Source organism: Musa acuminata, chromosome BXJ1-8, assembly GCF_036884655.1.
Source record: "Musa acuminata AAA Group cultivar baxijiao chromosome BXJ1-8, Cavendish_Baxijiao_AAA, whole genome shotgun sequence".
Classification (NCBI taxonomy): Eukaryota; Viridiplantae; Streptophyta; class Magnoliopsida; order Zingiberales; family Musaceae; genus Musa; species Musa acuminata.
This window is the reverse complement of record NC_088334.1, coordinates 11279153-11389581: the sequence shown is the minus strand read 5'-3', so window position 1 is coordinate 11389581 and position 110429 is coordinate 11279153. Positions and strand designations below refer to the sequence as shown.

Sequence of the window (110429 nt, the reverse complement as noted above, 5' to 3'; positions counted from 1 at the left end):
CTCTTTCGTCCTGTTTGTCGCCTCTACTCACCTCCTCCTACCTCCATCCTATGTCCCTTCATAAATGAACAAGGGATGATAAGATAATAGTCATAAAAGGTGGAGTTATAAGAGGGGTAGCGGAAGAGGCACAACAACTTTCTTTTGACATCGCGTCGTTATAATTTTCCTCCCTCCTTAACATCGACAATCACCTCTACATATCCTCCTATAAACAACCCCTTCTTCCCTGGGTCTTTCACCTTCACTTATCTCATCGACTACCATAATCATATTATCTCTATATTCATCCCCATGATTATCTCACCCGCTACCCCTCCTACAACTCTACATCCATCGATGGTTGCCTTATTACCTCATGCTCACCTTGCATCCTCATCTTCGACGTCAGCATAAGAAGAGGCGAAGCAAGAACATTTGAAGGAAGCAAGAGGATGAAAGCAAATGGAGGGATGTGGAGGCAATGAGTGAGACGAAAGGTCTCACGATGGCAAAAGCGATATACAACGTAGCACGATGAGGCAAAGATGAAGAATGAAAATAGCTATAGTAAGGCAACGAGATGGAGGAGGTCAAAACGAGGCAAAGGCAATGACAAGTGAGGTAGAGAACAAAAATAATTTTATATTTAAAAAAATAAAAGATGATTTACAAGAATAACATAAGATTCTAAACTTAGAGTTTAGTTTAGAGAATTATTTGATTATAAAAAATCTAAATTCTTTTAGGGAAATGAATAATAAAATAATTAACTAAATTTGAAATATGGATTATATATGATAGTGGATCAATGTTTTCGAGAAATGATTTTGTACAAATTCAGATTAAAAAAAGATTATACTCGATCATGTTTTGGAAAAAACATTTCATATCAAAAAGTTAATATTATTTTCACTCAAACCCCAACATCTGTAAAAGCAAGGATATTTTAGTAAAAGAATAAGCCAACCTGGGGGTACTGTTTTGGGCCCCACGAGGAGACCCAAGCAGTGGTCACGTGCCCCAAGCCCCAATGGCTCGTCAAAAAGAGCGCCAACTATTCGAACACTGTGCGCCTATTCTGACGGCCAAGCTTTCGGTAGACCCCGGAGACAGACATTGTTGTTACGAATTGGCAATTGAGCCATTCGAAGATATGACATATTAAATGTCCCTGTCACTTACGCGTTGTTCTCATCTGCCTCGCTCTGCTGTGTACATCAGCAACTTTGTTCAAAATTTCAGAAAAGTCAATCCTAATAACTTTCCACGAGCTCGTGCCGACAAGTTTCTCGGTGTCAATGTAACACGATCGATTCCAAGTCAATCATAAATGTTTACGTATTTCATTACGTAGTTGAATGATCAGGAGTGTCAACACATGATCATCCCAAAAACCAATCCGTATGGTTGGTTGGAATGAATAGTCACTAGAAATACGAAAATTGAAGATACAATAGAATAGTCCTTCGGACTTGAGATAACCAAGGTTTGATCCCGATTATCAAATCAACATCTTGATAGTCAAGAAAATAGAACACACCATTAACTGACATCTTTATAAAATTTAACGGTTGACATCTCCGATTCCCAATCGATAATGGGTTTAATACATCATTACTAGACTTAAGGTTGTTGGGAGACTCATCCAACCTGATTAATTGTTCTTTGTTGTTTAAGACAAAAGATTTACTTTAACTGTTTAATCACTTTGAATCTAACAACATAAATCAGATTTACATTTTTTTCAAAAAGTCAATCATGTTAATGAATGGTACGTAAGTGATGAGGATAATAATTGCGACAAGACCGGGGCTGACGTCAACTGCCCCAAATGACGTCTCATGCCTCGATCGATCCGACAGCACTTGGTCAAACGGATCAGAACGTCGGTCGAGGCGTACTAACGTCCTGCTCAGACACAATCCTTCATGTCATGCCAACACCAGTGTCAGACGCTACCAGGAGTATGAGCCTGCCCTCTGCAAGCGGGCACATCAGGAAACAGTAAGCTTCCCTATAAATATCATCACATTCTGAACGGGATGGTGGAGGCAGACAGAGGGAACTAATAAACCCCATTTATCATCCACTGACTTGATCGTCGGAGGGGTCGAGTTGAGCTCTCCCGACCCGACCTGTGTGCAGGTACGAATACAGAGGCCTCCCGCTGGACGCCCAGGCGAGGAGCCCCCTCTCGGAGGAAATGACGATCCCGTCCCGATCGGACCACTACAGTCGACCACCTCAGCGGTCTCCAGGGTCGTCCCGGGAAGATCCCCCATCGTCCGGACCCGAACCAAGCTGCGTCAGCCCCGAGGTGATGGCTTAAGGTTGTTTACACTAATAGTAAGTATTTACATCACCGGCTACTCAAGGCTAAATCGGGATATGTTTCGTTGTCAATAATTGATTTGGAAGGGGAACAGCATCCTATTTAAAGGAAGTCAATCAGAGTGGAGGTCAAGCGGAAGCGATACGTTAACGTAGCCATCATTGACACGGCAGCCATGACGTGGCTATGTGTCAAATACACACAAGTCAAGTGGATGGTGACGGTGCATCGACAGCCTTTCGGCCATCGCTAAAGTCCGTGCTTTGCCCACCCGTCTCTTTTCTTTCTTTTTTCCTAACGTTTTATGACTCAGCTGGCGCCGCCTTCGCCATCGGAGGTAAAGACGAAGAGACGCCACGACGGACCCTTCTACCTTAAGCTATTCTTTTTATGAGATGACACATTGTTCGTCTCCGCTTTCACCCCCACTTGCTTCGTGTTCTACGATATTTTATTCTACACATTCGAATCTGCCTTTTTTTTCCCCTTTTGTTTTGTTTTGTTTTTGTTTTTTTTTTAATCGTGTTGGCAAGACCGTGGAAACTGACTAAGCAAACATCGCAAAATAAACAAAGGGAGTGAACTCTTTACCTCGAATGGGAGAGTTACTTTGTCGACAGCTTTTTGCAGTCCGTCCATATAGGCCGTAATGTACCCATCCCAAATTTATTAAGAACCTGAGAGAGCAAGACAGTCGAGATTCCTCAGATTTAGCTGCTTGCAAACATTAGTGATACAGAAAAGTACAGCTTGCATACATAAACTGGCCGACCAAAGAGATACAGAAAAGCTAGGTTAGTCAGTTGATGAGAAATTGAAATTAATGAACTTATCAGAAGATGAGTGTGAACAATATTAATGTAGCAGACTACAGCTAGTTAAGTCACTCTCATCCCAACGCAGTCCTGCAATTAGCACATTATTTCTGATCTCCTCTATTATTTATGATCCGTTTCAACTATTTTATACGATTTGCTAAAAGGATAATGCAATTAGCACGTTATCCGTACTCACAAAATTTGGGAATGCACGTGCCTCATGATTTGCTTTCTCGGGCCTTGCATATAAGCAAAGGTCTGATTATATGAATCAGTTCCACATACTTTAAACCTAATGCTAAAATGATATGATGTAATCATCTTAAAAGAATAGAAGATAAGAATAATCAAGGACACCAATCTTGGATTGATGCAAAGCAAACAGTTTACGAGCCAAAGGCTTCGTGAGTAGAGCAAGAGCAGATCGTTGCTGCTGTTGTTACTGTTGCTACGGTTGTGACGACGACGATTGCAGTAAAAGAGAAACAACAAAGAAGGAAGCTATAACAGAGGAGAAAAGATGGGGAAGTGCTAGTGAGCGCAGCACTAAAGACACCACAACGGAAGGGAACAGACGTTGGCGCAGAATGACAGTGGAGAAGACAGTTACCGTTCGTCGAGGAGGAAAGATTTATCGCACCGACAACTTGACGATGGAAAAGCAATAGTAGAAAGCCAGCAATAGTAGAAAGCCTTTTCTTTTGCCGCTGGAGGTAGAGAAACAACAGTGATGAGTCGACAGCGAGAAAAGAGCTTGCTCTAAACAAGCGGCTCTGATACCATGATGGAAAGAATAGAAGATAAAAATAATTATTGAAGAAGCTTTATTGTATAAGCTTTATTGAAGTATCTTTAGCTTGAATACATTAACATATCGCTCTCCTATTTATACAGATTATGAGAAAGAATTTTTCTCAACAAAATAAAAAATTTTCCTCAACAGAGTAGAGAAATTTCCTCATTGACGAGAAAACGATCTATCATTAAAGGGACAACATCCTACATAAACCATATTGAGGAGATGGACATAATCACTAGTAAAATACTACTTGTGTTTTGAGCAATTGGTGGCCAGGATGTCCTCTCCATATTATCAAGTTTGCTTCGTGCCTAAGAATACTCGAAAAGGTCATCAATACTCCAGCTAGAGGTTCCAAGAAACCTGTGCATCACCTTCTCACTGGAGTTCCCGGCACGAGGGCAGAATTGCAGAAGAAATATTTAATGCTTGACAAATATCATCCAGCTCAAATTGATGAGGATTTGTGCATAACAGAAATGTGTTACACGCTGATGCTCCCGGGAGAGGCATCAGTTAAAGTGATGGCTAAAAAAGAGCATAGATCAGTACACCAACTAATGAATTCTTCAAAATACCTGACTATGCATGACCTCCTGTCCAGGCATACAGCAATATACATTCATATCAATAGCAATAGATACCCCAAGCTGTAAAAGCAAAATAGGTAAGTGCCACTGGCACAATATTCTTATTTAAAATATATAGACCATGACAAGAAAACAAAAACGTTCCTGTAAACTTCTAAACTACAGTAGAAATTTTCAAAGGCTGGACTTAAAATCTTTTAGAAGGAAACAGATCTCCTTAATTCGTTCAGGTAATATCTCAGGCCACTGTCAGATCCCATATGCACTCAAGAGGTACTAACAATCATTAAAGACCTCCCAAGACAATTTCATGAACCAAATGAGAGCCAAATGAAATGTTGTATTGTGTATATAAATGTACAAGAAGGATCTTTAAACACTACCCGAAGATCAAGAAGTCCCTTCGGTATTTGTACAAAATTTTCAGCAACTATAAGCTAAAATTGAGATACATTGCTTTGTTTGTGTTGTGCAATAAATCATATCATATATTCATAAAATGATTTCAGTAAAATATCTATCACAAAGATGGAGCAGACACCTTCATCACCTAAATGCCCAGGGATATGATTAATAAGAAGTCGGTCTTCAAGAGGAAGGAAGAAAAATGCTGCTCTCAATGCTCGACCCTGACATGAATGCCATGTCCTCTCTTGGATAGTGAGTAAAATGTGCAACATCAGGAGTTCCATAATGAAACATAATTTGCATTTATATTCTGGTGAAAATAATTATGACTTTTTATAATTCTCAATGACGACAAAAGATGTATGTAGCCGATCTCAAATAGTTGAAATTTATGATCCTGTTGTTATTATTGTTGTTGTAGTTATATTATGATTGAAACAACTAGAAGCATAATAAAATTTCTCAAATAAAACGCCAAGTTTCTCAATATAACTTCTTTTGGATCATATATAACATTTTGAGATAAAAGACATGATTAAAATGTGAATTTTGAACAGTACGTATGTGAAGGATATATCACCAAGCAGATTGCAAAAGGTAATCTAAGATAAACGTTCACCTTTAAGACAAGATCAAGCCAGCAAGTTTCTGTTGCTATATCCAGATAACCATAAGGCATTCCAGCCTTGGATACACTTCAGTAATCAGTTAAAACTTAGGCATCCATCAGTACCTTAGGCAACTGAGAGTAAAATGTAGAGAACCTTACAATAACAGAACACAGTGATGACAGAATACAGAAGAGATGAGTCAGAAGATAATGAGTAACAGGTCATCTGAAATCTTGCCTGGTTTTTCACACAGCAATTAGTAATTAATTCTGAATTGTAAAGCACACTAAATGCTGGTTTAGCTTTTTATCTTTTGATAGAGTTCTAGATGTACCATGGCACACAACAATAAAAGTCTGAAGTAAGCACATGTGTCTGTTAACTCCTTAAGGTTTCCAACTTGGTTTCTATCCAAGACTCAGTGCTGATGCTATAAGTACTCATAAAATCATGGAATCAACCACTGTAAGTATTTTACCGAGATCTCTGTGAACTGAGCTTGTGACAAAATTCTGTATTGGGAATATCCAATATTTTCTATTAAACATTGACTGGTTCAAGCTAAATCAGCTCTTTTTTATTGGGAAGATCCGGATGGACTCGAGTTGGCAAGCTAAGAAATCAGGGAGAATTACAGAAATAGATTAGAAGAGATCTAAAAAATGAAACCTTACATCGAGGCTTTGAGAGTGGATATTAATGAGTTCCAATTATTTTTCAATCGATTTCAGTGGAAAATGACATGATTTTCAGATAGTTTTGGCAAATTAAAGTTGTGGGGTTACACTAGTTGAAGTCAGTCCATTTTAGTTGTAACATATTGGCTTTAGTCAGCACATCAAAAAAAAAAAACCATTGCTTTGACCAAAAACTAAAGCCAACATAAAATGTGAACAGTGAAGTTACATAATTCAAATATACTTCTAGAGTTCATCTCAATGTGCGACTTTGAAGTTTTCCATTGCACGTAGAGAATTCCTATAGCCAAACTTCAAATATAGTTCTAGAGCTCATCTTAATGTGCAGACTGTGAAGTTCTCAGTTGCTCGTAGAGAATTCCTATAGCCAAAGGAACTTTTGACTCTTCTAGCAGTCATCTAGGCTTCCTCACTTGTCAATGAGCATACTTCTGGTCCTATCAAGCAAGCATCTGTTAGAACCCTTGCAGATTTTAAACTTGGGGTTGATCTCTTTAGGGGATCGGCCTCCTTGGAACTCTATAGGGGTTCCTCCCTCCAAGTTGCTGCTCAAAGACTGCAGAAAAGATTCATCTATTGCTTATGAAAAGAGGTGGAATACATGACTATTTATAGGGCTTCTAAACCCTAACTCATAATAGGACTCTTACTTAAGACTCCTACTTCTAACCAACTCCTAATAGGACTCCTACTCAAGACTCCTATTTCTAACCAACTCCTAATAGGACTCCTACTCAAGACTCCTATTCCTTTACAACTCCCTATTCTTCTCTAAGAAATAACCTCCTAACCCTAGCCGGCCTCTTCACCTCTTTAATAGGGGTCGGCTTAGGTAGGTTTTACATGAATGTCCATCTCAATTAGGACTCTCCTAGCTAGAGTCCTAACAGACCCGTCCTCTTCAAATCAGTCTTGTCCTCGAGGCTGACGATTCATGAATTTTGGGAATTTGATCTTCAAGTCGTCATAGTTCTCCCAAGTGGCATTTTCTATTGGTAGGCTCGCCCACTGTATTAGCACTTCATTAGTGGGTCGTCGTCGTCGAGTCACGATCCGTCGATCAATAATGGCACTTGGCTGGGTCTATAGTTCTCTTTGGGTAGTTATATTTGGTGGGTGGCTTTGGGCCGTCTCCAAGCACCTATTTAAAACTTTCGTCTGGCTGTTTGTTTGTGGGTGATATGTCGTACTCCTTTTCAATTTAGTACCCTGCATATGGAATAACTTTGTCCAAAATTTGCTCGTGAAGATGCAAGTAGAATTTATCATAAGCACAATGCGTCCCTTATAGTGTAATTTTTTTGAGTCTCAATTGTAATGAGCCACGGAGCTTAGTGCTTCCTCCAAATTTTTTATAATCTTACTATTCTCTGAATCTTTCTGCCATTCCATCTTAATATCCGCAAGGAAGTCGCTGGTCGGAAGTGAAACGGCCGAAACTTCAGCTTGCTCGGGTAGTTGCGAAAGCGCATCTGCAAGAATATTCTTTTTCCCCTTTTTGTAAGTTATTTCATAATCAAATCCAAGAAGTTTCGTTACGCATTTTTGCTGCTCAGGGGATGATATCTTTCGCTCCAAAAAGTACTTAAGGCTTTTATGGTTGGTTTTAATTTGAAATCGTCGACCAATCAAGTAGGGTCTCCACCTTGTTGGTGCGCGCATAATGGCAAGCATCTCCTTATCATATATTGACTTATTTTGATGAGATGGAGATAATGTCTTGCTAGTGTATGTGAGTGGTCGACCATCTTGCATGAGAATGGCTCTAATTCCGACTCCAGATGCGTCGGCCTCAATAATGAAGGGTCGGTTGAAATCTGGTAGTGTTAGCACCGGCGTCGTCGTCATGACTGCCTTAAGTTTGTCGAAGGCAGCGGAGGCTCTGTCCGACCATTGGAAGACATCTTTTTTCAGTAAGGAAGTAAGTGGTGCACTGATCTCTCCATAGTTTTTCACGAACTTGTAGTAGAAGCCTGTTAAACCCAGAAAGCCATGTAGCAATTTTATGTTCTTCGGGGTCAGCCATTTTTGTATTGCTCCAATTTTGAAGGGGTCTACTGTCACACCTTCCTCTGATATGATATGCGCAAGATATTCCACCTTCTTTTGAAGAAAGCAAAAAATTCATAGTGGTTGTTGTGTGTTCAAAAGGTGGTTTTCGGTATGTCATCTTCGCATACTCGTATTTGATGATACCCGGATCGAAGGTCCAGCTTTGTGAAGATTTGTGCTCCCTTTCATCTAGCAACTCATCTACTACTGGAATAGGGTATTTATCCTTGATGGTTATGTCATTGAGAGCTTGGTAATCAACACATAATCGCCATATTCCATCCTTCTTTCGTATGAGGAGCACCGGTGAAGAGTAGGGGCTGCAACATGGCCGAATAACTCCTGTTTTGAGCATCTCTTTTACAATCCTTTCTATTTCATCCTTCTGAAGATGTGGATACTGATATGACTGAGCATTTGTTGGAGATTTGCTTGAAAGAATCGTTATACAATGATCATGACGACGGGTAAGAGGTAGGTTATGCGGTTCATCAAATATATCTAAAAATTCAGCAAGCAAAGGAAGTAGATTTGGATCTTCAAATTTTGTTGGCTCTCCCTTAGTTTGCTGCTCAAGTTATACCAAAAAGCTGTTGTATGCTTTATGCAAAACCTTCTCCATTTGTTGTGTGCAAATCATTATTATGTCGCCCCTACGTTTCCCGTGCAATGTCACCTGTTTCTCCTTACTGTAAAATTTCATAATTAGTTTCATAAAATTCCAGGAAATATCACCTAATGTCGTCAACCATTTAATTCTGAGCATGGCCTCATGATTGTTAAGAGGGAGAAGGAAGAAATCTGTAATTATCTCTTGGTCCTGCAGCAATAGTTTCTCCCGTGGGCACCTACGATCACAATTCAAAATCCGTCCATCGGTGACCTTAACATCAAACCAGCAGCGATTCTCGATAGGTAATGCTATCCGAACAACAAGCTTACTATTTAGGAAGTTAGTAGTACTGCCTGTGTAGATAAGAACAGTGATCGGTTGTTGTTTGAGAAGGCCTCCAACTTTCATCATTCGCGGGTTTGAGTAGCCGGCTGGTACGTGTACTGTAACGTCAGTCGATTGTGGCTCTTCCTCCGCATCTTCTTTATGTTCAAGGTTCTCTTCTGAATGTTCAATGACCTCTTCTTCTATTGGTTCAATCATAAGAAGTCTCCCTTTACTACAGCGATGCTTATGGCTCCACGGCTCGTCACAATGCCAACATAACCCCTTCGCAGATCGCTCCCGAAGTTCTTCTCTTGTTAACCTTTTCGGTGCAAGGACTCGGTTGATAGTAGGGGGGGCTGAGGGCTTCAATATTATTGGTTGAGGAGTGACCCTAGTCCTCCGAGCTTCATGGTTAAATTGCTCCTCTTGATGTCGTGCGAAAGAGATGGCTGCCATAAGCGTATATGGTTGTCGCGCTTTAACTTCTCCTCGGATCTCCGGCTTTAAGTCCTCAATAGCTGTTTTTGAGACCAATCACGAGTTTGATTAGATAGTCTTTCAAACCTGGTTTAGTACTCTTGAATGGTGGAGGTTTGTCGGATCTTTGCTAGTTGTCCATCAATATTCTCGTAATCAGTTGGTCTGAAGCGAATCAACAGTCCTTCTTTGAATTGTCGCCATGAAAGGACTCCATAATATGTTCAAACCAGTCAAACCACTGTATAGCATCCCCTTCAAGATGTATAGCTGCAATTTTCACCATAGATACATCCGCGGTTTTGTGGTACCGAAAATATCGCTCCGCGCGAGATCCAACCAATCGGGTCTCCTTCTTCCCATCTAGGGAAGTCCACTCTCATGCATGGATAGTTGGGGTCAGTCATATAGCCTCCCCTCCCTTGGAAGTCATCTCTTCGGGCTTGGTGTGATTGGGCAAAGCTCTCTCCTTGATATGATTTCTTCGGGCTTAGTGGTCGGCCCAATCTGAGTTCGGTAAAGAGCGTCCGAATCTTATCCTCCATTCGCGCCTCCAAGGCTTCGAATTTAGCATTGATTGCCTCAGATGCCATAGTATATACCCCCAAATCTATGATGTTAAGATCTCTCTTTTGTTGTTGGGTTAAAGACATGTATAGGTTGAGAGAAATGATGATTGAAAGGGTTGGTTGATTGGTGGATGTAGGCTGCGGTTTAGGCTTATTTTGTGGCTGTTTTGGGTGCAATTTGAGGGTGTGGTTTGGCAGAGTTTTAGGGTTATGGATGAAAGTTTTGGATCTGTGGTAGATGATAGCAAAGGTTTGACAGAAATCCGTGGAAGTTGCAGCAAGTATGTGCTGTCTTGTAAGAGTAGAATTATCGTCGAAGAAACAACGATCTCTCAACGTAATTTTCACCAAAAACTTGAGAGAATTGAGGAGGGAATTGATAGCAAAATCACAGTTTATATGACAGCAAGGATGTCTAATTTAATCAAGAAAATTTTGGCAGTATAACAGCAAGGAAATTGGTGCAAGTTGCGATTGTAGAATTCTCGTCGAGAAATTTCAGCGGGTTACGACGAAAATTTACAGCAACACAAAATCATTTTTTTTTAGATGAATTTCTTTATAGATCAATCTTAGATGGAAGCTAAGATAATCTATGAAGTGTATAAGAAATTTCATTCAAAAAAGATTGTAAATAGATGGGTTAAGGCAACAATATGCGGTTGAAATTTTCTGCAACATAGAATTTTAAGTATAACAGATTGGACGTAAAAGATCAGTGGTTTATATTGAGAATTTTTTGATGAAACCAAAGGGAATTCCACTGTTAGGAAGTGTCAAAGCTATCATAAAAATTTCGTAGAGATTTGGATAGAAACAACGTAGTATCAAGATATAAAAAACAGTGCTATGCGGTTGAAATTTTACAATGCAGATTTTCAAGTGTAGCAGATTAGACGTAAAAGATCAATGGTTTATATTGAGAATTTGTTGACAAAACTAAAGGAAAATCTGCTGTTAGGAAGTGTCAAAGATGTCATAAAAATTTCGTGGAAATTTGGATAGAAAAAACACAGTAGCAAGATCAAACAGATAGTGCTATGCAGTTAGAATTCTGCAATGTATATTTCGTCGTAGAGATGAAAAATTTGTGACGAAAGTTTATGCAGCAATATAGGAACAATTTTTTTGAGATTTTTGAATAAGGATAACTAAATTGCAGCAGCAGTAAGGTAGAAAACCAGAACCTGTTGCAATTCACGGGGAGATCAAAGGATGATCCGTGGTGGTGGAGATGACGGCGGAATTTGACGACGATCTTTTAAGCAATTGTGGGAATTACTTTGGGCGATTGTGGAGGGTTGATGGATGGCTATGGAAGGGCAGCGAGATGCCAAGAACGCTGCTCTTATACCATGTGTTAGAACCCTTGCAGATTCTAAACTTGGGGTTGATCTCTTTAGGGGATCGGCCTCCTTGGAACTCTATAGGGGTTCCTCCCTCCAAATTGCTGCTCAAAGGCTGCAGAAAAGATTCATCTATTGCTTAAGAAAAGAGAAGGAATACATGACTATTTATAGGGTTTCTAAACCCTAACTCATAATAGGACTCCTACTTAAGACTCTTACTTCTAACCAACTACTAATAGAACTCCTACTCAAGACTCTTATTCCCTTACAACTCTCAATTCTTCTCTAAGAAAAAACCTCCTACATGAATGCCCCTCTCAATTAGGACTCTCATAGCTAGAGTCATAACAGAATGTCCCTCTCAATTAGGACTCTCCTAGCTAGAGTCCTAATAGTTTTACATGAATGTCCCTCTCAATTAGGACTCTCCAAGCTAGAGTCCTAACAGTTGCTATTCAAAGGCTGCAGAAAAGATTCATCTATTGCTTATGAAAAGAGGTGGAATACATGACTATTTATAGAGCTTCTAAACCCTAACTCCTAATAGAACTCTTACTTAAGACTCATACTTCTAACCAACTCCTAATAGGACTCCTATTCAAGACTCCTACTTCTAACCAACTCCTAATAGGACTCCTACTCAAGGCTCCTATTCCTTTACAACTCCCTGTTCTTCTCTAAGAAATAACCTCCTAACCCTAGCCGGCCTCTTTACCTCTTTAATAGGGGTCGGCTTAGGTAGATTTTATATGAATGTCCCTCTCAATTAGGACTCTCCTAGCTAGAGTCCTAACAGCATCACATTAATAGTAGTCAAGATGCAGGACATTTGTAATTTTAAGACACCGTCATGTCACAAAATACTTGAGCTAGGTGACTTCATTTTGCAGGGTTAGGCCAGCTTCCAGCACATCTTGAATAAAGAAAAAATCACCATCACTAGTTTCCTTTGCATGAATAGCAACTATAGTTCCTGTTGGAAAGAAAATGATGAATCATGTGGATAATGGAATTTGCATAGTTCACATACATACTAGTAAGATAAGTTTTCTTTTCCTAAAGCATACAGAACCTTCAAATATATGATGTGGAACCTGTTATGACATATAAAAGATCGAGCACACTTCCCATGAGTTTCGCTCCTCCATTATCATCGTCTGATAAAATATGATCATCAGGCTGCACAAAATTATGAGAGTTTGCTAGAGGAACTTCAAATAAAATGGCAAAACAGAAGTTCAATCCAAGCAAAGATATATTTGTCAATATGGCTTGCACCAGGAATGGTGCTGTCGACTAAAATTTAACTCCTTACAGTATCCATCAAGAACAGTGTGCTTGAGTTTCGTATGATTGTAAATTGTTTAGACAATGATGCATTCTCTCTCTTATTCAATATCCTAAACTGTATTAACTGCAACAAAAAGATAAGTTGAGACTGAAAAACTAATATCATAAAATAATTCGTTTATGCTGAGATATATAGCCTAAAACAAAGATTCAAGAGAACCAAGATATCGACCTTATAAGGAAAGGCAGGACAGCCACATTGTACCTGCACACAGTCGCAAGAACATTACATCAAAAGATGGAAAAAAGAAAAAACGGAAAGCGATTCTCACCTCATGTACCCAACCTATCAAGAAAGAAGTCCACAAACGGTCAGTAATTAGAGAATCACCGCGGAGGTAGAGCTTCCGCTTGGGTACGAGAGAGTGAAGGGAATTCTTCATGTAGTACTGCTGTCTCTTGTACGGTTACCCGCGGATCTCACCTTTCGTCCAGCGATCGAACCAAGAAATCAAAGAAAAGAGTTTAACCCTAACTCAGAGGAGAATCGCCAAAATTTCACACGGAATAAAATGGACCGAATAGGGAAAAAACGAACGGGTCGAAAGATGGAGAAATCAGAGAGTACAAGATTCCTGTAGACGGATTGCTTCCTCCCGAAGAGCTTCGGGCTTCGCGGATCTCCAAGTCGACTTCCATGCCGAGGAGACGAAAGCCGAGAAGGTTTTCGAATTGGGAGCGTCGCGTTCCCGCTAGCCTGCGATCGGTTATTTATAGTGCGCGGAAGATCGCGGATCGGCTTGCTGGATAAAACACCGAATACGCTGTTACTCTGCTTGTAGATGTTCGACGCGTGGCCCAAGAGGCTGGGCGAACGTGAGCTAATTCTCCTACATCGGTTTGGGGGCTCGCCCTGAACGGTGGCGTTGGCGGTTCAAGGCGAGCCGACCCCGATGGCGAGGTTGTGAGATCACACGTACGAGATGAAACTGATCTATTATTATTCATCATCAAACTATTATGAACGGTGGAGATCACACTTGTGCCGACCGTCATGAGCTAATTTATGGTCAAACGAGCTTGATCTCCTTTGTATGAATTTTTTGGGCTTTTCTCAAACAATGCGGCTATTTTTATTTTTTTTAAGATGGTGCTCATATTCCATGCACTCTTGTAAATGTCGCTCATCATCATCTATCACTATCGTCTCACTTTCATCATTTTTCACCAAGGGGGATTACAATAAGCTTTTACGTTTTTTTGGGCTCGACAATCACTTGCTCACTTTCAGCCTTAGCATGCTCGACATCGACACTTACTCGCTTTTCATCACTATTGTTCATCCATTTTTATCCTTAATCAAATAATTAAATTTAAGTCACGAGGAGCTAGCAATGATGAGAACAACCGGTAAGAGCTATGGTAAATGTGGGGAGAGACGTTTTCCATAGTAAAGGTGATGACTATGCTAGGAATGCAAAATTATGAGTCAATTTGCAATGGTACTTAAGGCAATGGACCATATATAAAGGAAGAGGGAAGATAAGCTTCCGTCATGACCAATTCCTTCCTCTCAACCAAGATTGACAATCATAATACAATCATAATACAAGAAGGGCCTAATAGTCGACGGATAGAGACAGTGAATTGGTGACGATGATAAACAATATTTATGAAATTAACCTGCTTTTGATTAACAAAGTCCACGAATTATACTATCTCACTGTACTTGAAGTAGCAGATAAACCTCATTTGTGCAGCAGTGGCTAATTGTTTCTTGTGGTAAACAATCATCACATGCAAAACCACCGTAGTAAACTAGTATAGAATAACCTTGTTTTGTATTTTCTTATTTCTTCAGAAATAATTGGTATCTTTCAAGAATTTTGTAGAAGCTCAAAGATGATGAAACTATCAAGTGCCATGAGAATCCCCGTTGTTGCGGCCACTCACATTTCTGCCACAAGGAAGCTTATAACTCTTAAGTTCCAATTGATGAGAAACAGAAGAAATTCTATTTTACAATTCCTAAACTCCAAATGGAATGAGCTCCATAAATAAAATATAAGGAAACCAAGAGAAAAAAAAAAGTATTTAGGGTCATGTGTTGTCTACTCATAATAATTCTTATTAGGATGATTAATTTATGCCCCTTCCATTTTTTATTACCAAGAATGCATTAAGATAAGGTCTACTTTATTCTAATAAGAAATTGTGATAGTTAAGCAGCAGCATTCTACAGACAGCAGAGCAAAGTTTAAGAGGAGATAAACATCAGCAGCCTTTTCCATTCGGTTTCTATGGCTAAGCATTCAGAGGTTTCAGATACGAAAGCTGTGGATTTCATTTCAGAACTTGAACATAAGGCCATACGTACTGCAAGATTTGGTGAGTTACTTCTCAAACTATATAAATATAGTAAAATATATACAACCAAAACATTACAAGGAATAGGATATAAGAACAGACAACCTTGATGTTACAATTCAAATCTCCTTGGAAACTGCAGTTTCACGACCGATTGCTATCTCCTGCAACCAAAGTCCACAGAAGGTAAACAAGTTTATTGTAGGAACAAAAAAGATATATTTCATCTAAAATTTTGAACATGAAACATGTTGATAAACTGATAATAAATGAGACTGATGATAACCAAGAGAACATCACCTATTCTAGTGGTGTGTTTAAACTCCAAAATTCAAGCACACAAATAATTTAAATGATATATCTAAGATTCCTCATTTTTGTTTGATAGAGAACTCATGAGGTTCAAACATCATCATCCAGATGACACAGACCTGATCCAAGCCAGCAAAAGGAATCATGACACTTTGTTCATAATATATTAATAAAAACTGATGTATCGCACAGAAACAATCTAAATAGTTATCGCGCATTTCATTCCGGAAAGCAAGCAAAGTTGCATAAGAAATCTTGCAAGAGAATAACTTGCCTTCAGCATTCCATTATTAAGGAAGACACATCTGGATGTTATGGCATTTCCATGATCTAACAACCATCCGACTTCCCACCGAGTTTCACCATCTTTATTTTCACCAGACAAGGACCATAATTGCTTAGGCAGTGCTACTAGGCCATGAACTTCTCTAATTGTCTTGAATGGCAAATCCACAACAAGTTCATGGAAAATATCCTGCAAATGTGAAGCTCAGATTATATATTGATGAATTATATTGATGAATGACAGCGCTATAATAGCTGTCGTAAGTTAAGACTTAGTGTGTGTGCAATATTGCCAGACTAATCCTATCAAAATGTAGCTATATTGCTGTAATGCATGGCAATATCGAAACACATCGACATCCAAAAAAAGACCAGGGAACACTTTCAGCCTTCAACAAAGAAACATGCCCAGAATATACTTCAATGTCAACAATGCTTGCACAATCCAATCTGCAGTAGTGTAAATAGCCCATGTACTAAATGAAGTACAGGATTTGTCAATACATCTGCAATAAGATAGTCTACACTCAAAAGTAAAGCATATATTGTTCCAACAACTAGCATTTCTTTGCAGTAAAGTGCCAACATATGGGTGAAATCAGTTATCCAGCATCATCCAGAAACAATAACTGGATAGTATAGCATTACTGTTAACCGATTAAAATATACCCATTGCTGAAGGTCTCTTTCACATCATACCAAGGAGAGAAAATCGAGATCGGTAGAAATTAAGAAGAAATAATGTGTAAGAAGAAAAGGGCCTGCAGCCAGGAAACCAGTATTTTAACAGGAAAAACATATTGGACATCCTGCACAGAAACTAAGAGTCGTTGATTATTTATCTTTATCCAATACAGGATCAGATTCCCATCAGAATTCCTGCTAAGGTGTGAATTTCCGTAATGCACTTAGCCGGAACAGCAATTACAAACCCCAGTTTGCCCCTTTATAGACCAGTCAATTCAAGAATTTAAATAATGCACCAAAGACTCAAATTTTAGCTAGCAAACACAAGTCTGGTCCTTATTTACATTGTTGATGAGACTCTTAAATAATTTATTTAACTTCTAATAGAGCTCTTTGAAACCATAACAACCTATTTAAAACAAAACCTTTAAAGTACTAACAAATAAATCTTCACACCTTTTCTAGTTGATATTTTAACTGCAGTAGTTTTAGACCTAAAGGGAAACTTGGAGCATTGAACTTGATCGAAGACTTGGTTGGGCCTTATTTATGCTGGCTTTTCCCATCTAATCAGACCTAAGAGAAGGGTTCATCCATCACACATGAACCTTCATTTTATAGAAAACTATAAATATATATATTGTGGCATTTACAGGGTCAAATGATGGTCTCAAGAAAGAGGCAAGCATAATCATCAATTTACTAGTCTACTGTAAGGATCAATGCACGAAAGCCACACATTTTTTAAAATAGTTGCCAATATAAGAACTCACCAAGTTTTTCATTCAACAACAGGAAAGTTGCCATGGGTACAGGATAAACAAGTTGACAATATAAATGAAGGAACAAGGAGATAAAAAATAAAGTTGCCACTTAGCATAACAAATGTATGTAGACTCAAATAAAAGATATCACCTTGTGTTCACTCTGCAATCTAGCAATGGCTAAGGAAGTACCCTGCCAAACTCCAACCACCTCAGAGACATCCACCACTGCAGTGGTCGCGAACGCAGAGTCCCTAATGGCGCACCCACCTAGCAGCTCCCCATTCCGAAACGGCCCATCCCAGTGCTCTGAGAATACCCTTATCTTCTCCAACCACATCGCCCCTTCTTCCACCAGAACCACCTGAATCACCCTTATCCTGGCCTCCTTATCCCGAGGATCCACCAAGCAGTGCTCCAATTCAAGAACCTTCTGCCCACCCGGACTCTCCATTGGACAAACGGCAATGAAAGACCCGCTAGAATCATACGCAAACGCCGAGACCTGGTTGTCCTCCCCCCCGACGACCCTCTCCTCGACGCTGTACCTCGTGGCGGCATCGGCCTCGCATCCGACGGTGGGCAAAAGCTTAATCATCTTGTAGGTGAGCAAAAGGCCACCATGTTCGTCGGCGAGGGTCGGGCACTGGGTCTGCCAATCGAAGACCTGGACGCCCCACTCGCGGAAGGCCCCGGGGACGACGTTCTCCGGAAGCTCGACAGGCGCTCCTTCGGAAGTGAACTCGACGCCAAAGCCGTCCCATTCGCCGGACACTCTCCGCGCGAACTCGACCCAATCTGGAACCAAAAGAAAAGCACAAATTCAAACTACGAAGAACAAATTTGGATAAGAACCCGGAGGGCTAAGGAGGTAAATCGGACTGGATAGAGCCGTCGAAGTGGCGGCGGCGGTAGCCAGGGGATGAGAGTCGGTGACGATGGGACCGGCGGCGGAGTCAGAGGCTGACGGGGAGGGGAAGGAGAGGAGCCGGTGTGGTGGGTAGTTGCGATGGAATCGTAGTCTGGGGGTTTTGGAGGAGGAGACGGCGGCGGGGCTTGTGATGGGGGCTTTGGGTGGAGTGAAGACATGGGCGGCGAGAGAAGCCATCGCTTTCTACGCCGGCGTCTCGAGAAAGAGAGAGAGACGAAGGAATCAAGACGAAAATAAGAGTGAATAAACTGACCGGAGAGACTCCGATAGGCATCCAGTAAATGCAGCAGTTATTAGATTGGGATATGAGATTGGGCCTGATGAGGTCTAATTATAGGGTACCTATGTAATTTAGGTATCTCCAAGTATTTTTATTTTTATATTTTAAAAATTATATTGATATTTTTATAATTATAAAAACAAATTATTTAATTATATTTATTTTCGTACCGTAGACTGTACTAACATAAGATATTACACATGTAAAAAATAACACTAAAAAATATTTAAAAAATAATTTTATTATTCTCATCATTCAAAAGATATTAATTTTATAATAAGATAATTTCTATAAAAACTTTACTATCCTACCCTTCAACTTCGTTATCCTCCCGGAGAACCTATCCAATAGTGATTTTAGTGGCTATTCTCATCCCTTACATCATCTCATTTTTCTTACTTTTGCTATCCTCCTGAATGCCCTACCTAACGACGATGTCAGTGACAATTCTCATCTCCTGCACCATCTCATTTCTCCTGCTTCGCTATTCGTCACTATGTTATGAATTTAGTTGGTTTTGCCTGAGTCATGCGGCACATTTGCGTATCCGTCCGCAACTGTCAACCTTCCCGAAACATTCTATGGTCCTTTAGGACCTACAAAAGATAAAATGGGTTAAAAAAAACGTTTCATTTAGGAACCACATACAACTATTTCAGCAAACACTTTATAGCCAATGCAAATTACAAACATAGACTTTGCAAGCTCTGAACGATCACACAACAAAGGATCCAAGATAGTCCACTACATATTGAAATACCCACAAGTGCCAAAATGACATGAGCTTCATTTATAAGTCTAAAGTGGCCACCAAAGCTAACCAAAATAGAGTCGTCGAGCCTATGGCTAAACCTCTCCATGTTGTGTAAAGTATGAACAAAACCGAAAGACACGGACATAAATGAGCATTACATCAAACACCTCGTTTATAACTTTGTTCGTGATATTCTCCCTCACTTATTCCTTCAACATCCTCGTTGAAGTATTTGTAGACGCTGCATCACCTCGCCTTTGTTAAGTCTTCAATATTCTATTCTAGTTGCAACATGTCTCTTGACTCCCAACTACTCTTTGATATTGTTATTGAGTAGTCAAATTTTGATCTATCATGCTACTTCAACTCGTCAATGCTTCTACCTCTGGTGTGGGGTCGATCGAGTTATGTTGATTCTTGTTAATTATTATGGATCCTTCATATGAAGGAAAAATACCATTCTTGGTATGCGCTAGTCTCTTAAACGTCTCATGTCACTTGAACTGGATGGATGCTTGTTGAAGCTTTAACGAACATCACCTTGTAGCTTTTGAAGTTTCTGGGGTCTTTCCTCTGTAATTTGCCCATCAATTCCTCTTCCAATTAGTTGTCTCTTCCAAATAGGTTCACATCATTTCCATTTTCGATTTGCATTATGTTGAGAAATGAAACAAACAATCTACTCTCAATAGCACCGATCATCATTGGTGATGATTTGATAACTATTGTCTTCCATTAGGTTTCTTCGAAGGGTCTTTAAACTTGTGTAGAACTCCTTTGTTGGAAAAATAAGAGAATTAGGGTACTCGATTTCACATATTCTCTTAAAAGTTGAGAAGACAAATGTTACTTGGCTTCGTTCACCTTCTTGAGAGTTATACTCCATGCATCAAGCAGATTATTAGCCTTTGCCTACTCTTTGCTCACATCTCTGAAGCACCCGAAGTGTTTATACTCATTGCAATGAATTAGCTACTATGATTTACCTTTTCATTGCCATCGAACTTCAAGAATGCAAAAAGTTTTTACCCCAACTTAGAGCAAGTATCGAATCGGTCTCATTATCGTGATCTCATCACGATCCGATTCTTATTGCACAGATCTATGGACATCACAATATATTTTAGCAATAGGCAATATAAAGTGATAAAATGTCAAATATAATAATAAAAAAGACTACGTATCAAGTCACACGTGTTATCAATCATGTGATTGGCTTATAGGACACCTATGATTAGCAATCTTCCACTTGACCTAAAGCCAATCACCTATGTGTCTGATCCCATCAGACCCCTATGACGATCAAAGACAATTTGAGATAATGGCTTTGTTAGTGGATCTATACTATTATGTTTAGATGAAACTCTTTCCACTGCTACATCTCCTCAGGTCACGATCTCTCTAATAAGTTGAAACCTCCTCAGAATACTTTTGATGAGACTCGGGTTCCCTCATTTGAGCAATCATCGCGAAGTTGTCACAATATTAGAAAATCAGCTTTTCGCTTTTTATCGATTTTTATCGAACGTACGAAGATTTTCGAACTGACGTAGTTTTTATCCACTGTATTAATTCACCCCCCCTCTCTTAGTGTCTTTCTTGATCTTAACAACTCTCATTATTTTCTCGTGAAACACACAACACCCTTCGGTATGTACATTGAAGACCCACCAATGGATCTCTAGTGAGGATCGAGATCCAATCAACGTCTTAGTGTAACCTCAAGAGACTCAACCAATCACACTAAGCTTGAAAAGGTAGACAACTCTTGTAGATCATAACTCATTGTGATTCTCGTCCTGTTTAACCTCCGAACCATCATGACCTCGAGGGACTCGACTAACCACGATATTCGGTTAAGTCATCACCATCGTTACAAGATAAGTCTAATTCGATGATATGACATCGAGGGACTCGACCGGTGATATCTCTATGTTGTAAGCAAGATCTCGAATCGCAATATAGGTGAGCCTCGAGGGACTCGACCAACTCAACCTACGTTGAGAATCGATTTCTCCCCATAACGATGGAAGGCCACGTGGATCAATCTACTTGTCTCATGCTTATCGACTTAATATTATCGTAAGAGGAGATTTTGATTCGGTCTCCTAATATGATGTGTCACGCACATACATATTTAATATATATTTACATCGCATGTATATATATATATATATATATATATATATATATATATATATATATATATATATATATATATATATATATATATATATATATATATATATATATATATATATATATATATATAGTATATGTATAATCAATCACGCATCACACGAGCAATCACACAAGATGATTGTAGACCATAGCCTAATGTGATTTAGCCCGAAAGTATCTCTCAATAGTGAGAGAGGGTGCAGTCCAGATTTGAAAACTACAATAAAAAATGCATCAATCACGCAAAAAAATAATTCTACGCGATTCAACAACACACGCAGTTTAAAAAATAAATCGTCGCATGAAACAACCTAGCTCCGATATCACTTTTGAAAAACCTGAGTAAAGCATCACATGCACAGCAGAATAATAGAAAAACAAAATTCTCAAAGTTTTAAAAGAAAATTGTTTCTCATCGTCGTGCAAAGATTGATGTGCATATGCCCACAAAATCAAAAATTGCACGTATGTGAAAAATATGTTAACTAAGGAGATTGTATATCCCTGAAAACTTGCATATTTGTATGAGAGGATAAAGGAGGTCAACTATCTTTCTCTCTAGCGGTGATCCACACGACAGATGCGGCGACGACGCTCCTCAAATCATTGCATGATCTTTCTCTCCCCGCATACCATGTAATCAAGAAGGGGTCGACCCTTCTTACTGTCCTTACACCCCAAACTGGGGCTATCAGCTAAGGAGAATAGGAGGTGGCAGCCAAAAAGGGTCTAGCCTATGCCCCTTTGGTTCTCTCCTATTTATAAAGGTCATTGTCAACATAACCCTAATGAATCTTGCCTTATTATGTTCTAGATCTCCATCCAACTATCCAAGCCTAGTTGATTAATGGATCTCGACCCAATAATCTCTCATTGGCTCTTATTTACAAGATCCAATAATTCAAGGGCTTATTGAATATCCAATAAAATAGGGACTTTATTGGATATTTTATATCTGAACCCTTACTCATCGCATTACTTATCATATTTGTGTGGCCCTCTAGGCCCAATATCGAGCTGATCATGAGTCATACCTGTCAGAACTCCTTTTGACTTAGTGAATTATCATAAGCTCTTATCTCTTATAATAATTCACTCAAATTATCGTAAGCGTATACCACTACGTCGTAGTCTCCAAACGATACGGGGGAATCCAATCCATTAGACATATCTGTCCTCAATTACCATTTTTTATAGTCTCTCATCTATCTAATATCCTAGAGACTGTATATCGGGCATGGTGTTATCAGGCTTATATGGAATCTATTTGAGTCTTGCTCTAATCAGATTCTCTTAGAAAACTCTTTCTCTCTCAATCCGAATGAACCTATCCAGAGAGTTACATGAGCAAAAGTAAAAATGATGTTCCTCTCATGACACCAAGAGTGGATGATCCTCTAACGACACTCAATTGCTCTTGTAAAGTTGGCTGCCTCTCTCAATAACCGGCTGTGCTATAACCAGAACTTTCAAACATATAAGTCTAATATCAAAAAATGGAATACTCATACAGGATATCCTTGGTATTTCAAGTCTAAGGACCAGATACATAACTGGAATGACGTAATCATTATTTGACAATGAGGTATCATTAATCATCCAGCATTTCATGAGCGGATCAATCAGTAAACTCATTCTCTAATGAGCACCAGCACTATATCCCCAGTGTTCCCACATGAGTAGCTATAAGACCAACTACCTCGACGGGTATATAACATACATACTGGTATATTTGGTTATCTCAATATCCCTCCTGAGTATCCTATGACTATGATTATATAGGGTTTGTGTTTAAAGATTAATTGATCTCGTTATCATGATCTCATCATAATCTGATTCTCATTGTACAGATCTATGTATATCACAGTATATGCAATAGGCAACATAAAGTGAGAAAAATACTAATAAATAATAATAAACAAAAAAAGTGTGTATCATGTCACACATATCATCACTCACGTGATTGGCCTGCAGGGCACCTATGACTAACAGTAGCTCCCCGTTGCACCCCTCAAGGCCTAGTTAGTAACATGCTAAACTTATTGCACACGTCAGCCTCCTATGAGCATTTCATTTTCATACCGAAGAAAAAGTTTCAATGCTCTATGGTGTCGAGTTTCGATCGCATTAGGATGGCCACGAATATTCCATCGTCCGCATACAAACCCTTGCATGAGTATCAAATTCTTTAAGTTGGCAATTCCCCTTACTTTTGTGAGTTTTACAATAACTCTTTTGGTCGCTGAGCAACCCATCCCATTTTCCATAGTCTCATTATTTACCAAGCACCTCACTTACCTTGAGCACCATTAAATTTGGTTACCAACGTCAAGTTATAGCTCGAACTCAGCTATCTCAACCTTTGTGTACTACGCATTCTTCTAGCTCGCTTGTCCTCGTGGTGCCTCTCGCGCAAAAGGTTGGCCATTCCTCTGAATGTCAATCTTGGATGCTCACTCCTCTGAGCGATTCTATTCCCTACATCTATATGCCCGTTTCCCCCAAACGGTCATGCGTGTTGTTTGCTCTCAACGTAGCCCCGTTAGGTCCCCTACGTTTGCATGCCAAGTGTTTCTAAGTGTGCTTGTCCCACGCTGATACCAAATGTCATAAACTTAATTGGTTTTACGTATGTCATACGACACCCTTGCATGTTTATTCGCAAAAGTCAACCTCCCTGAAACCTTCTATGATTCCTTAAGGTCTACAAAAGAGAAAACAAGTTAGAGAAAGCATTTCACTCGGGATTCACAAATAACCATTTCAAAAAACACTTTATAGCCAATGCAAATTACAAACATAGATTTTGTAAACTTTGAACGATTACACAACAAAGGATCCAAGATGGTCCACTACAGATTTAAATACCCACATGACAAACTTCATTTACAAGCCTAAAGCGACCACCAAAACCAACCAAAATGGGGCTGCTAAGCCTATAGCCAGCTCTCTTCATTCAGTGCAAAACATGAACAAAATCAAAAGACACATATATGCATGAGCATTACATCAAACACCCCGTTTACAGTTTTATCCATGACAGTTGGGTAGGCTAGGCTATCCGAGAGAATAGCAAAGCCAGAGGAAAGGATAGCAAAGTAGGAGAAATGGGATAGTGTAGGAGGTGAGGATCGCCACTAACATCACCATTGGATAGGCCATCCGAGAGGATAGCAAAACCAAAGCTGAAGATAACGAAGCAAGAGAAATAAGACAATGCAAGAGATAAGGATAGCCACTGACACCGCTATTGGGTAAGTTGTCCGAGGAGATAATGAAGTTGAATAGGAGGATGATGAAACTTTGACAAGAATTATCCTTCTATGAAATTAATATCTTTTAGACGATAGAATAGTAAAATTATTTTTTTATCCCTTTTTTAAGTATCATTTTCACACGAGGAGAAATAAAATTAAATATTTTACTTTAGTAACTATAAAAATATCAATATAATTCTTTTTGAGTGTAGGGATCGAAATGCTAAAGATAGCTAACTAAAAGGGATAATATATAATTAGCCTAACTGATGATGAAATAAAAATAGTTCATGAACAGATTGGAATCTGAATTTAAACCAGCCTGCTTGAGCTTAATTGGGCTCAATCAAGCCTTGATTGCTTTTCCTTGCTTCTCATCCTCAAAACAAAACAGATTGTGTTGATAAGGATGGTCCGATATAATATAATATATAGAATAATTTAAAAACTAAGATGTTAATCTTTATTAAAAATATTGATTGACATATGTTTAATCAAACAAGTTAATATTAATTGTTTCTAGGAGCAGCAGCAACAACAATAATAATAAAACTATAGATCTAATCCATGTTTCTATCTCCTCAATCTAATGATGCAAAAAAGAAAGTCAAATGTCTTGTCTCATGCTGATACGCCAGTACTGCATTGGTTGATGGCATTCCTCTCTGAGGAATCATTCCAAGTAAATGATGGAAGTCACTCATTCTACCTACATGAGGTGATGTGCAAATCCTCTGTGTTCTCCTTTTGCATCTTCTAGTCTCTCTTCATGCTTGATTTTATTTCACATTGTGCCTTTGTGCTCTCAAATTCTCCATCTATATATAATGGTTTGTCAATTTCCTTGTAGAAGAGTAATGTTATATGATCACTAAGTACTGATTCAGATCCCTGTGCATGATCCTACTCCAATTATCTGCAGAAATTTTCTTGAATTGCTTCACAATATTAGGTTGCAATTCTTGAGAAGCTTGAAATATTCCTATAGCAGAGGCAGTCTTGCTACTGATCAGTCTGCTCATGCAGAGGCATAGAACAAGAATACATTAATATGGAGAATCCATTTTATGCAAAACTAATTTGTAGTGTTGGGATGGGGCATATGAAATATAATTCCACTAATTTTAAGGAAAATTTGCTTCTAGAATGGTGTATCAAGCATAACATAAGCAATTGAAGCTTGTGCTGGATCCAACACTGAGCTTGTCCTTATTCCTGCTACCCTATCTAGTCTTTTCCAATGGTATTTTACTGTCTTACATCATTAATTTGGTTTTAGGCTGCTGCTACTGACTGCTTGATTCTGCTAGTTAAATTACGCTATATGGTTTATCATCTTCTTCTGCATACATTCTTCCCATTTTATGCAACACAAAATTGCAGTATTGGCAGAAGGCAAGTGTAATTTGACTCAATGATAGGGAAGATGTGCTTCATCAACAAGTCAATCAATGTATGCACGTAATACCACACTTTCTATTTCATCAAAGGATAAAAGAAAGATCAAGCCAAAGCTTCTAGCTTCTGGGTTCTAGATATACTTTTTTCTAATTACAATATCAGTATATGCACATATCAGAGTGTTTATTTATATCCTCTGTTCCAATGTATTGCACTTCTGCTCAACACATGGTAATATCATTTACTTGATCTTTGTTTTCTACTGTTTGTCACAGCATGTACTGTGATGATGGTGAAATATGTAAATAGCCAAGTTGTTCAGGTACAAATGTAAAGCATGAAATGGTGGAGCTAAAATTGAAACTGAAACCAACAATGCTGTGGCTGCCATGCCTGATGCTCTTCCTCATGGTCTTCACTTGGAAGAAGGCATCAAAGATGATCCTGACATGGAGATCAAGGTAATGGAGGACCAGGATCAGTAGCTTCCTTGTGAAGAAAAAGGGTAGCTAATTCATACATGCACAGGTGAACAGTGGATCAAGTTACTTTTTTTTTTTTTCTTCATTGCCCTCAGGATGATTCACAAAATATATGCATAAGAAGCAGGATCAGATGATGCAAACCCAACAACAATGGGATTGTAGTGGTTTGATCTCCAAAAGATGGTAAGATACACAAAAATATTTCAAATGACCTTTTGGATGCTTCCAGGAACCAAGCATCTCACTTTACAAGTGGGATTGATTCACCAACAAAATCCAGAAGACATGAGGTCATTAGAGAAGAACAAGAAGATTAATCAACTTGACAACATACTTAAAAGCATACATAAATGGTCATGATAGTCAAGGACATGCTTGGTGGAGGCAAAGATAAGCAGTAGGTCCTAGTAAACCAGTAGATGACAAAAGTGGATGTCCCAGAGAGTTGGAAGGTGGACTGGTGATGCCAAGAGGAACTTATAGCACTTCTGCTTTGGCCTAAAGTGATGTTACCAACCTTATAAAGTCTTCAAGGGAATTGATTTAGGGAAAGTGAGCATCATCCTAGGTGTCAATTATGTTTATTGCTGAAAGTTGGCCAGAGTTGGACTAAGACATGGACTAGCGGCAAGTTGTTCCTAGGACCTAACAAAATGATGATTTTAAAATAAAAATAAACTTAGTTTTACTCTAGTCAACACTTAAATTTACCTAAACTATTGGCTCTTTTCTTTATGGGCTTAATCATTTACCTGATTGGCATAAACAGCAACAGGATACAAATTATGACCTCTTGCTTTCAATTTTGATCAAGTATTCCTTCCTGTCCTCTGATAATAAATCCTGATTCAGTACCATTCAGAAAGCCACCAACACCATGACAAGAATGGTGGAACCATTAAAGTTTGATGGTTGCCATTAAGATGGTTGGTAAAGGCAGGCATGTAACCCTACACGAGAGTTGGTTTGTTCGAAAAGTTTCTGTCATGCTTTTATGGAGCTAAGGACAATTGAATCTTCTATCATTGAACTTGAAAAATCATGATATTTCATGGATTTGCAAATGACCAAATGCAAGAGTGTGCAACTGCAAACATACATGAATTCATGCAGCAAATGATCTACGTTTAATCAGAGAATGATGTTAAACGATGATAACAAGCCATAATAATGGATACTGTTTGAAAACAATATCCCTAATCAAACAAAAAGCAATAAGATCTCTTTTGCCGTTAATAATGAGGCTTTCTCATGTCTTCCTTATCTCCTCATTACTAATCATAACTGGGTTACCTTGTACAGGTCTTGTTTATGTAGGGATAAATTTCGTTTGTATATGTCTATAATACCAGGATTCCTTATTCTGACAATGATAAGATTTCGACCAGCAGTAGACTCAAGCGACCAATTCTGTAATGGAATCTTATCCAAAGATCAAGCACAGCTAATAAAGTTATGAAGTCCTTTTCCCTCTTGGTAACAAAGACAAGTTCTAGCTCTGGTTGGTTCTCTCTGGTAGCATTATGGCACGATAAATTTGTACACTTTGTCATCCAAGTACCATGTCCACAAGGAACTCAAGCTCGTCAAATTTTGATTTCTTACCATGCTCCATCTTTACAATTTTTGATTGAATTCTCTTGGGTTCCTATTGGGCTTCATTCTTCACAAACTTCAAGTCGATCAAAATCCTCAGACTCGCCTAGATTTGAGGATCGCAAGTTCATCCAAAAACTTTCACTTCAATTTTCTTCTCCAATAAATTCATTTTCACTACTTGCGAACATTGATATATAAGATTGGTAGTAGTGGAACAGTGGTCAAGATTCAAGTGGTATTTGCCCACATACTCCACATGGCTGGATCCAATAGAAAGAAGTGACAAGAGACCAACAAGTAGGACCAGTCAAAAAGTAGGCTTAATATGCCCAAAAAGCCATAGACCACTAAATGTGGGAAACTAGAGTACTACCGCAAGATGGAGCCAGGGAAATATTAGAACTTTTCTTCTATTTGTTTCTTTCTTATCATTATTATATATATGCACATTACAAGGTTAAAGAAAACTAACCAGCTTGTTTAACCAGTCAAACAATTTTAGTGTTTTAAGAATAGGTTTATTTTTAGATAAGGTAAAACTATTTGGTGTCCTGAAATAATTCTTCCCTATCCTTTTAACAAAAAAGATGTAGAATTGATTATCCAGATTAAGAAAATCTAATCTGAAACAAAGTATTTTTCGCTCCAAAAACAAAGTAGCTGCAATCTTATGGGATTTCATATCTTGATTTGTCATTTCTTAAATTAAAAATTTTAACTAAAGGAATGTACCTTTTTTCTTTATCCTGGTCTCTTTTTTTCACTTTCAGGTAACTGTATATATATGTAAAGACTAAAGACAAATGGTGGCTGAGGATTAGAACCCTCATTGACCTTTGCCACATGTCATACAGACGCTGATAAGCTAAACAATGAAGCTTGACTGATTACCTACTTTGGCCTAACTGCAACTAACATTCAACTTTCCAACTGAAGTTTAATTCAACACTCTTTGGTGAGTCATTGCAACCCACAAAAGAGATGGGTGCAGCCAAGATGTTTGGAAAAGCAAGTCATGCTTTCAGTGTGAGTTACAAAACTGTTTTGTCACACTTTTCATGGATTGCTCCAGAAGCAAATACAACTTGTGTTCTCATCAGATTGCGGAAACAACCAAATCCAAAAAGTGAGTTATTCCAACAAGCATGAGTATATAATATATATAGCACCAGCCCGTTCTAATTAATCCACATAAGACCAGGCCAACCTATGTGCATTAATATGCTAAACTTGACAACCCTTTGATCTTTTGCCAACAGAATTAGCACCTTACTTACTTGCATTTACATGAAAAGATCTATCACAAAAGTTTACTCCCCTCCATAGGGATGTCAGTTGGAAATCCTCTACAGAGAATCTGATTCTAAATGCCCATCTTTCTCAAATACTGATCTAAGATTAATCCCAGACACTCTTAATGTAGAGAATTGCATTGACCACTTGTATAAACTGCAAGCTGAATGCCAAAAGCAAACCACAGTCATGTTATTCCAATTTAAAGTATTATGAGAAGAGTGGATTTTTTTTTTTTTTTTTGTATCTGAGACATTCATTTCACTCAAATCCAGCAAAATAAATTAAAAAAATAAATAACTTTGAGTTAGGGTTTAGATTACCCTCTGTTTATGCACTGCTATATGATTTTTTTTTTTTTTTGGTGGCTTGTAATGAGGAGGGCACCCCCTTCACCTGCTCCAACCTCCAAACTTCCAAGTACATAAACAGCTATACATGGTAACTTGAGTCAGAAGACCAGTAAGTAGGTCCCAAACACTGCCCTACTACAATTACTACTCCCACTAAAACATACCAAACTGCATGTGCCTCTCTTGATGAACAATGCATGCCCTTTACTCTCCTTGTTCCCCTCTCACTTTACTCCTATAAGTTGTACTCTATCAAAAGGGCTTCACTGAGGAACTTTCTAATTGGCTCCTTATTCCTTTCTTTGATAGATTTTCTTAAACAAAATTCCACCACCCAAATACAATGGTGGAGAAGGAGTTGCCTTTCTCATTCAGAACTGGAAGAGGGAATCAAAGGGCTGAAAAAAAAAATCTATCTTTCTGGGTTTTTCTACTAAAGAAAACCATTTTTTAACTACAATCAGCATTTAAAAGGGGAGACAGATCCCAGATGCTTCACCAAAAGTGACTTTTTATCATTCTTTGGTTTGAATTCTACACTATTATACAACCCTAAGGCACCATACTACAAACACATGGCGGTCTAGTCCACCGCCCAGTCCAAACCCTAAGCAGAGAAATTGCATCTTGTTTACTTGACAAGTTGCAGAAAAGGAGAGGAGGACTCAGGGGAGGAACCTATTGGCATCGCCGTCCTCTCGAGCCTTGGCCACTTCCTCAGCTGCCGCTGTGGCGGCGACCGCAGCAGCGTCGCTGGAGCTGGCACCGCACCTCTGGCACCGCGACGGCTGGGCGGCATCGGCGGCGACGACAAGGACGCGGCGGCAGGAGGGGCAGCTCGAGTGGGACACGAGCCACGTGTCGACGCACCCGACGTGAAACCCGTGCCCGCACTGCGGCAGGATGCGGATCTCGTCCCCCTCCGCGAACTCCGCCAGGCAGATGGGGCACTCAGCGAGCCTCCCGCCCGCCGCTGTGGCGGCGCCGTAAGACACCTTGGGCAGCGCCCTGAGCGCCTTCTTCTTGAGCCCCTTGCTCGGCGGCGCGGGCCGTGCCCCGGGGGAGGCCCGCCGGAGCCAGGCGCAGCGCGCCACGAGGGCGAGCCCGACGACGCAGATCAGGGCGCAGAGCAGCGCCGCCAGTATCACCACCACGTCGGAGTCCACCGACAGCGGCTCCGGAGGCTCCGCAACGGGAAGCAAGCCGGAGCTCGTCTGCAAGATTCTCGCCGATGGAGGCATTGCCTTGTCGACCACAGAGAGAGAGAGAGAGAGAGAGAGAGAGAGAGAGAGAGAAGGGGGGGGAGGGAAGACTCGGAATCAGCAATCTTAGACGCCCTTTCACATCCATATATAACACACAGACTAAAACTACTTGACGGAAAAGCCCCTCGATCTTTAACGAAATTACCAGCATGTACAAACACGGCTTTGACGTAAAAGACCCTAAACTTTTGCTATAATTACATACATATAAGAATTCGTGCTTATGTATAATTATTAACATTGTTTCATCATAGATAGTTCAACGGTCTAAAGACCAGCAGATCCGAAGAGAATTATTGACTCCCATGATGATGAGGCGAACTAACGTGGATAAAAGATTGTTCTTTGGAAGTGTAATGTGGGGCCGGCGACATGATGGCTGAGTTCATGTGCCGCCAAGGCGGGTAAAGGCGTGGGTGGTGGACGGCGGCGTTGCCGGTGGCATGATTTGGTTGGGCCAGAGTAACGTGGTTAAGTGCCATGGATTTTAGTGCCTCGTGCTGCCTTGTTCCAATCCGTCTCTACAATGCATTGCCGGGTTGATGATATATATGACTCTACCAAATGAGTTGCATGTACGACAACTCGATAGAGATTGATTATACTCTCCTTGCATTTTGGTTTATGTGGTACTTGAAAATTTTAGGTATCAGTCCTGTCATCTCGAGATCGATCGGCACCGTTATGAAAGATAAAGGAAAACGAAGGAGAATTTTACCGCAAACGGAAGTCAGCATCATTCGTAGCAGACGTAATTTGAATGAGAAAGCCCCCGGAGATGCTCATTCCGAAGCTCCTGCAAGATTTATATAGCCATTTGGTGACTGAACTTTGGAGACGAATAAGAACCAGGATGCATGTGCCATGCAAAACTCACCGCTACAAAAAAGAAAAGAAGAAAAATGAGTGAAGGACAAACGAGAGATCAAAAGCTACTCCGGATACTCGTACCTTCGGAAGCAACGGAACATGAGACACAGCTCGCCTCTTCTTCTGCTTGGGTCCAAAACCTGGAGATCCAAGAGACACAAAGCTCCAAAGAGAGTAAAGGAGGGCCATCTGCTTTCCTTCTCGGAGATGATTCGAGGGCGATGCGATCACATGCTCTCTGGTGCGGGGAGAGCAGTAGATGCCAAAGGAAAAGTGGGTGTTTCCGACGCACTTGCGCGTTGCCACATACGGGATGAAGCGAGGGCGGTAGAGTGAGCAGGACGGTGTTCATCATGTTCTCCGCGAATCTCTTTTCCGTGACTCCTTTTTTTTGTTCTTTCGTTGTTGGTGAATGATACTCTCAGAGAAGCTCCAACTATTAAGACCATCTCCCTCTCTCTTTCTTCTCCCGTGGCAAGCAGGCCTTCGCTTTCACTAACACTGTCATCATTTCTCCTGCCCTGTCCTACCGGGCATCCTTTTTCTGCATGCGCCTCCACCTCAACATGAGATTGGCAGACAATATAAGAGGATTGGATTCAGAATTATATCTTCATTGGACCAGGCTTACACCACCATCTTTTTCGTATACTGTACCTACACAGGTAGTTGATCCAACTGGAACAGGGTTTTCGCACCACTCTTGATAGGATTTTTTTGTCTGTCCCAGGAACTGCTACACTGCTTTATATTACCGAAAGACACTGCGACCAGCATCAGAGGAGAAATTATGCAGCGATAGTGTCACAGCTGCAACCGAAACTTCTTCTTGTGATGACATCTAGTCCCGCACTACTGCACTTTACTCGACGAGAGGTAAATAAATGGCAAAGGATGATTCGGTCAGAGAAGCAAGAGGTGGCAATGGAGCGCTGAGTTCCTCCTGAATCTGAGTGCCACATCTTCTCTTCTTTCTTGGAACATTGGTTACAGAACACCCAAGTGTTTCTTACCTCCGTAGTAGACGAGTAGGATCAACGGTGACTTTCAACATGCAAATGATACCTCACCAACTCCACTGTGCATCAGTTTGCAATCCTGTCCTTTCGTTTGCCATCTTTTTCACAACAAATCATTTCAGTCAGGAGAAGTTTCTCAGTGGCATATCAGCCTGTTCTGAATTGATCACTTCAAAATTGCTCCTCTTTTTGTCACACAGCTTTATGAGCACTCAAAATCTGAAGCTCGTTGTGAGGCTGAGTGCCACTCGAGTGAACAATGATGGCTAAATTGAGCTGATAAATTGGGTCCCTTTCCACTATGATCATACAGTGCACGTTTCTTTTGATGATTGTTTCTTCTAGACAACCAATCAAGGCTTAAATTGGAATACTTACGTTTGGATTGGATTGGATATAAACAAGATAATATTAAAACCTGATAAGAAGATTTTCCACCACCAAAAATGCATGAAAAGAGGCTAATCAGTACCTGAAGCCAATGGAGAACTTCACAACCTCACTCTCCATTTCTAAAGGGAAAAGGCGGATGCCCCTCACCTGCAAGGTTGTCATGTGAAGAAGACCACCATGTTCATCAAAGTATCTTTTTTTCTGCGAGGAGTCAACAGGAGATGGTGGATAGATATTTTGAGGTACCCATCCATCCACCCAGGGATTCCCATGCCTGTCAAAACATCAGAGGATCACCAATCTTTCACATGATGGTGGTCTCTGTGAGCCACATTACTGACCCTCTTGGATGGGCCAGAATGCCATGACATGGGTGCTTAATCTATCGGAAAGAGATGTGACAGAGGATTCCAAGGGTCAACCTGATAAGCTCCACCGCCATCAATTGGCTGAACCAGAGGAGTCAAAAGGGGTGAAATAAACCCTGACAAAAAACCGGGAGGAATTTACATGCATGGGAAGGAGTGCAGTAAACGAGGCATTCCGGTGCCCCTCATAAGAAAACTTAAAATGGGAAATAATGTCAAAAACCACTTCAGGATGAATTTATATGAATGGAGAGGTTAGCTGCAAAAGATATTATTGAGATACATGATCACAAAAAATAAGCTAATCTGATAAGCATGCTCCTGATCAGTGATACCTGCTCGAGTTTCAATCAGTGCATATGTGTCCGGATAATCGCTCAAGCTAATTTCCATAAAAGCATTAATTCCACATTAGTTTCAGTCACAAAACTAAAGGGACAAACAGGGTTACTTGACTGACCTGCTTCGTTGGAAGTAATCTTTCTTTCCTGCACCAGCACCCTGAGGTTAATGCACAGTAGAATAAATCACTTAAAGAGGGGTTAGAGCCAGATTACCCGCAGCCATAACATCTACACACATGACATTCATGTTCAAGAAAAAGGTGCTGTCTTGTCCCTGGATGTCCTAATATGACCTCAGATGATGTGGTTCGGTAAACTTAAATACCAACATGATAGAATAACATTTTTGGGCTCATGCAAGATTTGACATCAAAATCTTAAAGAAAAATCTCATAGTTATGATGAGATGATAGTTTGTTCTAGATCTCATCGAGGAACTCCAAAAGATCGTCAACCTCTTGCCTCAGGGCCGCTAATTTCTGCTGCTGTGATGCAACGCGGTTCTCTATTTCTCGCCCACCAAGTTTCTTCTCAAAACAATCAACCACCGTGGAATGTCTCAGAAACATCTTCTCTTGCATATCTTTCTCCTTTGCAACCAGCTCCTCTACCTAAATACAAAAACATATTGTCATTTTGAACAACAATGAGAAAAAAAATCCAAGAAGAATGAAAACATGGATTACAGCCAATGAAAGAATGTAAAATTCATCAGTAATGCTATACTCAAATTATCCATGCATACCTTTTCACACAAAACTCCAAGGCACTTTAGGATGAACACAGACCAATAAGACCACCAGCATATTTACAGGCTTCAAAAGTTTGTGGAAGCGACCAATACTAATATTTTTATGATGGCAACAATAGGAAGGTCCACCACTGCTAATGACTTCAAAGAGACCTTAAACTAGCACCAAGCTAGTATGCCCCATGTGTTCCTACCTAAGGAATCCTATCTCTGGATTCAGACATTATGAACCTCAGCCAAAAACCAGGTCTAGACATGGTTCAAATGACAGAGGTGACAACCAACAGGGGAATCAGATCCAAGTATATATTCAGTTTGCAGAACTCTTTTCACCGAGTATTTTTTTCTTCTATTTTTATTAAAGAATTCTTTGTAACTATATCCCACTTCTGACCATGGATTGCACATGCCATCTGTCCTGGTCATGCAATGCCAGTAGGTCAAAATGGAGAATGGCATCATACTAATTCCATCGGGTGGCATGATTAATAACCAGAAGACCTCCATTCAACAATAAAACCTTGATATTATTAACTCTGACAGCTCTGATAGCTCAGACAAGTAAACAGGTTTAGTCAGATTTGACTGAAACATATCCAGTTCCTCAAAATTAATTGTCCGGAATCCAGATGCCAGTTTGGCACGCGAGTTATTTTCAAACCAGGATTAACATGAACTAGGATTTGGTTATACAGAATTAGGTTACAATAAGTCCTGATGCTGTTAACTTTCCTAAGATACCATATGAGATTAATCTTCATACAAAGAGTATAAACACCACAAACCTAGCAGTGATTAGCATAGGCTTGATTGTAGAGTAGCTAACTTTATAATTGTGCTGGCCACCTAATTTTGTCTAATACATTTCATAGGAATAGTTGGGACTTAGGCTTTGTTGTTGTTATATATTTCATGGGAAGGTTTACTTCATTTATTCATTAAAGTAAAAAAAATTTACAGCATGCTAATAAACAATCAAGGAACATAAGCATGGCTATATAAAAAAAAGGTTAACCTTTGGCCATATATGGGAAGCCTGAGGAGAATGGTGAAGAAACGTCACCAATGGCTTCAACTCCTTGACCAATTCTTTGAGTTGTGCATCAGCTGTCTTACGAGCTATTTTACATGATTGGACATCTCCTGTCCTCGAGAGATCTCGTAGGGAAGCATCCAGCTTGTCATGGACTGCTAAACATTGATTGATGATATTCTGGATCTGCTGAACTGTTGCTTGCACCTATGATCAGATCAACAAGGTTCAATTTTAAACTTCAAACTTCCGCAACATGATAGAAAATATCATTAGTCTTTCAATTGGGTAGAAAGAGCACATAAAATATATGTACACCTATATAATTGTCAAAGTAAATAATACAAGACAATTTGACAAAAAACATAAAAAGCATTCAAAGGTAGCAAGTAAAAGTTATCCTTGTTTGGTGTGTACATGATAGACCCAAAAGTCGTCTGAAAATAAAAGTAGACAAAAAACTGTTTGGTAGTATCACAGAAGTTCAGTATGAAAGAACACAAGAAAGTATGGAAAGCATGTATCTGTCATTATTGACCCCTAAAAACATTCAATGAAGCATATACAATCCATTTAACTCCATATACATCATATCTCAGTTCATCAATCTTAATGTAAATAAGCAAAAAACAAAATAGTTGTAGACACCTTTTCGTATATAATACTAATCCTTTCCTCAGTCAATGTGTAGGGCTTAGCTCAAACTAGATTAATTATCTTAATAGCCTACTAAATCCAAACATCGCCAACAAGTTAATAGCAAGATGCAAATGCCCAACATCTCAACCACAAGTTCACTTATATTAAAACAAACAAAACCTTCAATCTTCGACTGACATGGCTGCTATTTCCTTCGAGAAGTGCCATTACTCCTTCCTGAGCCCACATTTTTCAAAATATCAACAACCAATTTCACTTTTGGACACACCATTTAAATGATTGCCTCAAGTTGATGAATCAATGGCTGGATGCTCTCTTCATATAAAACCTTAATTAGTTAAGCCACAAAAGAATATAAATCCTCCTACCAAAATTTGATAAATGAGAATATTTTTCTGAAAACCAATTAGCAACTTAAGATAGGAGACCTTGTACTATTTCAAGAAAGTAAAGTGTTTGTAATTAGTAGATCGTTCATCCATTACAACAAATTGATAGTATGCATAAAACCTAATAGTAGAAGCTATGCCTTCTGGTTTAAACCAAAAAAGAAGATTCTATCAATTTAGCTTCTCTAGTTGGAAGATACAGAAAACAAAATTTTCGTACCTCCTCTAATTGAATTTTTGCAAGATACGAAGCAGAAGACTTCGAGATTGACATATCGGTGTGCATGTAAACAATGCAAGCAACAAAAAGGAGGAAGAAGCCAGAAATCAGCATCATTGGCTCCCCAAGCAACGAGAGGTTGTTGAAATGGTAGTACACCTAAAAACACTTGAAATCAGTAAATCCAATCTTTTGTTCATTTAATGAAAAAAATACAAGTAACAAGATGAGAACAAAATGAAAATTCATGTATTAAACATCACTTTAAAATAGCCTGCATAATTCTTGTATCAACAATGTTTCAAATAGAAATAAGAATCAAGAACTAAATGTACTGCCATGATATCTGCCTTGCTACAGACAGGTAAATCTTTTATTACATGTAAGAGGCTACTTGCAAGAATTCCAATGAGCTCAATCTCCGAAAGGATAAGGCACATTGTTCCTTTAATCTAATATTAATTAGACTTAGACAATCATAACAAGATGAAATTTCTTAAAACCAAAGCTAAATTCTAACTACAAGACTAACTTCTGCCATCAAAGGAGATTATATCTGACTTGTAATTGCTTTACGAAAAATATAGAATTGTATTTCTGAAAAGCAAAGAATCAACAACAAAAGTGTAAAAGAAAGATCCTAATATACTAAGTAGATATGAATGGTCATGTTAGCTATTCAGTTATATAATAATCAGAAGTACACTGGATCTTTTTCATTTAAAGCAAAAAACAACATTGCACATCTCAAATGTTGAATAATAAAATGTTCTTTGCCATCTCAAGGTACAAAAAGCTACTTTTTCTTCTAATAGTATCAACAAATCATAAGACTGCTCTGATCTCATATTTGGTTCAACAATATCTTGCTCTTAGCAAATACACCAATTGTGACTGAGATATAGTAAAAATAATTATCAATGGTATATTGTAGTTAACACAAAGAAAAAACATATGAGTTTACATGTGGCTCTGTCCTTTTTAGGCTTAAATATCAATGCACATGCCATTTCTATGCTGAATATAACAATAGGTGGGTTGAAAAAAGAGAATCAACAGAACTAACCTCCAGTGGTTCATAGGACTGCTCAGAGCTTATATTTGGTTCCACAATATCTTGCTCATTAGCAAATACACAAATTTTGACTGAGATATAGTAAAAATAATTATCATTTGTAGACTGTAGTTAATACAAAGAATTTTAATTTCAAATGACTGAGAAGAAATGGGGCGATGTCGCTCTTTATTTATTTATTTATTTATTTATTTATTTATTATTATTAGCATATCACTCGGTATGCTCATACCGTACTGTACCGAGCTAAATTCAAAATGCTGGTACGGTATGAAATTACGAACGCATGTTAATACATGGAAAAACTTGAGTTCACATATGTCTCTCTGTCCATTTAGCGCTTAAATCTCAATGCACATGCCATTCGTATGTTAAATATAGGTAGGTTGAGAAAAGTAGCAACAGAAGTAACCACAAGTAGTTCAAGTGCCAAATTTTGAGGCATGGGTAAGCAATATGAAATCAACTCAAAAACAGTTGAAAAACTGTACTTTTCCATAATAAAATGCAGAAAGTGTTTGGAGATTTTTGCTTCTAGTGAGATCTACATATTAAACATGATGATCTAAAATAAACTTTATCAGAAAAAGTGTGTTTTCATTAAAAAAGTAAGAAGTACTCTTCAAACGAACCATATTTTGATTTACAAAGGGGTTCTTTTTGGTTTATCAAATCGACAAACTAAATGCCCCTACAGAGACAACTCAATCAAGTGATGATCATGGAGAATTGTTGTCAACTGTTAGCACCATAAAGCAATGGAAATTTCTAGAATGTCACATAACAAAAGAAGCTATAACTATATCAACTTCTAACAAATTTAAAGGCATACCTGAAAATAGAGATTATGCTCCGGAACAACATTACTCTTTTCTAGGACTAATACAGGCCTTCCAACAATATCTAGATGGGAATATTTTATCTGAAAAAGTGAAATCATTTTCAGTATCATATCCATAAGCTGGCTGATGTCAATAGCATCTAAAAAGTTTTTAAATGCTCAAATATTAAGAGTTACCTCTTCCCCTTGTTTCGTAGGAAAAGGAACAGAAGCAGAAATTCCATTTGAACCTTCAGGGAGAACAACCTGCAGTGAGCATTTTCATTTTTCATCAGAGAACAAGAGATGATTTGAGATCACAAAAGAATACTTAAAAATCCTCATAGCCAAAATATTACATAACTCATCAAGATCTCAGTGATACAATTCAGCTAAAACAGTGCTTTAATCATAACAACAATGTTATATATTCAAAAAAAATGTTGGTTTACTAAGGTCAATTTTGAAAGGCTTCATACTGAGAAGGCAAGAGAAGGGGTACCATGTACGAATCAGAATTTGAACCTTGTTCAACTGCTTGGACAAGGCATCTGACAGAAGGAAAGAAGTTTACTAACAGTATCCTGCCTAAAAGGTTTAGCTCTGTTCTTGAGTATCTAAACCATTTAGTATCTTTTTTATTATGTTAAGAGGGCTACCTAAATAACCACTCTGGATATGTTACTTGGATTCCTTTAAAGAATATTAGCTGAGCCCTCAAATATCTACCAAATTATCCACAAGCATAGAAATTATATGCCGACTCAATCCTAAAGTTAATCCAGACTCTCGAATCAAACATGGACCTAAACTTGATTCAATCAGCATCCAAACTAAAATTGTCTAACATTTTTTTCTGTCAATTAATCCCATCCCTGAAATCATCAACTTAATGAGCAGAAATATCAGCTTTATGACAAATGAATGATGTATTCTCATAAACAAAAGTCTGATTAGTTGATTGCAACCTTCAAAGAACTTTGATCTTTTTTTGCCAAAATGAACCATAAGAATTTTGAAATGATTATTAATTAAACAATGAGTTTTTGCGAAGATATAAAAGAATTTATATCCAATTATCTATAAACAACATATTCATTGATCGACCTCCTTTGATGTCATATCGTATTCAATTTTCTCACCCCATGTGCATGCCCATGCTTAATTAACATTTCATACAAACTATTTTGCTAAAATCAAGATATAAACACTGAATCTTATACATAAAGAGAACTTTGGGATTCATTTGTGTAAAAAAAGAAGATTGAATACACGATGCAAAACATCTTCCCCTTCTATCGTACTGATACTTGTGACAGAGAAATTATACAGCATAAATGCCAAACAAACCTTTTAAAGTAAATGATTTAAAAACATAAAGTTAATCATCTAGTAATTTAGTTACCAAGTGACAGTGACTGTTCTAAAGAGAGAAGCCTTCTGTCAATACAAATTGAAGTAAATAAATAGTGTACAGGTTACATGAAAATATCAAATGGAACAATGTTAACTTGCCTTCACAATAAGATTGTCAACAATGACCTCATCCATGGGACTACCAAATGTGATATTAAGCATCCGCTTTCCATCCACCTTGAATAGAAAATCTTGTAATGGTAAACCATAGCCAATTGTAAAAGATGTCTTCCACCCACCAAATATTGGGAATCTAGGTTCTATTTCAAGTTGTGTCTGCAGAGAAAAAACATCTAATGTGAACTTCAGACTGACACTACCAGTTAAATTCAAAGCTATACAGTGACCTGCAAATGATAATTCTGTTGAACCAACAATATAGCAAGTACCTTTCTGGAATCACCCCAGAAATGTGATGTTGAAATATTTCCAATTTCATCTCTATAGTATATAGAGTGAGCCCTTGGTGGCAATCTAAAAATTAGATGACTAAATGATGAAGCCCCCCTAACGGATGATCTGGCTTGATAATCAAGCCTGCAAACAACGAAAATGAGTAAGAAACAGATTCCAAGAAAAGCTCCCAAAAATAGAAAGCATAACAAATAAATGAACGAAAAAATAACCTAGAGAAACCGCCTTTTGTCTTGGCACCTCCATGAACAAGGTTGTAGTGCTCTGTAATTTGAACATTACCCCAGTGAGAAATCTCAATCTCACGCACTAGTTCATGTGCCACTGCAAAAGGATAGTTATTTTCAAAATGAACAATTACAGGTGAGTAGGAGAAGGCCGGAAGGTTTTCGAACGGGCCATACGTAATTTCTGAGTCAACAAGCTTTGCATTTGGAAATTTTGTATAAGACTCGACTCTTCCACCAGGCAATCTTATACCAAGAGTCTGGACCTTTACTGTGTAAGGAGACAAATAGTAAGCACTATCCTGATATACAACAAGCTGTCCATCAGCTTGAGTAATCTCCTCGGGAAATGGTTGTAGAGAATGAGCAAATACGGCCAAAACATCCAAACTCACAGTTCCTCCCTTCTCCAAACCTTTAGGTAAAGATACGGAGTAAAAGGTCAATTCTGGGGGCATCCCCTCTGGCTCAACAACTGCAGTAGGAAGGCTAACACTAGAAGCTTTCACTTTTCCTCTCCCTTCATTATATAACGTTTTTATTGCTGCCAAGTTCTTTGCTTGCATGTTTGGAAAAGCCAGCAAAACTTCAGATACAACTTTACTGCCAACATTCTCTACCTAGACAATGGGGAAAAAATAAGTTTACATGACCAAATTGATATTATTAAGTAAACCTCTGAACTAAGCAGAAAAAGCAAGTCTATTTCTACCACCAGCACTAAAAAGATCAATTCAGAATATGAAGTAATGATTGACTAGTTGAAATACATAAAATATTTTTGACCAGTCAAATGTTTGGAAATGGTTCTCAGAATCTGAGACAATAACTTATCTCAAATGGGAAACTTGAGTCATAGTAAAATGATATGGCTCAACTAGACATATCTTGTTGGTATAGTGAAGATGCTTTTGCACTTGCAATAAATGTATTAAAATAAATGAGACCACTGACAAAATGATATGGCTCAACTAGATAACTATCTTGTTGGTACAGTGAAGATGCTTTTGCACTTGCAGTAAATGTATTAAAATAAATGAGACCACTGACAGGCCCTCAATCCTCCTTCAAAACCATAATGGAGGAGAAACACCGGAGACTAAAGGAGATGCCCTCAGGTGGAAGTGACATGACACCATTTTTTAAATTTATTTCTTTCTCTCTCTCTCTCTCTCTCTCTCTCTCTCTCTCTCTCTCCCCTTTTGCCTATGATTGTGTTATTTAGCATGCTTGTGTAATGTAATGCTCATTTTATAACTACAGTCATCCAAATATATGCCACGTAGACCTCTAAAAGCTGATACCTTGTGCAGCCATTGTAGAAGTAAAAAACATTCAACCTGTTGTCGGACTAGAAAAGGCCTCAAACTATGTCGCCTTGTTTCTCAGTTCACTTTGATTTCACAGGTTATTAAGAACAATATTTTGTATGATTAAAGGGGATACCATCTCTTTAGTTGATTTTTCTTTATCAGAATACTTTGAATGAATATGCAAACAGAAAAATCATAATTACTAAAATACTTAAAGATAAGCTTAAGTAAGATATTTTTTATGAAAGACAAGTATTAATTAGCTCATGTCATGGCAATGAAGCTCAATTTCAGTTATATTTTCTCTCAACATACATATCCATGCATAACACAAACTAACAAAAAGATAAAAAAAAATTAATAGTCACTAACCACATATCTCATGTACAGAAGAAAAAAATACATGAAATGATCTATGATCACAGAGCTCAGAAAGCAGAAAAAAAATGTGTAAAAAAAGTAATGAGTAACCCATTAGTGCCCTAAAGATTATGAAAAATATAATAGAGCAGATTACCTTCATTGAGAATAGGGCCCGTACAATGTGAGAAGACAAATCAACCTGTTAGCAATATATGCATCATGGTTAGTGAACCACGATAACCATAGCAAACAACATATCAACATCAAGATCAGTGAATATCAAAATTCCAAAGCATGTTTTCAACAAGGTAGCATCAATCTATACAGGTTGATGGATATAAAATACATAGTAGCTCACTAAATCACACAGTCAAATCTCTAAAACAATATGATCATGAAAACTACAAATCTTTTTAGTTCAAAAGATCCTAGCCTTCAGTAAAGTGTCATATATTTCATCACCTTCCTTACACCTCTTGCTTGAATTTTCACTTTGTGGTTCATATGACTACAACATCAAGAATGAAATTGCAGTCCAGTAGCATTTAGTCCACCCATGATTAACTAATTAGGATATACCCAATAAAAAAAATCAGCTGCCATATCTAGTATCAGGTTGTTTACAATGTATGTTGCATTGTTTCACACTTTCACATTCAATCAACAATCATAGGCATTCTGATCCATTTGTGTTACTGCATATGACATCACACGTAGAATATATCAATTTGGGACCTGGCAACTTGTGTTGTGCACAGAAGATAACTTAGAATGCAGCAGAATTAAGGGTGTCTTTTTAACTTAAAATGTAATAATATATATATAATCAATGACACTTCAAATTGCTAGTGATATTGCCCTTGCAAAACATAATTGCAAAAGAGTAACTAGTTGACCAGAAATAAATTAAAATCAATCAATCTTACCAAGTGGCCTCGAATGACTGTTCCCAGATCTTGATATTTTCGCTCAATCAGATCCCAATTGATCATCTTTCATTTCGAAAGACTTGGCCCAGATGGTATGACTCAGCTCACATGGACAGGTCTTAATCCCCAATACTAAGACTACTCCTAGTTTGTAAGTACTATAATCAATCCTAAACCTGTGAATCCCAGCAAGCTCAGCTTGGTTTTTGTGTCCATAAAATCACTTGCAAAATTCTAGGGGGAAAAAAATCCTAAAGATGAGAACATAGTGATATAGTTCTGGTACCCCAAGAATTTTTGTGACCTCCAATCAAGTAAATATTTTGTTAATTACTGAGCATTATATTCACCTAAAACTGGGTTGTCATCATAGCTGGCTGCTGCATATATCATGATTCTGGCAGAGTTAAGTTCTTGTACTCAAACTAGTGGCTCAAAGCTTTTAGACTTCGGCAAATAGGCTATTACAGAAAATGATTAAACAGTTTATTATTTAGAAATAACTATCATCAGCATGATTTCCAGTTCTCTGACTACTGCATTAGAGCATCAGTTAACCACCATTGCAACAAACCGTTTTGGAGGAGGAATCCTTAAGTCAAAAATGGAGGATCATTCTGATTTCATCCACATCTACCAACAAGAGCAAGCAAACTTAGAGGCTCGGAGTGTTGACACTACAGCTCGAGTGCAAAAATAAACTACATATCCAACACCTGAATAACACAAACTTGGTGCGACAAAAACATAAGGGCTTCACAGGAGAATAGTTGCAGTATTAAAAAACCAGAAAATCTTTCATATATCAATGACAGGACCCACTGCATAAATTCCACAATGCACGCGGAGACTCCACTTGTGGTGCATATTGAAGGATCTTTACACGATCTATGTTCCTAAAGCCCCAATACTTCCTACGAGCTATTCCATCATTTTCTGACGAGGATCCAATTTCATGTAGCAGATCGAAACCCAAATACCAGATTTACCACATCGGACAAACCGATCGCACTCATACTACCCAAAAAAAAAGGGAGGACTTAGGATCACCCAAAACCCTAAAAACAGAGAGGACAGTAGATCTACACACCCGTCGATCGATTCTCGAGATCACGAGCTCGGAGTGCGTGGTGGACGACAGCACCGAGATCCAGAGAAGGAAGAAGGCGAAGCGGGACACCATCGCCATGGTGCTCTCTGGATCGAACCAGGCAGGAAAGACTGGAACAAGACTTCGGCCACCGCAAACATATAACGGAAGGACGTGATCGAGGGTTTTGTAAGGTTGACCGTAACGGACCCTTTCATGGGCCGAATTGGGCCCATCATGCGGCTCAATTTACATCTCGGTCTCTTTCTTAGTGTGATTGTATGTAAAACAAAAAATATATATAACAACATTTTATTTTTGACCTTGATTGACTTCTGTTATTGGTGTTGAGTAAATGGAAATTAAAATACTACTTTCTTGTTCTTGCATTCTATAGGAAAATAGTGAAATATTTTATCCTGATTGGATTAGCTCTAATTGAGGTTAAAAATGTCAACATGTAATGATGTTAATCTAGGAGATTTTTATTCATAAAATTTTTACTATTTACAATCTTATTTTTATTTTTTTAAATATTTTTAAAATATCTTTATATAAGTTAACGTATATGTCATACTCTTCTTCCTCCTCCCCGATTCGATTGACAATGATCAAAGTGAACACGAGCAATAATCATAGAGAGGCAAACGATTGATGGAAGTGGCAATAGGTGATGGCCCGAGTTTGTTTGGGTGGTCGCTCGATCTTGACTACCTCAACACCCCCTTGATGCTTGAGGCTTCTTTAAAAGTGCTATGGAGGAGACAAAGGAGAGGAGTAAACGATTGGTATAGTGGATGTTCGTGATGTTTATAAAGGAGAAGTTGGGGAAGTTACAAATAAAGATAACGAAGGAAGTGTCTAACAAGAATCACCAATGCCAACAACAAGTGGAGAGACATTGTGTCATCAAAGAAGGTGACAAGCAATGTCGGCGGCGAGTAGAGAGGTAGCAAGCAATGTTACCTCTGTCTACACATGTGATAAGCATCTAGAGACATCGAAGGGAGGTGACAAATCGTGTTTGTGACGATGGCATTAATAGCGAGCGAATGAAATAAAAGGTTATAGGGAAGGAAAAAAAATAATAAGATCGTTAATAAATAGTAAAAAAAATATTTTATTATTTTTAAGGATTGTGAATAGCAAACTTCTTAATATATTCTAATTTGATATAATCATGACGTTGGCCGTAAACCAGTTAACTATGTATATAATGTTTCCAGTAAGGCGAGTTTGTAGCTAATGCATCATTAATTACTGTTAACACAACGTAGATATGAAGAAAGTTACATTGTTTTTGTGTTACCAAACATAAACATTACAAACATTACATCTCTATGCACCTGTATTCTATTTAACATTTGCCATTGATTTGTGTGGATGATTTATGTTTGTAAAAAATATAATTTGTGCAACCCTTTATATATGAGTAAAATTAATTAGAAAAATCATACGATACCATTTTCTCATTTTTCACGAAAGAATTGAAGTTAAAATATACGAGACATTACTCAATTATAATGTTTTTAAATAGCATTACAGTATATTTTCGTGGTATTAAACAAAACAATACAGCAACAATTCCATCAAAATAATAATAACTGGTAGAAACATTTATGTTGTCGGACAATTACATGTCGTTGACAGAATTGGTGATCTACAGATCTACGCAAGAAGGCTCTAACTAGTAGAAACAACTTCTGTACGTTGGCATCCAGTAATCTGGTCTGCTATTGTCTGTATGATCTTGAGAGATGGATGAAATAGGAACCAAGCAAAGCCCTTTACTCCTCAGATCAACTTTTGCCTGAGCCTTTACCTTCCTCTCCAATTGTCCCCATGAATTGTGATCCTGCGAAGGGCAGATACAGATCATGTAGCAGTCCATTTGCCACTGTAAGAAATAGATAAGGAAAGATCTTGAAGTACCTTGCTAGCACTTGACTTTATGTATGGATCACTTAGCAACTGCATGGTTAGGACAAGAATTGTCGTCAATTAATTGGTGATTACTAATACAGAGATTGAGATTGAGATATCTTGAGCAAAAGGTTGAGGTCGAGTGACTTAAACCTCAATTTTGCTCTCTGATGCAACATATTCTTGTTAATCAAGACAAAACTGATGAAGCAGTAAAGTTATAGGAATGGTAAGAGAACTTTTCCTCCCAGAAGATGAGAAGTTTATGGTGTTACCTGTACTTGCTCTTGTAGACTTTTGATACAAAATATGGTTTCCATGAGCACAGATGCTTGATCTGTCTGACAAATTCGCAAAAGAGAGTGTTGGATGAACTCATGCTTTTCCATCTGATCACGAAGAACATGGTGGAATCGGTTACCTTCCCGAATGGCGATACAATTTGCTGTAGAGCACTGATTCTTTCAGCTGCCATCCTTGCCTTGGGCACCTGCAGCTGTTTCCGACAAGAATACATTATCTCCCTGTGCTATATATTCCAAGAAACAGTATGATAAATGCGTATCTTTAACCTAACCTTAGCAGGTGAAACCATCGAGCTATCGTACTTGGATTTCTTGAGGAGTGTCTCTGTACTCTCTTCATCAGATCTTTGCTTCTTTCCTTCAACTGTTCCGGTATTCCTGCTATTTCCTCTTATCTGCAATAAGAAATGAGCTTTTACTTCTTAGCAGAAACAATTACATGTAATGTTTTGAGGGTTTTGTGTCTGTAAACGAGAAAGAGAGAGCGAGAGAGTTACTGATGATCTTTCACATGCTTGCTTATTGCCACAACAAAAATCTGAGCCTTTTACACGAGGCTTTGACGCTGGTAACTCCATTCCAGCTTGCTTGCCTAAGCATCCACCAAAGGGGACTTGGTCTGACGGACTTCTTCGGTTAAACCATGAAGCCTCTGCCATTCCACCGCAGAACTCATGGTTGAGACCTGTTTGGTGACTCCGTGGCTTCACGTTGTGATCATAATAGCTTCTACTGCTTTCTCCTACAACTGCGTCGACAGTAAACGACGGTGAAACCGGGATTTCATGCGCAACGTGAGAAGTATCAGACGCCAAGTGATCGATCAACATCGAAGCAGAGATATAGCCATTGCACGTTGATGGTGCAAGATGATGCTCGAGCTGTGGGTTCGAAGGAGCGAGAGACCAGTTGTTAGCGAAATCTGGCTGCATGAGGCTTCCCAAGGAGTGAAGAGAGAATGGATGCAATTCCCTGCAGCTGTCCATCTTCTTGGAGTTAGCGCATGCAGGTTCGAACACATCTGCTGTTAGCCTTCTTGAGCTCAGCACTTCAAGGAAGTTCTCCCCATCATCCACCTCCCCAGCATCTTCTACGTCTCTGCAACATCGACACCTACTTTCAGAGGACGAGTTTGGTTCGCTTATGTACTCAGAGGGAAAGATCTATAGATCACCATGAGTAGCAATTATGTATGGCGTCTTCCGTAATACTTACAGCAGGACATGGCTCCACATGTGGCGGTTCTCCGCTGGCTCTCCTGAAACATCACCAGACGAGGAGTCCATGCTGAGGGCTGAGTGGCTGGAAGCATCAGCGAACGATGCAGCGGCGGCAGCGTTGGAGCAGCACTGGGTGATGGCGGTCCGAGAGAAGGGGTTGGGGTGGATCTCCCACCGGTCGTTGGGCACCGTCGAGAGTTCGAGGCCTTGTTGAGCCATGGCGTCGTAATAGTGAGCTTTGCTTTGGCTTCTGCTGCAGACTCGTGGATATATAAGGAGAGCACAGCCGATGGCATGACATCAGCGTGAGATGGAGAGAGAGAGAGAGATGGAGGATGGGAGACAGCAAAGCGTACTCAACTCGTGTCGTTTCTTCCCACTTGGGTTGTGGACAATTATTATGGCGTTAGCCCCACTCGCCACGCAACATGAAAGTGTAGTTCAATTGTGTGACACAGTTAATTAATGGCTTTAATGGCTGTTAATTAACCTTTGACTGGTGCAATCGAAACACTCTTCTTCCGTTTTCCCCCGAAACCGTGCGTGCATGCTTATGTTCGATAATGAAGTTTACAAGGTTGAGACCATTTATTCTCAGTTCCTGATCTCTTTGTAAGGAACCATATCACGAGCGAGTGGAAAGCACTGAGGAGAAGCTTGGTGGTGGTGGTGGTGGTGGTGAAGCTGAGATGTCAAGGGTGCCATCGATCGCTCTCAGTACTGCTCTCTTCCACAACTTCCCCAGCCGCGTGAGTGCAGCTGCGCATGAGAAGTGAAGTGGGAAAAGAAATGGACTTGCAGAGTCTATAGAAGAAGGTTAGTATAGTGCAAGTGACGTGATAGCAGCTGGAAACAGTGCAATTTGAGAGTGCTGTCCATAGCAGCAAAACCAATGCTCCAATGAGGGGAAACAAACAACAAAACTAGGGTTTAAGCTTGACAAGATGACCAACAAATTCAACTAAATCTGACCACAGCAATCTCGTTCAACTGATCTCTGATGTTTACTGCTGTGGAAGACATGCCTGAATCTCTCATAAGCAACACCACCATCAATCAATATACAGTAAATTTAATGCTTAGAACCACAAGAGGAGATTTTAGAGCCGATCGATCAAACATATGGATTGGTGTGACGCTTCTTCTTCTTTTGAGAGGCTGGCTTAAGAAATGGAAGTGGTTTTAGCAGGATGGTGGAGGCTCCCCGACTCAGCTGTGACACCTACTTCCACTACAGCTCACGCCATCTTCATCCGCATTCATCAGTGTGTGCCCTAAAGGAATTGGAAAAGATAAAGCCATTGCTAGCTCTCATAATCACATTAGTTTAACGCAAGCTAAGCCTTGGGGATGAGAATGAGATTAGTGTGTGCCTTTAATTATGTCCTGCAAAGACATATTCTACAAAGTAAACAAAGAGTATGTTGTGATATGGATGTCAATCCACAACTCTCTCTCTCTCTCTCTCTCTCTCTCTCTCTCTCTCTTAAGTTAGACTGTTATTGTGTTAGCACAGGTGGCAATATCATCCTCTTCCTAATACAACATCTGCCTCTGTCCATGTCAGACATGCCGAAGCTGTGTCTTTGCAGGATAAACAACATACAACCTCTCACTATCACAGCATTCTTTCAATACATTAAGGCCAATCATCACAACCAAAGCGCAGTGAGGCCATTATCTCCCCCTTAGTGGAGTCCTTTGGTGAATCAATAGCTCGGGGAGTTTCGACCTCCTCCATAGGTGGACAACACAACACAACACCTCTTCTTGTTTATAGCAGCACGAGACGAAGGTGGACGGAACCTTCCACAACTATGTATATATATAAAGAGACACCTGCCATCAAAGAATGCTTCGTCTAACCCACGTTGACTATATAGTCTTTATACGTACATATAGGTAGATAGGAGAGGGTTGTTTATATTGTGCACCTCTATCTTTATAAAGCCTGATCAAAGCTGAAATGTGAAGGCCTGCCTACCTTCCACTAGGGTTGGTGGGAGTGGGCTGTGTCTGTGGGTTTTGATGGTGACGGTCATGGATTCCATATGTGTGTGTACGATTTGTTGGTGAAGGAGGTTTAACAGGTGGATGAGATGATGAGGGAGAGGGGGTTGTGATGGAAGACCGATGGGTTTGTCAACGGGGATGGTGAAGAATTCCGAGGGCAAGAAGTCAAAACAGGACGAGTGAGTTCGAGGATCGAAGGCTGTGCCATTGATTGATTCAACCATGCCGTAGTTGGAGGAAGATGAGCGTGTAATGTCTTCTGAGCTGTTCGATCTCTATCACCTTCACGTCATCCATCGTTAGAGCGTGTAATGTCTTCTGAGCTGTTCCCTCTCGATCATCTCCTACCTTAGAAGAACTGCTATGAAATGTCGGACACACACTATTAATAATAATATATAATATTTCAAAATAAGATTTCGGTGATTAGTGCTTTATTGTGTTACCAAAGTTTCAAACATCAAAACATGCCTGACGATATTTCTTTTCAATCACAAAAAGGATCCAATCGGCATCATATTGCAAATAATAAAAATAAATCCATTTTTCAGATTTTTTAAGAATTATTTTTATTTTAATAATTTTTTAATAATTTTTTTTAATAATATTATAATTTATTCTTTATTTTTTGCAAGATGGGCAGTGAATTTTGTGAATACCAATAGATATGAGTGAAAGATCCAGATAAGGAACTAACATACTTCCCTTACTAATCCTCAAAGTATGTACAATAAAGTCCTTATCATCGATACAAGGATATATATAGACTTTACTATTCCATGATTTAATTGAAGGCCAAAAACTATACCAAAGTCATTCAGAATAGTAGCCAAATTCCTCACTAAAGTTGAATCATTCTGAAGAAAGATAAATAAATCATCTACAAAAGTTATGTGTGATATATGAATATAATTAGCATTGGGTACCTTAATACTGTCATCAGAGACTGTCTGTTTTAATATACAACTGAGTCCTTCCATTACAATAGTAAAAAAATATAGAGAGAGTGGATCACCTTATCGGATGCTATTCGTGCTCTAAAAAAGAGTCAATATGTGAGCCATTGAAGAGTATCGAAAACTTTAGAGTTTCCAAGCAACATTGAATCTAATTAACCTGAGGGAAGTTAATACCGAGGAGTATCTTATAGATAAATTTTCTATTAACTGAATCAAAGTCTTTTCGTAAATTAGCTTTAAAACATAATTTCGTCCCTTTTGCTTTTGAGTGCATATACTTGACCAAGTCATTAGCAAGAAGAATATTATTATTTATACTTCTCCCTTCGATGAAAGCATCCTGATTTGGACTAATGATCTTATGTATTATCTTTTGCATTCTATTTGCTAACACTTTAGAGATGATCTTGTAAATAAAGTTGCATAATGATATAGGTTGATAGTTCTCTTGTGAATCAGCCCCTGCATTCTTGGGAATTAAAGAAATAAAAATATAATTCATCTCTCTAAGAATATGACTTGAAGAGAAAAAATATTGACAAACTTTAATCACATCATTACCAATAATAGACCATGTAATTTGGTAAAATTCAATGGAAATCCGTTTGGATTTGGGCTTTTATACTTCGGTGACTTAAAGATAACTCTTACAATTTTGTGATCTATAATTGAGGCATTGAAGATTGAAATGACACCCGAATCAAGCTTTCTAGTTGGCTCCACATGAATATTATTAGGTTGTACCGCTTGATTGAGTAAGAAATAAAAAAATTGCTCAGTGTGCGCTTTAACCTCATCTAAATTCTTAATAAGATTATCAAATTTGTCTCTGTATCCCCTAGAGTAAGCTAATGCTGTCGAGACTTTTGTTTTGCAAAACTTTTCTCGTGCTTTAAGGCTTGCATGAAGTTATTTCTGGCTTCTATCTCTTTATAGATAAGATTCTCATCCGAGGCTGAAGTTGCAGCTCATGTTGCATTGCTATTAGTTCCTTTCTGCAAAATTAAACCCGGGTGGTAATATTGTCAAAGGTGTTTGTATTCCACTCCTTAAGTGCTGCTTTACAGGCTTTGAGCTTTTAACATAAGATGTAAGGGGGCGAACCAAACATATTAACGTTCCAAGCTGATTTGATAACATAAGGAACTGAGGATGAGTACTCGACATGTTAAATAATCTAAAAGGTTTCTTGCCTCTGGGTGTTGCTTTGTCTGCATGTATATACATTAAAGAATGATCAGAAAATAAGGGTGCATCATACTCAAAAAGTGAATCAGGATAAACTGTAAACCATTCTTGATTAATCGAACACCTATCGAGTTGAGCCATTAATTTTCTATTAGCAGCACCTTGATTATTTTAGGAGAGTCAATTTCCATATATTTCATATCAATGAATGCAGTAGTATCGATGTAATAATTAAAACTTTGAAGTTGGCTTTCTGAAAGCTGTCTATTCTCCACTTTTTTATTTATATACCGAACAATATTAAAGTCACCAAGAACAATCCAAGGTACATTAAGATAGCCATTTGTAATGTTAGTCAGATCAGTCCATAGTATATTTTTTTCTTGCATACTATTTGAAACATATATACCAGAAATTGAATTGATAGTCATTCTATTTGTTCTCAACCCTAAGATGAATGAATTGATCAGTAGCATAAATAAACCAAGTATTAATAGAGTTAGGATATCATAAGACCCATATTCTACCAAAAGTTTCACTAGAATCATTGCTAAACAGTTATGCGTTTAGCCATATTAAATTCTTTTGAGCATAAACACATGATTGCTTAGTTTTCATTTCCACAAAAATAGTAATATTACATGCGACAAACTTGATTATTCTGTAGAACTCCGGACATTTTTCAGGCTTATTAACTCCATGAACATTCTAGTAGATTATCTTCATCAGAAATAAAACAAATGGAAAAGTAAGATATTCATCCTACGACTTTGAATGGATAGTACCGTTCTTTTTCTTATCCTTAGATTTTGCATTTTCCTTCTGCATAATATCCTTACCTTTTAAAGCTTTATTCCTATATTTATTCACTTGCAAATGTTTAGACTTTATAGGTTGGCATGGTTTATTAAATTGTGATAAGATTGTTGAGACACAATATCCTGGTTAGTATAGCTTGTTGGGACATAAGATAGTTGAAAGGAGTTTGTTTCCTAATTGGCGCGATGAGTGGATATTGGAATTCCTATTGTGGACGGAGCCGATAATATAGGAAGAGATGAAGTTCTTGACTTCTATCTCTCCTGTTCATGAGTACCACGAGAAACTTCTATTGTGGAAGACTCCAACATAATAGGAAGAGACAAAATTTCTGATTTGTCCTTCTATCCCCGGTGCTGTGCTGTCCTTGTGAGTCGAATGCTTAATCGTCTTTGCCACTACCAATGCTACAACCACTAAAGGAGGCTCGCCTTGTTGCTAAGGCGCCTAACGTGATCGACATACCTTAGTGATAGATTTCGGAGTTTGCTGATAAGCTTCATTTGCATGGCCAAAAGATAACCAACTCTGACATCGTTGTGGCTTCCAAGAATATGAGACATGTACCTTACGGGTGTTCCCATCAAGATCACGATAAAATATCTCATTAGGAAGATCTTCGTCGGAAGAAACCAGTACACATACTCTTGCAAATGCTAATCTCGTCTGCGTAGCTGTTGCTTTGTCGATGTAGAGTGACTGTTCCAAAGTGCTACATAACTTTGTAATAAAATGTCGATTCTAAAGATGTAGAAAAAGACCTTAAAAAGATACCCATAAGGGAATAAACTATATGCTATCTAACTCCAAATGTACATTAGGAGACCAACGTTGTAGAATCCTCGAATACTCTAAAAATCAATTGTCGATGTTCCCCGTATAATTTTGATAAATGAGGCTAATAGGAAATAGGATGTTTTGAGTCCTATCACGTATCTAACAATCGACGGTCGCTGAAAATGAGAGAAGAAGGTTACGATCTAGGGCGCGACCTGCTTCGTCGAAGGAGCATCTCGCTGGAAAGAAGATAATGGAGGAGCAACTCGAGAGGTAAGGGCAGGGAGTCTCACAGTCAAATCTACCCTGCCGCCACCGTCGTCAGCTCAATGGACCATCGCTGCTGTGTCCCTGCATCGTTCGGATGGCTGCACACTCGCCGCCCCCAAAGAAACCATCCTCGAGGAGCGCGCAGAACTGTCGACCCTCTTCTTCTCTATTTCTACGATGAGAAGGGGAAGATGGCGTTGGGGACTTCACGCAGAATCCATGTTCGTTGAGAAGAGGGGCTGCAGAGAGGGATCACAGCAGGTCGACGATCCCAACTTTCTCGTTGCAGTCGCCGCCGCTGTCACCCAGCCCACCTCACCTTTGTTCCTCCTAATGAGAAGGGGAAGAAGGAGGGTAGAGGGCTGCACGCAGTAGCCACCCCCAAAGAAACCCTCCTCTGTTCCACCGAGCAGAACAGGAGGAGAGCAGGAGATGCAGAACCGCCGACCGCAGCAGAGCACCATTGACCACGAGAAGGGTACGATTACAACAGCCTTCCTCCGATATCAGAGCAAGGGATGCAAAGAGGAGCGATCGTAACCCTCTCTCCGATCCTCTATTCTCTAATATCTAAAATACCCTTAATCATTTATCCTTTTTTTTATTTTTTATTTTTTCTATGGACATGTCTATTGGATAAACCGATCCCATTACAGTATTTTTACACATTGTTATAGTATTTTTTTTAATAATATTTAAATATAATTATAATATAGTAAAAAAATAATGTTATAATATCTTCCTAATATTACGAAAAACAAAAATACTATATTACAATGTTTCTGTTACTACTCAATAACATTTTTCTGCTATTGCTAATAACACTATAATATAATATAAAAATACTATAAATATATTTTTTATACTATTTATAAAAACACTATATTATAGTGTTTTTATACCATAGTATTATTGAAAACACTATGATATAGTATAAAAAAAATTATAATCACACCTGATCATACTATGGGTCGATCGATAGAATATGGAATGAAAAAAAGATATTTCAAACATAAAAAAGCTTTTTTTTCCTGGAATTCGTCCAAGAAAATATATGCAATATTTATTTTATTTTATTATATTTTTCAGTCGTAATCTTTTATATGTGAGGCATCTGACTTAACTTTCAATGTCATCGTTTCTTTTTTCAAAGATTGACAATAAAAAAATTAATTGGAGCTTAATTATCTTAGTCTTAATTTTTAAAATGTAATTCTTCCTCTATAATTTAATCTATAGAATTTAAGTAATTAAAATTTTTACAGAGATAAAGTTGTAAATACGGATAAAACCCTAATAGCCGTTGATCAGATTTGATTTGATCGGTTTCCTTCCTGCCGCCGCCTCGTAGTTCTTAGGGTCTCATTTCGCAGCTACGACGTTGCGATATCCCAACCGTTGATCTGCTTCCTAATCGATATTAGGGTTTCTCGTTTCCTCGCTATAAGTAACTCGCCTCCACGGCTTCTCTCCTCGGTGCCCAAAGCTCCTCTCTGATGGCGGGGGCTTCGGAGGCGACATATCTAGGGTTCGTGTTTTTGTAGGACTTTGAAGGCGAGATCTCTAAGGTTCGCGCCTCTTCTTTGTCGATGGCTCCTACTTCACTTTCGTCTTTCTTTCTCGTTTTCCTTTTTCGGATTTGGAAGAGATCGGCGGAGGTGTTTCATGAGATGTGATGATCCTTTCCCCAAATGATCGACGATGAATACACTGCGCGTGTTTCTTTATCTACCCCTCATTTTTGAGGAGGAAGATTCAAGCCAGCGATTCTGATCTCCATCCCTCCATCGTCTTCCTCCCTTTCTTGTTTTTTAGATTCTCTGAATTTTTTATGCTTGTCAGCCGTTGTTGATGCATTAATGGTCGTGGCGAGATGATGATCCTTTCCCCAGATGATCGACTATGAACATACTGTGCGCTATTGTTTTCTCCTTCAAGGAGAAGATCAAGCCAGGTTTCTGATCTCCGCGATTTCCAACCAATCCAATGGCTGGCATGGTGCAATCGTTGATCTCCTTTCCGATGGCCGTTAGGGTTTCTCGTTTCCTTTCTATAAGTAGCTCGCCTCCTCGTGTTTAAAGTTAAAGTTCCTCTCTCTTCGCGGAGGCTTCGTAGTCGAGATCTCTAGATTTCATGATCTTTTCGGCGTTAGATTCTTAGGATTTGTGTTAATGTTTGTTGATAAATCCATGATTGGTTTCTTTCTTCTTTTTGTTTCATTTTCTTTTCCGATTTGGAAGAGAATGATGGAGGTGTTCTACGGGATGTGATGATCCTTTCCCCAAATGATCGACGGTGAATACACTGTGCATTTTTCTTTGTCTCCTCAGATTGGAGGAGGAAGATTCAAGCCAGCGGTTCTGATCTCCTTCCTTCCATCTTCTATTTTCCTTTTTTTAGTTTTGTTGATTTCTGATGCTTTGTTGCCGTTGATGATACATCAATGGTCGCGGCGAGATGATGAGCCTTTCCCCAGATGATCGACTATGAACACACTGTGCGCTATTGTCTTCTCCTTTACGGAGAAGATCAAGCCAGGACTCTGATCTCCGCGCTTGCTAATCCATTCAATGTCTGATAATTTGCAATTTTATGTTTGTGTTAAAAATATTTTAACTAATATTGATACGAGAGTTCCATTATTATCTCTGTTTTTATCCGCGAAGAAAGTATTTTAATTTTTCTTTTATCGAAAACAAGAAATCGATCTCCCAGTTTTTTTAAGATCCGAGAGGCAGAAAAAACGATTGGATGTATACTTTCCTAACCCACAGAAATATTTCAGTAATTCTACAGAGATATCTTCGTCTTCAAGAAAATAAATAATATTTCAAAATTCATTTTGTAGCTCAATGTTTTTCAACATCAGAATTATCACTTTTTATAATTGCTTATCTGCTTTGCTACTTTCCGTACTAATATCATCGGGTGATAATTGCAATGCAATTTTAAGCACATGTAGAGACGAACTATACTCACCGAACCCTCGATCTTATCTCAACGCCTTCGACGCCTCCAAACCTCTCGAATAGCGGAGCTTGGCGGCAGTGTAATCGCCGACGTTCCTATCCCAAGGAACCTTGTCGGAGACGAACGACTAGCGTATATCGAATGCTTCACCCGAGACCTTAAAATATCTTCCTCTAAAGCATGTTGAAATAATCCTCAAAGCAAGGATACCTAAATAAATAAACATGTAAATAAAGAATGCTTAAAGTTATAAACTAATTCTAAATTGAATGTATACTGCTGTCAAACTATGCGATCGAACGGAAACAACTTTTGTAGTTGAAGACGGGGTATAAGATACTTTTAAGATGTGTGATCCTCCTCTTAGTCCCAAAATCTTGTTGATAGTTGAATCAATTCGATTTGATTCGGAGTCGCGTCTAAGAAATCTTTCTTGGTAGCAGTGAGTATTGAGTATACAATAATATCTAACCTTTTGAGAATAACTTTGTTATATTAAATGGTCGATTTTTTATTTTTATTTTGAAGTTTTTTCAAAATGGATCCCTTTTTTTATATTTTCTAAAGAAGATGTTATTTTTCACAATTTCGAAATATCCTTTGACTAGGGAGTTATACTAACTACTATTGGGTACACCCTATCGATGGTCACAGGGTGACAATATTAGCCTCGCATGTATAAAATTCACACGTCACTTAATATTATTTTTAATAAATTTGCAGTATTTTAAAAACCTTTATCAAAATATTATATACTTATTTAAAAATCCTATAACCAACACAAATTGATTCAAGATTCAATAGAACTTCTCATATACAAAATATGATTTTAAAAAGTATGTTTGTTGGTCTAGAAACAAGAACAACTAAAAAGGAAGACATATTAATTGCATTATTTTTATTCACTCTGTAGATCAATTTACCCTGTAGCTTGGTTTAAAAGAATAAACGAGAATTGTTATTGTGGCTTGTTAGAGATATTTTGTGGAATGCTGACAAAAAATGAAAAATATGAGTATGGTTACGAGAAAAAAAAAAGCTAAAAATAGAGTGTTTTTCTGGAATTCGTCCTGTATTAATTGTGATATATTATGTCTTACGATAATTTTACTTGCTCGGTGCGGCGGGGTTTGCCAACATGAATGATTAATCCTATAACGTATCGACTCCCTATTGGATCCGATGGCCACAGTCCAAGCAAGCTTGTGTCGGCACAACGATCCAAGAGGCCTAATCCCTTACCCCACTAGCTCGGTGGGACAGGACCGTACGTACGACGATGGCAAGGGAAAGTTGCACGCAGACAAACAGCGAATCATAGAAAGAGAAAAAGAAAGCAAATTGTGCAGCGAAGGCAACGAAACATTAACGAAGTTCAGCAAGCCATTTACTAATACATCATCGCTAAAGCTAAAGCACGCCATACCGGAAAGCAAAACGACGATCGAAGCAAAGGCAAACAGGTTCTCCTACATGCATTCAACACACACACATACACCCGCTGCTTATTGCGTGATAGCTGATGCTACCGAGGCCGCGTTCAGGCGTGGGGCGTCTTGTCGACGTCCTCCAGGGGGCGGTACCACACGGTTTCGTCCAACGCCGACGGGCCGGCTGCCGTCTTCGCACCGCCGGCGGCTGCGGAGGAGGCGCCAGTCTCGGCGGCGGGGCCGAAGACGCCGGTGGTGGGGTGGGGGCCCCAGTAGTACTTGTCCGCCTGGGCGTCGATCACATTATCCGGCACCGCGGTGGGTCCCACCGGCTCGTCCTCGTTCTTATCGTACGACGACGCGTGCACTCCCCTCTTCCTGCACCAAGCCAGAAGCGGACTTCTATAGCTGCATGCTGTTTCGGTGATGCAGCGGATCTTTTCCATAGTATTCAGACAAATAAGAAAAACTCCCCAATCGAGAGCGAAGATGCCACCATCAGCTAGCAAATCCCAACCGTACGAGACCTCCCCACCCGCTCACGTACCCGCTCCGGTGCCTCGAGGAAGCGGAGTAATGCGTGTCACGGTAGCAAGCGGGTTCCACGGGTACACCGTGCGAGGGTAAGAAACCGGTTGGAACGAGAACAAGGGAAAAAAGAAGGGAGACGTCGATGACCTCGACGAACGTATCACACGGCTGATATCGCCTGGATCATCTCAGCGACACTCGCAACCAATCAGGACAGTCCTTCTTCGCATCTGGCGTGAGAGGATACGAAAGATGTGTCTACCACCCACCGAAGGATTTTTCCATGGTCGATAAATCAGTACTAGACAGCTCGTTAGAGATTAGAGATTCGGACCAAAAACCCCTGTTTTAAGCAACCGATTTTAATACTTGTCGCAAGAGATTCTTGTGTGAGGAGATGACCAAGAAATTGTTAAGAGTGGTTTAAGATGAAGAAGAAGGTCCATGGTTTTCCCCCAAACAAGAGCATGTATCCCCGTGTTCGTAGGAGCAACATCAGATCGAGCAAGAAAAGAAGACAAAAAGAAGGGGGCGAACCTGGAAGAAGCAACGGCGGGCGGCGCGGGATCCCGAGCGGCCCAGATCCGGTTCACGAATCGCTTCCCCAGGACTCCAGTGACTAACACTCGGGCTGCCATACAAAGAACGGATGAGATGGAGAAAGAAGGAAAGACACCTCCGCGTGGAGAAAGCAGGAAAGAATGGTAAGAGTCTATCCGAGAAGGGGAAAGGGAAAGGGAAAGGGAACGGACAATGGAGACGCGCTTCGTCGCACTCAACCCTTCCCCTTCTCGAATATTATATCCGTGGGACCCACACCGCACCAACTATCTCCTGACGGAGCCGTCTCCCAGCGAACGGCATTCTACGAATATTCCGCTTGTTCTGGTGCTAACGCCGTCCGACGGAGTGTGGGTGTCATAATCCACCGTGAGTTGAGTCGACTCGGGGCTGATGTGGCAATATGGAGTCATTTCTCCGTCGCTAATGACATGACGGGAGCCGATTTGACGGAATCCAAATCAACTCTGTCGACAATCACGACATTGCCCTCTGGCGCTAACAGCCAACGTCGAGTACTTCAAGATTCGTGCGTTTCTTCTCGAAAAAGAATATTCAGCATCGCGTGACTCTTATTCCAACGTTATGTCGCAGAAGAGAGGGGAATTATATATTCCCCACTGCCATTATTATCTCTCGGGTCATATGACACTTTCACGAAAAGTCGTGCGTAAGTTGTCATTAAATAAAGAACATAATGGTTTTTTTTTATATTTTTGTCAAATTTTAAGTGTTCTAAAAAAGTCTCAAATTTAAGTCTCCTAACGCTCCGACCTCTCCTCTTAGCGATCAATAAATTCTCACACTAGACACTATGAATTATATTATTATAATATATGACATGTGATAAGAATAGCTTAGAGGAAAAAGAATTAGATTTGCTCTCTAACGATTATATTTTTGTTAGTTGAATAATCATTTTTTATTTTACGAGCTAATTATATGTTATCGTGTGATTAGATACCTTTAGTATTTTCATTTCGATATTTTTAAAAAATTATATTGAAATCCTTATATTTACGAAAATGAGATATTTAACCTTGTTTTTACTTATTTTATCGATTTTGTTTACAAAAATACTGTACATGCTTAGTGGTAAACCAAAGTAAGGTAGAGTCCGCGTGTGCTCAATGATATATCCTGCAATATTTTCGTTAGTAGAATCGACGACGTAAGGAAAAATGAGGTTAGATGTTTCACTTTTATAAGTATAGAGATTCGAATGTAACATTTAAAAATATAGAAATCAAGATTCTAAAGGTAGCTAAGGGGTACCATATAATTAATCTTTTAATTTATGAGGAATTATTAAGGATTTTATCTTTATTGGTTATATAGGTGTTAATTTGGTATGCAATTTACGATAAGACTGTCAATATCAAGTCAAAGTTTTAACTCAAGCTCGAATACAAATGGATTATGCTATTGTGCTATGTGATTTGTGATAAGGATGTCCTGAACGAAGAAGAACTCGATTCGCTTTGCATCAAATAATACGAGTAAATTCAAAGGGTTACCTGTTCTTATCATTCTAATGATTATACCTTTATTGGTTGCACAATCGTATTTATTTTATTAAGAATTTACTGAGGATTTTACCTTTATCGGTTACAATGATATTAATTTAGTATGTAATTTACAATAAGAATGTCATTGTCAAGTCAAAGTTTTAACTCTAGCTCGAATATAAATAAATTACATTATTACGACATGTAAATTATATTATTTGGGACAGATATTGAATATTGTTGTTTGTACCCTTCTAATGGAGAAATACAATGAATAGAAGATTCATTAACACTCAATTTATGAATGTGTAGGCAAATATAATCTGTGACAAAAAGAAATATAATTTTGTATCCGATGACACACAAAACAAATAGAATTTGTCAACTAACCACAATTCAAACCCAAAAAATACAAATCTTTATCCAAAATAAAAGACTGACCCAAACATCATTGCCTTCACTATTAGATAATTAATCATCATAACTGCTGCCTTCTAACCTGCAGGTGTATTAAAAACCTGTAATCACCAAAATAGTTTCAAAACAAATGCACAACCAAACTCTTGTTTTATCTCTCTCTCATCTTATTTCAAACATAAATGAATCTTATTTGTATATAAATCTTCTCTATTAGCTTGATAGAGAATCATCGTGATGATTGGTTTATCAGAAGCTTTCAATATCATTGAATTGAATTGAATTGAAGCTTTCGTTAAAAAAAATTCAATTGAACATCACCCTAGCTTTAACTCTTCAAAATAATTTGATCCCTTATGTGTTGGGCTGACATCCCATGAGTTCAGCCCATAGTCTATCTGTTTTTTAATCTAACCCTAAATCTAATAAGTGGTGATTGTGAAAAATTAGGAGAAATACTATAGCATCAAGATAGAAAACTATAAGCAGCAACTTGATTAAAAAATAAAAAATAAAAAAAATAAGAGAATGAAAAGGAAGAAGACAATGATAACGTAGAAAGACTATTCTCAACCATCCAAACTGTATTCTTACATCAAATTAGTAAATTCTTATCGTGATTAATTAGAAAAAATTTAAATATTATACATAGTAACATAATAGAAAGAATTTAGATATTATGCATATAATCCTTGTATCATAATTATTCAGATCATTATTTAAGTTTTAGAAAAAAAATTCTAAAATTTATATTTTTATTATTTTTATAATAAATTATAATTTCTATTTCATTCGGCTGTGTGTTATTTGTTCGTTCTTTATATCCCATTGTTGTACTTGTATAAATATATGATATATCTTTCTTTTTGTTTGTCAGAATATCCATCCATTCATTTTTGTTTATCAGTGATGAATATCCATCCAACGGCAAATCTGTTCACAATAATTACGTGTGAGAACAAAAGACGACACAGCACAAACCAAGACAAAATGCTGCCATATTTTTGTTTCAAATTTGCCCCACACTTACCTTAGCGATAGACAAACAATGCACATCTCCATAAAATGTAATATTTCTCAACCAAGTTGCAAAATAAGCAACTGGTGTTTGGTGGAGAGACACACTGACCAATAAGCAAGAAGTTGCAACATAATAATGCTCACAACACACATACACACACACACACAGAGATCAATTAAGATTACCAAATATGCTTGCTTCTCCGGGAACAGCAAACGTGCAGCTGACTCCCACTGTTTTGGTTGTCCACACAAATCATTTACCGCTGGGACAGTAAAAAGATGGCAATCGAGGTCTTCGCTTCAAGAATCCTACACGCAACTCCTGCTATGAAACCCAAATTCAGATTGCTACCTGTTCGTTCGTAAGGCCAAAATCCAGATTCAGATCCAGGAGCGAGGAGCGATTCCAAGATGGCAATCGACCTCTTTCCTCCCTTCCCCCTTACCTTCGCTATAAGCTGCAGCGATTCCATGATAAAACCACAAAGAAGAAATAAAGATCAAAGAGTCATCAGTCAAACCATACCGTTCGTCGATAAGATGTCGAGGAGGAATTGCCGTGACCGGCAGAAGCGAGTCGTAACAGCAGGGGTGGGAGGGGCAGGCACAGGAGACAGGATTTCTTTCGCCTTCCCTCCTCTCCTCTCCTCTGCATGCCCCTTCCACTGCTACTGCTACCTCCTCAGCGCCCTTTCTTTCTTTCTTTCTAGTCTCTTTCTGTCCCTCTCCTGTGATGCGTTCTTATCGGCTCTGCTTTTATAAACCCGAGAACGAGTGTGTCGGGGCAGTACAAAGGTGTACTTTTCCCACTGCCCGAGCTTCAAATAGTGGTACTTCTATTGTGTGGTTTGTGTAGTATCTTAGTACTGCACTGTACTGCGCTTTGCTACCACTCCGCCTCCTGCGAGCCATGGAAGATGGGTAATCACCGACGCAGATTTGGATGGGAAGGAATGATTACGTTAATCGTTTCGACGAACCAAGCTACCTGACTGCAATTTTGACCCTTTTGATTGGACTTGAAAGCCTGAATCTAGTCGACTTATACGTGAAGAATTGTGTCTCAGTGTGTTCCGATCCGAGCTTTCTATTTGTGTTCTTGACATTTCAATCGAGGCTTTTGTCGAAGGATTAAGTTATTGACGAACTGATTAATTCGATACGATCTGAATTAGTTCGGATTCTTTGGACACTCAAGTTAGCAACTCAAAATATATAAATATAAATATTAATAAAAATAAATAAATAATAGAATATCTTATCATCTTCTCGGACACACTGTGATGATTATAATGACCGACGGTTGTTTACCAGCTTCTATGTCAACAAAACAAGCCTTTGTGCTGAAAGCAACGGCGTTGGATTGTGCACGTAGGCGTTCGAGTTGGGTCGGATTCGTGGCCAACAGTAACCCAATCTTCGGTGCGAATCGATCCTACTAACCCAATCCAGTGAATGAATCTGCGATCGAGCATGCCATGCAGAACCGGCACCTAAAGTCAAACGCACAGAAGAACTTACCAGTTGAGAGCCTGTTTCATTTCCAAGTCAAACACACATCCTTGCAAGATTCAACCATTACACGAGAACAAGATTCATGTGCATTTCACATGCCCTGAACGGCTGAAGCTACCGGAATCAACACCGTCCCCATAAGTGCATTTCCGAGTTCTTAGCCGATGGTGCAACCTGTGGTGTACGTGTGCCATGAGCAACAGTTCAAAATAATATAATTCACATTCCTTTAATTATTATTTTTTTCTTCTCCTCTCGTCGGTAAATTAATTGTTTGGAAAATATTATGGTCGATACACCAAAAGAAAAAAAAAAGGAAAAATTCTACTTCATACCTCTTCGATATCTGTCTGGATTATCTGCATGTTGGATCTCACCGCTTGCCTACACAGTGCAGCGATATCCAGATAGATAGAAACGGATCAAAGAAGTTTTAACGTACAGAATAAATACCAAGGAAATCGAGCAAATAATTCAGAGCTAACATGACTTGCAAGAAGCAGACCTAAACGTTTTGATTCACACCACGTACCTCTGCATCATTGTCTCCGCTCCCGGTTTCCAGAAGTTCGATCTCATCTGTCAATCTCTTGATCTAGCCGGAAAACAGTTCTCAGATGATGGACGGATAGAGGTTTCTCCTTAATCTTTTTGTTTTCCATTCTCATGGTAATCAAGATTCGACACATTACAAGATCCGGGTCGTACCTCCGCATCATATTCTTCCTTGCTCTTCACCAGATCCCGGTGATTCGATTTCAGCTCCTGGTACTCATCCCTGTATTTCTTCAGCTCGCCCGCAGTCTCGCGTGCTTTAGCCTGTCATCAACGAATCCAAGAAATCATGTCATGAGAGAGAGAGAGAGAGAGAGAGAGAGAGAGAGGATGCAGACCCGGAGTTTTTCCACGCGCTTCTTCAGTGCCTTGTCCTCGTCGATTACCTCATAGAGCAGACGTCGGCGACGAGAGAGTAGTTTCTGGCAGTCGCGAAGCTGTTTTCGTTGCCCTGCTGTCGTTGGATCCGAGGTGTGGAGAATGGTCTGGATGTTCCCCATGGGATGCGCCCTGCTGTCGTTGTTGGTTCCCGCAGCAAAGACGACGAACAAGAACAAGACGATATGAAGACGCAGCAACTCGGGACGAGGACTAACGGGAGGAGAAAGCCAAGCTCAAGAAACCTTTGATCTCACCGGGAGAGGGAGATCGAGAGAGAATGGGAGGCATGCAGAGGGAGAACGCCGACGTGCTTTTATAGTGGGTCGAGGTAGGCAATATGGTGCATCAAGATTCTTGTGTTCTTGGGAACGGCTTTCTTGTTCTTTGGTTATCTGCTCCTCCACCCGAGCTCTGCTCTGCGGCCTTGACGAAGCTGCAACGAGCGAGCAGACGAGATCTCAGACCGGGAGAAGGAGACGTTGGCTCGAGAGATAGCAGAGCTGGAATCTGCAGGATCAATCGCCAGCTGCCTTGCAGCGACAGATCGAAGAAAGAACCAACCAGCAAAATGATTAGCTTGTTGGCAAAACAAGGATGGATTTGCATAGTTCTTCATGAGGTGTGTCGTACTGTTCATCGGTGCTTTTTTAGTTGCAAAGTGATTAGCTTATTGACCTTATTTTCAGATAAAAAATGAACATGTTTGTGAAAACCAATACCTTCTCTGCTCCTGCCCACATTGGTGTCATGTAGCAGAGAATACTACCAGGTCGCATTTCTAGCTGGAACAGTTGTACTTAAAGAACATAAAACAACTCCAAGTTAAAAGGTGAACAAAGAAACATTAAAGATTCTTTGTCAAGTTCTGATGAATTGATTGATGTTCTTTGTCAATCAATTGATTGACAAAGGATACCGCTATACCAAAAAAAGCATGCAAACACGACAACTCTTGATTATTAGTACATGAACTCAAACCCAACAAATTTTTGAATCCTCACAGTTGATATGGGAGCTTCACAATTGCTCCAGCCATGCATGGCCATATTTCTCAGGAACTCACGCTCAGTAACATTTACGACAGTGATCGACTCGTTCGTCTCCTCACATTCTTCTTCCATCTTGCGGCCTGCCCATGGAGAGAATGTTTAGTGGTGATCTTATGCATGTTAGAGATCTTGGAGCTCATGATGACTGTATGTCAGTATGAAGAAAATATGATGACTATGTATACACATGAGCAGCCGGAGATATGCATCATCCACGGAAGAAGGAAGAAGATTTTGCGGCTCACCTCATGATTTCCAGAAGCTTGATGTCAGTAGCCAATCTTGCAGCCTACGGAATGCAACAATTTCCGGATCACAAATGTACAGATAAGAAGAAAGATCGAGTGAGTGCTTAAAGAAACATCTTCTTTTCTTGGTTATTGATTCCAAGAAGTCAATGCTATCAAGAAAAGTCTCTATCCTTCCTACCTCTACATCGTATGTAGCTTTGCGCCTCACCAGACGATCGTGCTTGCTTTCCATCTTCTGGCACTCCGCCATGCAATCCTTCAACTCCTCAGCGGCTTTGATTGACTTGACCTACGCATTCCAATCAAAACATCATCACACGAAGGAATCCAAGAGAGAAGCTTGGCAAGAGAACCCAGACCCGGTCGCTCTCTACGCGCTCGTTCATCCACTGTTCTTCGTCTTCCACCGCGGAGAGCCTGTTCCGGAGCCGACGGATCGTGTCGTCGTAGTTGCTGAGCTGAAGAAGCAAGGCCGCCTCGTTCCTGGGGGTGCTTTGGTCGTTCCCCATGGATCGCCTCGTTGATTCCTTTAGGTGGACTGCCTCAGGAAGAAGACTAATGCAAACGAAGAAAGAGGGAGGGGCCGGGGGGGCGGCGGGGCCCGGTGTGGTCGGTTTGAAGTAGTAAGCGTCGGATCCATAGTGTGTTGTTGATTTTGAACCGGGTCGGGTTTCGAATTGGTTCCGGGTCATAAGTCTTGGAACCCGATAAACCCGATATCGTACCGGGTCGGATCCAGATTCTTGATTTTGAATCGGGTCAGGCGTTATATATATATATATATATATATATATATATATATATATATATATGTAGACCCTTTGATTCATTTCTTTCTTTGCTTCTCCGCGCTTCCTCTGTTTCTTGGATCTCTCTCTCTCTCTCTGGGGTTAAACCCTAAGAGGACCCGTGCTATGACCTGCCCGTCCCGTCTCTCTTCTCTCTTCTGTTGGTTCTTGGAATGTTCGATGCTGCGCCTCTCCTTATTGATCCCCCATCGGAGTTCTTTGGGGGTTCTTTCTTGGGAGTTCTAGGAACTCCATTGGTGCCGGGAAGGAATCTTGGTCATCAACGAATCCAAGAAACCATGTCATGAGAGAGAAAGAGAGAGTAGATTGGCTGAAAGCATGCAGACCCAGAGTTCTCCCACGCGCTTCTTCATCGCCTTGTCCTCGTTGATTACCTGATAGAGCAGACTTCGGAGACGAGAGAGAAGTTTCAGGCAGTCGCGAAGCTGTCGCTGTTGCCCTGCTGTCGTTGGATCCGAGGTGTGGAGAATGGTTTGGATGTTCCCCATGGGATACGCCCTGCTGCCGTTGTTGGTTCCCGCAGCAAAGACGACGAACAAAAACCAGACGATCTGAAGACGCAGCAACTCCGGAATCTGCAGGATCAATCGGCAGCTGCCTTGCAGCGAAAGATCGAAGAAAGAACCAACCAGTAAATCTTCCGTGTGTATAGATAACCCTCTTTACTTGTTGGCAAAACAAGGATGGATTTGCATAGTTCTTCATTTGGTGTGTTGCACTGTTCATCAGTGCTTTTTTAGTTGCATAATGATTAACTTATTGACCTTATTGTCAGATCAAAAACGAATATGTTTGTCAACACCGATACCTTCTCTGCTCGTGCCCACTTCGGTGCCGGGAAGGAATCTTGGTGGGTTCGGGACCTCTGAGACCGCATGTATGATCTCCATCCAAGAAAAGATCTCGAAGGGCCCGGCGGAATCCCCCTCATCTCCAGGCCTTCTTGCCATCGGTGACCTGTATGTACTCCACCAAGAAGGAAGCTGATGGTTGGTTCTTTCTATGTCTCTCTTTCTTCCTTCCAATCTTGTGGTAATATTGAATCTAGTTGCTATTCTGACGGAAACCGTTCAACGAATGTAGTCAGACGTCTGACGAGAAGGATTCGGAAGTATGGCACACTGCGACGGGAATGCAGCGATCCGGATGATTAAAGCCTGGTTTGCCATCTTCGCGTGTTCGTTTTTGGTTCTTCTGTTTTCCCCTCTCATGTGAATTCTCGGCTTCCATTCTTGTGGTCTTGACTTGGTTGCATCCTACAGGAAGAAGCAGAAATGAAGCTCATGGCCTTGAGAGATTTGATTGGGGCAAAGGAGAACAGGGTCGCATGATCAATTTGATGCATCGCTGATAAACAACGAAGATTGCCAGCACAAAGGTACCAGTATACCTTAGTTCCACATTAAGTTTGGGCAAAGATATGATTGATTTATCATCAAATTGAATATCCCAATTTAGTAAACTTGGACTTAATCGTTTGGGTTCAAATTCGACAAAGTGAACATGTTATCCCAATATTGTGACATTAATTATCCTATTACAAAATGTTGCCAACTTTCTTTTTTCTCTTAAAGAAAAATTGTATTCGCTAAGTGTTGAGAACTACATTTACAGCTAGAGATTCAAAATGACTCCATGAAGGCTCCTCGTACCAACTTTTGGAGAGCCAACTGCTTTTTAGAACATTGTGTATACTGCACATGAATCAGTTTCCTACTACTTTCTATGTTAACACCTTTCTTTTCCTGCTTTGTTATCTAGATTGAACAACTGGAGGATCATATTAAGACCTTGGCAAATGATCAAGAACAGCCAAAACAACCCAGGGCAAGGTATGAGGATAGGAAAAAGAAATGGTTGGCTCATCAAAAAGTGGTTTTTGATCATATTGATGATGCTCGTACTCTTCTTGCAGAAAGCAGAGTTGTGACGGAAGTGAACAATAAAGGATCTGTAAGTTCATCGTAAGTGCTTCCAGTAACTCAAGCGAGAAAAATTCTTGAACTTTATAAATTTCAAAATCTGATTAATTATGAATTTTGATACAGAGCTACGATCTGTTGGTTAAAATTATTGACACTTGATGATAGGATAGGCGATTTCCACGTGAATCCCTCCTAGCTCAGTTAGCAGCAGCTATCACCGTGCCTATGTATACAAGTGCAGAATGCTTCTACTATCATGTTCCACAATTTGAACTTTACTAAAACTTTTTTGTTATTTTTTTAATTAGTCATATCAAGTTAGAAGCTTCATTCCTTTATTCAGAAAATCATCATAGTAGTTTGTTTTGCAATAATGTCTGAATGATTTTACACATATCCAACTTATTGTTCTCCACTTCAAGTCTGTCCCACCTATTGAGAAAAGCATTCTAGCTGAAAGATCAAGTATCATTTGTAGTAGAGAGTTGATCGGATGGTTATCATCACCTCTAAGACAGAACTCTGATTTACAGGCTCTTTTCCATAACAGAACTTGGTCTTATCACTAACAAGCTTATATTTCCCTCTGAGTTTGATGTTTTTTTTTCTTCTTCTGTACAAAGCACTGGGAAGAACTTGGACATGTCAAGCGATAAATTCAATACTGATCCATGATAATTTGATAATGATTCATGCTTTCATTTTCAAGGGTGACTTAAATCAAACAGTTCAATACAAGGTTATCATTGTTGCCAGTGTTTCTGCATTTATTTCATTTATTGTATCGATGGGCATATATTGTTACACAGCTTAAAAAGCTTGATATATATAATTGTAGGTTTGGCACCGAGGTTTTCTAAAGACACGATGGATGATACTGAGCAGACCAGTAGGGACCCTGTACCACTGCTAGGTTTGAAGCAATTTTCCGCCGATCCTAGTCTCTAAATCTACGATTTAAGTTTTGCCATTGGTTGATTATCCTCTTCCTTCAAAAGTGGCTCATGCTTCCATTGGTCAATTTTTATGCTTAAAACATGAAATTCAAAATGGAACTGGATTTTTTTTGTCCTGGCAATTACTTTTTGGCAATAGCTTATTCCCGTTTGGAAGATTTTCGCAAACTTTTTCTTGATTGGCTCTTAAGCTGTTCGATTTGTTGATTGGTTCTAAGTTTTGCCCAATCTTTTCTCAAATGCTTGATTATTGGTTCTATGTTTGTTCGATTTGTTGAATGTCTGCCAAACTTGAACTTGTGACCTATGAATTTTGTGCGCATCGACATAAGCTGTTAACTTTTCGTAGCTCTGACTACATATTGTAATATAAATATATTATACACACACACACACATGTAATACACGTATAATTCCACAATTTGAATCCTAGTGTTTTTCTTCTGCATATGTTATTTAAGAAAGAAAGAGTCGAACATCAAAGAAACCAGTAATCAAATAGCACCTTTTGGCAATCTCACCGGCTTAGTCTCTTTTGCAACCATCCAAATACAGAACCACCGAAGCCGACGACTCCGCGATGCACTTTTTCTTCATTGTGAACCATCCTGGTAGTACCTCTTGTTAGAGCTAGCCCCAGGATATTTACCAGATAATTTTGGCAACACAACAAAGACAATAAAGCGGAAAGAATAAAATGATAAGAACAAACAAAACACAAGAACACCAGATATACGTGGTTCGGTCAAATGACTTTGATCTACATCCACGGAAGAAAGAGGAGCAAATTACTACTATAAAAGAGGGACACTTACAAATGCTTTAGGAAATGTTCCTAGGTCATAAAACACCTTCAGCTTCCTAAACAAGAAGACTTCAAACCATAAGCAGGTTTTCTTGTGATGCCTGCTGTTCTTCTTGTGGTGTCTGTGGTACTTCTCGTGGTGTGTCTAACATTAAAGCTCAGGCCCTTATTTATAGTTTCAAGATGAGACAACAAGTCTGATTTTTTCGATGTGGGACTATGGGACTTGCCAAACTAACACTGCACTACCTCCGTTATCACAAAGTGGTGGAGGTGGAGGGTGAGGTGACGCTGGCCTCCGGTTATTCCAGCTCCATTTCTGTTTCCGAATGCAGTTAATCAGATAGGTGCAACATCATGATAAAGACAAAAAAAAAAAAAAAAAGGCATGTTGGTGTCAGAAATGATCAAAACATAAAGCATCGCCTTGTTTGTTTTGCTTTTGATTAAAATTGAGAACAGATAACCAAACATGGAATAATTTTATGGCACACATAAGAACTACCAAAGGTGTGTATATATTTGTAATTCGGGCTACAAATCCTTAATACTTCAAATCAAATGCTGCTCTCCTCGCAGTCGCGGGGCTGATCCTCCAACGCCGCAGCTGGAGATTTCGTCTGCCATGGTTCATTTCCTGGACCAAGAAATAAAACCCGTGTTCCCCAGCTCGGAACAAGAAATATTGGAAGTCAGGAGGCCCTTTCCCTGCCTGCTGGGGATCAGAAACCTCTGAACCCATAAGAAGCAGCACAGGCAGAGAGAGAGAGAGAGAGAGAGAGAGAGAGAGAGAGAGAGAGAGCGCTTGCGATCAAGAAAGCTGTGAACCCAGACACAGCAACAAGAGAAAGAGGAGAGGGAGAAGAAGAGGAGGACCTTGCTGGCGATAAACAAAGCTTTGAACACAAAAGCAGCAGTAGCAGCGGAAGAAGATAAAGAGGACAGAGAAAGAACCAAGGGAGAATCTTGCTTAGGGAACAAGAAAGCTCCACTCATTGACATGAGTCTGAATTACCCACTCACTCCTTATATTCCGGTAGTCAATTCCTTGTACAAGTTGCAAGCCATGGTGAATACCCCCCCCCTCACTCATTAGATGTCAGTATCACTGTTGAAAGCCATCACAAAGCAAGAATTACTAACTAACAAGCTTCTTCATGGTGCATACAAGAAGCGATCCGTAAACATCAAAGGAACCTAAACCCAAGGATCAAGGGAAATGCCTCGCTTTTTCATGCCCGAATTCGCTTTCCCTATGTGCATGATGAGACTTGAAGTAATTAGCGGAGACACAACATTGAATTGTAAACCAAAATAATCAATCAATTAAGAATGATTTATTAAAAAAAAAAACTTTCGCTCACTTTATCAGCACTGCTGTTGTGTTCGGCCTCTGATCCTTTGCCATCTCTCCTCTTGCTCAACTGTTTCAGCAATCGTCGATTCTCTTCATTGCATTTCTTGACCTTCAACAAAATATGGCATCGATTACTGATGTGATGAGGTAAAGGAGAGTAACAACTCATCTATCTTTGATACCTCTTCTTGAATTTGTCGCACATTGGTCCACAGCGCTTGCCTGCTATCTTTTAAGGATCCAACCTCAGCCCGCAACGCATCGATCTAACGAACGCAGCAATAAGTAATAGGGGAATTGGTACTGATGCATGAATGCCACTTAAAGTTGAAGACAACACTCTGTGTAACCAACAAAAATTTCGAACCAATTTCCACAGTTATTGCGCTGTCGACTGGCATCAATTAAACCCTAATTTCCCTTCCAGTTTCTTGATCTTCCTTTAGTTTAGCCAATTTAAAAGCAATATGACTATCAAGAGACGACATCATCACACAGCATGATCTCGATCAAGAAACAACATGAAGAGAAAAGCGTAAAGGATTCTTCAATCAACACCAAAAGCAAAAAGGATATCACCGCACATCATCGTCGACTTTGTACCAAGTTCTCGGTGACTTCCCATACGTATCAACCCAGAATTTTTTCTCCATCTCCAGATCGTTCCATGCGCTAATGCACTTGTCCAACGCCACGTCGCTCAGTCTCGCCCCGTACTGCGACCCACCACAGCGAGGTCAGGAACAGAGCAAAGCAAAAGACAAAAAAAAAAAAAAAGGGAAAGGATCTGACACAGGAACGGGAAAAGAACACGAACCCGGCGCTTCTCCAGGCGATCCTCCAACGAGAGAACCTCACGCTCGAGAGACGAGATCTGATCTTGGAGTTCGCGGCAGCGATTCTCGCAGTTGACGAGCTTCTGCAGAGAGTCCTCCTCGAGCTCGTAGTCGCCGGGCGAGCCCTTGTCGGCGTCCGATGGAGGAGCGCGAGACATTGTTCGAGGAAACCAAAGCCCGCCCTAAAGATCGGAGGAAGATAAATGGAACGGAGGGAGCGGAGAGTAGGCGGTGGTCTTATATAGCGGTGCACCACCACGTTGTATTAAGATTAACGCACCACGAGGAGCTCTGACGACCGTCCGATATGGAGGGAAATTAAATAATGAGTTTTAATTTGGAAAGAGGTTTAACAAATTAAAGATTTAATGCATTCACAATTAGCTGTCACTCGAGATGGCTTTCACAAGTGTTATGGGAAAGCCGAGTGACACGATCCATCCTCCACTTGGATTGCCAGCGCACACAAGAAGAGAGAGAGAGAGAGAGAGAGAGAGGCTAAAGTACAAGGGGCGGAATTGAGTATTGTTTGGCGGTGAGCAGTGTTTAATGGTCGCAAGATAAAGCGGCTAGAAAAGGACAAAGGGGAGGATCTTGGTTTGGGACCAAGAAACCTCCAAACCCAGCAGCCCAAGAAACGAGAGAGAGAGAGAGAGAGAGAGAGAGAGAGAGAGAGAGGACTTATATATATATATATATATATATATATATATCCTTGCGTTAAGATTCGGGTTGATTAAATAAAGATTGATGGATGATTTATGATCTTGTACCAAAAACACATACCTCAGTCAATTATCTCCGACTGCGTCTTTGTGGAAAAAAACATCTTCAATCATCTCACCTCACATGAACTCATCAACTTCTCTCGGCACTTGGATCCGCCTTCTCTTGGATGTGATCGCTCGGCTGCTGATCGATGTCGGACACTTTCGCCTGATCATCGTGCATTCCCATGAGAGCACAAAGCTGAGGAAGATGACCCAAGAAAGAGGTCAGACCTAGTGTTGCTTGATGAGTTCATCCAGTGCCTGCACTTGGTCCTCCTTAGTAGTGATCTCGCTTTGGAGGGAATCGACGACTTCATTGCACCCACTGATCTCCTACTGTGTTGACGAACTTGAAGAACTTTGTTTGGCAGAACGCCCCATGGATCCTTCATGTAATAAATATCTAACCCTAAGCATTCCCAGACTTGTATATAACAAGAAGATAAAAATCCCAAACACAAACAAATATATAAAAGGCAATTTCTGCTTGCAATCAAGAATGCTTTGAAACAAGAAGCAAACAAGAGAGTGAGAAAAGGGCAACTTCCGCTTGTAATCAAGAACGCTTTGAAACCATAAGTAAAGAGAGAGAGAGAGAGAGAGAGAGAGAGAGGGATCGCTCTAAATCAAGTTGATGTTGATACGAGGTATAATGCAGAATGCATTTAAAAAAAAATCGATAATAGGAAAGGAACAAATTTATGATAATACTTAAATCGAATCAAAAGCTCACAAACAAATTTAAAATCACAAAGGGATACAAAAAATTTACCACCCCAAGGATAATAAATACGGATACAGAACTGAAAATAAAAGACTCACCACTCAAGGAAGTATCCAAGAGATATAGAGTTTAAGAGAAAACTCCAATAGAACTTATGCCAATATCATCAATTTCTAAACTTTTAACCCTAAAACACCAAAATAAGTACTAGTGTATGAAACAATCCTTCATGCATTGAGAATTATGAGATTAAATATTTTACAATCGGTAACTAACTCGTTTAATATGTTCCTTAGTCATGAAGAAAAGTACTTTGAAACAGTTTTAACTTTATGTAGGGAATATGGAGTTGTCATATTTGAGTGGACTGAGTTGAAGACTACGAGGCAATATTATGAGTTGAAAAAAATACCATAGCAGTAGCATAGTTTATATGAGTATATTGTAGTAAATTAGACATTTCTATGTTAATCTCTCTTGGTTGAAAAAGACTTATCCTTAAGTCCTTGTTTGTTTCATCAACATGATTATGATAAGGACTTAAATCAGACACATTAAATATTGGGGACATTTCGTAATATACAGGTAGCTCGATCTTATAAGCATTTTTGTCAATTCTCTTGAGCACCTTGAATGGACCATCAGCCTTTGGTTTTAATTTTTTAAATTTATCCGATGGAAACCTCTCATTCATTAGATGAATCCAAACCAAATCACCTACATTAAACTCCACATGTTATTTGTGTTTGTTGGCAACTTACATGTGTCTCTCATTTTGCTTTTCTATGGTTGCTTTAACACTTTCATGTAGCTTCTTTATCTACTTAACTCTCTCATCAACATCTCCACTAAATTGCTTAGTTGTCGAATGAGGGACTAAGTCCAAAGGACCAATATGATTAGTATAATAAACAATCTCAAAAGGGCTCTTACCAATGCTATGATGCATGAAATGATTGTAGGCAAACTTAATTTGTGAAAGAACGAGATCTTGTTGTTTAATGTTCTTTCCAACATAACTTCTAAGTTTCTCGAGCTTCTATTTGTTACCTCAGTTGGCCCATCAGTTTGTGGATGATGTGAGTTATTAAAATTCAAAGAAGTACTCAACTTCCTCCAAGAGTCTTCAAAAATGGCTAAGAAATTTTGAATATCGATCAAACACCATAGTTCTTGGAATATGATGTAATATAACAATCTTCTTAAAATACAAATAAGTAATATGAGATGCATCATTTGATTTATTACATGAAACAAAGTGAGATATTTTTAAAAATCTATCAACAACAACCATGATAGAATCCTTGTTCCTTTGAGTTCTTAATAGTCCTAAAATGAAATCAAGATTCACTTTCTCCCATGGAGCATTTGGTACTAGCAATGAAATGTACAAACCAGAATTTTGACTTCTTGTTTTTGCCAAATGACACTCGACATTGCTTTACATGTCTCTCCATATCTCTGAATTGCTAGGAACGAGTCGACACTAGGGGGGGGGGTTTGGTGAATAAGTGCAGCGGATAAAAATCGTCGGTTTTAAAAATCTTTCGTACGATAAAAACCTATTTCGTAAAGATGCTTAAATTGAAAGTGTACGGAAGAGTATAGTAAGTAAGGAAGTTTGCAGTTAAAGTAAATTGCTCAAAAGAAATGCAAATCGAGTTTATAATGGTTCGGTCATCGTGACTTATATTTATTCCTGATTCCCCTTCCGTCGAGGCCACCGGCATCCACTAAAGGTCTTCTTTCAATAGGCGAAGACCAACTATCTCTTTATAACTCTATTCTCCTTTTGCAGGCTCAAGAGAGAACCTTTACACCCCCACTTACTCCTCCCTAAATAGAATTCTATACACTTTGAGATTGAGAGGAGTTTACACAAGATTACAGCAGCTTTTTCTTTCTTTTTCACTCTCAATTCTTATGTATTTAAACCTGGAATGAGAGGGGTATTTATAGGCCTCAAGTTGATTCAAACTTGGAGCATAAAAATGTCTCATCCCCGGTTTTCGGGATCCTAGCGGTACCACCGCCTATGTTGGGCGGTATCACTGCCTGCTGCACTAACACTGGGTGGTACCACTGCTTGATACCTTGCCACTGGGCGGTACCAATGCCCAGACCGATAGTACCACCGCCTGACATAGTCTCGAAGACTATGCCATGACGATGCCACCTATTGGGTCACTATTTGGGCCTTCCACTTGGCCCAACATAGTCTAAACTTGGGCCTAACTGGCCCCTAATTGAGTTGGCTTAATTATATTCTAAACCCACTCAATTATACTCTAAACTAACTCGATCTAGACATAATTGATCACAAGAGAATCCTTGTTGTCCGGCATGTCATTGGTTCATCCGACGCTTCATCCGATCTTTCGACGCATCATCCTCTCCTTCGATGTATTGCTCAATCCGCATGTTATCTTCTCGCAACATCCGATCTTCTTAGCCCGATGCTCGAATTCACGGCCCGAAACCTTCTACTGATACGTCGACCGTTCCTCCGGCTCGACGTCCAATCTTCTGACATGTTTGCTCTGGCCCAACGTTCGATTCCTCCTGCTTTAATCAATTTACCTTTTCTAATCGACATTAGCCTTGCATTACTCAAAATGCTCATTAGATCATAAACACTCTTAATTGGTTTCATCATCAAAATCCGAGATTCAACATGAATATCTTAGGCCAATAGAAATTTGATTGAACAAGAGCTAGAGTCTTGTCCTTACCGAAATGTCCTCCTAAAATACCACCATGAGCTTCAACTAGAATTACTTGTCTCAAAGAAGATGAAACACACAATGCATTAGCTCGAAAAAGAAAATCATCAAAGATAGAAAATTATTGAAAGAAACCTGATTTGCAATTATGTCATATTGAGCCGAAATCCATATCATTCTGATAGAGATCTTTGAATGTTTCAAATCCAACCACTTTGACTTCCATTGCTGATAATAAAGAATGTTTTCTGCTTAATGCATCAGTAACTATATTTTGACCATCAGATTTGTGCTTGATTGTAAAATTATAAGATTGCGAGAACTACACCCAAGCTGTATGCCTCTTATTTAGCTTATGTTGGTGATTAATAAACTTTAATATCTCATGATCAGAATATAGGATAAATGACTTGGCAAGAAGATATTGACTCCAATGAGATAAAGCTCCATAAATGACATATAACTCATTATCATATGTAGAATATTTCCTTCTTGTATCATTTAGCTTCTCATTAAAAAAAGTAATAAACTTTCTACTCAAAACAATACCAATTCCTACATTAGATGCATCACATTCAACTTTAAACACTTTATCAAAATTAGGTAGTACTAAGATCGATCACCTTTTTTTTTTTAAAGCTCAAAAGCATCATTAGCCCTACTAGTCAATTTAAACTTATCACATTTCAGACATTTGGTGATTGAAGCGACAATAAAGCTGAAACCCTTGACGAATCTTTTGTAAAAGAAAGTTAAGCCATGAAAACTCCTCACATCATGCAATGAAGTAAGTGTTGACCAATTAAGAATAACTTCTACCTTGCTTTGATCTATTATGATTCTATTTTTTGAAATAATATATCCCTAAAACACCACACTATGAGTAAAAAAATCATACTTCTTCATATTAGCATAAAGCTTTTATTGTCTCAAAATAAAAAAGATCTTCTTAAGATGATTCATATGCTCCTTTTCAGTACACTAATATATCGTTAAAGTAAACCATAATAAAAGTCTAAATACATGGCTTAAGTATGTGATTCATAAGTCTCATGAAAGTACTAGGAGCATTAGATAGTCCAAATGGCATAACCAACCATTCATATAAGCCTTCTCTAGTTTTAAATGTTGTTTTCCACTCATCTTTAGGTCCCATTCTTATTTAGTGATAGTCACTTCTCAAATCAATTTTAGAGAAAATAGAAGCACAACACAATTGATGAAGTAAATCATCTAACCTTGGAATGGGAAAACGATAGTCTACTATGACCCTATAAGGGCAATTGAGTATCAATAGAGGATCATCCACTCTCGGTGTCATGTGAGAAATATTCTGTGTTCTCGCTCAAGCAAATCCCTGGCCATGATCATTCGGATTGAGAGAGAAAAAATTCTCCAAGAGAATCCGATAAAGTAAAACTCGGATGGATTCCGTATTATCATGGACTTAGCTAGAATTGCCTAAGTCGTGAGGTACCCTTACAATAAAGTCACGAAGTTAGTTGAAGTTGCCTAAGTCGTGAAGCACCCTTGCACCAACTCCTCGGACTTAGCTAGGATTGCCTAAGTTATTAGGCGCCCTTGCAACATATGCGTCCGCAAAGGTTCATCCTAGTTGCAACCTCGTACAACAGAAAGTTGATTAGATTGAGAACGAGCGACGGACAAGTCTCGACGTCTCGCGAAGAGAGAAGCTTTACAAGAAATTCAGCAAGCACCTTGAGTGCAAGAGAGAAAAAAGAGGAAGGAGAAAATAAGGACTTTAGAAGATAGAACGAACAATTGCAAGTCCACAAATAATTGCTCACCGGGTGCTGGGCACGAAGGTAAGTTCTCGTCAAGTTAACATGCGAACTTGTGAAGATTTTTTAATGCCCAATAATATACCGAAGCCTCATCCAGTCTTGTGCCACTCGGGGGGTTCCAGAGTACTAAGATGACTAACGTTTTGGTGTGCTACTGTGGCTTGCAGAAAACGAGCAGTGGCACATGAAAACGGAGCCATTTTGGGGCATTTCGGCCCGGTGCGGCGAGCGGTCGCACTACAGCGTTACAACCTATTTGAACATATATTTTTATAAGAAAAAACACATAAAACCAAGGCAAAATAGGCTGTCATGTCTCTATACAAGTATGCAAAAGTGACAAATGGTTCGTTGAACGAAGTTGTTGCGAGTGCGCGACGACCGTTCGTGACATTCTCCCCCACTTAAACTGTCGATGCCCTCGTCGACGCTTATTGGTAGTTATCGATGATTACTTCTTCATGTCATAGGGTGTCTTTGGGCTTCCAACTAGCTTCAATTCAGGGAAGCTTTCGCCACTTTACATAGTACTCGGTTTGCTCAGCTCCATTGGGTAGCTTTATCTTGCGATCCGCTAAAATGGTTTCAACTCACTTTTCGTAGGAGGCTTTGGTGGGGGGTAGCCTAGTTGGAACAATTCGGGAATCATCTTGCGAATCTAAGTGGTAGGGTTTCAAGTTGCTAGCATGAAAAACATTATGAATTTTGAGCCATGCCGACAACTACAACTTGTAGGAGACGTTGCCCACCCTATTGATAATTGGGAAGGGTCCTTCATACTTGTGCACCAATCCTTTGTGTACTTTGTTCCTAAAGAATTTGAGTGATACTGGTTGAAGCTTTACTAATACCAAATCACTGACTTTGAATTCCTACGGTCGCCTTCCCAAGTCTGTCCACTTCTTCATCTTTTTGGTCGCCTTCTCCAAGTAAGCTCACGCAATATTTACATTTCGGTGCCATTCTTTTGCAAAGTGATATGCTGAAGGACTACTCCTAATATATCCAATAGCTAAGGTGTGAGGAGTTGACGGTTGTTGTCCTGTAATAATCTCGAAGGGGCTCTTGTTTGACATAAAGCTCTGTTATAAGTTGTAGAAGAATTGAGCTATGTATAACAGCTTCACCCAATCTCATAGGTTGGCACTCATATAGTGCCGAAGATATTGCTCAAGGAGCGAGTTTATCTGTTCAGTTTGACCATCCGTTTAGGGGTGGAGTCTTATGGAGAAGTATAACTTAGACCCCTAAATTTTGAATAGCTCGATCCAAAATCGTCCCAAGAACCTAGCGTCTCCATCACTGATGATATTATACGGGACTCCCTAATACTTCACCACATTCTTTATCATCAGCTTGGCCGCCTCCTCTACCGAACAGTGTAGAGGTGTAGCAATGAAAGATACATATTTTGAAAATCAATCAACCATCACGAGTATCGATCCGAGTCCCCCTACTGCTGGCATCTTCGGCTAGTAGAAGGCCCTTTCCACGAGAGCCAAGGTTCAGTGAATACCTGGATGTCCAGCACAAAGGAATTGTGACACTCTCTTAAGAGTTCACGCCTCAAATTGTCCACCAAAGGAACATAAACTCTATTCCCTTTTATGTAAACGAGTCTCTCATAGACCTAAAATCGTTGTGCTTTGCCTTCTTTGATGAGCTGCATTAGGGTTACTACCTGAGGATCATTGTATAGTCCATCCCTTATCCTGGAAAGGAAGCTGGAGTGCAACTGACTTGCTTGGCCTTTGCCCTCCAACTGTATGGCATTCACTCGCTCCACTTTCCGACATGCATCAACCACGACATTTACTTTTCCGGGCTTGTACTCCATTGCCATATCAAACTCAACCAGAAAGTCCTGCCATCGTGCTTGCTTTGGAGAGAGTTTATTTTGAGTTTGGAAATAGCTCAAAACGATGTTGTCTATCCTCAGCACAAATCGTGAACCAAGAAGGTAGTGCCGCCAAACTCGTAGACAGTGGACCACCACTGTCATCTCCTTCTCGTGCATCAGATACCGTCGCTTGGTCTCATTGAGCTTGTTGCTCTCATAGGCCATCGGGTGACCCTCCTGCAATGAGTACTCCTCCAATAGTGAAGTCTGAAGCATCTGTATGGACTTTGAAGGGCTCCCCATAGTCCAGCAATTTGAGCACCGGTTCTTCCAATACAACAGCCTTCAGATCTTGGAATGCAGCTTCACATTTATCAGACCACCTCCAAGCTGCTCCTTCTTCAGCAACTCCGTTAGTGGAGTTGCATGCTTCGAATACCCCGCCATGAAGCGCCGATAGTAGTTGACGAAACCAAGAAAGGATCTCAACTCTAATACCTTCTTTGGAGTTCACCATTCCGCAACAACTTGGACCTTTGATTTGTCCATCCGAATGGAGCCATCATCGATTCGATGCCCCAAGAATAAGATCTTTGTTTGGGGAAAGTAGCACTTCTCCCTTTTCACAAACAAAGTGTTCTCCCTGAGAACCTTGAAAATTGTTCGAATATGCTCGACATGCTTCTCGAGCGTTTGGTTGTAGACGATGATATCGTCCAAGTAGACGACCACAAACTTATCCATATACTCTTTGAATAGTTGGTTCATAAGAGTGCAGAACGTGGCCAGAGCGTTAGTTAAGTTGAAAGGCATCACCAAGAATTCGAACGCTCTATACCTGGTCACGCATATAGTCTTCGCTTCGTCGCCTTCAGCAATGCGCACCTGCTAGTACCCTGACCGAAGATCAAGTTTGGAGAAATACTTAGCTTTACCCAATTGGTCGAATAAGTCCGTGATGAGTGGGATGGGATCCTTGTTCTTCACCATCACTTTGTTGAGGGCTCAATAATTGACGCATAGTTGGAGGCTCCTATCTTGTTTCTTTTGGAAGAGAATTGGAGCTCCGAATGATGCTTTGGAGCTACGGATGAGACCATCGCTTAGTAGTTCATCTAACTACTTTCTGAGCTCTGCCAACTCTGGAAGGGACATGCGGTAGGGTGGTCTTACTAGAGGTTTCACTCTTGGCTCTAGCTCGATATGATGATCCACGCCTCTACGTGGTGACAGAATCTTCGACAACTTGGGTGGCATAATGTCTGTGAACTCCTTTAGAATGTTTGCTACCACAGTAGGTTCATAAATGACATCCTCGTCGAGTGGCTTTAGCTTCACAACAACCATTAATGTTAATTCACCTTTTTGTACCCATTTCTTCAGTTGTAATGCCGATATCTGTTGGGGGTTCTTGGTTCCTCTCCGAGAGATGAGAACCACACAAGGGTCGTCATCTCTCATCATACATAGGGAGTTTAGAAACGACATTGGCACCAACTTCATCACGTGTATAAACTCCATTCCAAGAATCACTTGGAAGTCGTCCAATGGCACCGCCATCATATTCGCGCTCCCACTCTATGTTCGGATCTTGATAGGGACTCCCTTTGCCAGCCAGGAGATTCGCTTGGCCTCCGAGTTCACTACCTTCATCCGACTTGGGTTCTTCTCCAAGATCAGCCCAAGTTGCTTTACTTCTCGATTGGCAATAAAGTTGTGGATAGTGCTCGTGTCCACCATTACACAGGTTTTTTGGCCATTGAGCTTAATGTCCACGTACATCAACTCGCTACTCCTTGCTTTCAATGACTTTGCCTTCATATTCTCCCCCCACTTGACCCTACAATGCATTCAACAAACACATTGCTCCCATTCGGGGACCTTGCAACTCCTCATCGTCGCTACTAGATTCTAAACTACTTGAACTGAGGGTGACGACCTTGCCCTTGTCTGATTTAGGAGGGTGGATTGAAGCTGTTAAAACATTGAGTGCTTGTTTCTGTGGGCACTCCCTCACTATGTGTGACCCTCTGCACAAGAAGCATCCGCTAGGTTTTGGGGCTTTGCCTTTTGAGCTTGGCCCTTTGTGGGAACTCTTCTTTCTTTGTTCGCCCCCGGGCTCCTTCCCTCGAGAATATTTTGGAGGGCGACTTCCTGAAGATTGTTTCCTTTTCCCTAAGTCATCCGAGAAAACAAAGCCGGTGAGCCTTTTTGTGGTCGCAATTGCCCCGATCACATCAGTGACATTCCTTCGATGTAATTCTTGTTGAGCCCATGGTTTTAGGCCATCGAGGAAGCTGAATAGCTTATGCTTCTAGGACATGTCTTGTATGTCCAGCATTAGCATAGAAAATTGCTTCATGTAGTCTTGGATGTAAATACTTTAGCAAAGTTGTCTCAACTTCCTCCTTACGACGAACTCTGTGTTCTCAGGTAGGAACTGAATTCTCAATTCTAGCTTTAAGTCCTCCCATGTGTCCACTCGACACCGACCTTGTTGGATCACCTCTCAACGGGTTCACCACTAAAGTTTTGCATCCCCGTTCAGATACATGGTTGCTATTGAAACTTTAGTATCTTCAGAATCAGGCCTTATAGCTCGAAAGTACTATTTCATGTCAAACAAGAAATTCTCGAGCTCTTTTGCGTCCCTAGCACCTCCATAGCAACACGGGTGTCACAAACTTAGCTGGAATTGCCTAAGTCATGAGGCACCATTGCGTCAAAGTTACAAACTTAGCTAAAGTTGCTTGAGTCATGAAGCATCCTTGCACCAACTCCTCGGACTTAGTTGGGATTGCTTAAGTCATAAGGCGTCATTGCAACATTAGCGTCCGCAAAGGTTTAGCCTAGTTACAACCTCGTACAGGCCTCGAAGGACTTATAAAATATAAAGTTGATTAGTTTGAAAACAAGCGATGGACAAGTCCCGATGTCTCGTGAAGAGGGAAGCTTTACAAGCAATTTAGCAAACACCTTGAGTGCAAGAGAGAAAAAAGAGGAAGGAGAAAACAAGGACTTTAGAAGGTAGAACGAACAGTTGCAAGTCCACAAACAATTGCTCACCGGGTGCTAGGCACGAAGGCAAGTTCTCGTCAAGTTAACATGCGAATTTGTGAAGATTTTTCAATACCCGATAATATACCGAAGCCTCATCCAGCCTTATGTCATTCGGGGGGTTCCAGAGTGCTGAGATGACTAACGTTTTGGTGTGCTGCTATGGCTTGCAGAAAACGAGCAGTGGCACATGAAAACGGAGCCATTTTGGGGCATTTCGGCTCGGCGCGACGAGCGGTCGCACTACAGTGTTACAACCTGTTCGAACATGTATTTTTATAAGCAAAAACACATAAAACAAAGGCAAAACAGGCTGCCATGTCTCTATACAAGCATGCAAAAGTGACGAACGGTTCGTTGAACGAAGTTGTTGCGAGTGCGCGACGACCGTTCATGACATTCTCCCCCACTTAAACTGTCAATGCCCTCGTCGACGTTTATTAGTAGTTATTGATGATTACTTTTTCATGTCGTAGGGTGTCTTCGGGCTTCCAACTAGCTTCAATTCGTGGAAGCTTTCGCCACTTTACATAGTACTCGATCTATTCAGCTCCATTGGGTAGCTTTATCTTGCGATCCGCTAAAATGGTTTCAACTCACTTTTCGTACGAGGCTTTGGTGGGGGGTAGCCAAGTTGGAACACTTAGGGAATCATCTTGCGAATCTGAGTGATAGGCTTTCAAGTTGCTAGCATAAAAAATATTATGCATTTTGAGCCATGCCGACAACTACAACTTGTAGGAGACGTTGCCCACCCTATTGATAATTGGGAAGGGTCCTTAATACTTGTGCACCAATCCTTTGTGTACTTTGTTCCTAAAGAATTGGAGTGATGCTGGTTGAAGCTTTACCAACACCAAATCACCGACTTTGAATTCCTGCGGTCGCCTTCCCAAGTCTGCCCACTTCTTCATCTTTTTGGTCGCCTTCTCCAAGTAAGCTTACACAATATTTACATTTTGGTGCCATTCTTTTGCAAAGTGATATGCTGAAGGACTACTCCCAATTTATCCAATAGCTAAGGTGTGAGGAGTTGACGGTTGTTGTCCTGTAATGATCTCGAAGGGGCTTTTGTTTGACATAAAGCTCCGTTGTAAGTTGTAGAAGAATTGAGCTATGTATAATAGCTTCACCCAATCTCATAGGTTGGCACTCATATAGTGCCGAAGATATTGCCCAAGGAGCGAGTTTATCCATTCAATTTGACCATCCGTTTAGGGGTGGAGTCTTATGGAGAAGTATAACTTAGACCCCAAAAATTTGAATAGCTCGGTCCAGAATTTTCCCAAGAACCTAGCGTCTCCATCATTGATAATATTATACGAGACTCCCCAATACTTCACCATATTCTTCATCAACAACTTGGCTGCCTCCTCTACCGAACAGTGTAGAGGTGTAGCAATGAAAGTTACATATTTTAAAAATCAATTAACCACCGCGAGTATCGATCCGAGTCCCCCTACTGCTGGCATCTTCGGCCAGTAGAAGACCCTTTCCACGAGAGCCAAGGTTCGGTGAATACCTGGATGTCCAGCCCAAAAGGAATCGTGACACTCTCTTAAGAGTTCACGCCTCAAATTGTTCACCCGAAGAACATAAACTCTATTCCCTTTTGTGTAAACGAGTCTCTCATAGACCCAAAATCGTTGTGTTTTGCCTTCTTTGATGAGCTGCATTAGGGTTACTACCTGAGGATCATTGTATAGTCCATCCCTTATCTTGGAAAGGAAGCTAGAGTGCAACTGACTTGCTTGGCCTTTGCCCTCCAACTGTATGGCATTCACTTGCTCCACTTTCCGGCTCAATGTATCAACCACGACATTTGCTTTTCGGGCTTGTACTCCATTGCCATATCAAACTCAGCCAGAAAGTCCTGCCATCGTGCTTGCTTTGGAGAGAGTTTATTTTGAGTTTGGAAATAGCTCAAAACGATGTTGTCTATCCTCAGCACAAATCGCGATCCAAGAAGGTAGTGCCGCCAAACTCGTAGACAGTGGACCACCACTGTCATCTACTTCTCGTGCACCGGATACCGTCGCTCGGTCTCATTGAGCTTGCTGCTCTCATAGGCCACCGGGTGACCCTCCTGCAATGAGTACTCCTCCAATAGTGAAGTCTGAAGCATCTGTATGGACTTTGAAGGGCTCCCCATAGTCCAGCAATTTGAGCACCGGTTCTTCCAACACAATAGCCTTCAGATCTTGGAATGCAGCTTCATATTTATCAGACCACCTCCAAGCTGCTCCTTCTTCAGCAACTCCGTTAGTGGAGTTGCACGCTTCGAATACCCCGCTATGAAGCGCTGATAGTAGTTGACGAAACCAAGAAAAGATCTTAGCTCTAATACCTTCTTTGGAGTTCACCATTCCGCAACAACTTGCACCTTTGATTTGTCCATCCGAATGGAGCCATCATCGATTCGATGCCCCAAGAATAAGATCTTTGTTTGGGGAAAGTAGCACTTCTCCCTTTTTACAAACAAAGTGTTCTCCCTAAGAACCTTGAAAATTGTTCGAAGGTGCTCGACATGCTTCTCGAGCGTTTGGTTGTAGACGATGATATCGTCCAAGTAGACGACCACAAACTTATCCAAATACTCTTTGAATAGTTGGTTCATAAGAGTGCAGAACGTGGCCAGAGCGTTAGTTAAGTTGAAAGGCATCACCAAGAATTCAAACGCTCCATACCTGGTCACGCATATAGTCTTCGCTTCGTCTCCTTCAGCAATGCGCACCTGCTAGTACCCTGACCGAAGGTCAAGTTTGGAGAAATACTTAGCTTTACCCAATTGGTCGAATAAGTCCGTGATGAGAGTGTGATGGGATCCTTGTTCTTCACCATCACTTTGTTGAGGGCTCAATAATTGACGCATAGTTGGAGGCTCCTATCTTGTTTCTTTTGGAAGAGAATTGGAGCTCCGAATGATGCTTTGGAGCTACGAATGAGACCATCGCTTAGTAGTTCATCTAACTACTTTATGAGCTCTACCAACTCTGGAAGGGACATGCGGTAGGGTGGTCTTACTGGAGGCTTCACTCCTGGCTCTAGCTCGATATGATGATCCATGCCTCTACGTGGTGACAGAATCTTCGACAACTTGGGTGGCATAATGTCTGTGAACTCCTTCAGAATGTTTGCCACCACAGTAGGTTCATGAATGACCTCCTCGTCGAGTGGCTTTAGCTTCACAACAACCATTAATGTTAATTCACCTTTTTGTACCCATTTCTTCAGTTGTAATGCCGATATCTGTTGGGGGTTCTTGGTTCCTCTCCGAGAGATGAGAACCACACAAGGGTCGTCACCTCTCATCATACATAGGGAGTTTAGAAACGACATTGGCACCAACTTCATCGCGTGCATAAACTCCATTCCAAGAATCACTTGGAAGTCGTCCAATGGCACCGCCATCATATTCGCGCTCCCGCTCTATGTTCGGATCTTGATGGGGACTCCCTTTGCCAGCCTGGAGATTCGCTTGGCCTTCGAGTTCACTGCCTTCATCCGACTTGGGTTCTTCTCCAAGATCAGCCCAAGTTGCTTTACTTCTCGATTGGCAATAAAGTTGTGGGTAGTGCTCGTGTCCACCATTGCACAGGTTGTTTGGCCATTAAGCTTAATGTCCACGTACATCAACTCGCTACTCCTTGCTTTCAATGACTTTGCCTTCATATTCTCCCCCCACTTGACCCTGCAATGCATTCAACAAACACATTGCTCCCATTCGGGGACCTTGCAACTCCTCATCGTCGCTACTAGATTCTAAACTACTTGAATTGGGGGCGACGACCTTGCCTTTGTCTGATTTAGGAGGGTGGATTGAAGCTATTAAAACATTGAGTGCTTGTTTCTGTGGGCACTCCCTCACCATGTGTGACCCTCCGCACAAGAAGCATCCGCTAGGTTTTGGGGCTTTGCCTTTTGAGCTTGGCCCTTTGTGGGAACTCTTCTTTCTTTGTTCGCCCCAGGGCTCCTTCCCTTTAGAATATTTTGGAGGGCGATTTCCTGAAGATTGTTTCCTTTTCCCTAAGTCATCCGAGAAAACAAAGCCGGTGAGCCTTTTTGTGGCCGCAATTGCCCCGATCACATCAGTGACATTCCTTCGATGTAATTCTTGTTGAGCCTATGGTTTTAGGCCATCGAGGAAGCTGAATAGCTTATGCTTCTAGGACATGTCTTGTATGTCCAGCATTAGCATAGAAAATTGCTTCACGTAGTCTTGGATGTAAATACTTTAGCGAAGTTGTCTCAACTTCCTCCTTACGACGAACTCTGTGTTCTCGGGTAGGAACTGAGTTCTCAATTCCAGCTTTAAGTCCTCCCATGTGTCCACTCGACACCGACCTTATTGGATCACCTCTCAACGGGTTCACCACTAAAGTTTTGCATCCCCGTTCAGATACATGGTTGCTATTGAAACTTTAGTATCTTCAGAATCAGGCCTTATAGCTCGAAAGTACTATTTCATGTCAAACAAGAAATTCTCGAGCTCTTTTGCGTCCCTAGCACCTCCATAGCAACACGGGTGTCACAAACTTAGCTGGAATTGCCTAAGTCATGAGGCACCATTGCGTCAAAGTTATAAACTTAGCTAAAGTTGCCTAAGTCATGACGCATCCTTGCACCAACTCCTCGGACTTAGTTGGGATTGCTTAAGTCATAAGGCGCCATTGCGACATTAGCGTCCGCAAAGGTTTAGCCTAGTTACAACCTCGTACAGTCCTCGAAGGACTTGCAAAATAGAAAGTTGATTAGTTTGAAAACAAGCGATGGACAAGTCCTGATGTCTCGCGAAGAGGGAAGCTTTACAAGCAATTCAGCAAACACCTTGAGTGCAAGAGAGAAAAAAGAGGAATGAGAAAACAAGGACTTTAGAATGTAGAATGAACAGTTGTAAGTCCACAAACAACTACTCACCAGGTGCCAAGCGCAAAGGCAAGTTCCCGTCAAGTTAACATGCGAACTTATGAAGATTTTTTAATGCCCGACAATATATCGAAGTCCCATCCAGCCTTGTGCCATCCGGGGGTTCTAGGGTGCTGAGATGGCTGACGTTTTGGTATGCTGCTACAGCTTGCAGAAAACAAGCCGTGGCTCGCGAAAACGGAGCCATTTTGGGGCATTTCGGCTTGGCGTGGCAAGCGATCGCACTACAACGTTGCAACCTGTTCGAACATGCATTTTTACAAGCAAAAACACACAAGACCAAGGCAAAACAGGTTGTCATGTTTATGTACAAGCATGCAAAAACGATGAATGGTTCGTTGAACGAAGTTGTTACGAGTGTACAACGATCATTCATGACAGTATGAGCCTAACAATACCATACTCGATGTACGATATCTAGAATATTAGATAAATGATGTACTATAGATATATAATAACTGAGGGCAGACATGTCTAATGGATTAGATCCCCTTGTACCGTTTGAGAACTATGGCATAATGACCTAATATTTCCATAGTCGATGAGTTGAGTGAATTATTATGGGATAATAATTCATTGAGTCAGAAATAATTCTGACAAGTGCAACTCACGATCAGCTCGGTATTAAGCCCAGAAGGTCACACACATATGGTGGATAGCATGACGAATAGAAGATTGAATATGTGATATCTAATAAGCTCTTATTTTATTGGATCTATTGGGCGGAACCCAATCGAAGCTTAGAGTGAATTTTTGAATAGAGATCCAATGTCTAATATGCCAGGATCCATTTGTGTTAAGTTGAGAGAACTCTCTCTAAATAAGAGAGGGACCAAAAGGTCATAGATTCGACTCCTTTAGTCGCCTAACTCCTTTCTTCTCCTCCCCTTTCTTCCCTTGCCATCACCCCTTACTCGGGCTACTTAGGTATGACGATAATAAGAAGGGCCGACCCCTTCTTGTTTTGCTATTACATGATAATGTATGAAGGCAAAGAAGGAACGTGCCGCAAGAGAAGAGGCATTGTCGCTTTATCCATCTTATGGATCACCACTAGATATGAGATTGTGAAAACTCCTTCATGCACGAGCTAGAATATGTAGATTAAGAAATATACCATCTCTTCTAGATACGTTTTTCACAAATTTTACAATCTTTATCTTTACACGATGATGATCGATATAATTGAAAAATAATAATTTTATTTTATTTTTACTATACATGTGATGCTCTTTAAGTTCCCGACGAACCCAAGTTAAATGTCTTATCTATATATAAATATAATAGTATAGACACCTTAGATGTAGAATAGATATTTGCCACTGCAGTGATCAATATTAGAACCGGAAAGAAAATTTCGAAGACAATGATTCTCAAAATGTCAAAAGTGAAATTCATCATCACATCTTGAGGGTTCATATTTCTGTGAGGTGAACATTGCACAAGCAGTCTAAAGATGCTAGTAACAAGTAGTTCAAATGAAATTTTCCTTGGACTCGCAAGTTAAGGCAACCGATTGACAAACAAAACTTGACAACGACATGTTGCCGAGTCTTAGTTAATCATCTTTCCTCTTCCGTTTTACATGAACAATACAAGTGGGATCATAGCCTATCATTTTATGCAGTAATGAAGAACTATCAGTGGCAAATCAAGAATGACCACCCACCCGTCCGTTGATCGTTGCATATTCCCAAATCTTCTTTTCGCCTCGTGATACTTGCTAATTACACATAGTTTTGTACCATCTTCTTGGTTTTTCTGTGGTTCAGCCATTTCAACAACCACTTCACTCACATTATCATAAAACAAGTGTCTCACCACATAATCAATAATTATATGATCACCGATTGACATCATGATTCAGAAAATGAGTCTGTGGCGCTTTACCTTGTTACATTTAGTAGTTGGATCCTCCAAAGCGCTCTCTAGGTCGTTCTTGCACTTCTTCGACGCCTTAGCATTTAGTAACCCCGTGAACTGCTGAAACCACAATAGAGGAAAAGCGAAAGATTAAAGAAAATTCCGGTGCTACGGAGAGAACAAGGAGAAAGAACACGAGCCACGCGAGTCCTCAACGAGTCGAGGCAAACGCTGAAGAGCGGAGACACAATCTTGGAGGTCGTGGCGCGGTCGAAGAGCCGCAACTACACAGAACATACATCTGAGGCGTCGGAGACCGTCAATGAGCTCTCGCCAGTTTCTGGGTGGTGCAAAAGGGAGAGCCAATCTCGAGGGGGCGAGAAAGCCCTAAAGATTCGAGAAGGAACCAGAGAGACCCCAAGGACAAAAAGAAACATGGGAGGGACGAGAGGAGGTGAAGCCTAAGGAAAACCCTAATGATCCAAGCAGAAACCCTAAGAACAAGCAATAGAAATAGGGGAAAGGATGAGAGGAGGAAACGAAGGGAAGAGAAGAGATGTCTGTTTAAGATGAGAGGGAAGGCAGTTATTTTGATCACTGCATTAACATTCGAGATTGTCTATTTAAGATGGAGAAGGAAGGCAGTTATTTTTATCACTGCATTAAGATTCCCCGACCAAGTGAGCTCTAACGACCGTCCGATATGGGATATGTTGAAGCTGTAGTCAAGTTTCTTTCTAATTCATCAACATTTTCCATGATGTTAATCACTGTATAGAGTATATATACAAGTAGTAGTGATAGGTTCAATAGAGACTGGACGATCTTATTTAGTCAAATAAGATATTTCGGAACAAATTCACGGATGACAACCCTAAAGATTATCTTATTGATGATAGTAGGCATATAAACATTAATAATGATAATGATGATATTGTTCATGACCTCCATAAGGAGTTGCTAACTATGTCTATGACGTTGAAAAAACACCCAATTTGACATTTGGCATCACTGGAAGAAGCCTGCAATGGACTTGCTATCTTAAAACTAATATATATAAGTTCACAAATATGCAGACTTATCAACATATATGATGGCTGTTGATCCTAGGTTAGCAATCAGAAAACAAACATGATGACCATCTCTGGGCTTGTGTTCTCCCTCAGCCACTTGAACAAGCAAGATTTCCCACAAGTAATATATAAATGCACCACCAATCAAATTTAGTACAAAAAGATGTTAAATAATATTTAGTTTTGATAGTTCAACATGACCAGGTTGTCAGATAATGAAAGAGGGAAAGCAGAATACAACTTCACCATTGAATAATAATAAGCCTTCTCCTTTGCAATGCCATCACTCCAGCTTGCTGATCTTGAAGAAAACAGGCATCGACATCTCAGCTGGCACTACACCAATTTGAATGTGAAACATTGATGGTTAAAGCAATGCTTTGAAAAGCTGCATATGATCTAAAACCAACTGGATGTGCAACACTGGTGTATACTGAGATTGCTCACAAAAGCTGCTGATCCTGCTGCCATCTTTATGCCTGTTGCTTTTTTGCCAACCCCCCACTTCAGGTGTGAGTAAGCATGTCTAGGAGTTTTCCGGAATGAGCTGGCTGGATTCAAGCACAGAAGATCAAGAGATTACAAAAGCCAATAGTTGAAGCACTAGTGTGTGCCATCTTTCATCACTTTATTCATTTTCTAGACTCATCTGGCTTCTTTTTTCATTGTGCTCTCGCAAATAAGAATTACTTTGGTATGACGGCAAGCCTGTAGAAACTAAGCATGTCTAAAGGTATGCTAGAAAGCTTTGTAAGATCACAGTTTTATTTCATAACAACCCCATGTTCATGACAACCTTCCTTATGGATATCTGACTCCAGCATAGAGACCTTGGAAACCTAGATAGCTTTAAAATTCAATCCTTACCATGTGTCAATGATAATATGAAGCAATATTTCACTTGAAGAAAAATATGAAACCATATTAAGTATCATATCGCTAAGCATTTACTTCACTTGTGCACATTTTTATCACACTAGAATCCGCAAAGTTAACACAATCTTGATGAGAAAGCACCACAAATGTTTTCAGATGCTCTGAACTTTCTTCACCTCACTATATCTTGCTTCTTTGATGATCTAGACATGAAAAGAACCCAGCCTTATCAATGACTTTTTTACTTTTGTCGGCAGTACTAATTCGTGAAATCAGTGAGAACAGAAAGAATCCTTTCTTTGAAAAAAAGAAGATGCATCATGACTGCATGAACTCGTAAGCAGCACAGAAAATCTAGTGGGGTTGTTTTAAGTAGGTCACTTTTCATAAAATCCTATTAAAATACCAGCTATGACAATCTGTAAAATGCTTACAGGACCCTGGAGAACTTCTATATAATGCAGAAGGATTTCCTTCATATGCATCCAACTTCCCCTGCTCTCTCTCACTCTCTCTTCAGCTATGGAGGATTCTCGGAGAATGCTTCCAGCCATCGTTCTGCTCTTCCTGCTACTGATCTCCTCGGGTGCTCTCCTGTTCTGCTTTCTTCTCCCCATACATGTTGCAGTTAGGTGTTATCAGGATACAACTAGAACAGTAAAACACATAGCATGTTAGCAGTCTGAAACTAATAGAAACAAGGATTCTAAGCAATAAGACATGCAAGTATCAAGCAGGCCCATGTAACTCTCTTATTTCTTAATATATTTTCCATAAAAGTCAAGGTTCTGTTGCATCAAGGAGTCTTCTTGCTTCTAGTAAACTGTTGTGTGAGTGTTCAAATACTAATAATGCTTTTATTCTCACTGTTGAAGACATGGGGATGACATCAGTGGAAGCGAGGAAGTGCGAGTCGGCGAGCCACAAGTTCAAGGGGCTCTGCTTTCGGGCCAGCAACTGTGCAAATGTCTGCAAGACAGAAGGCTTCCATGGAGGCCATTGCAGGGGCCTCCGTCGCCGATGCTTCTGCACCAAGCATTGCAACTCTGCTACATGAGCACAACATGGTGAAAATGATGTCGATGATGGTGGCTAGGTTATTGGTGGTGTCTCGACAATAAATTATGTTAAGAGTCCATCTTCCTTTCTTATGCCAAGAGTTTGCTGTTAAAGCTGCCTTGATCTTGTCCATGGTTTCCACTTTGTTTGAATCTTGGATCTTCATGAGAATAAAGTCTTGTGGTTACTATCATTTACTAGTTACAGTCCAAGGAGTTATGCCTCCTAAGGTGACAAGCAAAGCCCCTCCTTTCTTCCCATTGTGAAATGATCATACACAGCTTTCAGGTAGGAAAACTGTGTATGACCCTCTTGGCTGCACATAGTAAAGTGCACATAGTAAAGTGCTTTCGGAATCCCCTTGGCTGGAAATATTGGCGTTCCTTCCTTCTGCGAGGCACTCAACCAAGAAAAGACCAAATTCTCAAGTAAATAATCTTCAGCATGCCTCTCATCTCACTTTTGGGTTTTAGAGTGTAGAAGTACTGTGTCTTTCCACTCAGAGTTGTTCTTCAATTTTTAACCCCAAGAATTTTCTTTTCTCTTTCATTTGCTCGTTCAATCAATATCTTCATTTCAAAGATCTTGTGAAATGAAGTTGTTGGATTTCTGCCCACATGCTCCCAAAAATAACAAAATAAAATCCTAATTCAACTATAGAATCCTAAATCATAAGTTATCATTGGGGGTTCAAACAAAAAAGACATGCTTCCTGTCATACTCAAATAAAATCTCTAAATAAACACCCAAAGAGCGCAACAAAACCACTATTTTTCAACCACTAAAAGGAACTTGTAATTATTTGGTCTATCAAAGTTTACTACCTTGTAAGATTTCATGGGCTAATGGAATTTATCTCATTACCTCTAAACCACTGTGAAAACTCAACTTAAACAACAGAAACTAGTATCCTACTTTAGATTGATCAATAGGAATAGCAGCTAACAAGTATATATAATATCAAAATGACATGACTGGCTGCTAGAAGATATCAAATGTGCAAGTTTTTTGCCAAGGTAAGATAAAACCAAAAGTCTGGAATTTTTAATAAATGAAATGATATTGGCATCATTTCTAAAAAGCCACTACATAATAACAAGCACATTAATAAATTTACGATGAAGTTGATATTGTATCAACCGAATGCCTACTTCATGCATAATAGCAGTTCATAATGAAGAGTTTGAGTTTTAAATATCACCAAGCCAAATGTAGCATTATATACAGATGGTGCTTCCAACTGTCTACAAGTGCAACAAAAACGACATAGTACATGCTGAGAAGAATCATAAAGTTCAAGCTCAGCCAACAAAACAAAAGCATCAACATTTTTACCTTAGGCGCACTTTCCATAAGCAAATATCGGATATCCAAAGCAGCAATAGCATCCAAAACCCTGGTGTGGCCTCTAACTCGAGCACCAGTCTTCTTAAAAAAGTCAATAGCCTCTTCACATCTCTCATCTTTAACCTTTGCAAGACCTCTTGGATCATATTCTTGTGGAGGTTCTTCATTGTAAATAAAACAGGGAGCTGGAAATCCTATGGCAAAAGGGTCCTGTGGAATTAAGATATCATCCTCTAATACAACTCCACCAGCAGTGACAACAAGTTCTTTTAGGGACTGTCTGCATGAGAGAGTGAAGTGCTCACTTAGACGAAAACTTAGACCTGCGAACAACTTTTGTGCCTGCCAGAAAGATGCCAAATGGATGCAAGTTAATGTATCAATGTGTAATATAATAGTAGTAAGCATGATTAGCAACGTGAAATTTAAAAATCATACATCCTAAAACAAGGAGAGAAAAAATGCTATTGGATGTCTGTGAAGACCAGCATAAACGAAAGGATCAGATATCCTGCACTAAGGTGTTAATTTTAACAAAAGAGAAGAATTAATAATCCATTTAATTCAAAGTAATTCTTTTTATAGTAACAAATTTGGTTGGATAAAATGACCCATGACCCATTCGGTTTCCCAATATCAAGAAAAGACGAAAGAAATACTAATCCATTTCTTGTAGGAACAGAGCAAGGTAGAGACACATAAACAAGTAGAGGTACCTTCTCCATTGCTCCAAGCCTTCCTCTCATGGGCGGCCCATCTGTAAAACCATGCACATCAAAGCGGACTTCATAGGGTTCTTCCCAAACAAAATGCCCAGCCTCCATGCAAACCTTAACCCCTGCATATGATAATCAATCAAAATGAATACACAACACTAAGATAATTTGCTGCACGACATATCAGCACACACTTAATTAGAACGAATGGACCACTCAAACCATATTCTCTTGCAAGTGCAACTAATAGCAGTCTATATAAAAAGATATGTGGTGCCAAAGAAAAATGTTATTTTGTATCAACAAACATAACAGGAATCATCCGGTAGTAAGATGTAACTAAATAGATTGATATCAACCAGAATAATTTCTAAGTGCAGTGTAATTCACAGATAAGCATATGATTTACAAGCATTAGAAGGCTTAAAAATTTGTGATGTAGCACTAAGATAAGTGACACAGGAGCTCAGCTAAGGACATACTTATCTTCTAGTTCATGCCTGTGTATAAGCATAAGGGTCCTTGTTCTCAGCAAATAGCTTCAATATATATGTATATATATGTTTACAATAGTAGACATCTATAGCACTTATGCTGTCTAAATTGGGCAAACAAAAATATCAATCTAGGAAAGTGTAGTCGACAAAATAAAGAATGATATTTCTTTTAGTTAAAACTCACACTTTGTAGTGAGAACCCATTTCCCCGTCAAAATAGCCATTAGGACATTGTGCGTTCTACCGTATGCACTACTCTCATTGGTTGAAGCAATGACATGGGTCACATCTGGTCTCCACATTTCGGTCACTGTTCCACCAACCAAGCTAGCAAACTTGACCAGTAGCTCCTGCCAATAGATCAATAAGGCACAAATTATTTGAAATATCAAGCAATTTATTATCTCAGAAGCAAATAATAACAATATGCGAGAAAAACAGTTTTACAGAATATAAGCCAAAATAAAGGAAAAGTTATTCAATAAACATCATAGGGTTCTAATTTAAAGTTGGAGAACGATAACACTTATTGCATCTTATTATCTAAATACTCAAAACACTGAAAACAAACATTGACTTCGACATCACCTTTTCTGAATCCATGAGAGCAGATCCAATAAATATTCTATCATTTTTAACACCAACAGCAGCTGCGTGATGTTCACTACTTTGATGTTCTGTTAGATTCCCCGAAGATTTTCGACATTCTCTATCGGAAAAAGATGAGATGCAAAATGAAATATACACTAAATGGCTTGACTGTGAAGAATAAACAAGAAATTGGTGGTGATGGCAACAACAAGAAGACATACATCTGAACTGATGGAAAATGTGTAGTTCCAGAAGATTTTTCAAGTCGCCCATCATCATCACATGGCAATTTTTCTGAAGAATGATTAGGGCACAACACATGGAAATTTACCTGTTACCAGAAGGCAATCATGTTGGATAAGTAAACGAAGAAGTTGACACTTAAGAAAGATAGTAACAACAGAAACAACAAGTTATGGTCCAAGCTTACGCAATCCCATCGACAATCAAAGATCTCAACTGCACAGGGCACATGAAAGCTTTTAGGACAGCTCCCAAAGTAACAACCAAGAGCAGCACCTTTCAGCCCGCATTTGCTGCACTTTATCTTTGAGGCACGTCTAAGTTCCACCTCCAAATTCTTTACAGTATCACCAGAAAAATATATCTGTGGAGCCCTGCACAGATGCAAAGTCATCGAAGAAAATATTCAAAGTCGACCAAAGAGAACATCCAACATATACAACAACATAGTAAACCCAGACAGGATAACAAAGAACAGCTGAAAGAAGAACAACAATATTGATAAAACAAGTTGTTTAAACTTGTTGACTCTTTGAAACAACCACAGTAACTCAGATGTACTCACTTGTTTAAACAAGAATTTCAAATCGTAGCTAAGCTAAACTTCGACGATCTTACAGTCCAAAATACAAAGACATTTGAGCATGTGTTGATTGGGATCGTACCATTCAATGCACTTTTGATGTGCATGTGTCACATGAGATTGGCCTGCTTCCTCCATAGGTACGAGTCTTCCATCTTTGTAGCAACACATTGGCCCAGACGCCTGACATGCCATCTTGTCAGAAAAACAATAATGTAGTATATCTATCAAAGCTGTTCAATGTGTCTAACATAACACCATAACAATCACCTAAAAACTGAAATTGACAAAGAAAAGAACTCTGCTGCAAGCATCACCTCAGTGGTCCTGAAGGAATGGCAAAATGCACATTCATCACCAAACACAATGCTAGGTGTACGAACATGCTGAATGGTATGGTTTTTGACATGTTTATTGTTTAGCTTCTGCCTCTTGGAAGTCTTTTGTTTTTTAACACCAGCTCTCGTTTGAGAAGAGCCTACAGCTGTCTTACCATCATCTTTTGTTATAAGATGCCCAGTAACAGAGGAAGGTGAGAGTTGAGGCCTCCTAACTTCATGTGATGCATAAGAATCAGCTTTGATAGTCTTTGTTGGTGACTTCTTGGTAGTCTGCAACACAACCGATAAACAAAGTATGTAGTTGACAGATTCTGACATAACTCCAATCTAATGCCCACACTAAGATATTCTAATTCCTGTCATTTCATAAGAAGCTGTAGGTTATTTTCTACTAGGTCCAATTAAGAAATGCTCGCATGTCGAAGACTTCAAGAAAAAAAAAAAAAAACATGAAATTTTACACACACCCACCATGCCAGTCTGAACTTGAAATCTATCAGAGATAGCAAGGAGACTAGCATTAACCTTTCTGATAAGTAAATAAGCCTTACTACTTTATATTTTTCAATCTGTGCAGATGGAAACGTATAGTACCCCATACATAGCACAATCTTGTAGCAAATGCACGGGGATGCTTCTAAAACATGAATATGTAAATCTGCATAAGAAGTGCAAAAGGTAAGATCAACGAACTTACATGTTCAGAATATCTATCATGAATGTCCAAATTAGAATCCCCATTCTCGCTAAATGTTGAAGGGCAATTAGGCGACCCTTTGTCCAAAGGAACAACTATACCAGACTTTTGCTCCGAATTCATGCTTCCAACTAAAATTATTTCCTGATTTTCTCCATCATGTCTAGTTTTATTACTACCCTCACCAGTCAATGGAGAACCATGCGAATGGAGATGGCCCGATTTCTCTTGAGGCATATGTTGTACTCCTATTGACTTAGCTTCGATATGATTGTTGACTGAGACTGGGTTTTTTTTGGCAGATATCCTTACACCTGCATCACGAAGGCATAGGATGATTATACAATTAATGATCACCAAAGTACTGCAAATGAGACCATTCATGATTTGAGAAATTGTCTATACCAGGGGAACCAAGAGGAGATGCATTCCTTTGAACAATGGTGCCGATAGCATCATCCATCTCTTGAAAAATGCTCACAAGCCTTTCCACATGTAAAGCAAGCCTTATATCTGCAATCAGTGGTTTAGAACCTCATAACATAAATGTTCTTGGCGTAACACAAAAAAACCGCCAATAACATGAGAGAAGCACCTTTAGGAAGAAAAGGCAGGTCACAGGAAGGACAAACAGAACCCTTGTCGATCAAAGAACTTATACAACCACTGCATGAACTCAAGACCACATTGCCCAGGAATCAGTACCGTCAAGGTAAATTACCCATAATCAACTTTCTACCAACAGATAAAGGTACGAAAATCAAACCTGCAAAACACATGATCGCAGGGCAACACTTTCGGCACCTTAAGCAAGTTAGTACTGCACAAAGAACAAAGAAAATTATTATAAGATGAGAAGTATCAAGAGCGTCATAAAAATTTGAGTTTTCAGTGCCAGAAAGAAAAAGAAGAACGCATATCGTTCGAATAGTCCCACGTATTAAACGAAAGCACAGAGAGTAACACACAAAACTCAAAAACATTTTCTCCATAACATGCATTTTTCGTCTCGTAAAGAGATGAGAAGTCAATGACTTGATTCAGACCAGATGGAACACTTGAGCTCCAACTCCAATTTCACCAGATAATCGAGGAAGGGACTCCATATTTGAACTATGTCCTCGGAATCGATCATCTCCGGGCCTTTCTCTGCTCGCGGAGGTCTGTAGGTTTCCACAAACTCCGTAGATAGGTTCCGGCGAACGAATAAAAGGGAACAAAACAAAAGAGCTATACCTCGTTGACGTCGACAGCTGAAGTGCTGTCGTTACTTGCAGTGGCCCAGGCAACGTTTCTCTCTCTCTCTCTCTCTCGACTCTGAGCTAGACGACGAATCGAGGCGGGAGAGAGAGAGAGACGAGTGGGGGAGGTCGGTGGATGGAATAGACGGACAGGATACGATCATACAGAGCGGGGGCGCGATTTCCGAACCGTCGGCTAAGAGGGCTTCTTATTCGGGAAGCTACGCTGGCCGGACCACAAACGAAATGGATTTGCCACACCGCTTGTTGGCTACGCGGGAAGCTACCTGTAGTGTGATTTGGTGCACGCACGTCGACCCCACGACCGAAGCGCTGTCCCCAATCAAAAGAAAGGTAAGGAATCGAGCAACGAGAAACTGACGCCGTGGGAATCAATAAGCCCGCGATTCGGAGCAGATACTTACACTGTTTCATGTCGACGAATGCATATAAAATAATAATAAAGCATAACCCAAAGTGTTGCATTTCATTGGAGGAATGCATATAAGCATAAAGAAGACATTCTTGTTTTAATACCCAAACGAGCCACAACGAGAAACCTTTTTCCAACTCTTCCAAATTTTGGCTTTTATAATCTTTATTTGTTTGAATAAGTTTGGGCGGTTTCCCTCAAAAGTTTTCTTAAAAAAAAAAAAGAAAACTCTTTTGCTTTGATTTTTTTTTTTCCAATCGCAATGATACTTTTTTCTCGTCAATTTTTTTACTAATTTTTTCATCATTATAATATTTTTTTAATAAAATACTACAATACTTTTGTTAAGATATCATAAATAATATTATATTATACCTTTTTTATTATCATTACTCATAAAGTATTACGATATCATATAATTGATTTGGTTGACATCCATTCAGATCACTTATAACGTTTTTAATTAAATTTTATAACATCTTTATTACGATAATCAAAACATTATAACAAACTATTTTTTAATCCCTATTTGAGTAATGCCATTCCCAACATACAAATACCAAATTAAGTCCTACTATGCTACATCAGACGAAGTCTAGTGGAACTTTGATTTTATTTGACCTACTTATAATATTTTTCAATAATATTATTATTTTAATAAAAAAATATTATAAAATTATTTAAAAATAGTATAAATAATATAATATTATATCTTTTTAGTTGTCTATATAGATCATTATAATACTAAATTTTTAGACTTAAAATTATTTTAATTAAATTTATAAATTAAATAAATTTTATAATATTTTTATTCCGATAATCAAAACATTGCAACAAGTCAAAACACTATAATTGATGAAAAAAATAGTACCATTATGTCTTGGATATTATTCAAAACAAAAAAGCATCATCTGAGAAAATTAAAAATAAAATATACTTGAAAAAAAAAAGACTTTTTAAGGCAAATCGCCTAATAGATTTTATAGAAAAACAAAACATGAGATGCTATAAACTTGCCACGCAATCATGTCACAACAGCTCCAACAAGCGTGCGCACACACACAAATACAAGTATAGATCACTGAGATCAACTTAATTAACCAGAAAGCAGATACAGTCTACTGATTGCAAGGGAGTTCTACAACACATCACTTGTTCAGGGTGTCGAATGTAAAACATAGTGCAGGCACTCAGAAAGTCACAATCATAATTACAAGATCTAGTTTTGAGCAGATTATGATTGGCAACATATGTTACAAAGCATGGGGAAGGCAACACATAATATATAGAACCAGAGATGATTGACCTTGCAGATGTTAGGTGATGTCCTAACAAAAGATATCACTCAGGAGTAACCACTTGGGACATGCATACAGGAAACCTGGAAAGATTACGACAGCCCAAAAGAAGATGTTATTGAAGTTTCTTTCTGAAATTGATAGATGAAGATTCCATGACAGTAAGTCCTTTCCACATGTAATGATAGAAGTAAAAGTCAACAACATACTTGGTGCAGGCTTCAAAGAAATATACGACTCTTCTATGAGTAAATTTATTAACCAGCCAAAGAAATGAAGCCAACCAAAATCCTGATGTTCATATGCATATGCAAGTTGCAATGTGTGGTTCATTTAGTTTATTAGCTTCCTGTCACTCTTTCCTAAATAATCCACACAAGTTTTGTTTGTAACTTGGTGCAGCTGAAATATGTGACTAAGTTCTCTCTCTCTCTCTCGAAAAGAAAATCCACACAAGTTTTGTTTGTAACTTGGTGCAGCTGAAATATGTGACTAAGTTCTCTCTCTCTCTCTCGAAAAGAAAACACTGTAAATCTAATGGAATTTGCTCATGTCATGTAGTAGATGTCTTAATGATTTTATTTGATTCACTTTGAATGCTTTATCTATATGTGCATTAATAGTCACTGGGTGTGCAAGCACTACAACAAATCATTGTAAAGCAGACACAGAAACCTCCTAAGATGCATTCAAGTCATGGAAACTTCTATGACTTGATCTACAATTCCCCAATCTGTGCATAAAAATAACTCTATACCACCCACCATTTTTTTAAAGATTTTTAAAATTTGCAAATGATATGTTTTTTTTTCATTTTAAAGAATGAAGAATGTCATTAGAATCAAGAGAATTGCTACTGGTGATGATGGTGAAGATATCAAAAATAACAATTGATAGTAGAGCAGAAAAGTCACAAGGATTGTCCAACTTTAGGTACTAAAATATTGATTTATATTACATAACATACCATTTCACTTTTCCTTGAGACTCAGGAGGATAAACTTGTGGACTCAATCAATCCCCTGCTTTCCCATCTTATGCAAATCTTCAGGAGAAAGTATTTTGATATACCAGACATTATTCACAAATGATCTGCATTGAGAATGAAATGAAGTTAACTCCACTATGAAACATATATAGTATGTACAATATTATATATGCTTCACTTATTCAGATACTAGGATGAGTTTATGCCTATTCTAAGAATCTCCGGGCTCCAAATTGTTTTCAACATGGAAGAAAAATTCATGCAGAAGTCCAGACCACTAAACTAGTTTTTATTGAACATGAATTGAAGATGCTGGAAAGGATATCTTACTCCCAGGGATCGTCTCCAAGGAGAATCACATCGTTCTCCCTGTCGACAAATACAAGCTGCCAGCCTGATCTATGAGGATCTTCCAATAGACCCCCAACTCCAAACATATGACCCAGCTCCACACGCAGTTCATCGTAGTTGCTGAACCGGGATATGTCTAAAGACCGTCCAACTGATCCAGACTTATAAACCTGCATGGGAGAGCACAACAACTTACAGGCATCCAACTTACAGATGTAGCACAATCACCAAAATTTGTAGCTGTTACCTTCACAAAAGTTTGGGATTGTGGACTGCTCTCTCCTGAATTTTGCAGTAAGTTTGATGATTCATCCAAATATCCATAAAGAGAGTTTTGAATGCATGAAGCAATATATGGCATGGCAGATGCATCACCGAGAGTTGCATTCATAGTTATGTTAGGAGCTGCAATAGAGAGGAGAGAGGAGACATGATTCTGGAAACTAGGACAATTTTGATTTCCACCAGAACCATCCTTCTCTGCAAATGACGGAAGAAGAGCTCCATCACCGAAAGGAGTCACCTGAGACTCATTGTGTTTTGGTTTCATTGGCTGCTGGCTCTGACCAAGTTGTGAACAGTTAAGAAGGTCAGTGTTCCCTTCAGGGTAAGTAGATCCAAATATACCCTGTACAGAACTTGATGTTGTGATGGGAAAGATATTAAAGCTTGAATCTGGAATGATCGGCTTCTCATAAAATTGAGAGGACAAACTCGACTGTTGCTGCGGGTGATTGTTGGGAATCTCAAATGTGTCTGCATAGGCATGTGTTTGTTGAACCTGCTGCTTGTGCTGTTCACTTAGTAGCTGCTGCAACTGTTGCTGTGGAACAGAGGTTGGTTGGTTCTCTAATAAACGTAGTGATGGAGAACTGATGACCTGCTGAAAATCTTGATGCTGCAAATGTTGGAGAAATTGAAATGGTTGCTGATATTGTAAAAGATGTGGTCTCAGAATATCCACGCCTCGAATGGCCTCCAAAGCGGCAGCTGACATGGCTTGGTACTGACTGACCTCATTCCCTGGTAGCAACGGCTCGAGTCTCTCATGCATCCAGGAGCCCATACCAAGCGATGGGGAATTGAAGGGATGCGAGCCTTGTTCACCAGCATCATTCCTCAGCCATATGGGGGCATTTAGCTCATCTTCTTTGGTGTCTAAGATTGCAAGAAAAGATACTCAAAGCATACAATGAATGGTCAATTTACTTTGGTACACTTCCTTATTAGCTATGACAGATGATTCAAAGGTATGGATGATCTCACAATTGCAGTAATGACAGCTTTAGCAAGTAGCAGCTATTGAGAACCGTTAAAGGTGCAACATTCTGGAGACTAATATCAGGATGATATGAGACTCATGCAAATGCCCTTCCCAAGGTTAGATTATCAGTGAACAGAGGTAAAATAAGCAAATGATATAGTTTTACTTCTTCTTCTACATGCTTTTCAATAAAGAACAACAAGCAACACTAGGCATTATTTCATAATAAGTAAGAACAGTCTGTACTAGCGAAGCAAAAAGATATACCCTGAGAAAAAGGGCCTCCAAGATGCCAAGGGCGATTTAGCCTAAGAGGAAACAAAGACGGATACATGGGAAAGGTTGTTAGAGGCTCGATTTCCCACAATGACACTCTTGGCTGCCTCTCACCTGCTGTCGATTCATCCCAGCCAACCTGCAATTACTAGAACGGTACATATTACTTCAATAACAGCTAACAATTGTAACGAAGAAAAGAACAGCTCGTTTCTCGAACAAAACTCACAAGGTAACCCATCAATGGAAGAGAGCAAAGAAGGAAAGTAGAACCAAAGCCCATGAGATGGGCACCAAGTTATTACAAACATCACCAGACGGTCATTTCAAAACTTACCAAGGCAGCAAGCAATATCACATGTGCCCTTGAGCTGTTTATGACCAACGTGGGACATATAGCAAGAAAGGAGCAGTTCAAATGTAATCAAGGCAAAAGTGATATTACACGACAGCATGGAAGGATATAATCTTTTCTAAATTTTGGAAAATTTTCTTTTCTACCATGAATTGGTGGAAATCAATATTCAATATTTGTAAGATAAACCATTATGCTACCAAATCTTACATGCATATAGGTGAATTATCAATAAGAATTTCTAGAGATTACTGGATTTGAGTGTGGTTGTGCGCAACGTGTTTTTCTAAATTTCATTTCAAATCACATGCACCATTCACAAGTGCAACCCATGCTGCTGTGATAGACATGGGTAGGTTCTTACTAAATAGACAAACTTGAAGGCTGAAGCTAATGGTAATTGTTCGAATCATATGCTACAGATCGAGTGGAGCTGCTCATATGTTGCAGCAGGAAAAAATATATAGAATTGGAGATCATGCTTGAAAACTCAATAAATGATAGTCAAAGCATGAGAGTAATATGTGCAGGTAGTAAAAAGCTGATAGGACTATCTGTTTACAAAGTTTAATGGACAGAGGAGATATTGATAATAAAATATTTTTATGATGTGCAATAACCATGCAGAGCAGCAAAAGGATATATCATGAATTCAGCTAACAGCTAATTAACAAATAAAAGTAGACCTTATTCTGCTACTTGATCCAGAATTTATATGAGAAATAGAACCTACATTATAATATTTACCTTGACCGATCTCCAATGCGAATTTGGCCAGCGTACAGGATCCAAATCACTTGTGCCAGTAATTGTTCCCATATACCTTCGCTCAACATGAAATTGAATAAAAAAAAAAGTTTCAGAAACCCTTAATCAACAAGAATCATCCAGCTGAGCTCACAAACCAGATGGTTTCATGATGTTGTACCATTTTGTGAGTAAAACCATGAGAGTTGAATGCATGGAAATAATTACCTGCGAATACTGCATTCTTCAGTCTCAAAGAGCATCCGAAATCGCATCCCAGCTGACACACGTGTGTGAAATACAGCCTTAACATACTTAGAAAGTGGTATCACGAACTCAGATGGATTTGCCCTATGAAAATTTCAACCAGGAATAATCAATGAACACTTGTACATGTACAAGAAAAAGACAATTGCATGTACAAGAGTATGGCAGCTGCCTTGGATTGTAAAATACTGTAAAACAGCCGTTTGTAGCAGCAGCATGAGCTGCTGCAGCAAGCAGCCCTATATGCATGCTGTCACTTGACAAAACTGATGATGGCATCACAGTTTGAGGACGATTAGCACGCCTGATTCCCAACAAAAGCTGATTCTTTTCATTCCTAAAGACAATGCACAAACTCATATTTTATACATCAGAAGAAAAGGAGAGAGATTCCCATCTCAATCATTATGCATCACGGAAGAACCAAAACAAACTAAGCAAACCAGATAAAAAGAACAGAATCCCCAGCGACTAATCTCTTGGCACCGATGAACACACTCCAGCCTGTAGTAAGCAGATGCCTTTTCGGTTGACCTGCAATCAGAAGATGAAATACGAAGAAAATCTAAAAAGTGACCAACATAGTTGCAGTAGGTTTTTATGGTCAGCCATCTGAAATAATAATTTTCATATTCCTCCAAAACCAACTTAGATCCATATAAGTAAATTAGCAAAGTTGACAAATAAATCTGATGCTCCACATTTTGGACTATTTTGCAACTTAGATGGGAACAATACTCAAGGTGGCACAGTAGTAAAAGTTCTCGTTCAAGCTGTCAAAATCTGACCTTTAAATAAAGGACTGACGCTGCTCTTGTAACTAGTTAATTTTTGTGCATGAAAGGATAGAAGGATCCAAATTGCGAGCAAATCTTAGATTAGAGTGAGCAGCAAACAGATCCCTAGGGATCAAGGTCTTGCCACTAATGTAGTATGAGATCTCGTTTAGTCTGACACTAGAAGAGAAAGAAGGTTTGTGACGACATATAGCTTGATTTATCATTTTCCTCTTTCGTACTACAAAAAAGAAGCCTCACGCTATGTCAAATTGTAATCAACTTTCAACAGATCCCTGACATCTATAGGCTGTCTAAATGCACTTTTCCTCAGCTCCAGGTTTTATTTTTGAGAAAATAAGATGAGAAAGAAAGATAGAATTATAATAATAAAAAAATAAAATAAAAAAAAGAGATAACTATCAAATATCTGGCTCAAGAAAAAGCTTGCAGGATAAACATCACACACTCCTCCACATGTCTCATACTTGAACGGAAAAATCATATTATTGAAAAAATAACCGCTCACACATAATGTGTGAAGACATCCATTCATTATTTTCTCCTTTTTTTAATAGATCTTGAAGGACAAGAGAAAATAAAAACTTACAAAGAATAGGCAGAATAATAACACAGCATAAATCATGACATCAATCATTGCAACACTATTTCTCCAAAGAAAATAAATTCTCATATTTGATTGGGAGAACAAGTTTCCTTGTTATGATACTCATCGATATATTTCCATCTCTTTATAACATTCAAATAAAAGCCCCCTGATGATCCTATATCGCCCAAATAGCAAGCCTTGTAAAGGGTGAAATTTGAAGTTAAAAGTATCCTAAAACTAGTCGAGTTAGCAAGCCTAAGGAATGAAATTTCATGCTCCTCCAAAGAAGAAATGATGGTAAGAAGAGTGCTAGCTCGATGCAAAACTAGAAAATTTTAGGAACACTTGAAAATGGCCATGACCTTCATAGTAAAAAAAAAAAGAAAAAAAACCTAGCATCACAGCCCAATAGCACCCATCAAACCATACTTTTTTACTCCCATATTCTGATCAAGAAATCCTTTCTTACTTCGTAGTAATAAGTTCTCGTTTAGACTTCTACACCCAAGAAATGTTCTTCAAGCTTTCTTCCAAACCTAGACTCTGTCCAGAATTAGGTGCCCCCATATTTTCTTGGGAACAATTACATTGACTATAGTACTTTGGCCACGAACCAATTATTCTTTTGGCTTAATCAATTCATAGCTTGACACATTGTTCTTCGGAAACTTAAGATAAGGGCCAATTGGGAGCGGACAACTTGGTTAGGTTATTTTGTTTATTTACCAAGTTTAAAGGTACAAGAGAACCCCAAGAATTTGCATGCCTATTCTCTTGGACAGGGAGAATTAGTACACTTAACAAAAAATTTGTTTGTTCCAGTCGATTTTTCTTAATTCTTATTCATGTTCCGAAAAATGAACTAAGAACACCAACCAATTGAGATTTTGGTTAGAACAACATCTGATGAGGCCAGGACGGCTATACTTACCTCGGTAGATGTGCTTGAACTTCCATTCAACACCGTGAAGGTCACGGGCAACAAGCTCCTGAGCTGGTGGCTGCTGCGAGAAATCCTATAACATCCAATGATGAAGCAGCACGGTCGATTAGCTCATTTCCCCTGCTTCCAAAAAATTGCCATTGAGAAATTTATACATTTTTCATTTTGCCAACACACCAGGGGAGGGAAGACTTTCTCAGCTGCTCGACGACGCACAGAAAACCCTCCATGTGTGCTCGTATCACTTGCCGTTAGAGTCTTGCAGAAATAATTCACTGGCTGCTTGCTTACAACGCCCATCTCAATAAGAAAATAAGCATCTTTCTGCTCTTGCTGCAGACAATATCAATTACGTCCAATACCTTCACCTAAGGAGAAAATACAATCGAAACATAGAAAGTGCATATCTCATTCGATTTACCAGTCTTAAAGGTTGCAAAGTCATCTGAGCATAAACTTCATCTGTTTCTGGATCTGCCTACAATATGTACAGCCACCAATTATTCTTCACATCTAGAAATATTGAAATCCGGACACGGAAATTACTGCAAGAACTGACATGCATCGTGACATTGTGGAGCTGGCAAAACAACTGAGGGGGCAAGCTTGGATAATTAGGGATATGACCCTCCGCTTCCTTGTTTGTCGACACAGCAACCTTAAGTAAAACCAGCGTTAACTTCTCTGGGGAAGAAAGAAGAGAAGTAGCCAAAGATCGGATCTTTCACCTGCTCACTATGGCCCTGGGGGAAGTAGACAACCCGAGTACCGGCTGTCGGTAAGCACACAAGTGGTCCAGCGCAGGCGTGCCAGAGCTCAGAATTCAAGCATCTCTTCTCCTCCTCTGATATAACACCATGAGGACCACGGTCTTTCATCTCGGCAAGAGGATAGGACTAAGATGCAATAAAAATACGCCAAGTAAGGGCGCTACCTTCTGGTTCTTGCTGACCGATACCTACTGTGGAAAGCTTCATCTTCCCAAGACGACTCAATTCCCTCGCCGCAATTCGATGAACCGAACCAACGTCAAGAAGTGGAGCTCCCAAGAACACATCAAGAACTAAGTTAGGGTTTCTCCAAATCTCCTCAAGATGCCGAAACAACTAGATGGCAGACCTAACTCTCAAACGTAGAAATGCCGACCCCGACACCGCCTTACAAATGCCACGTTCTTGAAGGAAAAGATGCGATCTGAACAGCTCCGAGCTACGAAGAACCGCCAACGACGCGGAGGAAACTGGCGAGGAAGCGCACTCCCTTGTGGTTCCGGGAGGAGAGGTCATCCGAGCTCGGAGAAGCTCTCGTTCCTCGAGATCGCCATGGGATCCCCGTCCTCCTCCCCCCACCCCTCTCCCCAAGAATCTCTGAACCCGAAACAGTAGACGGCGGAGCAGCGATGGATGGATCGATCAAGATTTCAATATTACCCCCTCGCCAAAAACACATCAAATCAAATTTCTCGCCTTTTATCGCAACCGCGTAGAAGGAGTAGAAAACGGTTCATGCGGAAAGTGCATCATCACCGACGGATTCTCATTTCACGGATCTCAAAGAAGATCGAAGATATCGGGCGACGGATGTCGGCACCGCATACAGCTTTCTATGCTCGATCGCGACCGAACTCTCATCCAGAGACGTCGTCGCTGTGGCGAAAGGAACAATAATTTCGCTACCATTATTCTGTGTCCATCTCACATACGCGGTGGGGACAGCGGGGCCCAGGTCCTTGGCTTCTTCTCAGAGGATAGGTAATGGATCGGGTTGCGGAAAGTTGGCTGCAAACACGTAAAACGGCGTCCAAAACCCCCCCACGGCAAGCTGTGTACCCATCAAGTGTCCTAAAGCGGTGAGCTGGGACCGCGGGCGCCCGCTAGGTGAGACACGCGATGTGACATGTGTACTTAACTCCACGTGGGCCTGTCGCTCGCAGCCAGTTCCGTACGGACGTCGCGGCCCAGAGGAGACTCGGC

General features: G+C 39.6%; 9 protein-coding genes, 6 long non-coding RNA genes, 2 other non-coding genes and 2 pseudogenes across 30 annotated transcripts; 7 read left to right on the top strand and 12 right to left on the bottom strand.

Moving 5' to 3' along the window:
* Window positions 1–12773: 12773 nt before the first annotated feature.
* LOC135589009 (uncharacterized) lies at window positions 12774–13648 on the bottom strand. The gene is made up of 4 exons (XR_010476569.1): window positions 13544–13648; window positions 13307–13399; window positions 13148–13180; window positions 12774–13039 (listed from the first exon to the last, which is right to left on the bottom strand). It is a non-coding gene; the product is annotated as an uncharacterized LOC135589009 (long non-coding RNA).
* Window positions 13649–15241: 1593 nt separating this feature from the next.
* LOC135587521 (uncharacterized) lies at window positions 15242–18543 on the bottom strand. Its single transcript, XM_065079043.1, has 4 exons — window positions 18213–18543; window positions 17482–18128; window positions 15869–16069; window positions 15242–15446 (listed from the first exon to the last, which is right to left on the bottom strand). The coding sequence occupies exons 1-4, from the start codon at window positions 18436–18438 to the stop codon at window positions 15402–15404; spliced, it is 1119 nt and encodes a 372-aa protein (XP_064935115.1). The 5' UTR covers window positions 18439–18543; the 3' UTR covers window positions 15242–15401.
* An 11815-nt stretch (window positions 18544–30358) lies between these two features.
* Window positions 30359–31181, bottom strand: LOC103994459 (RING-H2 finger protein ATL80-like). The gene has a single exon (XM_009414797.3). The coding sequence runs from the start codon at window positions 31103–31105 to the stop codon at window positions 30530–30532; it is 576 nt and encodes a 191-aa protein (XP_009413072.2). The 5' UTR covers window positions 31106–31181; the 3' UTR covers window positions 30359–30529.
* Window positions 31182–34339: 3158 nt separating this feature from the next.
* On the bottom strand, window positions 34340–44988 carry LOC103994460 (dolichyl-diphosphooligosaccharide--protein glycosyltransferase subunit 1A). Its single transcript, XM_009414799.3, has 10 exons — window positions 44824–44988; window positions 42959–43003; window positions 41114–41748; window positions 40877–41024; window positions 40587–40763; window positions 39270–39338; window positions 39084–39173; window positions 37177–37335; window positions 35890–36114; window positions 34340–34734 (listed from the first exon to the last, which is right to left on the bottom strand). The coding sequence occupies exons 1-10, from the start codon at window positions 44920–44922 to the stop codon at window positions 34543–34545; spliced, it is 1839 nt and encodes a 612-aa protein (XP_009413074.1). The 5' UTR covers window positions 44923–44988; the 3' UTR covers window positions 34340–34542.
* A 1359-nt stretch (window positions 44989–46347) lies between these two features.
* On the bottom strand, window positions 46348–48516 carry LOC103994461 (uncharacterized). Of its 6 annotated transcripts, none has more exons than XM_065081330.1 (7): window positions 48267–48516; window positions 47549–48167; window positions 47324–47446; window positions 47168–47242; window positions 47022–47087; window positions 46756–46794; window positions 46348–46678 (listed from the first exon to the last, which is right to left on the bottom strand). In XM_065081330.1, exons 1-7 carry the CDS (start codon window positions 48488–48490, stop codon window positions 46511–46513), a joined length of 1314 nt encoding a protein of 437 aa, XP_064937402.1. In that variant the 5' UTR covers window positions 48491–48516; the 3' UTR covers window positions 46348–46510. The 6 variants fall into 6 exon arrangements, with proteins under 6 accessions (XP_064937402.1, XP_064937404.1, XP_064937403.1 ...); XM_065081332.1 differs by having other exon boundaries at window positions 47168–47236; XM_065081331.1 differs by having other exon boundaries at window positions 47549–48164.
* Window positions 48517–55628: 7112 nt separating this feature from the next.
* Window positions 55629–56939, top strand: LOC103994462 (uncharacterized). The gene is made up of 2 exons (XR_001979284.2): window positions 55629–55865; window positions 56140–56939. It is a non-coding gene; the product is annotated as an uncharacterized LOC103994462 (long non-coding RNA).
* LOC135591881 (small nucleolar RNA Z103) lies at window positions 55964–56075 on the top strand (annotated as a pseudogene).
* LOC135591879 (small nucleolar RNA Z103) lies at window positions 56165–56264 on the top strand. Its single transcript, XR_010478647.1, has one exon. It is a non-coding gene; the product is annotated as a small nucleolar RNA Z103 (small nucleolar RNA).
* LOC135591882 (small nucleolar RNA Z103) lies at window positions 56558–56666 on the top strand (annotated as a pseudogene).
* LOC135591880 (small nucleolar RNA Z103) lies at window positions 56749–56848 on the top strand. The gene has a single exon (XR_010478648.1). It is a non-coding gene; the product is annotated as a small nucleolar RNA Z103 (small nucleolar RNA).
* Window positions 56940–58585: 1646 nt separating the features above from the next.
* LOC103994463 (late embryogenesis abundant protein At5g17165) lies at window positions 58586–59977 on the bottom strand. The gene is made up of 2 exons (XM_009414803.3): window positions 59766–59977; window positions 58586–59075 (listed from the first exon to the last, which is right to left on the bottom strand). Exons 1-2 carry the CDS (start codon window positions 59864–59866, stop codon window positions 58808–58810), a joined length of 369 nt encoding a protein of 122 aa, XP_009413078.1. The 5' UTR covers window positions 59867–59977; the 3' UTR covers window positions 58586–58807.
* A 2715-nt stretch (window positions 59978–62692) lies between these two features.
* LOC135587520 (uncharacterized) lies at window positions 62693–63707 on the bottom strand. Its single transcript, XR_010475896.1, has 2 exons — window positions 63264–63707; window positions 62693–63195 (listed from the first exon to the last, which is right to left on the bottom strand). It is a non-coding gene; the product is annotated as an uncharacterized LOC135587520 (long non-coding RNA).
* Window positions 63708–66286: 2579 nt separating this feature from the next.
* Window positions 66287–66866, bottom strand: LOC135589259 (uncharacterized). The gene is made up of 3 exons (XR_010476668.1): window positions 66667–66866; window positions 66483–66526; window positions 66287–66317 (listed from the first exon to the last, which is right to left on the bottom strand). It is a non-coding gene; the product is annotated as an uncharacterized LOC135589259 (long non-coding RNA).
* Window positions 66867–67340: 474 nt separating this feature from the next.
* LOC108951845 (uncharacterized) lies at window positions 67341–70317 on the top strand. Of its 3 annotated transcripts, none has more exons than XR_010476567.1 (6): window positions 67341–67928; window positions 68073–68457; window positions 68560–68675; window positions 69059–69129; window positions 69213–69261; window positions 70061–70317. It is a non-coding gene; the product is annotated as an uncharacterized LOC108951845 (long non-coding RNA). The 3 variants fall into 3 exon arrangements; XR_010476565.1 differs by having other exon boundaries at window positions 67341–67939; XR_010476568.1 differs by having other exon boundaries at window positions 67341–67939; window positions 68073–68474.
* A 198-nt stretch (window positions 70318–70515) lies between these two features.
* On the bottom strand, window positions 70516–73365 carry LOC135589007 (uncharacterized). 4 transcript variants are annotated; one of them, XR_010476562.1, is made up of 6 exons: window positions 73158–73365; window positions 72925–73056; window positions 72523–72606; window positions 72348–72449; window positions 70994–71302; window positions 70516–70786 (listed from the first exon to the last, which is right to left on the bottom strand). XR_010476562.1 is itself a non-coding variant. In XM_065081329.1 (5 exons), the coding sequence occupies exons 1-5, from the start codon at window positions 73332–73334 to the stop codon at window positions 71201–71203; spliced, it is 597 nt and encodes a 198-aa protein (XP_064937401.1). In that variant the 5' UTR covers window positions 73335–73365; the 3' UTR covers window positions 70858–71200. The 4 variants fall into 4 exon arrangements, 1 of the variants encoding a protein (XP_064937401.1); XM_065081329.1 differs by lacking the exon at window positions 70516–70786 and having other exon boundaries at window positions 70858–71302; XR_010476563.1 differs by lacking the exons at window positions 70516–70786; window positions 72348–72449; window positions 72523–72606; window positions 72925–73056; window positions 73158–73365 and adding an exon at window positions 71489–71966 and having other exon boundaries at window positions 70858–71302.
* A 17129-nt stretch (window positions 73366–90494) lies between these two features.
* LOC103994464 (uncharacterized) lies at window positions 90495–91598 on the bottom strand. 2 transcript variants are annotated; one of them, XR_001979360.2, is made up of 2 exons: window positions 90912–91598; window positions 90495–90808 (listed from the first exon to the last, which is right to left on the bottom strand). It is a non-coding gene; the product is annotated as an uncharacterized LOC103994464 (long non-coding RNA). The 2 variants fall into 2 exon arrangements; XR_672463.3 differs by having other exon boundaries at window positions 90495–90782.
* A 1664-nt stretch (window positions 91599–93262) lies between these two features.
* On the top strand, window positions 93263–94085 carry LOC135589005 (defensin Ec-AMP-D2-like). The gene is made up of 2 exons (XM_065081328.1): window positions 93263–93419; window positions 93709–94085. Exons 1-2 carry the CDS (start codon window positions 93356–93358, stop codon window positions 93888–93890), a joined length of 246 nt encoding a protein of 81 aa, XP_064937400.1. The 5' UTR covers window positions 93263–93355; the 3' UTR covers window positions 93891–94085.
* Window positions 94086–95079: 994 nt separating this feature from the next.
* On the bottom strand, window positions 95080–100086 carry LOC135587518 (protein BREAST CANCER SUSCEPTIBILITY 1 homolog). Its single transcript, XM_065079041.1, has 13 exons — window positions 99954–100086; window positions 99674–99727; window positions 99503–99573; window positions 99313–99420; window positions 98908–99221; window positions 98187–98480; window positions 97952–98052; window positions 97474–97660; window positions 97265–97374; window positions 97041–97161; window positions 96637–96802; window positions 95956–96077; window positions 95080–95581 (listed from the first exon to the last, which is right to left on the bottom strand). The coding sequence occupies exons 1-13, from the start codon at window positions 100040–100042 to the stop codon at window positions 95090–95092; spliced, it is 2229 nt and encodes a 742-aa protein (XP_064935113.1). The 5' UTR covers window positions 100043–100086; the 3' UTR covers window positions 95080–95089.
* Window positions 100087–101647: 1561 nt separating this feature from the next.
* Window positions 101648–110133, bottom strand: LOC135587517 (auxin response factor 12-like). Of its 3 annotated transcripts, XM_065079038.1 has the most exons (15): window positions 109391–110133; window positions 109185–109300; window positions 109016–109114; window positions 108878–108934; window positions 108634–108789; window positions 108445–108529; window positions 106571–106661; window positions 106300–106464; window positions 106089–106211; window positions 105861–105936; window positions 104750–104897; window positions 103466–104376; window positions 103198–103388; window positions 102847–102971; window positions 101648–101962 (listed from the first exon to the last, which is right to left on the bottom strand). In XM_065079038.1, exons 1-14 carry the CDS (start codon window positions 109431–109433, stop codon window positions 102890–102892), a joined length of 2343 nt encoding a protein of 780 aa, XP_064935110.1. In that variant the 5' UTR covers window positions 109434–110133; the 3' UTR covers window positions 101648–101962; window positions 102847–102889. The 3 variants fall into 3 exon arrangements, with proteins under 3 accessions (XP_064935110.1, XP_064935112.1, XP_064935111.1); XM_065079040.1 differs by lacking the exon at window positions 109391–110133 and having other exon boundaries at window positions 108612–108789; window positions 108878–108930; window positions 109185–109209; XM_065079039.1 differs by lacking the exon at window positions 109391–110133 and having other exon boundaries at window positions 108878–108930; window positions 109185–109207.
* Between the last annotated feature and the right edge of the window lie 296 nt (window positions 110134–110429).

Coding starts and splice junctions, on each gene's coding strand:
- LOC135587521 (XM_065079043.1), bottom strand. CDS start 18,438: ATGGCTTCTCTCGCCGCCCATGTCTTCACTCCACCCAAAGCCCCCATC. Junction 18,129..18,212: donor CACTTCGACGGCTCTATCCA/GTCCGATTTACC, acceptor TTTTGGTTCCAG/ATTGGGTCGAGTTCGCGCGG. Junction 16,070..17,481: donor GATTGCAGAGTGAACACAAG/GTGATATCTTTT, acceptor TCACATTTGCAG/GATATTTTCCATGAACTTGT.
- LOC103994459 (XM_009414797.3), bottom strand. CDS start 31,105: ATGCCTCCATCGGCGAGAATCTTGCAGACGAGCTCCGGCTTGCTTCCC.
- LOC103994460 (XM_009414799.3), bottom strand. CDS start 44,922: ATGGCGATGGTGTCCCGCTTCGCCTTCTTCCTTCTCTGGATCTCGGTG. Junction 41,025..41,113: donor ACAAAAGGCGGTTTCTCTAG/GTTATTTTTTCG, acceptor CGTTGTTTGCAG/GCTTGATTATCAAGCCAGAT. Junction 37,336..39,083: donor AGCATAATCTCTATTTTCAG/GTATGCCTTTAA, acceptor AAGTGTTTTTAG/GTGTACTACCATTTCAACAA.
- LOC103994461 (XM_065081330.1), bottom strand. CDS start 48,490: ATGGCTCAACAAGGCCTCGAACTCTCGACGGTGCCCAACGACCGGTGG. Junction 48,168..48,266: donor ATGTGGAGCCATGTCCTGCT/GTAAGTATTACG, acceptor GTCCTCTGAAAG/TAGGTGTCGATGTTGCAGAG. Junction 47,088..47,167: donor TTGTATCGCCATTCGGGAAG/GTAACCGATTCC, acceptor CGAATTTGTCAG/ACAGATCAAGCATCTGTGCT.
- LOC103994463 (XM_009414803.3), bottom strand. CDS start 59,866: ATGGCAGCCCGAGTGTTAGTCACTGGAGTCCTGGGGAAGCGATTCGTG. Junction 59,076..59,765: donor CCCGCCGTTGCTTCTTCCAG/GTTCGCCCCCTT, acceptor GGCTTGGTGCAG/GAAGAGGGGAGTGCACGCGT.
- LOC135589007 (XM_065081329.1), bottom strand. CDS start 73,334: ATGTCTCGCGCTCCTCCATCGGACGCCGACAAGGGCTCGCCCGGCGAC. Junction 73,057..73,157: donor ATCGCCTGGAGAAGCGCCGG/GTTCGTGTTCTT, acceptor GGTGGGTCGCAG/TACGGGGCGAGACTGAGCGA. Junction 72,450..72,522: donor TGCGACAAATTCAAGAAGAG/GTATCAAAGATA, acceptor ATTTTGTTGAAG/GTCAAGAAATGCAATGAAGA.
- LOC135589005 (XM_065081328.1), top strand. CDS start 93,356: ATGGAGGATTCTCGGAGAATGCTTCCAGCCATCGTTCTGCTCTTCCTG. Junction 93,420..93,708: donor CCTGCTACTGATCTCCTCGG/GTGCTCTCCTGT, acceptor TCACTGTTGAAG/ACATGGGGATGACATCAGTG.
- LOC135587518 (XM_065079041.1), bottom strand. CDS start 100,042: ATGATCGATTCCGAGGACATAGTTCAAATATGGAGTCCCTTCCTCGAT. Junction 99,728..99,953: donor GAGCTCAAGTGTTCCATCTG/GTCTGAATCAAG, acceptor TTCTTTGTGCAG/TACTAACTTGCTTAAGGTGC. Junction 97,162..97,264: donor CATTTTCCATCAGTTCAGAT/GTATGTCTTCTT, acceptor TTTTTCCGATAG/AGAATGTCGAAAATCTTCGG.
- LOC135587517 (XM_065079038.1), bottom strand. CDS start 109,433: ATGAAGCTTTCCACAGTAGGTATCGGTCAGCAAGAACCAGAAG. Junction 106,662..108,444: donor GTTCAAGCACATCTACCGAG/GTAAGTATAGCC, acceptor TTCTGATTGCAG/GTCAACCGAAAAGGCATCTG. Junction 106,465..106,570: donor GATTCTGTTCTTTTTATCTG/GTTTGCTTAGTT, acceptor CATTGTCTTTAG/GAATGAAAAGAATCAGCTTT.